The 132339-nt window shown below is 48.3% G+C and overlaps 51 protein-coding genes across 51 annotated transcripts in view; 27 read left to right on the forward strand and 24 right to left on the reverse strand.

The window, feature by feature from the left end:
- LACBIDRAFT_245383 (uncharacterized protein) overlaps window positions 1-13 on the forward strand; it is a gene marked incomplete at both ends in the record, with an annotated part of 960 nt that extends 947 nt beyond the window's left edge. Inside the window, one exon of the mRNA XM_001875579.1 lies at window positions 1-13. This exon is cut by the window's left edge and continues 97 nt beyond it. Coding sequence (XP_001875614.1) covers window positions 1-13 — 13 coding nt within the window.
- A 2581-nt stretch (window positions 14-2594) lies between these two features.
- On the forward strand, window positions 2595-7046 carry LACBIDRAFT_322569 (uncharacterized protein; the record flags this gene model as incomplete). Its single annotated transcript, XM_001875580.1, has 7 exons — window positions 2595-2873; window positions 2971-3669; window positions 3738-5976; window positions 6013-6384; window positions 6440-6558; window positions 6799-7005; window positions 7032-7046. 7 exons carry the CDS (start codon window positions 2595-2597, stop codon window positions 7044-7046), a joined length of 3930 nt encoding a protein of 1309 aa, XP_001875615.1.
- Window positions 7047-10364: 3318 nt separating this feature from the next.
- On the forward strand, window positions 10365-13028 carry LACBIDRAFT_188448 (actinin-like protein; the record flags this gene model as incomplete). Its single annotated transcript, XM_001875581.1, has 14 exons — window positions 10365-10417; window positions 10473-10563; window positions 10617-10626; window positions 10680-10805; window positions 10968-11046; window positions 11102-11218; window positions 11272-11329; window positions 11384-11546; window positions 11597-12002; window positions 12055-12160; window positions 12214-12420; window positions 12477-12704; window positions 12760-12831; window positions 12879-13028. 14 exons carry the CDS (start codon window positions 10365-10367, stop codon window positions 13026-13028), a joined length of 1866 nt encoding a protein of 621 aa, XP_001875616.1.
- An 81-nt stretch (window positions 13029-13109) lies between these two features.
- Window positions 13110-14035, forward strand: LACBIDRAFT_292399 (actin depolymerizing factor). Its single transcript, XM_001875582.1, has 4 exons — window positions 13110-13213; window positions 13270-13523; window positions 13694-13824; window positions 13883-14035. The coding sequence occupies exons 1-4, from the start codon at window positions 13211-13213 to the stop codon at window positions 13909-13911; spliced, it is 417 nt and encodes a 138-aa protein (XP_001875617.1). The 5' UTR covers window positions 13110-13210; the 3' UTR covers window positions 13912-14035.
- A 2656-nt stretch (window positions 14036-16691) lies between these two features.
- Window positions 16692-17596, forward strand: LACBIDRAFT_308609 (uncharacterized protein; the record flags this gene model as incomplete). The annotated part of the gene is made up of 3 exons (XM_001875583.1): window positions 16692-16730; window positions 16798-16865; window positions 16933-17596. The coding sequence occupies 3 exons, from the start codon at window positions 16692-16694 to the stop codon at window positions 17594-17596; spliced, it is 771 nt and encodes a 256-aa protein (XP_001875618.1).
- A 333-nt stretch (window positions 17597-17929) lies between these two features.
- On the forward strand, window positions 17930-19396 carry LACBIDRAFT_308610 (uncharacterized protein; the record flags this gene model as incomplete). The annotated part of the gene is made up of 2 exons (XM_001875584.1): window positions 17930-19328; window positions 19380-19396. The coding sequence occupies 2 exons, from the start codon at window positions 17930-17932 to the stop codon at window positions 19394-19396; spliced, it is 1416 nt and encodes a 471-aa protein (XP_001875619.1).
- Window positions 19397-19912: 516 nt separating this feature from the next.
- LACBIDRAFT_308611 (uncharacterized protein) lies at window positions 19913-20523 on the forward strand (the record flags this gene model as incomplete). The annotated part of the gene is made up of 2 exons (XM_001875585.1): window positions 19913-20353; window positions 20413-20523. The coding sequence occupies 2 exons, from the start codon at window positions 19913-19915 to the stop codon at window positions 20521-20523; spliced, it is 552 nt and encodes a 183-aa protein (XP_001875620.1).
- Window positions 20524-21096: 573 nt separating this feature from the next.
- LACBIDRAFT_308612 (uncharacterized protein) lies at window positions 21097-21300 on the reverse strand (the record flags this gene model as incomplete). Its single annotated transcript, XM_001876017.1, has 1 exon — window positions 21097-21300. One exon carries the CDS (start codon window positions 21298-21300, stop codon window positions 21097-21099), a length of 204 nt encoding a protein of 67 aa, XP_001876052.1.
- Window positions 21301-23569: 2269 nt separating this feature from the next.
- LACBIDRAFT_308613 (uncharacterized protein) lies at window positions 23570-23917 on the reverse strand (the record flags this gene model as incomplete). Its single annotated transcript, XM_001876018.1, has 3 exons — window positions 23570-23714; window positions 23769-23811; window positions 23866-23917. 3 exons carry the CDS (start codon window positions 23915-23917, stop codon window positions 23570-23572), a joined length of 240 nt encoding a protein of 79 aa, XP_001876053.1.
- Window positions 23918-23927: 10 nt separating this feature from the next.
- LACBIDRAFT_308614 (uncharacterized protein) lies at window positions 23928-24161 on the forward strand (the record flags this gene model as incomplete). Its single annotated transcript, XM_001875586.1, has 1 exon — window positions 23928-24161. The coding sequence occupies one exon, from the start codon at window positions 23928-23930 to the stop codon at window positions 24159-24161; it is 234 nt and encodes a 77-aa protein (XP_001875621.1).
- A 9-nt stretch (window positions 24162-24170) lies between these two features.
- Window positions 24171-24356, reverse strand: LACBIDRAFT_308615 (uncharacterized protein; the record flags this gene model as incomplete). Its single annotated transcript, XM_001876019.1, has 1 exon — window positions 24171-24356. One exon carries the CDS (start codon window positions 24354-24356, stop codon window positions 24171-24173), a length of 186 nt encoding a protein of 61 aa, XP_001876054.1.
- A 735-nt stretch (window positions 24357-25091) lies between these two features.
- LACBIDRAFT_308616 (uncharacterized protein) lies at window positions 25092-25370 on the reverse strand (the record flags this gene model as incomplete). Its single annotated transcript, XM_001876020.1, has 1 exon — window positions 25092-25370. The coding sequence occupies one exon, from the start codon at window positions 25368-25370 to the stop codon at window positions 25092-25094; it is 279 nt and encodes a 92-aa protein (XP_001876055.1).
- Window positions 25371-25492: 122 nt separating this feature from the next.
- On the forward strand, window positions 25493-26737 carry LACBIDRAFT_322575 (uncharacterized protein; the record flags this gene model as incomplete). The annotated part of the gene is made up of 3 exons (XM_001875587.1): window positions 25493-25528; window positions 25660-25756; window positions 25959-26737. 3 exons carry the CDS (start codon window positions 25493-25495, stop codon window positions 26735-26737), a joined length of 912 nt encoding a protein of 303 aa, XP_001875622.1.
- A 1573-nt stretch (window positions 26738-28310) lies between these two features.
- On the reverse strand, window positions 28311-28580 carry LACBIDRAFT_308617 (uncharacterized protein; the record flags this gene model as incomplete). Its single annotated transcript, XM_001876021.1, has 2 exons — window positions 28311-28348; window positions 28403-28580. 2 exons carry the CDS (start codon window positions 28578-28580, stop codon window positions 28311-28313), a joined length of 216 nt encoding a protein of 71 aa, XP_001876056.1.
- A 176-nt stretch (window positions 28581-28756) lies between these two features.
- Window positions 28757-29825, reverse strand: LACBIDRAFT_322576 (uncharacterized protein; the record flags this gene model as incomplete). Its single annotated transcript, XM_001876022.1, has 4 exons — window positions 28757-29113; window positions 29162-29262; window positions 29529-29638; window positions 29806-29825. 4 exons carry the CDS (start codon window positions 29823-29825, stop codon window positions 28757-28759), a joined length of 588 nt encoding a protein of 195 aa, XP_001876057.1.
- A 376-nt stretch (window positions 29826-30201) lies between these two features.
- LACBIDRAFT_308618 (uncharacterized protein) lies at window positions 30202-30447 on the forward strand (the record flags this gene model as incomplete). The annotated part of the gene is made up of 1 exon (XM_001875588.1): window positions 30202-30447. One exon carries the CDS (start codon window positions 30202-30204, stop codon window positions 30445-30447), a length of 246 nt encoding a protein of 81 aa, XP_001875623.1.
- A 2858-nt stretch (window positions 30448-33305) lies between these two features.
- On the reverse strand, window positions 33306-35308 carry LACBIDRAFT_308620 (uncharacterized protein; the record flags this gene model as incomplete). Its single annotated transcript, XM_001876023.1, has 4 exons — window positions 33306-33776; window positions 33829-34590; window positions 34645-35160; window positions 35207-35308. 4 exons carry the CDS (start codon window positions 35306-35308, stop codon window positions 33306-33308), a joined length of 1851 nt encoding a protein of 616 aa, XP_001876058.1.
- Window positions 35309-36638: 1330 nt separating this feature from the next.
- LACBIDRAFT_292401 (uncharacterized protein) lies at window positions 36639-37213 on the forward strand. Its single transcript, XM_001875589.1, has 2 exons — window positions 36639-36930; window positions 36989-37213. The coding sequence occupies exons 1-2, from the start codon at window positions 36643-36645 to the stop codon at window positions 37034-37036; spliced, it is 336 nt and encodes a 111-aa protein (XP_001875624.1). The 5' UTR covers window positions 36639-36642; the 3' UTR covers window positions 37037-37213.
- Window positions 37214-38077: 864 nt separating this feature from the next.
- On the reverse strand, window positions 38078-43456 carry LACBIDRAFT_322579 (uncharacterized protein; the record flags this gene model as incomplete). Its single annotated transcript, XM_001876024.1, has 14 exons — window positions 38078-38325; window positions 38379-39269; window positions 39383-39398; window positions 39419-39488; window positions 40126-40334; window positions 40393-40589; window positions 40773-40803; window positions 40859-41044; window positions 41101-41163; window positions 41213-41799; window positions 41851-42286; window positions 42634-42801; window positions 42852-43007; window positions 43061-43456. 14 exons carry the CDS (start codon window positions 43454-43456, stop codon window positions 38078-38080), a joined length of 3654 nt encoding a protein of 1217 aa, XP_001876059.1.
- Window positions 43457-45270: 1814 nt separating this feature from the next.
- Window positions 45271-46776, reverse strand: LACBIDRAFT_322580 (uncharacterized protein; the record flags this gene model as incomplete). Its single annotated transcript, XM_001876025.1, has 1 exon — window positions 45271-46776. One exon carries the CDS (start codon window positions 46774-46776, stop codon window positions 45271-45273), a length of 1506 nt encoding a protein of 501 aa, XP_001876060.1.
- Window positions 46777-47041: 265 nt separating this feature from the next.
- Window positions 47042-47824, reverse strand: LACBIDRAFT_308624 (uncharacterized protein; the record flags this gene model as incomplete). Its single annotated transcript, XM_001876026.1, has 1 exon — window positions 47042-47824. The coding sequence occupies one exon, from the start codon at window positions 47822-47824 to the stop codon at window positions 47042-47044; it is 783 nt and encodes a 260-aa protein (XP_001876061.1).
- Window positions 47825-49471: 1647 nt separating this feature from the next.
- LACBIDRAFT_230227 (uncharacterized protein) lies at window positions 49472-50805 on the forward strand (the record flags this gene model as incomplete). The annotated part of the gene is made up of 9 exons (XM_001875590.1): window positions 49472-49534; window positions 49586-49625; window positions 49684-49786; window positions 49843-49917; window positions 49944-50081; window positions 50128-50337; window positions 50389-50461; window positions 50514-50649; window positions 50705-50805. Coding segments are annotated over 9 exons (939 nt in total), but the record flags the coding sequence as incomplete, so codon positions are not given.
- Window positions 50806-51021: 216 nt separating this feature from the next.
- LACBIDRAFT_308626 (uncharacterized protein) lies at window positions 51022-52429 on the reverse strand (the record flags this gene model as incomplete). Its single annotated transcript, XM_001876027.1, has 9 exons — window positions 51022-51230; window positions 51283-51335; window positions 51396-51521; window positions 51579-51673; window positions 51739-51820; window positions 51875-51984; window positions 52036-52163; window positions 52220-52328; window positions 52391-52429. 9 exons carry the CDS (start codon window positions 52427-52429, stop codon window positions 51022-51024), a joined length of 951 nt encoding a protein of 316 aa, XP_001876062.1.
- Window positions 52430-52793: 364 nt separating this feature from the next.
- On the forward strand, window positions 52794-54337 carry LACBIDRAFT_322584 (uncharacterized protein; the record flags this gene model as incomplete). The annotated part of the gene is made up of 4 exons (XM_001875591.1): window positions 52794-52802; window positions 52831-52873; window positions 52962-53155; window positions 53216-54337. The coding sequence occupies 4 exons, from the start codon at window positions 52794-52796 to the stop codon at window positions 54335-54337; spliced, it is 1368 nt and encodes a 455-aa protein (XP_001875626.1).
- Window positions 54338-54898: 561 nt separating this feature from the next.
- LACBIDRAFT_292403 (uncharacterized protein) lies at window positions 54899-57078 on the forward strand (the record flags this gene model as incomplete). Its single annotated transcript, XM_001875592.1, has 6 exons — window positions 54899-54973; window positions 55045-55699; window positions 55761-55771; window positions 56381-56618; window positions 56654-56743; window positions 56867-57078. The coding sequence occupies 6 exons, from the start codon at window positions 54899-54901 to the stop codon at window positions 57076-57078; spliced, it is 1281 nt and encodes a 426-aa protein (XP_001875627.1).
- A 5628-nt stretch (window positions 57079-62706) lies between these two features.
- Window positions 62707-63205, reverse strand: LACBIDRAFT_308630 (uncharacterized protein; the record flags this gene model as incomplete). Its single annotated transcript, XM_001876028.1, has 3 exons — window positions 62707-62833; window positions 62911-63149; window positions 63203-63205. 3 exons carry the CDS (start codon window positions 63203-63205, stop codon window positions 62707-62709), a joined length of 369 nt encoding a protein of 122 aa, XP_001876063.1.
- A 401-nt stretch (window positions 63206-63606) lies between these two features.
- On the reverse strand, window positions 63607-64839 carry LACBIDRAFT_308631 (uncharacterized protein; the record flags this gene model as incomplete). Its single annotated transcript, XM_001876029.1, has 3 exons — window positions 63607-63899; window positions 63959-64604; window positions 64669-64839. 3 exons carry the CDS (start codon window positions 64837-64839, stop codon window positions 63607-63609), a joined length of 1110 nt encoding a protein of 369 aa, XP_001876064.1.
- A 2318-nt stretch (window positions 64840-67157) lies between these two features.
- On the reverse strand, window positions 67158-72225 carry LACBIDRAFT_308633 (uncharacterized protein; the record flags this gene model as incomplete). Its single annotated transcript, XM_001876030.1, has 13 exons — window positions 67158-67593; window positions 67648-68091; window positions 68144-68766; window positions 68820-68878; window positions 68930-70244; window positions 70300-70582; window positions 70674-70747; window positions 70804-70889; window positions 70945-71267; window positions 71328-71388; window positions 71450-71610; window positions 71664-71816; window positions 71873-72225. The coding sequence occupies 13 exons, from the start codon at window positions 72223-72225 to the stop codon at window positions 67158-67160; spliced, it is 4371 nt and encodes a 1456-aa protein (XP_001876065.1).
- Window positions 72226-73321: 1096 nt separating this feature from the next.
- Window positions 73322-74003, reverse strand: LACBIDRAFT_308634 (uncharacterized protein; the record flags this gene model as incomplete). The annotated part of the gene is made up of 2 exons (XM_001876031.1): window positions 73322-73668; window positions 73733-74003. 2 exons carry the CDS (start codon window positions 74001-74003, stop codon window positions 73322-73324), a joined length of 618 nt encoding a protein of 205 aa, XP_001876066.1.
- Window positions 74004-75116: 1113 nt separating this feature from the next.
- LACBIDRAFT_322589 (uncharacterized protein) lies at window positions 75117-77756 on the forward strand (the record flags this gene model as incomplete). The annotated part of the gene is made up of 9 exons (XM_001875593.1): window positions 75117-75222; window positions 75308-75353; window positions 75531-75599; window positions 75629-75632; window positions 75721-75785; window positions 76020-76107; window positions 76450-76620; window positions 76677-76864; window positions 76937-77756. The coding sequence occupies 9 exons, from the start codon at window positions 75117-75119 to the stop codon at window positions 77754-77756; spliced, it is 1557 nt and encodes a 518-aa protein (XP_001875628.1).
- Window positions 77757-78369: 613 nt separating this feature from the next.
- LbRNRalpha1 (ribonucleotide reductase alpha subunit) lies at window positions 78370-81729 on the forward strand (the record flags this gene model as incomplete). Its single annotated transcript, XM_001875594.1, has 11 exons — window positions 78370-78395; window positions 78513-78540; window positions 78593-78656; window positions 78708-78763; window positions 78819-78960; window positions 79026-79146; window positions 79197-79538; window positions 79600-79836; window positions 79891-80114; window positions 80169-80793; window positions 80847-81729. 11 exons carry the CDS (start codon window positions 78370-78372, stop codon window positions 81625-81627), a joined length of 2646 nt encoding a protein of 881 aa, XP_001875629.1. The 3' UTR covers window positions 81628-81729.
- A 359-nt stretch (window positions 81730-82088) lies between these two features.
- Window positions 82089-83132, forward strand: LACBIDRAFT_308637 (uncharacterized protein; the record flags this gene model as incomplete). The annotated part of the gene is made up of 4 exons (XM_001875595.1): window positions 82089-82091; window positions 82142-82152; window positions 82256-82782; window positions 82843-83132. 4 exons carry the CDS (start codon window positions 82089-82091, stop codon window positions 83130-83132), a joined length of 831 nt encoding a protein of 276 aa, XP_001875630.1.
- A 1349-nt stretch (window positions 83133-84481) lies between these two features.
- On the forward strand, window positions 84482-85721 carry LACBIDRAFT_322591 (uncharacterized protein; the record flags this gene model as incomplete). The annotated part of the gene is made up of 4 exons (XM_001875596.1): window positions 84482-84652; window positions 84677-84806; window positions 84884-85369; window positions 85429-85721. 4 exons carry the CDS (start codon window positions 84482-84484, stop codon window positions 85719-85721), a joined length of 1080 nt encoding a protein of 359 aa, XP_001875631.1.
- A 142-nt stretch (window positions 85722-85863) lies between these two features.
- On the forward strand, window positions 85864-86259 carry LACBIDRAFT_308638 (uncharacterized protein; the record flags this gene model as incomplete). Its single annotated transcript, XM_001875597.1, has 1 exon — window positions 85864-86259. Exon 1 carries the CDS (start codon window positions 85927-85929, stop codon window positions 86257-86259), a length of 333 nt encoding a protein of 110 aa, XP_001875632.1. The 5' UTR covers window positions 85864-85926.
- Window positions 86260-87575: 1316 nt separating this feature from the next.
- LACBIDRAFT_308639 (uncharacterized protein) lies at window positions 87576-88799 on the forward strand (the record flags this gene model as incomplete). Its single annotated transcript, XM_001875598.1, has 3 exons — window positions 87576-87746; window positions 87811-88453; window positions 88507-88799. 3 exons carry the CDS (start codon window positions 87576-87578, stop codon window positions 88797-88799), a joined length of 1107 nt encoding a protein of 368 aa, XP_001875633.1.
- Window positions 88800-90402: 1603 nt separating this feature from the next.
- Window positions 90403-91573, forward strand: LACBIDRAFT_292405 (uncharacterized protein; the record flags this gene model as incomplete). The annotated part of the gene is made up of 4 exons (XM_001875599.1): window positions 90403-90464; window positions 90496-90511; window positions 90576-91218; window positions 91281-91573. 4 exons carry the CDS (start codon window positions 90403-90405, stop codon window positions 91571-91573), a joined length of 1014 nt encoding a protein of 337 aa, XP_001875634.1.
- Window positions 91574-94488: 2915 nt separating this feature from the next.
- LACBIDRAFT_322594 (uncharacterized protein) lies at window positions 94489-94932 on the reverse strand (the record flags this gene model as incomplete). The annotated part of the gene is made up of 1 exon (XM_001876032.1): window positions 94489-94932. The coding sequence occupies one exon, from the start codon at window positions 94930-94932 to the stop codon at window positions 94489-94491; it is 444 nt and encodes a 147-aa protein (XP_001876067.1).
- A 191-nt stretch (window positions 94933-95123) lies between these two features.
- LACBIDRAFT_292406 (uncharacterized protein) lies at window positions 95124-96980 on the reverse strand (the record flags this gene model as incomplete). Its single annotated transcript, XM_001876033.1, has 3 exons — window positions 95124-96403; window positions 96459-96756; window positions 96808-96980. The coding sequence occupies 3 exons, from the start codon at window positions 96978-96980 to the stop codon at window positions 95210-95212; spliced, it is 1665 nt and encodes a 554-aa protein (XP_001876068.1). The 3' UTR covers window positions 95124-95209.
- Window positions 96981-97593: 613 nt separating this feature from the next.
- Window positions 97594-98457, forward strand: LACBIDRAFT_322596 (uncharacterized protein; the record flags this gene model as incomplete). The annotated part of the gene is made up of 3 exons (XM_001875600.1): window positions 97594-97620; window positions 97671-97959; window positions 98015-98457. 3 exons carry the CDS (start codon window positions 97594-97596, stop codon window positions 98455-98457), a joined length of 759 nt encoding a protein of 252 aa, XP_001875635.1.
- Window positions 98458-98611: 154 nt separating this feature from the next.
- Window positions 98612-99124, forward strand: LACBIDRAFT_308645 (uncharacterized protein; the record flags this gene model as incomplete). The annotated part of the gene is made up of 2 exons (XM_001875601.1): window positions 98612-98719; window positions 98771-99124. The coding sequence occupies 2 exons, from the start codon at window positions 98612-98614 to the stop codon at window positions 99122-99124; spliced, it is 462 nt and encodes a 153-aa protein (XP_001875636.1).
- Window positions 99125-99470: 346 nt separating this feature from the next.
- On the forward strand, window positions 99471-100142 carry LACBIDRAFT_308646 (uncharacterized protein; the record flags this gene model as incomplete). Its single annotated transcript, XM_001875602.1, has 1 exon — window positions 99471-100142. One exon carries the CDS (start codon window positions 99471-99473, stop codon window positions 100140-100142), a length of 672 nt encoding a protein of 223 aa, XP_001875637.1.
- An 89-nt stretch (window positions 100143-100231) lies between these two features.
- Window positions 100232-101357, reverse strand: LACBIDRAFT_245214 (uncharacterized protein; the record flags this gene model as incomplete). The annotated part of the gene is made up of 8 exons (XM_001876034.1): window positions 100232-100337; window positions 100392-100738; window positions 100791-100814; window positions 100870-100907; window positions 100961-100993; window positions 101051-101153; window positions 101214-101261; window positions 101319-101357. The coding sequence occupies 8 exons, from the start codon at window positions 101355-101357 to the stop codon at window positions 100232-100234; spliced, it is 738 nt and encodes a 245-aa protein (XP_001876069.1).
- A 474-nt stretch (window positions 101358-101831) lies between these two features.
- Window positions 101832-102393, forward strand: LACBIDRAFT_308648 (uncharacterized protein; the record flags this gene model as incomplete). Its single annotated transcript, XM_001875603.1, has 2 exons — window positions 101832-102223; window positions 102279-102393. Exons 1-2 carry the CDS (start codon window positions 101958-101960, stop codon window positions 102391-102393), a joined length of 381 nt encoding a protein of 126 aa, XP_001875638.1. The 5' UTR covers window positions 101832-101957.
- A 335-nt stretch (window positions 102394-102728) lies between these two features.
- Window positions 102729-103934, forward strand: LACBIDRAFT_308649 (uncharacterized protein; the record flags this gene model as incomplete). The annotated part of the gene is made up of 3 exons (XM_001875604.1): window positions 102729-102854; window positions 102910-103582; window positions 103642-103934. The coding sequence occupies 3 exons, from the start codon at window positions 102729-102731 to the stop codon at window positions 103932-103934; spliced, it is 1092 nt and encodes a 363-aa protein (XP_001875639.1).
- Window positions 103935-105100: 1166 nt separating this feature from the next.
- On the forward strand, window positions 105101-106501 carry LACBIDRAFT_308650 (uncharacterized protein). The gene is made up of 3 exons (XM_001875605.1): window positions 105101-105302; window positions 105359-106025; window positions 106085-106501. Exons 1-3 carry the CDS (start codon window positions 105177-105179, stop codon window positions 106360-106362), a joined length of 1071 nt encoding a protein of 356 aa, XP_001875640.1. The 5' UTR covers window positions 105101-105176; the 3' UTR covers window positions 106363-106501.
- A 676-nt stretch (window positions 106502-107177) lies between these two features.
- Window positions 107178-108366, reverse strand: LACBIDRAFT_308651 (uncharacterized protein; the record flags this gene model as incomplete). The annotated part of the gene is made up of 3 exons (XM_001876035.1): window positions 107178-107458; window positions 107509-108133; window positions 108190-108366. The coding sequence occupies 3 exons, from the start codon at window positions 108364-108366 to the stop codon at window positions 107178-107180; spliced, it is 1083 nt and encodes a 360-aa protein (XP_001876070.1).
- Window positions 108367-108984: 618 nt separating this feature from the next.
- LACBIDRAFT_308652 (uncharacterized protein) lies at window positions 108985-110207 on the reverse strand (the record flags this gene model as incomplete). The annotated part of the gene is made up of 3 exons (XM_001876036.1): window positions 108985-109277; window positions 109344-109983; window positions 110043-110207. The coding sequence occupies 3 exons, from the start codon at window positions 110205-110207 to the stop codon at window positions 108985-108987; spliced, it is 1098 nt and encodes a 365-aa protein (XP_001876071.1).
- Window positions 110208-112786: 2579 nt separating this feature from the next.
- On the reverse strand, window positions 112787-114714 carry LACBIDRAFT_308654 (uncharacterized protein; the record flags this gene model as incomplete). The annotated part of the gene is made up of 11 exons (XM_001876037.1): window positions 112787-112925; window positions 112982-113285; window positions 113343-113652; window positions 113718-113820; window positions 113870-114015; window positions 114072-114096; window positions 114146-114173; window positions 114224-114303; window positions 114359-114444; window positions 114498-114569; window positions 114637-114714. 11 exons carry the CDS (start codon window positions 114712-114714, stop codon window positions 112787-112789), a joined length of 1371 nt encoding a protein of 456 aa, XP_001876072.1.
- A 1045-nt stretch (window positions 114715-115759) lies between these two features.
- On the reverse strand, window positions 115760-117106 carry LACBIDRAFT_308655 (uncharacterized protein; the record flags this gene model as incomplete). Its single annotated transcript, XM_001876038.1, has 6 exons — window positions 115760-116071; window positions 116123-116287; window positions 116336-116458; window positions 116512-116655; window positions 116716-116843; window positions 116896-117106. The coding sequence occupies 6 exons, from the start codon at window positions 117104-117106 to the stop codon at window positions 115760-115762; spliced, it is 1083 nt and encodes a 360-aa protein (XP_001876073.1).
- On the reverse strand, window positions 117083-118394 carry LACBIDRAFT_308656 (uncharacterized protein). The gene is made up of 5 exons (XM_001876039.1): window positions 118286-118394; window positions 117975-118221; window positions 117668-117913; window positions 117472-117612; window positions 117083-117416 (listed from the first exon to the last, which is right to left on the reverse strand). The coding sequence occupies exons 3-5, from the start codon at window positions 117704-117706 to the stop codon at window positions 117219-117221; spliced, it is 378 nt and encodes a 125-aa protein (XP_001876074.1). The 5' UTR covers window positions 117707-117913; window positions 117975-118221; window positions 118286-118394; the 3' UTR covers window positions 117083-117218.
- A 10537-nt stretch (window positions 118395-128931) lies between these two features.
- Window positions 128932-129231, reverse strand: LACBIDRAFT_308660 (uncharacterized protein; the record flags this gene model as incomplete). Its single annotated transcript, XM_001876040.1, has 1 exon — window positions 128932-129231. The coding sequence occupies one exon, from the start codon at window positions 129229-129231 to the stop codon at window positions 128932-128934; it is 300 nt and encodes a 99-aa protein (XP_001876075.1).
- Window positions 129232-132339: the final 3108 nt, after the last annotated feature.

Consider the following 132339-nt stretch of genomic DNA (forward strand, 5'->3'; position numbering starts at 1 on the left):
TGTTGCTGTCTGATTTACCTTTCGTCTTCTCTGCATCTTGAGTCCATGTTCTGTTGACCACGAGCACGCAATGTACATATTATCAATGAAATCAATACGGTTGACAATTCCAGAGACTGCGGCCCGATGTCAAAGTTTCAACTTCCAACAACGTCCTCTATTTCCACCCCAGTTTTTTGTCGTCTTGTGGTACTTTTCAATGTTGATGGGTTATTTCAGCAAATGGATCCCGGTCCGAAATGTATCAGGTGACCGCGGTGTTTGTTCTTGTCTGAATTACGACGCGTCCTTGTACTCCAAGTGCTTTCCCAAAGTATTTGAGATATAAAATTGATGAATCTTTCACCCATTTTACCCTTTCAATGTTCGTTCAAATCTTTTTTTAGGGCTTACATGAGCAAACGTGTATCCAAGATCGTCTGAGCTCACTATAAATACCAACAGACAGGCATTGTAGTGCCAAAAATGGGACTAACTGTGTTTTATATTCTCTCAGCTTTGAATACACCCGAGGTTTTCTGGAAGCAAATTTTGTCTCATACGAAGCCACTTGGCGGGGGAGATAAGGCGATTTCTGTTTCTTCCCGGGTTAATGAAGTAGAGCTTATCCAAATCAATTGTTCTATGAGACTTTTATGATAGCTCTGAATACTGGTTTCTTGCGCACAAATACCGAGTTGTAATAATAGTACGGTATATCACAGCACTTTATGCTTTTATGACAGTCTTTGATACGCTCTATTGTCGAGTCCATTTGAATAACGTCCGAAAGGTCGACTCAAAATAGTTGAGAAATAGTTCTTGACGCTCGAGCGCGCTATTTTTCGGTTAACTCGGAAGCTGCGATTCATGCTACTTTGGTATTTCTGTCCCCTTTACCTAAGTTGCTTGGTCGTCGCAGAAACGTTCGAACAGGCCTGAGATTGCCTGAGAGCAAAGACAATTTTTCGTTCCTGGCTCCCACCGGAAAGCTAGTAACAGCTTTAAAAAAGGCGGTACTGCTACGCGCGCGAAGTCGAGAACCTAGAGCGTGATGTTTCTCAGGGGAAGACGCGATAATGGTGTTTTGGCAGATTTTCATAGTCTTCATGGCAGTAAACACTTGGATAAGATGGCAGTGTAGTGCTGCGCTACATCTTACCCGAGTGTTTGCTAGTGCTTACCATTTGCATTGTGCAACAGCGGGATCAACGCCCGAATGGAGGAGAGGAGGCTTTAAGCTTTAGCTTCCAAGCTCGAGACTATGGTTTTCCAAAAGAGGGTGGTCCATGATTTGATGCACTCCGCTGTGATTTGGGATACGGAGTCAAAACACGGCTGCCAGAACACACCCACGTAATATGAATAAGAAAATCCAGGGGAAAGAACCCGAAGTGTCAATATACTTTCCGGGTTCCATGGCCATTTGTTCACTTTTACGTTTTCCTTACTCTTTGGTTTCATATTCCAGTAAGATGGGTGCCTCGTAGTTTTGTGAGTAATCCACGGTTATACACGCCTCCGAGAACAACCCTTGTGATTCTAGAGTGATAGTCTGATTCTTTGTCGAGAGACTGTTAAGACTGCCGGTCGGTCGTATTAATGGAATCAGAACGCGCGTCGATGGTATTTCAATCAAGTGGTGATTTCCGGGAATAAATTTCGGTCCTCCTCTCCTCGGACTCGGTCATGGAAACGAGTTTCTTTGAAGATGCACAGGACAGGTGTTGTACAGCTGCGCAGGCATGGCAACCTAAGGATTGAATCCGATAATCTGCCATTCTGTTTTGGCAGCGTAACTTCGCGTCGTGGGCTGGTGACCAGAAAAGTGAGAAAACGTTCCAGGCGAACAGAATCCTTGGCTTTCCGTGAAAGTTTTTTGCCTCATGAGGCGCCCAGCCTGCGCATGTTCGGGTTGATGCGATGTCGACGTCAAACCCACCCTTTGGTCCACATGTGCGCGTGTGGCTGGCGGTTAAGTTGACCGGCGTCGACAAGGAGGTGATAATTCTAAGCATCGCTGGTTTTATACGCGTCTAGGTCTGTGAAAGTCGGCTCTTTCATCTGGCCTCTTTTTTTGATGCTTTTACTTCCGAAATTTCTTCTTCATGAGAGAGTGGAAGAAGGCGTACGTTCAATTTGATCCGAAGAAACGTCAAAGTGCCTGGTTATGAGGTGGTATGACGCGCCCTGGAGTAAATTATAATCAATAGATTGTGAGCAACGCGCTGCAACGCGACGTGGAAGGACATTTGGATCGCTGAACGGTGATCATCTTGGATGCTGCAGTATCGGCGGTTGCCATGTTTGCCTTGTCGGTCGCAGTAGTTTGGAGTAGTTTGGAATCCAGGGGCCTGTCGGGGCGCTGTCAAAACGCTTGCTGCCAAACGCTTGCTTTGCAAGATCATCTCATTACTTCCTCCTTCTCCTCTTCCACCTCCTTTTCTCCTCAAGCGCATCCTCCTCCGCCCTCAAAAAGCGCCTCCGGTAAAGGCTCATTAAAACGCGAAAAAGTAATCTGATCGTAGAGATCTATTTTTTCGAACCCCAGATACATCAGGGTCCCACACGAAAACACTTTCTCCGGGATTTTTACCACGCATAACAAATAATCCATGCCAGGCGTCGAAGCTCGTCTGCTCTCTCACCCCCTCTATGCTGTAACAAATCGCCCTGATATAACTGCCGTCTCCACACACTCGTTCAATTCTGTAGAAACTGCTCGCAATCAGCTTCACCCATTAATAGGCCCTCGCTCAATCGCGTCGTTTGCCTCCTTTACCGCAGCGGGTGGCCGCCTCAACTCCTCTATAGTAGTTAGGGATCCTCCGAGGGAGCGCTTAGCTGGTACAAGGGAAGAAACGCACAGCGAGCGAATATCTTCAGACTCTTCCGTAAGTCGTCGCCTCCTAGTCGCTTCCGCCTGAACACACGAGTTACGGGTCGATGAAAAATGAACGTTCAAACTTACTTACCCGTCTCTTCATCCAGGATCAAGTTTCAGGGAAATCACAAGTAAACTTGACGAGCATCCCTATTCCCGCAAGCACTGAATTTTACGCACACCTTTACGACGAACACCCCCTTCACTCCCAAAGAACCCGCCTTTCTCCATCCAAGTCTCTTCAATACGGGGAGAAGAAGATGGCGAAAAACCGCCGTTCCCTGTCATCTATTCTGGTGCCGTCTTTTCTTCAGCAAATACCAGCGACCTCGCCACTCACCAGTCCAACTTCGTCTACCTTTGCTTCGAGGATGCGGTCGCAGTCTTCGGCATCTAGTTCAGTTAACCATAGCGTATCAAATAAAGATACAGGATCGCGTTTATCCACTACAATTACGACTTCACGAGATTCCCCGCCCCCAGATTTCCTCCTTGACGATGATCCTTTTGCGTGTCTTGCTCCAGTTGAACCGGTTGCACAAAGGACTATTCAACCTCAACCTCCTTCGGGCCTGGCCTCATCTCCTCCTAACCCTCGTTCGCCTCTAATGTCACCAAAGAAAGCCGTAGCCACATGCCCACCCGCAGCATCCTCAGGCAGCGCTGCACACCCAGGCCTCCCCCGTGCCTTTTCAGCCGCCCGTATACAGCCCCGTCCAGCTAGCCAAAAGCCAGCGTTCGCCTCCCGACCTTCCTTACCTTCTCTACATACTCTCTCTACTATGAACGTAGTTCTCACGAAAAAGGTACGTTCCTCCATCTCACCCTTCGCCTTCCCTTTGATGATTCAACAAAAATTTGTGCTTGTACTTAGGTCCGCAAAGGCCGCGTTGGAGCCGGTCTTCCGTTTGAGCCTTGGGATGAAGAGGATCGAACGTCCATCGCGAGAGTGTTGCAGGATCCGACGTTCAGCAATACTGAGTCCCTACCACCTGGGTCGCAGCCTTTGCTGCCAAGTCAAATTTGCCCTGCGCCTGCCACCGAGGAACTTGGTTCTTCCCAAGGGTTCACATCCCTTGGTGCCGCTCATTATGACGTGCCGCTGCCCAAACTTAGGGACGACAATGTGTCGGCGCCCTTCACCGTTGGTTCGTCATCATTATCGCCATCATCATCTTTCATTACCGCCGATGTCGTAACGGGTTCCAATCCCGGTTTGGACTTGGCAGATTCTGCAAGTGATCTTCCCAACACCGACCACAATGAGGACGAGGACATAATTGATTTGGACTATCTCACCAACCTCCCGCTGGATTTTGATGTTGAGGTTGACGATGGCAGTGCTTCCTCCTCCTCTTCAGTACTTTACACTCCGTATTACACAACATCCCGAAGTTCTTTTGAAGAGCAGATTGCCTCTCCATCGTCATCTCGCTTCTCATCCTCTGATCTTTCTGCATCCCTCTCGCGCTCCATGTCTTCGACGTCGAATTCCTCATCAACGTCCTCCGCCTCCGGCTCTGAGGAGCGCAACTCGAACCCTCTTATTATGCGTCATAGTGGTTCTCATGCGCTTGATCCTACCTTTCTCGATGGAGACGATAGCCCAGGAATACTCACGCGCTCCTCCTCGGAAGACAGCGATATTCTCAACTCTCCGCCGGATACCGACTATTTCCAATATTTCCCCGCCCATCGATGGATAGACCCGAGGCTCAGCAAAGATGGTTTTCACTGTTATTCGGAGCCCGAAAACAGCAAGGATGCTCCGCTAGCTATTTCACCTGGAAATTTTCTAGTGCTCGACGAGGAAGGATTGGAATATCAACCAGGCACATCTGCTGATACAGTCCGTGCAAGATCGTTGCTTCCCTCAGCTTCAACGGAGGAGGCAGCAAATTTTGCACAGCCTCCGCCACCTGACTCGCCGCGTGATCGTGGAAGCATTCATGCGAAAGTGCAGGTTAAAATGGCTGCGCGTGAAATGGTTGATGGAAGCAGTTGGGACTCGAACAGCAACCACCATCAAGCTCAACAACAGCAACAGGACATGTATACCCATGGAGCAAGCCTTTATCAGCAACGGGATACGCCGACCGGGTTTTATCCATCTATGGCTTTCTCAAAACGGATGGGTGGGCGTGACGACGACGACGACGATAGGAGGGACGAAGACGGTAGCCGTCGCGGAGTAACCCACGGAGCCAGCTTATTCGATACTCCATCTTCTTCGGAACCTACCACGTCGGAGGATGAAGAGTCAACAGACGATTACGCTCAAGACCCCGAACGGTCTTCCTCTACCACAGTTTCCCCTCGTGAGTTTCGTATGCCTCGTATGCTTAGGGGCTCGAGCTCAGACGACGACGACGTGCCCTTGGCGCAACGCATTCCCACGGCCCTTACTGCCCAGCGGACGATTAGAAGGCAGGTGAGGGATGAGAGACAGCAGAAGCGGAAGGATCGGGCTATGAGACAAGAAGGCGAGGGGACAGAACGTCAGCCTCGTAGCAGGCAAATAACGTTGAGGCCCGCTGGTGCTGGTGGTGGTATCGTAGCGCCAGGCATGGTCATGTCGAGCTCTCAAGAAGCCGCGTTACATGCTGCGACTACTGCTGGATACCCTCCACGTCAGCATGCGATGGCTTCACACGGACGGCCATTCTCGCCTGATGCCCTTGCTAGGAAGCTGCAGAATGTGCAAGGCGCTGAATATCAATCTTCGCAGTTCGCCCCTTCGACTTCACACCCCTCATTTCAGCAACCACATGACATTCCGTCCTTCGCATCTCGAACATCGTTAGAGACGTTTGACCCACCTGGTGCCCTGAGAGCAAGCAGGAGTCGGAGTTTGAGAGACCCACCACCTGCCTACTCGCCGCCGTCACACAAGTCGCCATCCAGCCCCCCGCCGCCACCCCTTCGACCTATGCGATCTTTTCATCGTGTTGAGCGAAGGACATTCGAGGAGGAAGATAGGCCACCACTTCCAGACGCTCCCGTGGCTCGAAGCATGACTACCACTAGAGCGCGAAGTCGTAGTCGGGTTGAGGAACCCACCACGATAACTCAACTTCAACGACAACGGTCGCAATCCGTCGCTCGTGATCGTAGTGCGTCCAATGCACATACATCTTTCGGATTCGAAGAACCACCTCCAATGCCCCGTCTCAGCATGGATGACCAACACCATCGCAGTCTAGCCAGAGCCTCACCCGCAGACCCCCCTCCCTCGCGATCGTCAAAGACCCAGGCTGATGCCCAGCGTACCTCGCGTCCAAGTACGAGTGCTGGACGATTGCAATCGCCCGGCCTTGCGTCCGCTTCGTCAAGCCCTACAGCTGTGGTGACGCAACAACGCATCTTTGTTGGGGATATGCAGCGTTTCAATATGGTGGAGATTACTGCCACTACGAATGCAGGCAACGTCATTGAGATGATCGAGGCGCAAGGTTCATTACGTGGTTCGGCTGGGAATGGTGGGTGGATGCTCTGGGAGGTGGCACAGGATTTCGGAATGGGTACGTATTTGCTTTCTGTTCTGGGTCCTTCCGCTTATTTTTCCTGGTTAATTAGAACGGCCTATTCGAAGTTTCGAGCTTTTGTCAGACGTGCAAGCTTCTTGGAACAAGGACAAGATGATGAACACCTTCGTCGTCAGGTTAACTCCCTTTGCCAAACCTTTGAGTCTTGCTGTACGTTTTCACAACTGCCGTACGGCAAATTTCTCACTTTCGTTTCTTTGAAGGCCATGCCCACCAGCTCGCCCACCCATTCGGGATATGTGGAATGGGAGTCAAAACGTGGGAAATGGAGTAAGCGATGGATGCAACTTCGAGAACATTGCTTGTGGTTGTCCAAACGCGATAATGTTCGTCTTAACGGTTTTGCTAGATTCTGCGTTTGACGACTAACACATTTGATCCGTTTTCCAGCGCAGAGACGAGGTGATGCTGTGCTCATTGTCGAACTTTGATGCGTACCACTTCACTCGTGCCCAACGAGCTCCAAAACCTTTTGTGTTTGCCGTCAAGTCGACCGACAAGCTTTCATTCTTCGAAAACACCGCTGACTACTTGCACAAGTTCTCATGCAAGGAGGCGGATGGCAAGATCTGGATGGAGAAGATCCTCATTGCTCGAGTGAGTACTGTCGTGGCGTATTCCAGAAAGACGACTCATGAACGTTTACGTAGTCATACGTTCTCCACCAAGAGAGACAGATTCTTTTTAGCCCAAGAGTTTCAGGAAACAACGCCGCTACTTCGCTGTCCAGGTCCGGCACTCGGAAGACATCTGGCACCCACACACGTCCTATTCAACCCCTTATTTCTACCATTCCAGCTTACGCTAGCCCCACGCTCCCTGTGGGACGTAATGACGTCTTCGAGCCTGGATCGCTCCTGTACGGGCAAGTGTAAAACGACACTCCTTCATTTGTTTTACTTCTCTACTTCAACTCGGCATCAACACCAATCCTTCTCAACTGTATCCGTTCCTTCAATCTCTTATCATCTACCTCACCTACCTGGCTTTGCAGCAGTGATGTAGCTCCATTTATCGCCATGTCACACCACAGAAACACTGTATCACATATACCTATACGAAGCCTTGATGAACCTTTGTCGCTCCGGATACTCATCCTCCACCCTCGTTCACTCTATGATATTGTCTGACTTTGATTTTTATCTGATAATGCATAAGTAGAATAGAACTATGTATGTAGTACTCCAAAAACATTACAACATCATTCAGGATAGAAACAGAAGATCGGTGTGTACATGAGTTGTCGCTCTAAGTAAGAAGGGAGCCGCAAGAGAAAGAGTGGTAAGGACTTGACGTTCAATCAGACGTCTTCAGCTTCTTCTTAGGTGGCTCAGGCTCCCCATCCGCGGCCTTCTTCGCGGGTTTGGACTTCGGTTTTGGTTTGGGCTTATCTTCGTCCACATCCATCGCGTCATCCCCGTCGTCCTTCTCCTTCGCTTTTGGCTTAGGCTTGGGTTTAGGCTTGGGCTTGGGTTTATCCTCGCCATCCACGTCCACGTCCACGTCCATCACATCATCATCAGCCTTCTTCGCTTTGGGTTTCGGCTTGGGCTTGGTTTTGGGCGGCGGAGAAGTTGACGAAGTTTTCTTTTTTGGCGCTTTTTTCTTGGGTTTATCGTCGTCCGCGTCACTGTCGCCCCCTTTCTCAGCGGCTGTTTTCTTGACTACCTTTTTCTTTGGTGCTTCCCCGCTCTCGCCGTCCTTGGCTTTGGCTTTAGCCTTCCCTTTCGCCTTCTTGGCACTTTTAGTGAGCGCAATATCACCGCTAGCGTCCGAGGCCGTCTCAGCACCGGAGTTGTCAGAGTCACTGTCACTTGGTGATCCAGAGTCGGATCCTGACGCCTGGAAGTCCTCTGTAAGATGAACAACCAGTCATTACACACGAGGGACAGTAAATGAAATGAAGGACGTACCATCCTCCTCGCTCTCATCATCATCATCATCCCGTTTAGGTCTTGGCGCCTTCTTCTGGCCCCTAGGTTTGTCCTCATCCGAGCTAATAACACTCTGCATGTCATCGTCGTCGTCATCTCCAGCCGCAGCTGCCAGTAGCAGGTCCGCATCAGGTACCATCTCGTTCTTCACCCTGATTTTCTTATCCTTCAAGTACGCCTCAGTGACTTCATGTTCCTCCTTGTTGATGCTCGTGAAGTTGTGCTCAGGCCCAGACTTTGTGACAATTTTGAGATCGAACGTGCGAGCTGCGGTGGAAGCGCCGACGCGGGAGAAGACCACCTGGTGGATGTCTGAGAGCTCTATCAGTGTAGGCTGTTTGGAGACGAAGAAGATGTATTTTTCGAGCATGAAGAGGTCGCCTTGAATGGCTTTAAGGTTGGCTTTGATCCCTGGGTGTCCATCCCGGCTACACGTACAATTAATTTTGCACAAAAATTGGGTGGTATTTACGAACCTTTGGAAGCTGCCAGATCCGATAATTTTCTTTCTTGCGAGCGCTCGGAAGACGCTCGAGACGACCTCGTACGTGGGATCTTCGTAGTTCTTCTTGAGCTTGTCGTATTTCGCAATCTCTTCTCTGCAAGGGAATGATTAGAGGATCAAGGAGCAGAACTGAAAAACGTACTCGCTCATGTTTAACTCGGCCGTTATCTCCTCTTCTCGCGTAAATTGCATGACGAGGTACTGGTACCGCGTCTGGCCCTGCCTGATGGGAGTGCTCAAGCCCAGCTGCGTTCGCCGTCATCAGCGACAACATCACACACGAAAAGGCCACTTACGATGAACAACACGTGCTGGTCATCCTTCGGCAGGAGGAACAGCTTCGAGATACTTCCAAAGAGAATCTTGTAATCGTACGTTTTCCCGCGCAATCGTAAAAAGTCGGGGAACATGTCCATATCATATCTCCCACGCGGCGTCAACACAAGCACTTCCTCGAAGCTCAGGATCATGTCGCCAGAAACTTGCCCGATCTCTGCCTTTTCTTTGATCATGTCGTGGAAGACCTGAGCAGCGCTGACCTCGTCATCGTCGTTGTCGTTGTCTTCGTTGTCAGATTTCTGCGAACCATCGCTGCCCTTGAGTTTGCTGTGCGTGCCAGGGACATGGAAACGAATTTCGACCATCTCGTCTCCCATGGCTTTGGCTTTTGTGGGAGCGAATTCGAGTGAGACTTCGGTTCGTCCTGCAATATTGGAGTTCGCGACTTGACGCAAGGGAAGCTCGAAAGCTATTTTGTCGGAGACGGAAAACGCAAGCTCATTGCCTGGTCACAACAACATGAGCATGAATCGTAATTAAGATCGTTGGGACTACCTTGAAAGTCGGTGACACCCCAATTCCAGCCTTTGAAAGCGACTTCCCGAGTTTCAAGGGTTATACCAAAGTGCGTTTTCAGTAGATTTGCGAGTTTGTCATGGTCCTGCCGTATCGTAGTAAAGTCAGTTCTTGAGCACCGCTATATAAATAACTCGTACCTCTCTCGAGAAACCCTCGAATTTTTCTCGTTTGTGGTCTTTCATCCCTACACGAAGCTGAAAACCACGAGCCACACGCATCCATTGGGCCCACTTGATATCGGTCGAAGCCATGGCGGTAACTCCTTCCGTTTCAGCGCCCTTCCACGCCATTCCGCTCGCTGCCACTCGGAATTCTACACAAACCTTCATCATCAATATTCATATTCTCAAATTTTACACAGGAAAGCTCACTGCCAACTTCTGCCGTCACTCCATGGTATATCCTGTCAAACTGGATCGTCGCCATGTCCTTCCTAGTTGCTCCCAAGTAAATGTGTCCTAGATGATGATGGTTGAGAGTTATGAGAGGTCAACGGTGGTGGTTGAGAGCAGGACGCGCCGTCGGAGTTCGAAATCGATCCAGACGCGTTCTCATTTCTGCTGGACGTCATTTGACCCTAAACCCTTCCTTCTTTCATACCACCACCACCCTTGATACGATACCATTTTACCCATAATTTTGGTTATCAAATACCCGTAATGAGTCTGGAAGCGCAATCCCGGGATACCCAAGAAAGGACCTTTTGCAAATGGTTCGTATTCGTCTCGCTACCGCCCGGTATTGTCAGGATTTATCGCTTTCGTAAGGTTGAATACCAAGCTGGAAGCGAATGGTTACCCACCTATGACATCTCTCGTGAAAGACTTATCGGATGGTGTTCGTCTCATCCAACTTATGGTGCGCAGCTTTATTTTAGGATGGATCAATGGAAGTGATTGATCGGAATACAGGAAATTATGGGTGAGAAACCCGGAGAACAGTGTATCATGACTGTTTAATGAGAAGATATTCAGGAGACACGTCTCTTGGTCGCTACAATAAAGCACCTCGAATCAAAGTGCAGATGGCTGAGAATGTGAACAAAGCACTGGAGTTTATTACGTCCAGAGGAGTCAAGTTGACGAATATTGGACCAGAAGGTGAGCCTTTGCCGAGTGTCTTGCTGCCAGTTTTTGCTGTTATGTGCACTACATATTTGCTTCCGTTTCATTGGAAGGTATCCCGAAGTATCATCACATTCTATCCTGACAACAAAATCGTTTCATTCCCCTCATTCCCATTACTGACTTATGACCCGGTAGACATCATAGAAGGAAATCTCAAACTCATCCTCGGCATGATATGGACGCTCATCCTCCGATTCACTATTGCCGACATCAGGTCTGCTTTTCCCGATCTTTCCCCTCTCCAATGTCCTAACATATCCCTCTGAAAGCGAAGAAGGTCTCTCAGCAAAGGAGGGCCTCCTCTTATGGTGCCAACGCAAGACTGAGCCCTACAAAGAAGTCGAGGTACTCGACTTTTCATGGAGCTGGTCGGATGGTCTTGCTTTGTTCGTCCGCCGCTCTCACTTAGCGTTGGTTGCTTGTACTCATGTCGTGTTAGATGTGCGCTTATCCACTGCCATCGCCCCGACCTTCTGGACTATGATAAATTAGACAAGGTGTGCACTTTGCATTTGCTCAACCAACGACGTGGAAAGCTAAGAATGGCGTAGAGCGACAGACATGGCAATACGAGACTAGCTTTCAAAATTGCTGCTGACCACCTGAACATTCCACAGCTACTGGAAGTCGAAGATTTGTGCGACTCGAAGCGACCAGATGAAAAGAGTGTGATGACCTACATTGCCAGTTTCTTCCACGCTTTCTCTTCCATGGGTGAGCTCACATTCCATTACAACATTCTACGACTGACTGACATTCCGCAGACCAAGCGGAGACCGTTTCCCGACGTGTTGAAAAGTTCGCAGAACTTATGCAGTCGGTTTGGCTCAGTCGAAATGACTACGAACGCCGAGTCCAACTCCTCCTCACCGCCCTCTCGGAGGTGCAATCGCAGTGGTCGAGCCAGGTGCTCACAGGGACATACACTGATGCCAAGCAGCAGTCCGCGGATTTCACAACGTACAAGCACACGACAAAGCGGACGTGGGTCACAGAACGGCAGGACGTTACGACGTTGTTTGGGAATGTACAGACGAAATTGAGGACGTATAGCTTGACGGAATACATTCCGCCTGAGGGCCTGGCGCTCGCGGATCTCGATCAAGCCTGGCAAGAACTGCTGGAGAGCGAGGCAAGGAGGTCAAGGGCTATCAATGCGGAAATACGAAAGTGAGCCCTTTTTTTTCAATGGCTCAAAGCGGCTGCTCATCGGAATGTGCAGGATTAAGGAGGGTTTGAGGATGGCGTTTGCTGACCTTGCTAATGATTTCGAACAACGGCTGCATGCTATATCGTCCGAGTTGACGAATATTGAAGGTCCATTGGAGGTATGTTGAATACGCCTCCGTTCTCCAGTATAGCCATTGACACCCGAATGTAGAATCAACAACAGCAAGCCAAGGAAATTCAAACACGAATACCTACACTCTCCGAGACACTGGAAGTCGTGAAACTGGCGGAGGCAGATTGTTTCGCTGCAAACGTGGAGGAGAACGACCACACGGTGTTCACGTGTCAAGATCTGGAGTTTGAGTTAGAGTTGGTGATTCACAGCGTGGCGAAAAAGATTGCCTTCATTGATAATCAGGTTTGTTCATCCCTGATTCTGATTCTCTTTTCCTTGGCTTATATGAGCAACATTAGATCGTTTCAAGAAACCACACCAACCTGACTCCAGCCCAACTTGAACAGTTCGAGAGCACATTCCGGTACTTTGACAAGGGAGAAACGAATACCCTCAGCTTGGCGGAGACGGTAGCCGCCCTAGCAAGTTTGGGTATCGTGTACTGCGATGAGGATATGGATTACATCTACGACCAACTCATCCAGGACTATGGGGATATAACGTTCGAGGCGTTTATCAATCTTTTGGTGGGTTGTCTTTCGATCTTGACTCAAGGGATCGGTGCTGAAGTAATGCGTATAGGTTGACATCACCGAAGACCAAACCTCATCGGATCAACTACGGGAGTCATTCCGTGGAATCGCGAATGACAAGGTGTGTTTCAACGTCGTTTATCGCAGCAGCGCTGACCTTGCCCGCAGCCGTTTGTGACGGAGCTAGACCTACGGATTGCACATATCCCGGCTGCTTCGATTGATTACCTACGCAATGCAATGCCAAATTCCCTGAACGAGGCTGGGGAAAAGGAGTACGACTACGAGCGGTGGTTAGATGAGGTCTTCACGTCGTAGTACAAGCAATATTTTTTTGTAATAGCAAGTGATTGAAATGGCAGCATCGTAGATAATCGAAAAGATACCCCTTTTAGGGTTATCGCGTAGCTGATCTGAACGCAGTCATTCCACAGCCACATATAATTCAACTTTCCTCCTGACCACACCGATCTCCTCCTACTTCTCTAATCCACACAATCATGGCAAGTATTCTACACATTCCTTACCCCAACTGTCTAATATAACCCATACACAATAGTCGTCCGGCGTTGGTGTCAACCCTGAGTGCATCGAGGTCTTCCAAGCCCTCAAGCTCAACAAAAAACACAAATACATCATTTACAAGCTCAACGCCACCAACACCGAAATTGTGGTCGACAAGACGTCCGATGCTCAGGATTACGACACCTTCACTGCCGATCTCCCGGAAACTAGCCCACGATGGGCCGTGTACGACTTCGCTTTTGAGAAGGAAGGAGCGGGGAAGAGGCATAAGATCACTTTTTACTCTTGGTGTGTTTGCCTTTCATATGTATCCTCCATGCTCCTACGGCGTCTTGGATGGGCTGGATGACGCGATCGCTTGTCGATCGGTGTGTGGGAGGGTGTCTTATCTTCCGAACGGGATGTTCTGGGGGGTGTCTGCTCAGAATGTGCATAGTAACTGATCATCGTTGGTTTAGGTCACCCGATGACGCAAAGATCAAAGAGAAGATGTTGTACGCGTCCTCTCGTGATGCCTTGAGACGCGCGCTTGTGGGTATCGCTGTAGAGATCCAAGGAAGTGATTTTAGCGAAGTCGCCTACGAGACTGGTGTGTATCTGTCCTTTCTCCGACTGAAACCTTTTGCTCACATTATCTGCTTTTCAAGTACTCGAGAAGGCATCCAAGGGAAATTGAGCTTTTTCTTGTACCTGTAACGGATACGCACTTAATCTACTTTTCATCCTCGTCATAACGCTACACAGCGCTTTCTGCGCTCATAACACCCATACATATTTACGAAGAGGAGAATTCAAATTGTAGAAAATCCCTGCTGTGCGTTCTGCATTCAGCTGTAACCACCGATGGTGGTGAGTCTGGGTCCTTGTGTTCGAGTCTAGAAACCACCCCAACTACAATCACACGAAAAGATCATGAACGACTGAGGCCCAGACTGATCTATTGGTTGAATAAGACAGAACAGCGTAGTATGCGCTGAGCCACCAGCAAGGCAGCCCTGCACCGACCTTCGCTGCATAGACGCCTCAATCCGAAAAGTTAGGGCGTGGACATCCACACGCATGCGGCCCAACACCGATGACCAAAATGCAGCAGTCCGTCAACCACATGTGACAGGCCAACACTAGGTCTAGGTCGAAATCATCCGTAGCAAAAAACCAGTCAAGAGTCAACGGGTGTGCGCCAAATCTGACTTGAGGGTTTTTAACTGATCAGATGAGATTCGACGTTGATGCGGAGGGTCTGCAGCTCGGTGGGCAACGTGATGAGGTGGTACTGGTATCCCTCCCTGTTTTGGTCCATTGCCTTCGGGGTAGTTGGCCAACGTCGAATTCATGCACGAACCACGGCCCCAAAGCCATCGTGACTCCATGCTGGAGAGGGTCAACGGTTCAAACTAGAAGCCGAGGACGTCACTGCTTGCAATGAGCTTGGTCTCAATAAAGCAGGAAAGAGAGGATTCGCGAGGCCCCACTGTCTATAAGCCACCTGTGTTTTCTCCTTGCCGAGGAAAGGTACGAGACGGCAGCTGGTACCGTTGGTTACAACCCAGGATTGAGCCATTCCATGTCGAAAAGAAAGGTAAAACGATGCCCTGTGAAATGATACCAGTGCGGCTATTCTGGAGATTGAATCCGTCCCTTTCCACACACAGTAGATTGCCAGGCGCCATACGGTCCGCGGAGCAGCGTCACCGTAACGGTTAGACTTGATCATCCAAAATTGAGATCTCAGTTTCGTATCTTCTTGATAAGAAATTTGATCAGCAAAATAAACATGAAGAGCAAATGAAGAGTTGCCATTGCTGTCAGGTGTTGTTGAACCGGAATGTTGAGAGAGTTAGAGAAACTTGGAGGTGTTTGGCGTTGCCAGTTGCCTCTTAACACAGAACTACATACTCCCGCCCTCACACAAATCATACCTTGACATGGTCGACCCTTCCGTCAAAGAGACTCGATCTGCCTTAGAGTTTTTACTTGTTGAGACGGAGAAAGAGATCGCACGACTCCTGCAAGTAGCTATTCAAACCAAGACTTCTATCAATGAATACTCCCTCATATCATCCCTACCACCCGAGATACTTTCAAAAAATTTCGTCCTCTGCTGTCAACCCAATTACAATGCCATCGGAGGAGTGGTTAGTCAGGGGATAAGCCCTTTGCGCCTCTCTGCCGTCTGCAAAGCATGACGCGAGTTGGCGTGGACTACGAGTCACTTGTGGTCCGTTATCATCTTGATCAATCCAAACCCCCCGTGCTTTGCATCTTGAGAAAATTTTAGCTTCATGGATTACACGAGCAGGAAATCAACCCCTTTCCATCCGTTACGATGTCAATGGGAATGGACTACTAGAACGTTTCATCCGATTCCAAGATACTAAAAAATGGAAAAATGTTTCAATCTTCCTCCCTTCGGAATCCGTATCTGTGTTTAAAAAAAGCTTCTTTTTTCCACTCCTAGAACATTTCTCCATTCGCGTTCGAGGCAGTCTTGGTTCTAACATAAATGGTCTTGAGGATTTCGACATCTTCAACAGCCTCAGTCTGCCCAACATAACTCGTCTGCATGTACCGAAATACCTATGGTGCTTCAAACCCAACTCGATGTGGCTGCAGCTCAAAACGTTCTCCGCAAGCACAATTGGCCACGAGCAGCCATTCAACACAGCCCACATCGTCTACGCACAGATACGTCAGTTTTGAATAGTCACCACAAGAAAAAAATCGAAAAAGTACTAGCCCTAACCACCCACGTCGACTCCACAAGCACGAACACCATGCAGAAGAATGCAGTGATGAATGTGCTTCCAACAAGGACTACCTCCGGCCCAGCTTGTTTCGACGAGCCACGCTCCGAGCTTTATTTATTTGGAAAGGATCAGCGCCGTGTAGGGGTGAACTCAAGGAAGACGAACGATGGCACCACTGGGACCACTATGAGCGAATGGGTCGGCGCAACAAGGTGGGCACTGGGCAGTATGTGGAATTTTCTGGAGGATGATCAGATAGCTGGCGGGGTGGAGAAACTCGCCAACGGTTCAAAGCCGAGGACGTCACTGCTTGCAATGCCATTGCTGTCAGGTATTGTTCAACCGGAAAGTAAGGAAAGGTTGGAGATGATTGATGAGGTTGTAACGCCATCGGAGGAGTGGATAGTCAGGAGGTATGTTTTTTGCGCCTCGCTGCCGTCTACAGATCTAGCATCCGCCACTGATCCACCTATCCGCCCAGTGTCTGGTTCGCACGGCACCTTGACTGCACCCAGTGCACGAGCCTCTTCGCCTTGCGACGTTCGTGCGTCAAGGCTCGACAGTCAACCGGTCACTGTTATGAGTTTCTACTCCAAAGCCTAACATGGGTGCCAGCAATCCAGCGCTCAACTGTGGGCCTGTCTGATGGCCTCAAGCCACGACCCTCATCGCCAACGCGAGCCCCGTCGACCAGCTTGGCTCAATTGGAATGGTGCTGATGGCAGCAACATACGCTCCTTTCCGTCTCGTACAATGAAAATGGCTAACCATCTCCTAGTGGCCTCACAATACTGGCTTAATGCTCACATATCTAGCATCTTGGGGGTCAACGACCTGTGACAAATTTGACGCACAAACCGCCAAATAGCTCAAGATCGACCATGTACGTGGTGCGCCTGGCCCTAAGTTTCCTCCCAATTGCGCTAACGATCCCCACTTATGTACAACAGTGTCTGGCTCCCTCGCAAGCGTACAACTCCACATCAAGATCCAACCTCACGCCAGGAAACTACCTTGTCCGCAACGAAATCATCGCTCTCCATCTCGCCACATCCTCGACAGTACGGAGTTCTATCCCACCTGTTCGCAGCTCAGGTTAGCACATCGGGCACTGGAGTTCCTGACCCTTCGAGGTTGGTCAGTTTGCCAGGCGCGTACAGCGACAACGACCCTGGCAACTTTCATTCCCAGGTGTTCGATGCCATTTCACCATACACCTTCCCCGGTCCTCCTGTCCCTGCATTCATGAGCGGTGGCACTTGCACTCCTGGTAACGCAATCCCGCATCTTCAACGGCAACGGCAACCCAGACCAGTGGCGCCACTGGGACGTCGACGGGCAAGTCTGGCTCTTTGTCGGTCGTTCCACGGCCTCCGCGACGGCAGCCAGTGCCACCCACCTACCCCCGACACTTCAGCAGGGTCATGCGTAGACTTAAAACGCCTCTGGTTACGACACCCCACCATCCACGACATGCACGCCTGCGATTATGACTGCTGTTTAGATCCCGCCTTACTGTATTCATACCCAGTCACCCATATTATAGGTTGTATAGTACATTGTTATCATGGCAATATAATCCGGCCTCTCGTTAATTTGGTCTCTCGTTCTTGATGAAGTTGGCAGTGGACGCGAAGTTCACTCTTTGAGTAGGGTCATTCAATGGGAGCATCATTTACTGACTCAAGTTTTGTGGGATCCTGGCAGCTACCTTGGAAGGACCTGGTCAACGCCAATAGTTGCGATAGATCCGCAAGGAGATTTTATTCGGCACAGAACTGGCAACTTGGTCCAAATACCAAAATATGTGCACGTGACGATGTTACGATCCTCCAGAAGAAAGGAGGTTAATTGGTTCCAAACTACTCCTCATATTGCTCTCACACAACTCACACCTTGATTCATACAGACACCCAAGGGCGTTCCCTTTTTCTCAATTGCACAAACATGGTCGACCCTCTCATAAAAGAAACTCGATCTGCCTTGGAATTGTTACTCGTTGAAACGGAGCAAGAGATTGCGCGACTCCTGCAAGTAGCTATTCAAACCAAGACCTCTATCAACAGGCACTCTCTCACATCATCCCTGCCACCCGAGATACTTTCAGAAATCTTCGTCCTCTGCTGCCAACCCAATTACAATGCCATCGGAGGAGTGGATAGACAGGGGATATGCCCTTTGCGCCTCTCTGCCGTCTGCAAAGCATGGCGCGAGTTGGCGTGGACTACGAGCCGCTTGTGGTCCGTTATCATCTTGATCTTTCCAAACCCTCATGCTTTGCATCTTGAGGAAATTTTCGCTTCATGGATTGAACGGGCAGGAAATCAACCCCTTTCCATCCGTTACGATATCAGAGGCAATGGCCTGCTAGACCGTCTTATCCGACCCCAAGATACTCTCAAATGGAAAAACGTCTCAATCTTCATCCCTTCGGAATCCTTGCCTGTGATCAAGAAATACGACTATTTTCCACTCCTAGAACATCTATCCATTCGCGTTCGAGCCGCTAGTTCTGACAAGTATGATCTTGAAAATTTCGACATCTTCAACCCTTTCAGTCTGCCAAGCATAACTCGTCTGCATGTGCCGCAGTACCTACGGCGTTTCAAACACAACTCGATGTGGCTGCAGCTCAGAACGTTCTCCGCAAGTACAATTGGCCACGAGCAGCTGTGGGATATTTTATTTTCTGCTGAATTCCTTGAAGTTTTCAATGCGAACAGTCTTGAGCCACATAGCAAGGGTAATATTCCGGAGACTGTCAATCACTCCTACCTCCGACGTCTGGTCTTGAAGGAGGTAGATTCAGGCACTTTGAATCTACTCCTAAGCACGCCAGGTATCAGCACTCCCAACCTCGAAGATCTCACAATCGAAATAAGCTATGGCTCCCCAGACTCCACCTCCCTATCCAATTTTATCACCTCTTTGCATCAACTCCGGCGGTTTAAAGTGAAATATGATGATCACCATGATCCAGAATGGTTTTTTCATTGGCTTCTGAATATACCGTCCCTTACAGAACTACATGTTGAAACATCCACAAGGGCAATCACAAACATCGTTTCTGCTCTGGGCAATCCCGCATCTACGGAAACAAAAATGGAATATCTCCCTTTGCTTGTTGATCTCACAATCACTGGTTTCTTTTGGGGGAGCAATTTCATGGTCAAGGATATCCCAGAGATGCTGGCATACAGATCGTCTGGACTTTCTCCCTCCATCTCAAGGCTCAAACGTGCTTTCATACATCAGAAATCTAGACCTTTTTCTAATGAGGACCTCGAAGCCTTCCGAACGGCGTCTCTTGGTGATCTGGCATTTACAGTGGTAGACTCCTGGAATGGTTTGTTTCAATCTTGGTACACCTTTATCTTCTCACCAATCTAATCGGCAGGAGCTCACCGGATCTGAACAAAGCGCGACAGGTTTGTCCATTGAGTTACCAGATAGATAACATTTACTTGGGTGTCAGGGGGAGAAAAAGGATATCGGATACAAACTGCCTTGACATTTTTGTTTACACTACTTGAAGTCTACTTCAACTTATTTAAGCAGCCACTGGTAACTTGCATCCTTATTCATCTGTGATATCTCGTACATGCAGGACGCCCAGATGCAATGCTATCAAGCCCTTACAATGATATCTAAATTCAATGGCTTGAATTTGAGCATCGAGCTGGAGGACGTGAGGGACCTCCTCCTCAATCTGTGTGATGCGGTGGAGCTGCAAGGAGCCATTGATGGAGTGGAGATGGGAGATCTGGTGCAGTGGCTGCTATCAACGCGGATGGGACGAGGATTACGCTGGTGACGGGGTAATTCATTCTACAGGGGAAACACCTGTACTGGATCCAGATCGTGCTTTAGCGTTGGAGAACCCTGACTTGCTGGGAATGAAGGAGTCTACTCTACAGCCTCCCAAATTCAATGATCTTTCATCATCGTCGTCCCCGGATAGTCAACCCTCCACTAATATCTAGAACCCACCCCCAGCCCGTCGGCTATCCGATTCTTCACTATCTTCGAGAAAATTCCACATATTGCCCCCCCTTGTTGTGCCAGCCCCTTCACTCGTGGTGGGACTGCATTCTGCTTGTCCTCTCCCCCAAGTGGCTGAGGACGTCGGTTTTGATGTGGAGTACGTGGTGTGCAATGGCCCTTGGTACGTTTCTTTCATGTGTTGAGCAAGGAAAGAAGGAGGCTGAGGTGGTGTCTAGCATACACAATGTTCAACGTCTACCTCCCAAAACTCCTCGAAATGGGGTGGGTCTGGATCCACAGCAAAATCATCATCCATCCCACCAACAAAAACACTTGAACAGAGTTTATGGGATGTTGTTATTTTCACTATTGTGGGTGTCCAGGTTTGTTCGTCTGCCTCTCTTCTTTCTTGGCACATGGCACTGATACTTTTCAAATAAATAAAGCTCAGAGTGTGGCTCATTGAAATGAGGTTAGGCCAGAGGTGGTCCCTTGCTCAAAGCACCTTCATCACTGTGTTCTTCTGCATGGTGTTTGTGCTCATGGAGTCAACATAGGCGATTGGGGCTAGTACGGTCGGGATTAGCTTGAGCGTTACCGTGGGTTTTCCCTTCTTTCTTGTTGTGACTGTTGAGGATTGATGCATGCATGTGCAGACGATGTGGGCTGTATTGTATGGCTGGACTCCAGAGATTTTCGGTGCGAAAGTAGGCTTTTGCCTTTTCTTTCATGTAGGATTCATTCAGTCTTCTTTTTCGTCAGTGTGGGGAACAACATGCAGGATCGCTTCGGCTCTTTTGAGGATGTATGTCTTCCCTCCCCTCTTCTCCCCATCTTTCCACTTATAAAACAACTATGCTTGGTGGGATCCTTTTGATGATAGACGGGTCTCTACCAGTGTACACCAGCACCTTGGTTTTCGTGTTCACGGGGTTTTGTGTGTTAATGCTAAAAGAAGATGAAGGGGAAGGAGGAAGGTCCAAGGGGGACCAAGTGGTTATGCATCAACTGTACAGGGTAAGTACTCCAACATATCCACTCCTTAATTGCGCATTCACCCTTTGGACAATTGTACATAGTGTAATCTTCCCTAGTATAGATCCTATAAGACCACCGCATCCGCCTCAATTTCAACAGGCCCTCATCTCCTCACTGACGAATCTAACACCCAGAATCATCGTCGCAGCTGGCCCAACATCCCCAAATACCTCCTTCAATGTCCTCCCGACTTTGCCAGAATCCTCATCACGTGTAACGAACATCTGGACACAAACTACGTCCTCCTTCATCCCGCCAAGGGCTTCTCGGCGTGTATGATTTTGGAAAAGGCTCATAGGGCTTGGTGGAACGCTGATGATAGGTGGAGGATCGTGGGTGTGGAGGTGGACTCAGTGCAGATGGAGATGGAGGTGGTACTGGAGATGAAGATGAATGGGCCCCGTCAGACGCCTCTGGATACCTGAATTGAGATTCATAGGGGTTGCAGGTTTTGTGTCGTTGGATTTGGGTTGACATTGTTGGCTCTTTGTAACAGACTCATCACATGTTCCACCTTTCATCAACATCTCCGCGTACCATACCCCTTGGGCCTTTCCACTCCTTGCTGTTTCCAATGACCGGCTATCTGCTCCTTCCTGCTCCCTACCTTTCACTGCTTCCTTATTTAGTTCTCTCTCCTATTAGATAAACCCCCTATCCCTTTAGGTACTTAAATTAGAAAACCGAGTGTCTTAACCTGTCTTTGAATGTTCACTACCACTACACCATTGTGCCGCTACCAAACCGTTGTTGCTTCCCGTCACAACAATCATCTCAATCACACAACTCAGACAGAATGATGGATGATAACCTCGTCGTAGGCCCTTTCAATAAGGATATGCGACCTGCCTTTGCATTGTTGCTTGCTGATACTGAGCAAGAGATTGCACAACTCCAGCAAGTAGCTATTCAAGCCAGAACCTCTATCAACAAGTGCTCCCCCAGTTCAATTCTGCCACCTGAGACACTTTTAGAAATCTTCGTGCTCTGCTGCCAACCCAACTATAACACCATCGGAGGAGTGGATAGTCAGGCGATATGCCCTTTGCGCCTCTCTGCTGTCTGCAAAGCATGCATGGACTACAAGCCGCTTGTGGTCCGTTATCATCTTGACCAAGTCAAACCCTTGTGCTTTGCATCTTGAGGGAATTCTAGCTTCATGGATTGAACAAGCAGGAAATCAACCCCTTTCCATCCGGTATGAATTACAAAGCGACCCGGGCCTGCTAGCCTGTCTCACCCAAGAAACTTCAAAATGGATGAATGTTTCAATCTTCCTCCCTTCGGAATCCTTGTCCATGATCAAAAAATACAAATATTTTCCCATCCTAGAACATCTCTCCATTCGGGTTTGAGGTGGTCCTGGTTCTAACCTGGATTGTCTTGAGGATCTTGACATTTTCAACTGTTCAAGTCTGCCCAAGATAACTTGTCTGCATGTACTGAAATACCTACGGTGCTTCAAATTCAACTGGATGTGGCCGCAGCTCAGAACATTCTCTGCAAGCACCATTAGCCATGAGCAGCTGTGCAATATTTTACGTCTTGCTGGATTCCTCGAAGTTTTTAATGCGAACAGTCTAGAGCCACATACCGATGGTAATATTCTGCAGACTGTCCATCACCCCTACCTCCGATGTCTGGTCATGAAGGAGGTAAGTTCACATGTCTTGAATAAACTCCTAAGCACACCAGGTATCAGCACTCCCAACCTCGAAGATCTCACAATCGAAATAAAACGTGGCTACCCAGACTCCACTCTTCTATCAAAATTTATCACCTCCTTGCATCAACTCTGATGGTTTAAAGTGAAATATGATGATGATGATGATCCAGAATGGGTTTTTCATTGGCTTCTGAATATTCTGTCCCTTACAGCGCTGAATGTTGAAACATCCACAAGTGCAATCACAAACAATGTTTCTGCTCTGGACAATCCCACATCTACAGAAACAAAAACCGAATATCTTCCTTTGCTTGTTGATCTTAGGATTACTCTTGGGTACTATGGGGAAGCCAATCTTATGATGAAGGATATTGTAGAGATGCTGGCATACAGATCCTCTGGACTTTCAAGTTCTCCCTCTATCTCAAGGCTCAAACGTGCTGTGATATATCTGAAATCTGGATCTTTTTCTAAAAAGGACTTTGAAGCTTTCTGAATGGCATCTCTTGGTGACCTGGTGTTTACAGTGGTAGACTGGAAAGGTTTGTCTCAATCTTGGTATACCTTTATCTTCTCACCAATATAATTGGCAGGAGTGTACTGGATTTCTGAAGCATGATGGTTTTATCAGTTGAGTTACAGTGTCAGAGGGGGGGAAAGGATATCAGATACAAACTGCCTTGGCATTTTTGTTAACATAGTGCTCAGAAAAGAATTGACTTGTGCATGAGAAGTAGTGTTACGATTTGGAGTGTAACAGGTTGCAGGAACATGGAATTACATCCTTACTCATGTTGTCTGTTGCAAAGCACATTGTGCACAGTGTCGTGATATGTTAGAGTACCCTGTACAGTTAATGCATAACCACTTGGTCCCCCTTGGACCTTCCTCCTTCCCCTTCATCTTTTTTTTAGCATCAACATGCAAAACCCCACGAACACGCAAAACCCTGCAAACACAAAAACCATGGTGCTGGCATACACTGGTAGAGACCTGTCTATCATTAAAAGCATCCCACCAAACATGGGTGTGATCATCCCTCCTCTATTAGTGTTTTATAAGTGACAGGATGAGGAGACTAGGGAAGGGAAGATGTACATCCTCGAGAGCGCCGAAGTGATTCCGCATGCCATTCCCCACACTGATGAAAAGAAGATTGAACAAGTCCTCTGCTAGAGAAAAGGCAAAAGCCCACCTTTCGTACCGAAAATCTCTGGAGTCCAGCCATACAGCACAGCCCACATCATCTGCACATGCATGCATCAATCTTCTATAGTCACCACAAGAAAGAATCTAAAACCCATCATAACACTCAGGCTAATCCCAACCGTACTAGCCCTGACCACCCACATCCACTCCACAAGCACGAACACCACGCAGAAGAACATGGTGATGAAGGTGCTTCCAGCAAGGGACCACCTCCAGCCTAATCACATTTCAACGAGCCACGCTGCGAGCTTTATTTGTTTAAGAAGTATCAGGGCCGTGTAGGAGGTGAACTCAAGGAAGACGAACAATGGCACCTGGACACCCCTCAATAGTGAAAATAACAACGTCCCATAAGCTTTGTTCGAGCGTCTTTGTTGGTGGGGCGGTCGATAATCCTGCTGTGGATCCAGACCCAGACCCCGTTTCAAGGATTTTGGGGAGGTAGATGTTGAACATTGTGTATGCTAGACATGACATTAGCCTCCTTCCTTCCTTACTGAACACAAGAAAGAAAGAGGGAAGAAACATACCGAGGGCCATGGCACACCACGTACTCCACATCAAAACTGTCGTCCTCAGACACTTGGGGGAAAGAACAAGCGGAACACAATCCCGCCATGAATGAAGGAGCCAGCACAATAATGTTATTTTCGAGGATGGTGAAGAATCAGATAGACAGTGGGTGGGATGGGTTCTAGATATTGGTGGAGGGTTAGCTATCCAGGGGTGTTCCAATGACGATGAACACAATGAAGGATCATTGAATTTGGGAGGCTGTAGAGTAGATTCCTTCAAGTCAGGGTTCTCCAGCACTCAAGGCAGGGATCTGGATCCAGTATGCATGTTTCCCCCATAGAATCACACCCTGTCACCAGCGTAATCCCCGTCCCATTCACGTTGATAGGAGCCATTCCACCAGATCTCGCACTTGTCTGGATATCATCAGCGGATCCTTGCAGCTCCCTTGAATTGCAAGGATTGTGGAGGTGATCCCTGATGTCCTCCAACTCGATACTCAAATTCAAGCCATTGAATTTAGGTATCATTTGAAGGACTTGATAGCATCATGTGGGTGTCCTGCGTTCTCGGGGACTGGTGTAGCTGGAAAAAGATGATACATCCAAGGAACAATTGATAGTGTTTGTGGAAGAAAAAGTGGGGAAGGTGGGATGGGCCATGGACAGGATCGGGGTAGACCTCTGTGCGTGGGGCTCACAAGATGCATGTGGTAATACACACTAAGAGTGCATGGGTGATGAGCACATATTTCCAACCTAGATTTTGAGTTTCCATGTCGCAGGGTGGTGCCAAGGTGGACGGAAATAGGAATTCCACTGAAGACGCAAGCGGGCACGAATTGTTGGGCAGCACGAAGAGAGCTATGACAGCGAACAATATGGAGCCTATGGAGAAGAAGACTGAGAGTGTGGTGACAAGATCTTGCTTCTCTCTTGGCAATTGTTCAAGGAGGAGGGTGCCGTCTGTTGGCATTAATCCCTGGGCAAGCGTCAGCAGATTGAGAACTGAGAGATTGAGGGTACTCACACCGACTGAACTCCCGAGGAAAAACAAGGCTGCCAAAGGAGTTGGACAAGGAGGCAAGAAAGCCAAAAATGGTGGTAAACAACGTTGATGCGGAAGGTCTGCAGGTCGGTGGGCATCGTGATGGGGTGGTACAGGTTGCCCCCGTTTTGGTTGATTACCATCGGGGTAGTTGGCCTGCAACGTCGAACTCACGCATGAACCACAGCACTAAAACCATTGTGACTCCATGCTGGAGAAACTCGCTAACGGTTCAAATTTCAAAGCCAAGGATGTCGCTGCTTGCAATGAACATGAAGAATTGACATTGCTGTCGGGGATTGTTCAACCGGAATGTAAGAAAAGGTTGGAGAGGAGGTTATCACGGCTAACACTGAACTATATTTACCCCTCACACAACTCATTCCTTGACAAGGGCATTGCCTTTTTCTCAACTGCACATGACAACACTTGGACAGAACGTGGTCGACAATAGCCTCGTTGACCCTTTCATTAAGGAAACTCGACCTGCCCTAGAATTGTCAACATGAACATTAGCATCAACACATTCAGGACAGAAGACTGTGACCAAGACCAAATCTGCTCCACTCACTGATATGGAGCAAGAGATGCCCATATCATCCCTGCCACCCAAGATGCTTACAGAAATCTTTGTGCTCTGCTGCCAACCCAAATACAACACCATCGGAGGAGTGGATAGTCAGGAGATATGCCATTTGCGCCTTGCTGCTGTCTGCAAAGCATGGCGCGACCTCGCGTGGACTATGAGCCGCTTGTGGTCTGTTATCACCTTGGTCAATCCAAACCCTCATGCTTTGCATCTTGAAGGAATTCTAGCTTCATGGATTGAGCGAGCAGGAAATAAACCCCTTTCCATCCATTACGAAGGACAAAACAATGGCCTGCTAGCCCGTCTCATCCAAGAAACTCCAAAATGGATAAATGTTTCAATCTTACTCCCTTCAGAATCCTTGTCTGTGATCAAAAAATGCAAATATTTTCCACTCCTAGAACATCTCTTCCTTTGCGGTCAAGCCGGGATTGGTTCCAACCCAGATGGTCTTGAGGATTTTGACATCTTCAACTGTTCCAGTTTGCCCAACATATCTCGGCTGCATGTACCAAGATACCTACACTGCTTTGAAGTGAACCTGATGTGGTCGCAGCTCAGAACATTCTCCACAATGACTGTTGGCCACAAGCACCTGCGTGATATTTTACGTCTTGCTGAATTTCTCGAAGTTTTCAATGCAAACAGTTTCATGCCAGATACCGATGGTATTATTCTGCAGACTGTCCATCACTCCTACCTCTGATGTCTGGTCTTGAAGGAGGTACAATCAGACACTCTGAATGAACTCCTAAGCAGACCAGGTATCAGCACTCCCATCCTCAAAGATCTCACAATCGAAATAAATTATGGCTGGCATCTTAACTATCCAAGCTTCATTTTTATGTCAAGCTTCATCACCTCTTTGCATCAACTCTGGCGCTTCAAAGTGAAATATGTGAAGAATAATAATTATAATCCAGAATGGGTCTTCAATTGGCTTCTGAATATTCTATCCCTCACAGAACTAAATGTTGAAACATCAACAAGTGCAGTTTCAAACATTGCTTCTGCTCTGGGCAATCCCATATCTCTGGGAACAAAAACTGAATATCTCCCTTTGCTTGTCAATCTCATGATCACCCTTGGGCCCTCTTATGAGAGTAATCTCATGAAGGATATTTCAGAGATGCTGGCATACAGATCATCTGGACTTTCTCCCTCCATCTCAAAGCTTAAACGTGCTTCAATATACTGGACTTGTTTATCTTTTTCTAAAAAGGACTTTGAATACTTCCAAATGGCATCTCTTGGTGACCTCATGTTAACAATGGTAGATAATAAAGGTTTGTCTCAATATCTGTACACCTTATTCTTCTAAGTTCTCACCAATCTAATTGGCAGGAACTTACCAGATCTGAGCAAAGCATGATTGAACTGTCAATTGAGGTGCTGGAAAGATAAAATCTACTTGGGAGTCAGAGAGAGAAAAGGATATCAGATATGAACTGTAGTACTCAGAAAAGAATCAAACCCACTTTCAGTGAGTGAGAAGTAGTGTGATGAGTTGGAGTGTAAGAGGAATGTAGTTTGGAGCCTAGCCACTGGTAACTTACATCCTTATTCATGTTATTCTTGCAAAGGACATTGTGTGCAGCATCACTTTCATGGGTGGCCCATTTGAAACAGTTACTTGCCTTCCAAAGCCATATTTTGGTCCACCATTGTGAAGACCTACAACAGGGAACACAAACAAGTCTGGGCTTGAGGGATCAACCCTCACTCATTGCAGAACTACACATTGAGGAGTGCACTATAGATTAGCCTTAAGAAGTTGTAAAGAATGGAACAGTGGAGCAAGTTTTGTAGAGCTTTCATCATCTTAGTTCCATTCTGGCACTTGATTTGGGGAGTAGTGAGGAGCTGGAGGGATTCAATTGCTGGAATAGGTTTACTCTGAACTTTGAAGTTGCTGCATTACACTGAAATTATATCACATTCCTCCCTCATGAGTCATCAGACATATGGTTTCCACTTGAGGCCCTCACATAATTTTAGACACTTCTCCTCAAGTACTTAAGGTGAAATTGATTTTTTGAGATGATATGCTACGAAGTCTCAAGATGGACCTTCCCTTATCCATCCACTTGCTTCCTCTGATACTTATGCAATCTCCATCCAATTTTCACAACCAGAAATCATTTCTCCTCCAATTTTTTTTGCACAATCCCTAAGTAACATCAGAGAATGCAGTGTAATTTCTCAATCATTGATTAAGGTAGCTTTAAATTGTATTTCATTTCCCAGGACATGCAAAATGCCTCACAACCAAAAAAATTTCACAATCTCCAATTCCCATCTTTCCAGATGTAGGTTCCTGCCAATAAAGTAAATTGGTGAGAAGAATAAAGGTACCAAGATTGAGACAAACCTTTCTTGTCTACCATTGTCAATGCCAGGTCACCAAGAGATGTGGCTTGCAAGGTTTCAAAGTCCTCTTTAGTAAAAAGCATATCAGGCTCAGATACCAAAGCATTTTTTAGCCTCGAGATGGAGGGAGAAAGCCCAGAGGATCTGTATGCCAGCATCTCTATAATATTCTTCATCATGAGATTGCCTTGGTCATAGTACCCAAGAGTAATTGTAAGATCAATAAGCAAAGGGAGATATTCTGGTTCTGCTCTTGTAGAAGCAGGCTTGCCCAGAGCAGAAACAATGTTTATGATTGTGCTTGCAGATGTTTCAACATCTAGTTTTGTAAGGGATGGAATATTCAAAAGCCAATTTAAATCCAATCTGGATCCTTTTGACCACCATATTTCACTCTAAACCACTGGAGTTGATGGAAAGAGGTGATGAAGTTGTATAGGGAGGTGGAGTCTGGGGAGCCATAGTATATCTCAATTGTGAGATCTTCAAGGTGAGGAGTGCTGATGTATGGCTTGCCAAGGAGATCATTCAAAACAATTGAATCTACCTCCTTCAAGACAAGGTGTTGGAGGTTGGAGTGAATGACAGTTGGTGGTTCATAATTGGAGTGTGGCTCAAGGCTGTCTGCATCGAAAACTTGAAGGGACCTAGCCAAACCTAAAATTTTGCACAGGCCCTCATTGCCAATGGTGCTAACAGAGAACGTTCTGAGCTGCAACCACATCGAGCTGGAGTTGAAGCACTGTAGGTATTTCAGTACATGTAGATGGGTTATTTTGGGCAGACTTGCAGCGTTGAAGATGTCAAGATTTTCAAGACCACACAGGAGATCTCTTAGAAAGCTAGGTCCAGAACTGCTGGCTAGAACACAAATAGAGAGATGCTGTAGAAGTGGAAAATATTCGTGATTTTTGATCACACCCTGTAACTCTTCCAAACCCAGGACAGAGATTCAAACATTCATCCAATTTGATTTTTTTTTGAGCGAGAAGGCGTAGCAGGCATTGATTGGTGCTTCATAACAGATGGAAAGGGATTGATTTCCTGCTCGTTCAATCCATGAAACCAAAATTTCCTCAAGATCCGAGGATTGTTGAGAGTTTGGCTGAATCAGGATGATAACAGACCACAAGCAGCTTGTGGTCCACGCAAGGTTGCGCCACGCCCTGCGGACGGCAGAGAGGCGCAAAGGGCATATCCCCTGGCTATCCACTCCTCCGATGGCGTTGTAGTTGGGCTGGCAGCAGAGCATGAAGATTTCTACAAGTATCTCGGGTGGCAGAATTGAAATGGGGGAGCACCTGTTGATAACGGTTCTGGCTTGAATAGCCACTTGCTGGTATTGTACAGGTCAGCCTGACTCGAGGTCAGAGACGTCACGTCACCGGGGTCACGTCAACTGACTTGACGAAATCAAGGGTCATGATGGGGGGTCAGACCTTTTTTGGAAAGACTATTGAGGCTCATGCCCATGTTTTTTTTTGTTGTTTTCTTGTTTTTTTTTGTTTTTTTTACACTCATGTTTGAACGTTCTGGATACACAAGTTCTCACAGAACCCTTGACCGATCATGACCCCGTCAATCAAAGTCAGGTCACTTGACGCCGGGTCAGGGTCTGACCTCGTCAGACCCGGGTCATGACAACACTGCTTGCTGGAGTCGCGCGATCTCTCGCTCAGTATCAGCGAGTAACAATGTAAAGGCAGGTCGCGTTTCCTTATTGAAAGGGCCGACAACGAGGTTATCGTCGTCCATCGTTCTGTCTGAGTTGTGTGATTCAGAAAAAAACAAGAGCCAACAATGTCAACCCAAATCCAACGACACAAAACGTCAAACCCCTACGAAGCTCAGTTCGGGTATTCCAGAGGCATCCGACGGGGCTCATTCATCTTCATCTCCGGTACCACCTCCGTCTCTGGCGAAGTCGGCAAGGCGTTGAAGGAAGTTTTTGGGGATGTTGGGCTGGCTGCGACGATGATTCTGGGTGTCAGATTCGTCAGTGAGGAGATGAGGGTTGAAATTGAGGCGGATGCGGTGGTCTTATAGGATCTACATAAACAATAAGGGAAAACTACACTATATACAATTGTCCAAACGGTAAATGCGCAATTAAGGAGTGGATATGTTAGAGTACCCTGTACAGTTAATGCATAACCACTCGGTCCCCCTTGGACCTTCCTCCTTCCCCTTCGTCTTCTTTGAGCATTAACACGCAAAACCCCGCGAAGACGAAAACCACGGTGCTGGCGTACACCGGTAGAGACCTGTCCATCATCAAAAGCATTCCACCAAGCATAGGTGCGATCATTCCTCCTCTATTGGTGTTTTTATAAGTGACAGGACGAGGAGACGAAGAGGGAAGGGAAGACGTACATCCTCGAAAGAGCCGAAGCGATCCCGCATGCTGTTCCCCGCACTGACGAAAAAGAAGATTGAACGGACCCTACCAAGAAACAGAAAAAGCCTACCTTTCGTACCAAAAATCTCCGGAGTCCAGCCATACAACACAGCCCACATCGTCTACGCACACATACATCAGTCTTCAATACACAAGAAACAATCGAAAACCCACTGTAACACTCAGGCTGATCCCAACCGTACTAGCCCTAACCGCCCATGTCGACTCCACAAGCACGAACACCACGCAGAAGAACGCAGTGATGAAGGTGCTTCCAGCAAGGGACCACCTCCGGCCTAACCTCGTTTCGATGAGCCACGCTCCGAGCTTTATTTATTTGAAAGATTATCAGCGCGGTGTAAGAAGTGAAATGAAAAAAAGAAGAGTGGAAGACGAACAATGGCACCTGGACACCCCCCAATAGCGAAAATAACAACGTCCCATAAACTCTGTTCGAGCGTCTTTGTTGGTGGGACGGACTGCACGTTGTGACTGGATCCAGACCCAGACCCCGTTTCGAGGAGTTTTGGGAGGTAGACGTTGAACATTGTGTATGCTAGACATCACATCAGCCTCCTCCTTTCCTTGCTCAACAAAGAAACGTACCAAGGGCCATTGCACACCACGTACTCCACATCAAAACTGACGTCCTCAGCCACTCGGGGGAGAGGACGAGCTGGACGCGGTCCCACCATGAGCGAAGGGGCCGGCGCAACAAGGGGGGCAATATGTGGAATTTTCTCGAGGATAGTGAAGCATCGGATAGCCGGCGGGAGTGGGTTCTGGATATTGGTGGAGGGTTGACTATCCGGGGCCGTTCCAATGACGACGACGACGATGAAGGGTCATTGAATTTGGGAGGCTGTAGAGTAGACTCCTTGGTTCCCAGCAAGTCAGGGTTCTCCAACACCAAAGGCGAAAACAAAGCACGATCTGGATCCAGCACGGGCGTTTCCCCCGTAGAATCATACCCCGTCACCAGCGTAATCCTCGTCCCATCCGCATTCATAGTAGCCACTCCACCAGATCTCCCATCTTCACTTGCCTGAATATCATCAACGGGTCCTTGCGGGTCCACCGAGTCGCATGGATTGTTGAGGTGATCCCTCACGTCCTCCAACTCGATACTCAAATTCGAGCCGTTGAATTTAGATATCATTTGTAGAGACTTGATAGCATCATGTGGGCGTCCTGCGTGTACGAGGTATCGCGGGGACTCGTGTAGTCGGAAAAAGACGATACGTGCAAGGAACATTGATAGTGTCTGTGGGAGAGTTAGATTGTAAAAATGGGGAAGGTGGGACGGGCCATGGACGGGATCGGGATCGGGCTAGACCTCTGTGCGTGGGGGTTGACAAGATGCATATGGGTAATACGTACTAAGAGTGCGTGGGTGATGAGCACGTATTTCCAACCTAGATTTTGAGTTTCCACGTCGCAAGGTGGTGGCGCCAAGGTGGACGGAAATAGTAATTCCGCCGAAGACGCAAGCGGGCACGAATTGTTGGGCAGCACGAGGAGAGCTACGACGGCAGACACTACGGAGCCGACGGAGAAGAAGACTGAGAGCGCTGTGACGAGATATTGTTTCTCTCTGGGCAATTGTTCCAGGAGGAGGGTGCCGTCTGTGGGCATTGATCCCTGAGCAAACGTCAGCGGACTGAGAAGTGGGGGAATGAGGGTACTCACGCCAACTGAACTCCCGAGGAAAAACAAGGCTACGCATAACGTGCCAAAGGAGTTGGACAAGGAGGCGAGAAAGCCAAAAATGGCGGTAAAGAAGAGCGTAGCATTAAACGCTGTACTGCGCCCCATTATATCCGAACCTTGAAGAAAACTTAGCCTTGGTGGGGGAGAGGAAAGATTGGAGTCACGCACATGTACCCCAGCCAACCGCGCCAATCATCATCCCGGCAAACATGGAGGACGAGACGCTACCTATGTAGCTATCGGGAACTGAGCGGGATGGTATGTCAAGTTCCTTTCCGCGGAAGTGCAACCGACTCACCCAAATAATGCCTCTGAACGCGAGGAAGGATCATGGCGATGGCTTGAAGCCACATCTGAACAAGATAGTCATGCATTAAAATTAGAAAAGGCGAACAAAACACACATTGTCCGCCATCCAGCCTAACCAAGAAATGTCTTGCTTCAGCAAGACACACAATTGCAACAAAGAACTCACCGAAACCGCAAAGCGATAGTAAAGCCCACTGGTAGCTCCCCATACCAATACGGTCAATAGTCTTATCCAACTACACCAATCCATTAGCCAAGTGTCGTGTGGCGCCGTAAACGAAAAACGTACTGGTGTCCTCCCATCGCACTCAGAATCATCTCCCTCAATAAGGCGTTGCTGCTGCTCGACGTCCTCCCCGTCGTCGTATCGGCTCATGTTGGGTTTTGCCTGCAGGTCGGAAGAAAGGGAAGCCATGGCATTTGAAGTGGTTGCTTACAGAGTGCAAATTTCCATTTTGGGGAATTCTATGTATGTACTCCGTTCTACCTACTTTTTCAAGTTCCTCTTCAACAGGCTCTTCTCGCTCCTTACCCGTCCTTTTCCATCCTTTCTCCCAAGATTCTTCGTCTTGGATGAACCAGAACCACCAGCGGATTTCCTAACCCTCTCCCTATCCTTCCCCTTCACTCCTGAACCACCAGGCGGACCTATAGCCATCCTGGCTTTTTTCTTCGCCAGCCTCCTCGCCACGCGATCTGCATCGCTAGACTTCGCCTGTTTCCTGGCATCTTTTGAGAGATGGGCGAGCCGCTCGCCTAAAGCTGGGTCGCCCTTGGGTATGACGATGGGTACTGGGGCCGAACGTGGTGCATTTGCTGCTGCTTTGGGGTGCGTTTTGGCGTCGACGGCTACCTTGGCCCCGGGCAGGCTTTTACATCTCTGTACACGGAGTTTACGTTTGGCGAATTTGAGCTTTTGTTCCTCGAGAGCTAGTACTTCGTCTACGCACTCCCTGTCCTGTATTTCCTTCCCATTAGCCTTTGGAAATCAAATTATATGGAAAGCCCACAGCAAATTGGATATACGCAAAGCCCTTCCCAAGCTGCGTTTCCTTGTCCCTCACAATCCTCACCCTTGTAACCCAAGTATTTGGCTTCTTCATTCCCTCCTCATCCTCATCCTCTTTTAAGGGCGGTGGTCCCCGCTCAGCACTAACCACGCCCTCAAAGAATACCCTCAGATCCTCCTCCTTGCTCGCAAAATCTAAATTCCCAACAAACACAGCAAGCTTCGGGTCCCCCACACCGTCCTTCCCCTCTTTTCTCGTCTCAACCGCCTCTCTTCCAACAACATCCACACGAATCATCCTCTCCATGAATATGGTTCCGTCACACTTCTCCACAGCCGCCTTCGCAGCTTCATAAGGGTCCATCACCTCCTTGGGTGGGGGCAAATTCGCTGGCCGGTCTTTCACCTCAACAGGGTGCGCAAAAACCACGTACGCGTTCACGCTATCCGCAGACGAATGGAACTCCTGGTTTATGAACGCGATTCTCTTCTTCTGGCTCGGGGTAAGGAACTTCTTGTCATCCTGCTTGACGAACTCGTCGTCTTTTTCGTCGACCTTGGAGCGCCAGGTCGCAGTGCGGTCTTGGACATGCGGGCGTGGTGTTTTGGTTTTGGTGCCTGTGGTGGAAGAAGAGGGGCCATCTGCGTCGGTAGGTAGTTTCGCCGTGGGGGCTTGAAAAGCTACAGAGCGGAAGCGGACCGACTCAATTTTGGAGGTGGGAACGAGGGCGGTGATGTGGTGTTCTAGCTGTTTCCTAAGAGGCTAGGATAACCGTCAATGTTAGCTTATATACATAGTGGGCGGAAATATACACACTCGTTTGTGCGCAACTTCGGACGGCAAGTTGCCAATAAATATTGTACGCCTGTCTCGTTGCTCGGGCGTTTCGTCCGCCGGTACAAATTTTTGCTTTTTTGCTGGCTTGGGCTTGGGCTGTATGGATTCATGCACGATCTGCGTGGGCTCGCCTTCTTCCTCATCGCTGTCTTCCTTCTCAGCAGCGGCCAGTTGGGTTTTCACCGTTTTGCTCTTCAGATACGCGTTTTCCAGATCCGAATTATTATCTTCCTCGTCGTCCTCATCCTCGTCCTCGTTGACCTCTTTTGCCTTGCCTTTGCCCTTCCCTTTTACCTTCGTAGCCTTCACCTTCTCTTTCGCTTCCTTCGCCAAAGCCTTAGTCTCCTTCATTTCCGTTTTCGTAGTACTAGCGAATTTGACGCTCTTCACTTCAACCGACTTCGCCTTTTTTCGCGGCAGTGCGGGAGCTCCTTCGCCCTGTACATCTTCCTCAGAGTGAATTTTCCTTTTTTTTACGTCGACGGTACTCTGCGTCTACGAATCTTCAGTTATCCTAAATTTTGAACAATTGTAAGCTCACGGATTTTGATGTGACCGCTGGAATCGACGAGGCTTTGAACAATGCATCGAGTTCCGTGTCTACAGCTTTCGTTTTCGCCAGAAGGAGCGACGAGAGGCTCATTTACGATTGACGTGCAAAAGAGTTGAAAAGGTTGAAATTTAGGGAAGTTTCCGCTTTTGTAAATCAAGGTGCTCAGCGCTCAGGTGATCGGTCTTGTCAACTTTTCTTATTCCTCAGGCCTCAGGCTTCAGAGCTTCAGATTCCAGACCTTATGTATTCGAAAATGGTCAGTTTCATTCCTTCATTACTTATCGTCACCGAATTCCCCGTCATCCATCAGGCTGATACGAAGATCACGCAGTTCTCGGGCTTAACATGAAAACCTAAGGTCGATTTCCTCATCAAGCACTGTGAAGGAACTATGCAATGCGTTCCGCGAAGCGAGTCTATTGAATGCAGGCCGCTTAAAGCGCCGTACTTGAGGCTGTATAGTGATTCCCAAGCTCTTCCTCGCCCCAACTTCATCCCCGCATCCTGCACACACATAAGAAACTCAATACGAATGCGTGAGCTTGTGTCTTCAGTGGCTCTCGTCCTCGTAGTCGGGACGATCGCGATTGCAGTACCATCCGTTGCAGACCCCCAACCCGTCCCTAATATTGCCGCGTCCTCGACCCCAAACGGCGCTGATGGTTTGACGCTTCTGAAAGGAGCCGTTTCGGTCAATCGCCATGAAACTGAATCCTGATTCTCTCAACTGTGTTGCTCTAGGCAGCCCGTGCAACCCCAGGATTACAGAATGTTGTAAGGGCTTTTGTTTTGGGATCCCCGTGGTTGGAAGTGTATGGCGTCCTCTCGTTACTCGTTGGTTTCGCCTTACTGATTCTTCTTCTTTTTCGTTTTTTTGAGGCACAAGCCAGGCACATGTGTTCTCGTTGGGCATTAGAGTTAAAGTTGAGCCAGCGCTGGACTGCCGTAGAGGTCAACGGAAAATTTTGTGGGTCGCGATGAACCAAGGGTCGGAACAGGGTTTCGATAATCCATTGTACTCCTGCGCTTAACGTACTTGAGAAATGGGATGGGCACATTTGAGTCGATAAACAGACCCCAACTAGAAAGCGGCTAGTGAGCGAACTTCCGCGATTTCGATGCAGAGAACCAGTTTGGTTCGTTCACCCAACTTTCAGCAAGCTATTACTGATGGATTGAGGGCTCGGTAGAATCAGGAAGAGTCAATGGCCACAAGGTTATCCACTGCTTGTATACAAGTCAAGTTGCCTTCCTCGTCAACTTGGAGAATCAAGAACTGTGGAGCAACCACACGTCTTAAGGTAATTGGCAAGTCAGTTACGTCCATTGCGTTTCGAAGCGCCTTGGCTATATAAAAGCCAACCTCACCTTGATCACTAACCCCGTCCCTAAGCCGTTCACCAGCATATCAAGGTAGCCAAATAATGCAAGGACCCGTCTCTTTTGCTTTCCTCCTCGCCATTGCTGGTACCGTCATTGCAGCACCATCCAATGTGGACCCTAACTTCGTTCGTTCCTCGGAGAACGCCCTTCTTAACGCGGGTGATTTGAACGCTGCCATGGAGGGGCCATTTCGGTCAACGGCAAGCAAGCTTGCGCAACGCTTGGTTGTGCCTGACTCCGCGAACTGCTTGGGCCGAGATCACGATTGCGATCCAGATGGACGGGAGCTTTGTTGTCGAGGATTAATCTGCGCCCCATTCGGTCCATTCGTAAGGTGATATGCCTGGGCAGTTTCGTCGTGATTGAACTAGTTTCCCCATCTTGTAGGGTGGTAGTTGTATTGGGCCGGCCGCCAAAGTCCCCAAAACGGAGTAGGGATTGAGCTAGACTGGATAGGCTAGTTGGGATCTGCACGATGCTTTCGATGGATTGGTTGTTGGGAGTGTTATGTAGATTCGTTGTAGTTGAGCTAGTTTCTCCAGCTTGCAAGGTAGATGTATTCTACTCCCGAAAAGGGGGCAGGGATTGAAATTCGGCAGGATCTGGCAGGATAGGATATGGACGATGCTTCGATAGATTGATTGTGGGGACTGGCGTCTAGAGCTCCTATGATTCAAAGACTCAATGGGCAAGAAAGCAGCTGTCATCTTTAGGCCCATACTACGTTGTCCAAAACGACATGCAGCCTGCAGCATCGCTGACGCGGAGATGGACCAAACATCGTGGTGTTCATAAATATTTTTGGATTGAGATATGGATTGGCGATGTGGATGCAATTAGCTCAACCACCGGTCTTGAAGGAAGGAGTCGTAAAAGATGCCTCGGTGAACTTGTTCAAGTTCTCCTACTTGCATGGGTTGGTCAGGTCGATCTGATTGCTGTCCTGTTGATTGCGAAATATCGAATGTGCAAACTTGAGAGTGGTGGAAAACGTCTTTACGTGTAAGTATATCTACTTGAACATTAGGACGGTCATGTTGATGCAGTCAAAGGCTGATGAGCCGACGACAAGGTAACGCGCTCCAGGACCACAAGGATAGCCCAAAGTCACTGCAGAGCTGTCTCTGTTCATTCATCTTCCGCTTCGAGACTGCCGCCCTCATACCACATCCTAACCTCTGACCGAGCCCTGCAATCGTTTTCCAAATCTATGGAAGCCGTAGAGGCTCCTGGGCAAGTGCGTATACGGTTATTCGTTCTGTCCAAAACGACTGCCTGTTTGGGAAGGAGAACGTACACCCTGACCAACATGCAATCATAGTCCGGAGAGAAGGGGATGTTGTGTGTGCATCGACGTTCGTGCTGCCGATGCGACATTCGACGTCTTCGTCATGTTGAAGGCGACGGTTTGGAGATACGGAGGACGTTTTGATCGACCTGCATGCTCGTAAAAAGGCCTGGTTGAACCCCCGCGGCTTAAGACGATTGATAAAGGAACTTGAGCGCCTCGGGGTGTCGCACCGACTCGGGTGGTGAATCAACGTCAAAGCTCCAAATCTTGTGTTGGCCAAGGCGGTGATGTCTCCTCATCAGCTCCCCTTCCTTTGGTTTGTCGAAACCCTTGTATGTTTCGTCCTTTGTGATTTTTAGGATTCGTAACACGAGTTTCCGGAAGTGCTGGTGTCGCCTGAGAGAGGAGGGCTCGAGCTGGACGATGCCGCTGCCTAACGCAATGATCATCAATATTACGCGGGGGGTTAAGAAGGAGAGCACTCACCGGTGTATGGTGGACGGGGCAGTTGAGCTCCGATATGGAAAGGATTTGTAATGGACACCTTGATACAGCCGTTATCAGTCGCGACCCAGAACCTGAGCACAGTCGTGTCAAAGGATAGATGAAAAGGCTGCCTGAGCGAGTGCAGCACTATGCTCCTGCGGTTGACAGGACACCGTTCTGCGAGGTCGCGAAGTCGGGGGACCAGTATTTTAGGGATAAACCCATCCAGCTGCGCTCGTTGGTATAACCCATAGAGCAAACGCCGTCGGCACAACGTGAGGAGTGGTATTCTCCACGTTGTTCCATCCAGTGCTATTAGGTCTTGTCCGTCTTTGAAGGCATGGGGATCGTCGCTGGAAGTGATCCTGAAACGTAGTTCACTGCCTATGACGACTCCATTTGAGGGCGTATAGAAGTATAGGAAGCCGGAGGTGCCCGGCGGAAATGTAGAGGAAGAAAAGAAGATCCCAGTTGGGGTCGCGACCACCGTAGGCTCGTACTCGATTCTGCAGGAGGACGGCATTGAACGGAATGTGCCAGGTGGAAGGGCTGGATATGGTGCTGATGACGGGTGGATAGAGATCCGGTCATAGTTCGAGACGTCGATGTAGTCAGCTTGCTTCAGACTCTTTGGGTCAAGTGTGGATATTTCGTGGTGAAGTTCCGTGCACATGCTCGGGGATGACGCAGTCGGCAGGGGTTCCAAGAATCTCCGATCCAAGTCTGCAAGTCGTAAAGGATCATTGTGCTTTAAAGCAGCTCGAGATCTTCGAACTTGGCCCCAATGTAACGCCCTAAAGACCCCTCGAGAATTCTTGAGACGAGTGAAGGAGGCAACCACGGAGACGGATAATGGCATGGTGCTACATCTGAGAATAACTTTCATGACCGCTATTCAGTCTCCAAGGCTGGTCTAAGATTGTCCTCCAAAGGTTTAGCTTGGGAGAGCAGGAGACCTTCGAATTTTCAGAATTTTGCATAACTGAGAGAAACAGTTGGCGCACCGGTGTCAACGTTAGTCTATAGCGCATTATGCGCACCTCCGTTGCATTCGCGAAATCGTCGCGCGTCCGTCCAGTTCGTGCGAGGTGGTGGTTGCTGGCAAGAAATCTGTTTGGTGGGTCTTTCTCTTCACCACACCGACCAAACAAATAACTCGTCCAACACGAACTTAAGGCAAAGTTGCGTAGTTCAATTATCCCCCAACCGTTTCTTATTGCAATTTTACAAGGCCGAAATTGTCCATACGAAAATCAGGGTGAAAAGGACAGGTTTGACGACGCAGACTTTCTCAACTATGTGCGATCATTCATCCAGGCCCTCCGAGTCCATTTGAATACTACAACTGTCTTGAGACAAGAGGGAGCAAATGCTACTAAATCCCAAAGTCCTGCTCAGTCCACCATCGCATCGATGAATTGGACATTGCTAATACATCATTGATTAGCAGTCCCGACTATCATCTCTGCTTCTGTAGGTCACATTGTAAACAAAAAACGACCGTTCATAGTGCGCGGGAAGATATGGAGAGACCGACATGGTTCACAAGGATATGGGGATTGACTACCCATCCTTGTAGGTGCGACATTAGTGGCATGGGAGTCGTATGTCGAAGCCTGTCATCTACACTGCGTTCGTGGTAGGTTGCGTACCTATGAGGCATGAGCATTACCTCTATACCGACCCAATGACAAACTCACCAGAGGATCATTCGACAAGTGCAACACAGTTCTCGCACTTTGCACACCCTTGCATCAGGTCCTGAACACTCTCCCGAACATCCCCAATGTCAGGTCTACTTGAGGGTGGATCTGTCCAACATCGTTGGATGAGTGACCATTGATCATCATCCACAAACGATGGTGCCGGTCGACGTGGCTTGACGCCTTGGTGAAGCTCCATAACGACTTGAGCGTCAGTCCGCAGGTAATGATAGGGCATACGACCCGAAAGAATCTGAATACGAATAGATTAGTAAAAAACAGGGATTGACTCTTGTTTAGCATTATCGAACCTCGAGCATGACGCTCCCAAAGGAGTAGATATCACTTGCAGTTGTCATTTGGGGAAGTTGATCGTCTTCGTAGACCCCACTTGAGAAAAAATGGGCATCAGCCCAACGAACGGATCCTCCAAGGTTGGAGGCGGCATACGACTGAGGCCCTTGAAGTTCTTGGACAATGCTGGAGAGGCCGAAATCACAAAGACAGACTTTGCGGTCAGAGTCAATCAATACGTTAGACTGGTAACGAGAGCCATGAGTCAATTACAGGACAAAAGCAAGGAGGTGTACAACTCGCCCCTGTAAGGTCGCCATGAATAACGGAACACTTGTGCACTGTGGAAGTCGATGTTGGTTAGTACCTGCGGCGCAGGAAAGGTGATATGGCTTACGGTATGACAACCCATCGGCCACCTCGTCAATCTATCGTAAGATTGTCAATGATCATTGGTAGAATCTTCTGTTGTGTTAGACCAACCAATCTTAGTCGTTCTGCGATACACAACAGGTCCCCAGCTTTCTCCATGTATTGGCTGACACTTCCGTTTTCCATCCACGGACAGACCATCGAGGTGTACGGACCGAAATTGGAAACGGTGCCGCATAGCTCAAGGATGCGTGGATGAGAGAGTCTCTTCCAGATATTGAGCTCACGATTGAGGCGCTGCAAGAGAACACGATGTCAATATCAATATCAAACGTTGAGGGAATTAAACCTACTTCTACGAGTTTCGCTTTCAATACCGGGTCACTCGTTGTGTTTCGGAGAACTTTGACAGCGACCTATTGAAACGATCAAGATGGAAAGGTGAGTGAGGAAGAATACACACACCTTGAGCTCCCGTGAGTCGTCTTGCTGTAACACGCCCTTCCAGATATCCGAGTACCCTCCATGTGCGATGGGGTATTGGCCCTCCCTGACAATCTTTCCAGTCAGGTTGGGCACAGTTTCATCTGTCTCGGAGAAAAAAGTAGCCAACAAAGGCGTCAAAGGAGGGATGTCCACGCTAAAGCCAGACCGGGTGGGACTCTTTGAAGTCGCAGAACTGTTTGTAAAAAGCGTTGGAAGGAGGGTCGGGCTAAGGATGGAAATTTGATCGCCCTTCTGTATTACAGATGAGCTATCAGATCGAGGGCCCTTCCTGCCAATCATGCTCCAGGGCCTGGCGGTCGATCTGCGTCGGCCCAGTATGGTCTCATCGCCAGTGACTATGAGAGACATAGCGGAGGAGAGGACGCTAAAGTTATCGCCTTCGGCTCCTGCCCTAGTATCCACGGGGATGGACGTTGAATGATACACGCGGCTTACAAACATCTCAAGTTGTGAAGTCCACTGCGTGTACTGAAGGGGCATCATCGGGTAGAATATAACCGAGCGATCTTCCGTTGGCGAGTGCGACCACGTAATTTCAAAGAAGGCTTTATAGTATGGAGTTGGTGACAATTTGAAACTGACCAAGGTAGACTCACCTGTGTCAATGCAATGTAACGTCTTGAGGCTTGCAGTTCGTATCACAAACGATACAGCAAGCTGCGTGTTGTGAGATAGAGCGGGACCCAACTCCCAAGGCTTGATAGGGTACAACGTATGGGTCCCACCGTTACCAGAAAGCCCTTTCTCAACGCAGCAAAACATCATAGTCTCGTATAGGAAGACGGAGAAGTGTAGCCCTGTTGCGGGATCACCCATTAAATGATCGTCCAGAATCACAGCACCGAGCGCCTCCGCGTTTGGAAATAGTTTTGCTGATCCTATACGAGAGTTTAGGGCTGGGATGGATGCCATAGTGCGCAACTCGCGCCCAACTTCTTCGATAGAATCCGAGATGTCATGCATCTCAAACGCCATAGCGCAAAGGGAGTCGTAGGAGGAAGGGTTGTCTGGGGACGTTACATCCAAAATGGCCTTAGATTACGATTAACGCTATGTTTTTTGAGAGATGAAGGAGTGAAGAACCTTGAGTAATATGCTGTATTCTGAGATGCGACTGAGTATACTTGAGAGGTTGTTAATGATGTCGCCTGCGTGTTCAGCATGGACCGACTATGGGACACCTTGTGAGCGACGCGTGGATTACAACGAGAAAGCAACATATCAGTACCTTGGCTTTAACATGCTTTAGAAAAGCCATGAATCCCAAGTAGTTTGCGCAGATCGACCGGTAAGACGCAATAATTTTCGTGCGGAAAAGTTTGTTCTGTGACATGGATGGTCGCTCAGTGAGGTGAAATGGGAGAGGAACGGTTGCTGACAGTGAAGGCAAAAACTTCCTCCCATTGCTCCTGCCCTGCATCTTTCGCTCCAGTCAAAGACTGTAGTACGTGGTCATGGTACGGCATCAACCTGGAACAGTTAACAATAAAGACTTCCAGTGACGCGTCCATCGCATCCATTTGTTCGTATAGCAGTGAAGCAGCATCCTACAAAACCATTAGGAGGTTTACTATTGACAAGCGTAACGCCCACTCACCGCTACTAGCGCAAGTCTTGAAACATGAGACCGCTCAGCTTCCATCAATTGATTGACTAAACTAAGCCTTCTGGCAGGAGAACCGCGAGGAACCACGAAGAGACCCGGGAACGACGCTTGGAGTGCGACTATGATACGGTTGGCGGCATGTATTACCTGAATAAAGCGTATTCTTAGGTCAATGATGTAGCAGAACTGGAAGTGCTCACCTTCGCGAAACCACCACTAGTAAAATCATCCACACGCACCACTTCTCCATATGACAATCTCCCTTGCTCTTCAAGCACATGAACGCGATCGATAAAGTTAACGAAAAATTCCTTGCGGTCGTCCATCGAAAGATTGAAATCGAAATACTCAGCCGAGACGACCATATGTCGAGGTGTTGGCGAACCTAGAAGCTCCAGGAGCGTGCTCAACGGCGCACCAAACGAAAAGCAGTCCCAGAGGAGCAGGAAGGGCGAGTCAACTCTTCTGGGTATATGATCTCGCGTGTATTCGAGCCATGGCCGGAATTCCAAGATGAGCTGGAGCCTTGAGAGCATTTTAAAGCACTCGAGGCGCAGCTGGTCTGTGGGTGCTTTTGGTGGATTGGATACTGCCATCGCGACCCGATGATATGCCTTAAAGCAAGTTGGCCGTCTTTATGAGAAATCTTGCGCGTTCGGCGCCTCCCAAGCCCCGTTCTTCTCGAGCATCGTCGAGTTGGATTGCAGGGACGTGAAGCATGTGGGAAGCGGGATCAACCAGCTGAGATCATTCCGCCATCATCGTCACTTGAAGTTTGATTGAACCAGGCAATTATTTAACGCAGATCCGTTTTCTTCAACTTCTTAATTCTGCATCACAGCTAACAACACGCTCCTCAATCATGTACTTATAATTGGGCAATAGGAACGCCTAGTGGTGGTTGCACGTTGAACGTTGATCCCCCGAGTGATTCGATTTCGTAAAGTCGTATGTCTCCGAGGATATACGTACGGCGGCACACTCCCCGAAAGGGGATAAGGCTCATCCTCGACACTGTGTCGAGGATGAGAGGATGAGCAACTCAGTTGGACACATCCCAATTGGTGAGGTGACGAACGCAATGTCACACGTCACTACCCCTCTCTTCTCACAACCACGACCATCGACGATTGGCCACCAGGACCCACCGCCACGATCCACACGAACGTCCACGGGCGCTCAGCACCACCATCGACGAACAGCGATGATGGCCCACCACGAGCTCTGACGATTGACCACGATCGACAGGCGCCCACTAACGGCTACGAGGGCCCACCACCACGATCGACGGACGACGCTGAGCGCCCACTAACATCCATCGGGCCTACCACCACGATCGACAAATGGCCACAAGAGCCCGTCACCACGATCAATGACTGGCCAGTGCCCGCCATGACGAACGGCCATGGTCATCACCACCTTCGACAAACGGCCACGGTCGCATACCCCATATTAGCAGCCACAGCGGAAAACCCTCGTGACGCCGACCCAACATAACCCAACGCCAGCGTTTACGACCAACACCAACGTGACGAGCCGAACGCCAGCATGTTCAACCAGCCCCGACATACGAAGACAACCCGAACACGAGCCCAAATCCCCATCCAAACGCGGATGCCCGCCCAAATGCGACTGTGAACCAAACACGAACACCAGCCCGAACGCGAGTACCCCACCACGTCCACGTCCATGAAGCGAGCCACGACACGACATGCACCCACTGTTCGCCATCAGTGCGGGGAGTCGAGGTCTCAGTATCGGGGAGAGGGCATGCAGCTTGGACAGGGTAGTGCGGGGATCTTTTGATTGCAAGGGGTTGTTATTGAAAGGGAGGTGTCCATACCTCGCTCCTTCCTTCCTATTTCTACGTAGTAGCTATTGTTTTTCTCGTAGACAAGGAATATATATCATACTGCCATTTACCCGAGTACAGAAGGACTTGTATAAAAATAAAAAAAGAAGATTTGAAGTTGGCCAGATCAGTATGCACGTATCTATGTTCGACACATCTGAATGTGTTGAACACAGGTACAATCGACACACTAAAGAATGGGAACACATCAATGTGTCGGCAATTCACCCTATGTGTCGCTGTCCCGATTTGGGGAGTGTGTCATTATTCGTATACACTGTATGTCTCCGCAACGATGCCAAATTCCATGGCTCTATTGAAGGCAATATCTCAAATACGCAACCCATGAAAGCATTGCGTACAATGTGCTTCGCGAGCCTGAGAGACGACGGAAATAAGGACGCGAGTAGTGCCAAGCAACGTGGCCGCCCACGTCCAACTCTTGCTCATAACACTACTCGAGCAGGTTCGGTTCTCTTCTGTGTACTATTTTTTACGAAAGTTTCCAGGCAGTCCATATCTGATATCCTTTTTCCCCCTCTGACACCCAAGCAATTTTTATCTTTCTGGTAACTCAACAGACAAATCCATCGCGCTTTGCTCAGATGCGGTGAGCTCCTGCCGATTAAATTGATGAGAAGAGTAAGGTGTACCAAGATTGAGACAACCTTTTCGGTCTATCATTTTTAACGCCAGGTCACCAAGGGATGCCATCTGGAAGGCATCAAAGTCCTCTTGAGAAAAGGACTCAGAGATCTGATGTAACGAAGCACTTTTGAGCCTTGAGATGGAGGGAGAAACTCCAGAGGATCTGTATGCCAGCATCTCTGGAATGTCCTTCATTATGAGATTGTCCCATTGAGTAATCGTAAGATTAACAAGCAAAGGAAGATATTCAGTTGTTGTCTCTGTAGATGCGGGATTACCCAAAGCAGAAACGATGTTTGCGATTGCGCTTGGGGATGCCTGAACATCCAGTTCTGTAAGGGATGGAATATTTAGAAGCCATTGAAAAACCCATTTTGGATCATGAGTATCATAATATTTCACTTTGATTCGCCGGAGTTGATGCAAAGAGGTGATAAATTTGGATAGAAAAGTGGAGTTTGGGTCGGGACGTTCATGCCCGCGGTTCATTTCGATTGTGAGATCTTCGAGGTTGGGAGTGCTGATACTTGGTGTGCTTAGGAGTTCATTCAAACTTTTGCCTGAAGGTACCTCCTTGAAAACCAGACATCGGAGGTAGGAGTGATTGACAGTCTGCAGAATATCACCATTGGTATATGCCCAGTCAAGAAACGTCGCACTGAAAACTTCAAGGAATTTAGCAAGATCTAAGATATTGCACAGGTTCTCGCTGTCAATGCAGCTCACGGAGAACGTTCTGAGCTGCGACCACATCAAGTTGGGTTTGAAGCACTGTAGGTGACCCGGTACATGCAAACGAGTTATGTTGGGCAGACTTGAACAGTTGAAGATGTCAAGATCGTCCAGACAGTGCAATGGGTTTGAACTGGCAGGATCATAGTAACCGACTCGAACGCGAATGGAGAGATGTTCGAGGAGTGGAAAATAGTTGTATGTTTCGATGGCGGAGCAGAACTTTGAAGGGGGGCACTTGATTGTAACGTTCATCCATTTAGAGGTTTCTTGGATGAGACGGGATAGCAGGCTATTGCTTTGTGCTTCGTAACGGATGGAAAGGGGTTGAGCTCCTGCTCGTTTAATCCATGAATCTAGAACTCCCTCAAGATGGAAAGCACAAGGGTGTGACCACATTAAGATGATAACGGACCACAAGCGGCTTGTAGTCCATGCCAGGTCGCGCCATGCTTTGCAGACGGCAGCAAGGCGCAAAGGACATATTGCCTGACTATCCACTCCTCCGATGGCGTTGTATTTGGGTTGGCAGCAGAGCATAAATATTTCTGAAAGCAACTCGGGTGGCAGCGATGATATGGGGATCTCTTGCTCTGTATCAACGAGTAGCGATTCCAAGGCAGGTCGAGTTTCCTCAATGAAAGGCTTGACGAGGTCAACCACATTCTGCTCAAGTGTTGTCATGTCTGTAAGAAAATCAACGATGGCTGGTGTGAGGGTAAATATACACGGCGTTCGCCGAGACAAACCAACTCTAAGGGGTCTCGCGATTTCCGCTTTACTGAGACCAAATCACAGAGGCATGATGGAAATTTGAGCTCAATTTGGTGTCTAATTATCATGACAGCTATACGAATCTGATGTCCCTGCGAAGAAGGTTGAGCAGGTAAATACTCCCCATCTGCTAGCTTACAGTGCTCACTGACAACCCACGGCAGGTGAATCAAAATTAGGGGGCGGGAGCCGCCATCACGCTGTTGCGGCCTGCCGCTTTGGCGGCGTAGAGGGCCTTGTCGGCGGCAGCGAAGAGATCTTCGGCTGTGCCGCTAGCAGCGCCTTCGAGGTCGGCCACGCCAATTGATACGGAGAGCGGCGCGCCTTCGGGACCGTGGTTGAGCTCTGCCACACATGCCTTGATGCGGGCAGCCAGGCCCATCGCCTCAATCGCCGAAGTCTGTGGCAGGAGTGCCACAAACTCATCCCCAGCATAGCGTGCGGCAACATCGGTTACGCGCAACGCGCGCGAAAGGGTCGATGCCACACCGCATATTGCTCGGTCGCCTGCATCGTGGCCGGCGCCGTCGTTGATGGCTTTGAGCCCATCGAGGTCAATGACGAGGAGCGAGAGCGGAGTTTGATAGCGTTTGGCGCGGGCAAGCTCTTGCGAGAGGCGGAGAGTAAAGTAGCGGCGGTTCAAAAGGCCTGTGAGACCATCGGTGGCGGCGAGGAGTCGCAGGCGATCCTCTTGCATTCCCAAGATGGCGCCGAGCACGATGAAGATCGTCGACGTGAAGAATGTGAGGTAACAGTACGCCAGTTGGTCCGCTTGCAGCTCGTACACGAGCCATGGCCACACAGGCCATACATTATCTTCGTAGGCATGGGCGACGAGCAACCCGAAGGGCGCCCCCTGGGCAAGGAAGAAACCAATGAGGGGGTAAACGATGCCACGCGGCCAAACTTCACCACGACGACATAAGTTGCTTCCTAGTTCGTTGATGTAGTCTCCCATAGGCAACTCGTATAATGGTGGTAGTGTTGTTGGCGAAACCTCGCCATCTCGCCCAGTGTTGTACCGGTCGTGTTGTGCAGGTCAGCCTGAGCGTCAAAGTTGTCGCCACGGACCACGGTCGTGTCAGGTCGTGTCCAAGTCATTGAAATTAGGTTGTGAAGGTCATGAGTGACTTTGTCAACAACGGTCAACAAACATCGATGCTCTGTTCATTCCAAGTCCGAGTCATTTAACGTTGATTTAACGTTCTAAACGTTCAATCTTGATGCTAGATTTATAAAATTCTCAAGATGAACGAATTCAATCCTTACACGCGTCAACTAGAGTTTGGAGCGACTCCGACAAGTTGAACGGCGGCGACAACCATGGTCCATACTACTTACATCTACATGACGACCGTTCACCAAAAGAGAATCGACTCGGAATGTCAAACCAAACAAGTGGTGTATGGTGACCTTTCTTGTTGTTCAAGTTTATCTAAGCGCAAGGTACTAGCCCTGGCGCCCGCATTTTCTGTCGTGGACCTAATCTATTGGAATCCAACGCCCGGGCAGCTGACCCCTGGATCTGTACAGCGCTGTAACCTTGCTATAGCTAGTGCCATTTTCACAATCATTGAAGAAGTCAACGATCTAGCGAGACGACTGTCACCTCAGCGCAGGCTGCCTACTATGCGGATTTTACCTCAGTTTGTCGTGTCAAACTCTCATCTGAGTGTTTCGTTTCGCCTAACGGCATCTTGCGAAAATTCCAGTTTGAGCGACCTCAGCGTGCGTTCTTTCCATAATCGAGACTCGGAATGGAGACTCCTGTACTTTCTGTGCTCGTTCTAGCTAAAGGGATGCTTTGAATAACGGCCACTGTGTATCTACGGACTTTTCTGCATTTTCTTGAGGTTATTTTTGTTGCGTCCACCAGGCTCATACCATTCTAGAAGTGGAAAGGCGCAATCTTCTAAAGGCGTCATTTTCGAATCTGCTAAACCATACCGCTATTTATATCTCTTCACCAGGTATGGTGTGTAGCGGAGGTACCTATCGCCGACATCTAGAAAGGTGAGACATTGCGACCCAGTATAAAAAGGTCAAGACAACTCGCCAGCACCTCATCCTTCCTTTTCCCCCGCTTCCATCATCCTGCACTCGAAATACTACCATGTCCCACGTCATCATCAAGTCCATCCCAATTCAGACTCGCATCCATCGCGACGCGAAAGAGATTCTCGCTCGCGACCGAGCTCGTGCACAGAAGCTCCTCGCTGGTTTACACCCTCATGGGCCACGCGCATTCCACGCACGAAAATTGCACCATCCCAGTGGCGAGGCCCAGCACTTTGCAAATTTGGCGGCAGTACCTCCCGCTGGAGATCCTACGGCCGCTCACAACTCTATTGACGTAACTGATGCTGGTGCGCAACCTATCTTCTGCCAATATATGCGCATCAATATCTGAGTTTCTCTTGTAAGCCGTGACGTACACTCTGCCTGTCAAAGTTGGCCAGGAAACATTCACCCTCATCATCGATACAGGTCAGAATGCATCTTTTGCTTTATGCTGTGATTCTCACATCAATTGGACCTACAGGAAGCTCTAATACGTAGTCTGTTCCACTTGTATATTCAACGATGTCGTTGACATCTTTGCAGATGGGTTGGCGCCGACAAGAAGTATAAGCCCACATCAACGAGCAAAAGTACCGGTAAAACGGTTGTGAGTCCGCATCTTCTATTCATCTGAAATATGATCTCAACCTCACAATAGACCGTTACCTATGGCTCTGGCTCGTTCTCTGGAACGGAATGTATGCGCATTTTCCCGCGTTATCCTCCGTTTTGTAAGGTATACTTACCCATCCACAGACACGGATCAAGTTAGTCTCGGTGGAAATCTCACCCTCAAGAACCAGTCTATCGGCGTGGCCTCCAAGGCGAAAGGTTTTGACGGTGTCGATGGTATCTTGGGGTAACTAAGCGACGTGACCCTTTCTCCTGAGAATCATTTGATCTTCAATTTTTCAGAATCGGGCCAGTCGACCTTACCACTGGTATAGGATTTTTCCCTTTTCTGTTGCTCGCTCCCCTCTCATCATCGCCGTAGGAACTGTGAAGGGTACCCAAAGCGTCCCAACCGTAACCGATTCCTTGTACTCTCAGGGGCTTATTCCAACCGAGAGCATCGCGATTTCCTTCAACCCGACGACAAGTCCTGGTGATGATACCAATGGCGAACTTACATTTGGAGCGACTGACACGTCCAAGTGAGTATGAGCAATGACATTTATGTTTGATTGACAGTCGTACAAGGTTCAACGGCTCGATCAACTACGTGCCCATCACAGCGACTTCGCCAGCTAGTCATTATTGGGGCGTCGATCAAACGCTCACGTACGGCAGCAATGGCACCCCTCTTTTGCAGGGTGCTGCAGGAATCGTGGACACTGGAACCACCCTGGTTTTGATCGCCACTGACGCGTTCCAGGCATATCAGCAGGCTACTCAGGCGATACTGGATCAGTGCGTCTTTTCTATTCGCCCGTTTTTCTGCTATAAACTAGTTGATAATAGGACCACTGGTCTCCTCACTATCACGGACGACCAATTCGCTCAGCTGGAAAGTCTATTTTTCCAGATCGGCTCTGTAAGTCTAACCCTTTTTATCAAGCTCCTCTAACTGCTCATTTCTTTTCCAGGAAACCTACGAGCTGACTCCGAACGCTCAAATCTGGCCTCGTCAATCTAATTCGAGCATTGGAGGCCAAGACGGCCAAATTTATCTCATTGTCGCTGATTTGGGGAGTAACAGCGGTAGTGGCCTTGACTTCATCAGTAAGCAACACATTTCAGATACCCTTGAAACACTCTTTAATCTTCTTCGCTACAGACGGCTTCGGGTTCTTACAACGCTACTACAGCGTCTACGATACGACCAACAGCCGCGTTGGTCTGGCCAGGACTCCGAATACGACCGCTGAAACCAACTAGAGTGAATTTCGTCTCTGCAAATAGGCTTCAGATATTCTTTATAGACGGACTCGATGTTTTCTGTAACCCTTGTACTTGTACCACCACGCAGTGTTCTCGCTTTTAGATGTCTAGCTTGTATTCGAATCTTAGAGCCTGTGTGACACTCCTGCTGCCGCATTTTGTGAGATGTTAAGTCAAAGCAAGGTCGCCATCTGTCTCAATTCACAGAATAATCTATTCTTCAAAGGATGCAGTGGAGTAGAACACATTGTTCCCAGCAATACGCATCAAATTGACCCCCAAGGCCAGGAGGAAAAGAAACTCGACTACCCATAACCACTGTCGGCAAGCGAACCAACACTTGTCCAAGATGGAGACACGAGTAGGGGGACCATTGGCGCCTGCCTCGTCTATCGCTTGAATCTCCTCTTGCGTGAGAGGGGCTGCAAAGAGAAAGGAAGTCAGATTGGACGTTGCAAAGCAAGAAAGACGTACATAGATCCCCAACAGCGAGGTATTCTTCGAGGTGCTGTCTGCTGGAGCTGGTCCTGTATTGATCAAGCGTTCATCAACACCACATAAGTGATGAATGAGGGGAGGGGACCAACGTGACGATGACGGCTCCCTTTGCTTTGACCCACGCAAAGACGACTTGGGTGGGTGTTATGCCTAGGCGGGAAGCTGCTTTTTTGAGTGGGGCGTCGACTGGGCCGTTGGGGTATGTTGTTATTGGTCTGTTGGGGTAGGGCGTGTGAGATGAGGGAAAAGAGGGGGGAGGGAGAGGGACGTACGACAGGCTACCGTACGCTTCGGTGATTATGCCGTGTTGGGCGTGATATTCTAAGAGAGATTTGTGTTGTGTGTAGTTGTAGGGGTGTAGCCTGATCTATGTGTGTGCAGTTTATTTAGTTGGGTTGGACAAGGGGGTACTAAGAGAGGAGAGGGATGGACCTGGTTGACGGCTGGGACTGTTAAGCCGCTTTTGGCTAGTTTTTCGAGGTCGGGGATGGTGAAGTTGCTTACGCCGATGCTCCTGGTGTTGTAGGTCAGCCACGAAATAGAAAGAAAGAGGGGGAAGTGGACGTGCTTTGATAACCCCGCCTCCTTAACTTTCTCGAATTCCTTCCATGTCTTTACTGTATCCTTTGTAGGGTCGGGAAAGTGGATGAGGTATAGGTCGAGTTGTTTGAGTCCCAGCTGTCCAAAAAAGATGGCATGAATGAACGCGTAAGGGCGTTGCGTGCGTACCTTTTCCAAACTATTCCTCACTTCCTCTTGAACGTCTCCAGATGCATACTTTGTAGTGATGAAAAACTCGGAACGCGCGAGGCCCGTTTCGCGTAGGGCCGTGCTGACGCTTGATTCGTTGCCGTAGTCTGTACGTATTTCGTCGTGTCAATTCAAAGAGTGGGGAAGGGGGGAGAAGACGTACATTGCGCAGTATCAACATGGGAGAACCCAGCGTCGATAGCTTGTTCGATGTACGCGTGGATATCTTTTCCTTTATTCACGCTTCCTGTGCCGAACGCGATTGCAGGGATCTAAGTATGTGCGGCGGACAGATATTCATTCACTGGGTTATAATTGTGAAAGAAAGAAAGACCTTGTTTCCGTCGTTGAGCGATATCTCTTCGAAAGGCATGATGCGAGTAGAAGAGAGGGTTGCGAATACGCCATCTGTCGTTCGTACTTATAAGCAAACGCGAACTTGATGTCTAGGAAGGTGCACACGATGCTGGGGTCATATGAATGCTTACACGGGGTTTCCTTTCGTTTGTACCTGTTCTACGACCTTGACTTTTCGTTCTTTCGTCGGTAACTACGATTTGAAGCGACTACTTGGTCGACTATCCCCGGATAGATTTGATAACTGATCATACGACTCTTATCAGATAAAAACCCGATAGGTGAGAAACTTGCCACTTCAAGTTATTTCAACGCAACCACGACGTCGGGTCGGGACCGTCGAAGAAGGAGAGCAGCCATAGCATGGAAACGCAACAAAAATGCAACAGGTATGTGATTTATCTCTGTTCTATATAGGACGCTGCCGGTAACAACGAGGTTCAACTTTCAATAGTAAGCAGTAAGCCTTTCACCGTGCACACCACTCCATCTTTTTAACACCCCATACACCAGATTTCCAATGACCGAAATCACCAAAAAACCTTCAGCACTCGGAAAACGAGGCCGGTCCTCAGATCCCCAAGGTCCCCCTGGAAAGATCCAGCAAATGGACACAGGCTCTGACATGGACACCAACGAATACTCCATCTCCGACGTGGAACACACACAGCCCGTGCGGGACGAGGTATATTACATGGAAGACGGGAGTTGTATCTTCCTAGTCCAAAATACCTTGTTTAACGTTCGTCCCCTTGTCCTTGCCTCCTTCTCTATTCATTTTTGAACACACGCATATATATAGGTCCACCGCTCAATCTTGAGCAAAGACTCTTCCTCATTCAGCGCAATGTTCTCCCTACCCCAAGGTCCCCCTTCCTCCTCCCCCTCAGAAGGCAGCTCAGACAACAACCCCATAATCCTACACGGCGACACCCCCTCCGAATTCCGCCACTTCCTCTGGGCATTATACGCACTCCCCCCCGAACTCCGCATCGTCACGACCCCAAGCGCAGATCTAAGCCAACTCATCGACATAGCGCGCGTAAGCAACAAATACGCGTTCAAAACACTCGAAACGTGGGCACTCGATGCGATTCAGGTGTATGTGAACCGAAAACCGTGTCCGATTTTGTCGGCTATACCGCCGCCTGCATCGTACACTTTTCCGGCGCAAAACGCCAGTGCTAGCGCTGTAGAAGGCACAGCAGCGAACACAGACCAACTTACGCGATTGATAAGGCTTGCGCAATTGTGTGGACACCAAGCGTTATTAGACACAATGATCGATTTGTTGACGCAGCTGATGACGTCGTCGTTGCAATATGCCTACCTAGCCATGACGCTAGCCGACGAACTGGATATACGAGCCCTCAAAGGCGCAGCGTACCTCGAGATAATGCAAAAGGCTACGGTAGTCACGGCTGTTGGCGTTGATCTGACCAAACCCACGCCAGGATTCGGAGGGTTGGGAGCGTCCAACACATCCACTTTTTCCTCAACAACCCCAGTCAGAAAGGAACCCCGTCTCCTCATAACCCCCTCTCAACAACTCCGTCTTTTATCAGGGTACTACCGCCTAACCCGAATCTGGGAATCCCTACGCACCACACCCCCACCGTTCGAACATGCCCCTTCCTGCGGCGCAACATGGCATCAACATGGGTGTAACCAATCATGGGTCGAGTTCTGGAAGGATAAAACTAGGGGAGACGTTGTACTAGGGAAGGGGTTGGCGGATGTGTTGGGGAGGTTGAAGGTTATACAGAAGGATTATGATCGGCTTGGGAGCTCGACGGCTACGTATATGCATCATGATTGTAGGATTGCGGCGAGGAGGAGTATTGCGGAGTGTATTAGGAAGATTGAGGAGGCTTTGCCGGATTTGTTTGGGGAGGGTCATGGTGGGGATGGGGATGGGTGTTAGTGTTGTTGGCGTTGGTCAAACACGAACTTCATAGTTTATGAACGACGAACATGCCAAAATTGAGAATAAGTATCTGCCTTGAAAAGTAACCACTGTGTGAGCGAGCATTCGATATTCAACGTTCAACGTTTGAGACGGGAACGACAGAATCTACCCAGGCCAACTATCGTAATCCAACCACAAATCGATCCATGCATCATGACTGCAAGGTTGCGGCGAGGAGGAGCGTATCAGCAGCCTGGGGATGATTGTGGCTTTGGATTAAATTATATTTATTCGTCGAAACGTCCAGAGCTCTATAAGCTAAGCAATGAAGAGCCTAAGCATACAGCCATAGATGAACGAACATACATAGAATTTAGAATAAATTTCGTCTACTGGCCTCTGCGAACACTAGTACTGCACCTGTTGAACGTTCATCATCCCCACCACCACCGGCGCCGCCCTGTCTACCCCTCCCACCGCCTCCTCCAACACTTCTCCTCTGCACCTTCTTAGTATCCCAATCACCTCGGATACTATCAGATGCTGATACGAACTGGATTCCGGCAACGGCTGGTAATGGGGCTACGACCATACTCTCATGTCAGTGCGAGCTCAAGTCGTACGAATGACGAGAAGTCTGGAACTAGAGCGGTAAGTTGCTTCTTCTCGCAAAGTTTCAGCACTTTAGTATGTAATGCTGAAAAAGATCTTGGGCGTTACAGACGGAACCGTCGCAACGAAGAGAAGGATACACCAAGAGAGCACCGGTGTCCACGTTGGATCAGCGTAAACTTTCGCCCACCGATTGGCTCGATCTATCTGGCGTTATCCAACCCTCTATCAGCTTTCGGCATAAGCTGAATGGTAACCGTGAATGGCGAACGTGCTATCATAAATCATCAGGCGAGCGATTACCTTTCCCTCCACCCTCGTCCGGATTCTTCTACTATCACCAGCCGCCAGGCGCACCTCTTCTTTCCGGAGAACTCCGCTTTCGCCTCACTTCCAATCATCTTCCTGAAAGTTTCAATCAAGGCGAAGATTGTCTTACCCCAGAAGGAGACGCTTGGAAGATCCCCCTCTTTCTCCTGTATCGTAATCCATTTCACCGGAATGTGTATCAACAGCTTCGGGTGGATGGGTTCGTCTCTGACGCACTAGATTCGAAGCTCAAGAGCATCGCTCAGACTTATGTCTGTTCCCGCCGCCGCGGCAGCATTATTCTTCATTCGCTTCACCAAGTATTTCCTGTTGATTTTTCGGCAACGACCAAGTTCAGGTTCTTCGTGGTGGGAGACTCAACTTTCCAAAGCGTTTCCATTAGTTACCCCTTTCAAATGGGTGTTGAGGAGCACGGGAGGGTTTCTTCCTACACAAGTGCGGTCAAATCTTTTTGGCATAACCTTTTTCGTTAAAACTGACTGTGGGTTGCTTGTAGGTAAGGGGTTGGTACGCTTCGAGCTGTCAACACTACCAGAGCATGCAGGTACTAGAACGGTGGTGATGCGTGTCGTGAAATCAGTCGGAAATCCAGGGCCTTACATGGGGGAAGATCGGCCGCAGGAAGGAGCTCTGGTATTGCGACATAATCCTGCCGGCGGGAAACCCAAGCTGCTCTCTTTCAACCTTGATCGGAATACACCTGTACTAGGGTCAAAGGGCTTTTCGCATCCTGATGCGCTGCCTTTGCTTATCGCAAGTACTTTCGGCAGCAAGGGTTCTAGCCCTTAGCTGTATCCCCATGCATCGCCGTCGCCCGTGTGAAGCTCACAGCCAAGGAGCCCAAGTCGGGCTTGCAAGGTTTTTATCTCAAATGTGCTGCTGCATCTCTTTTCTTGGCCTCGCTTCCGACGGGCCAGCATTACTGAAAAGTCGCTCCTTCCTTCTTGCCCTTCAGAGTAGCTGATCAGGATGGAGCATCTTACTTCCCTCTCCATTAGTATTACAGTTTGCTGCAGTTCGCATCACATCTTGAAGGTCCATTGTGGTTTTATCACGTTTGAAGTATACCTCATACTTCTATGTCTATCCCATTCTTCTATGTCAAGTTCCTCCTAGACAATGACTCTATTGTGCCCGAACTGGGTGGTGCTCGATGGAATCGTCCTCTCGCTCTTTTTGTACATCTATCAACTCCCAGGGACAGAGGCAGAGGCACCTGCATCCGACGCCCACTTTTCTCACTTCCGCCTCCTCGGATGTTCTGGGTACTGCAACAACAGCGGGCGTAGATCATTGATCAGCACAACTACTCTTACTACTGCAAAGTTGACCCCTTTGAACAATGAAGGCGATGGTTCGTCCAATAACAGGAAACCACTGGCTTCCTAGGCTCAGAAGAGGGTACCTTCCAATTACCACTCCCAGAACTTAGTGTTGGTTTCTGGTTCGATGACTTGCAACAAGATGTCAATGGTGATGGTAATCACAAACATTTGAATATGGCACTAGGTGAACCCTAGCCTCTAGGTGGGATGTGAAGGACCTAACATACAAGGGCCATAAAAACAGATTAAAGAGACAAACAACTATTTATCTATGTAGTGCATGACTACAAGAAGACTGAGGGTGACCCCATTAAGATAGAACAGAATAAATTTCCTGGTTTTTTGACTAATCACCAGGTTGACAGAGGTTTCGATTCACATCCTGGACTAGTGCTTGGAAGTCCAGTCCCAAGACTGCAAAAAGACCACAACTGGACCAGACCAAGACTGCAAAAGACCAGACCTGCAGTCTTGGTCTTTCAGATTTGAGATCACAAGACTGCAAAAAGACCGGTTAACGTGGACTGGTCTTGTTTGTCGGTTAAGACCAGTCTTTTGTAGCTACATAATAATTCTTCAAAATGCACCTAAGATCATATTTTTAGGCCAAAAACTGACAGAGATATATACAAAACTGTAAAATATTTTGTGAAAATAGTAGATGTACTTAAGTATCTTTGTATATACATCAATTCTCAACATAATTTAATGTTCTTGCACTCATTTAGAAGCTACAAAGAATGTTAATAAAATCACCAACTCACAATTGCAAGTTTTATGGCATATTTAGTTGAAAAACCAGTCTTGAACTGGTTGTAACCAGTTTGGACCAAGACTGGTCCAAAGACCGAAAAAGACTGCAGTCTTGGTTTTTCTAGTCCTGGTCTGGTCTTTTGAGGTTTTAGGAATTGTGTGGACCGGTCTTGGTCTCAGTCTTTTTATTTTGGGCCAAAAAACTGGACTGGATGTAAGCAGTCCCTAGAATGCACAAAGGACCACCTAAGCCAAAAGGCAGAATAACTGAGAAGTTATATTCTCAGCCAGTGCATCCTATATATGATACAGTATGGGAACTGTAATAATCATGCCATGATTACACTGGACCAGACTTTCAAGCACTATCCTGCACCAACTACTCTAAGACAGAGAATGCCTCCATAGTGGGTCTTTACACCTCAGCTTGTCAGACTTTTGGGTTGCATGATGTTAGACACAGTTGAACCCTCACAACCCTTCTATAATGGGCCAACTTCATAATGTATTTCACATCAAGTTGTTGGAACATCACTACACACAGTAACCTGAGGACAACACTTGGGAATCAGCAAGGAATCAGTACATCATGCATAGTGTTCTAAAGTCCAGTTAAATCCAGTTTTTTTACCTCAAAACGAGGCAACCGGCAACTGCAACCAGTCCAGACCAATCCAGATATTAAGGGACCGAAACTGCACCCTTTTAGACCGGTCCTAATTGGTCCAGACTGGTTGCAACCCGTCTTTTGTTGAAAATTTTATTGTGCCAGATATTTTAAATGTTACCTCACGTACATTGCATGTGTAGATAGACAATTTAATTCTCCATAAACTGGCCAAGATTTGAAGCAATTCAGTCAAGATTTGACTGAGATATGGTGAAAATGGAGAGAACATACATTCAAATTGCATATAAAAATGTTTTTGGCCATATCTCAACCAATTCTTGACCGTTTTTGATGATTGAGGGAACAAAAATTAAGGAAAAATGTGTGTGAGTAAGGTCCAATGCGTAATTGGATGTGGCAACTGGCAACTGGACTGGCCACAAATGTGGGCAACTGCAACTGGAAAAAGACCGGACTGTGGTTCAGTCCAGTTCAGTCCTATGTATATTTTCAGTCCTGTAGACTGGACCTGCGAACACTAATCATGCACCAACTCCAAATTTCTTGTTCAACAATTTCACCCTACCTACCTCAAGAACCAGCTCTGACTCTTATGACCTCCTGCAATCTATGACAACAATAACATTGGATGGCAAGAAAACAAAACTAGAAAACAAACAAAAAGCAACAAAAAAAACAAAAGCCTAAAATTAACTAACTCTGAAAGTCCAAGCAAGCTTGTGCCTATTCTAAAACCCTCCACTAGAACCTTCTCCAGACTGCTCCAAGCCTCTAACTCTAACTTCTCCACCTGCCTCAAATTGCCTTAAGCTCCTCTTAAAACTCTCCACCTCTGACAATGATACTACTGGATGAGGGAGCAGGAGTGCCTGAGATGCTAATCCCACAGACTCCACCCTAGCCTCAGCTATGTAATCTGCTGCCCTTTCTGGATCATTGTCAGCCCCCTCCAGAAGAGACCTTACTCGGAAATTTGCATTTTGAAAGGCCTTGAGGTGGTCTCGCAGCTCACTGTTCTGATCCAATGTAGCACTAAGGATACGAAGAATGGCTGATGGAAGATGATTGATAAGTGTAACCAGCAACAAAAATACAAACCTACACTTACCAGTCCCATCTTCCACCAAAGATGCTATGTCTTGGTTTGTAATATAGGATCTCTTTATATCAAAGTTAGACTTTAGTTTTGTATTCAAGGAAGGCCCAGCAAAGTGGAGCTGAGGATCAACCCAGAAGTCTTGAGAGTGTTCAGAACCAAGGAGAAAATCTGCCACTGATCGGTGGCAAATATGCAAATAGCTTGTATTGCTGATGAACAAAATTGGGCTGAGCCGATCAATTATTGAATTCAGCAATGCATCTTTTACTCCCAGAAGCTCTCTTAGATCTCTGATTTGAAGTGGATTCTTTGCAACAATTATTGAACCCAGAACTAACTTCAAAGCTGTTTTCTCTGGTTGTCTGAGACCTTGCAGAGCAACAGAAATAGCCTGATAATACAGGCTGTCAACAGCATCGAGTCCTCCCCCAGAGTCAGCAATCATAATATTTAGCCTCTCTTCAGGATCACCTCCCTTACACAAGATAAAGTCCATGGCAGATTTAGCCCAGACAAATAGACCAGCAGCTTTTCTCACAAGAAGTGAAATTTTGGCTGGACCAGGCCACCATGGATGCAGACCAACCTCATCAAATCTTGCAATAAAGTATTTTTCAAGTTCATCAACAGTAGCAGTGGATACATAATCTCCAGTATGCATATCACAATGAATACTGACAGAGCCCAGAGAACTCCGAATATCATTATAACGGCGACTTGTAATGAAGAGCTTGAAATATTTGGAAAGGTAAGACCAGGATTTCAATGAAGGCAAGAGTTCCTCATATGAATCACACTCATCAAGGGCATCAACAACAATAAGAAGAGGCTCTACAGAGGTCCCAAAGACCTGCTGCAAAGGCTTGGCAATAAGATGCTCAAATTGCATAGAAATATCAAAGCCTCTGATGTTAGCTTTTTAAGTCTTCAATGCCAGAGCTATAGACTTTTTGAAATCATTGCATCCCTGAGAAAGGTCCAAAGCAATATTTCCCCATAAGTTGTTTGGATTCCGAAGCTCAAACTCATCTCGGCAGAAAAAGAATCTTCCAGAGAAACAGTCAAAATCAGCAACCACAGTTGAAGCAATTGTTGTCTTTCCAGAGCCAGGAATGCCAGAAAGCCAGAAAATATTAGGCTGATTCAGATCATGAAGCCATATGTTAATAAGAGTAAGCACATCCTTATTGGTTCCAGGCATGCACCTGTCTCTTACTTTGGAATATGATGGAGCTCCGAGCTTTAGCAGCCACTGTTCTACCTGGAATGTTTATTGATGATATAAGCTGATGATAGTTCCATCCATATTATATGACTTACAGTTGACTCTTCTACTACATTTGCTATCTTGGCTTCAAGTGATGTGCTATTGATATTAATCTATAAAATGTCAATGACCTTGTGAAGGGGCCCTTTAAACAAGCCAATTACTCACAGTATTTGCACAGTAGAAGACACAGTTATTGAATTGAGAACCATGTGCCTCAGTAAGCACATTTACCTGAGGTACTTAATGAATAAAGTAAATAAAAAAGTTATCACAAAGTTGTATCAGAAAATAGGTTTGTACATACCAGCTCTTGTAGTTGTAGTCCTTTTACCAATGTTCCTTCTCTCAATAGACTTATCATGTTTGTTGGACTCAGTCATTACAGCATCTGTACAAAGTTGAGAATAATACCAAGTTAGATATTTATAACTCAACTTACTTGTTTCTTGTGAACTTTCCTCAACTTTGAGAGAGGCCTGAAAGTTGGGCTGAATAAGTAAATCAATGAGATAATAAAGAACAGCGAAGCTATGTGAAACATGCTCACAAGTGCATTTAGTTTGACCTGCAAACTTGCCATATGTTTTTGATCTTTTTCAGAATTGAAAAATATCTTCCATTTGTTCTGTTGTTGGATCTTCATCACATCTTCTTTCAAATGGTACAAAATGCTAGAGCATGACTTAAATCCAGGCAGTATACACAATAACACCATTAAAATCACACACCCACTCAGATTCTCAAAATGGGGTTGCAAAGTCAACAGGACCTTGTATTCACAGGTAGCCTGAACAATCTCCTCAATCTTCTCAATGAGACTCTCAGAAAAAGCAGCCCAATCTTTCTTTTTGGCTTTGAAACCCTGATGTTGTCATGTAGATAGATATGACGAGATGATTGAAGTAAGGACACACACCCCAACAATTCTGATGATGGTTAATGCCTCAACAATAGCCGCCTTCAGTGGTGGAAAGGTGTCGCAAGACGCCGCGACAACCTCGAGTCTGCTGATAGCTTGCAGAAGGTTGTTTCCCACAGGTTTCAAACCAGTAATGTTCATATTGTTTGTGTCGTTGATACCGATAGTTGTGTTTGCGTTCAAGATGATGGTTGATAACAAGAAGGGTGAGTGTCGACTCGTAATTGCCACGCTGCTGGAGTGTCCTGTGGTCATGTGACTACGACTATATTCCATTTCGACGAGTTCCTGACCCTATCTTGCTATCGACGACCAATCTCTCCCCAAAAGCACAGACCTGCGCAATGCTTTCCATCCAAATCAATACCCTGGCTCGCAGTCGGGGTGGGGGATCCTGTTTAATTGCCACTACCGCAGAAACTCGGGACAACTGAGCTCGGCCGCAGATCATGGCCACTGAATATTGACCTTTCACTGCATAAGAAGTATGGCGTATTGTGGAGGAAACTCAAGCCTGCTATGGCTTACGTGTTTCCCCCCCTCATCCGTTCCGTCGTTATTCCGCACCGCTCCACGACGCAGACAAACCATGCTGAGGCTGTCTCGTCTGAGCCAACCCCCACACAACAATTCTTGCCTCATGAAGCCGTTGAACACCCTCCGGAAGTTGGTGTCCACAATCATACGTCACCTGTACGGCCGTCCACCCTCCCCTTTCTCCGATGGCGTGTTCGACAGTTCACCTTTCCGCCGCCAATCCAGATATTGCCAACACAAGACGTTGCACGTTGCCTCGCTCGCCGTTTGTCTGTCCAAACGTTGGAGTTACACGACCCCGTAGGTCGTTGAACGGAAAGGTGACAGTGGGACCCTGTTGGCTAACGGTCACGATTATCCACGACATCAGTACACAGGGATGTGAGGTGCGCTGGAACCACGCTTTGGACGTCGCATAATGCCAATTTGATCATTGTTAGCGAGCAGCATAGAAGCTGACTAGCACCTTAGGTACTGCAAGATGTCTGTGTGCTGTTTTAGATGAAAGAAGCATCAGATGAGACCGACGAAAAAGGGGGATGATCCGTACCTCTTTTGGAGTGACAGTGAAAAAAGTTTCTAGGAGGTATGGGCCACTGCGGAACAACCAGGATGCGACAAGAAGGCAGTGTACTGGGAGACGTGTGACAGACGGAAGGACATCAACGAGAATCGTCGGTAGGTCGTCCAATGCTTAGGCGAAAGTACTGCGTCCGGGGCGGAATGGGGATGGTCAAGTCAAATTCTTATGAGACGAGGAAAGAATAGGTACCACTTTGCCTATAGTCAGGATACAAGATCGAGATTTAACTATTTACATCAAAAAGCCCGCCTCCTCCCTTGGCGACCTCTCCTCCTGAATCTCTCGTAAAGACCGCTTATCCTTCACAGGCCCGCCATATTCAGCCTCAGCCTGAGAATGCTGGATCGCGACGAAAGATATATTGGATGTCGCTGTTGGTGTAGCGATGACGGGTTGGACTGGGGGGAGCGTCCATGCTTTTGTGTTGCCGTTTCCGCTGGCGAGTCATGGTACTTTTAGTTCGTCTTTATTTTTCAAGGGGGAAAGGATGAAGTCACTTACGAAACACTACGAGAACCGGGGAACGTACTAGGCTTCGACTTGGATGCCGGGGATTGTTGGGTTGGCGTGATCATAGGTCCAAAACTTTGCACCGCATGTTGCACTGTGCGTCCCAGCTAGTAGACCCAGACCCCACAAAGTGGGCCAACCACAGGCGCCCATTCCAGTCCTGGCGCACTGCGGAAGGGCGAGCACGTCGTTCGAGAAGGGGTTGAGATGTATCCAGACTTGGGAGGATTCAGGCAAATTCCAGGGAGACGAGGTGATCTAATCAATAAAAGAGTAAGGTACATGATAGGCGACAGGAGGCAATGACAAACCATTACCCCGGACTCAGCCTTCCTCTGGCCAGGACAATGGCGGCTACGGGTATTCAGAAAGTTCCCTATTTCTTCTGGTTACTGATGATAGATGAACGGGAAACATATATAAGTAAAGGGTAAAATTGTTGGACAACTTGTTGTCGAAAATTAGGAAGGGTGAACGGTGGGTACTATGCTCGTCCACTTGTGCATTTTGATTTCTGAGCCGTTGTCGGCGGACAATGGCTAAGAGCCGGATTTCCAGTAACGCTGGCCTCCGGCATAAAAGACTCCCGTCGCAAAAGATGCCAAGGAAGGAAATGTGGCAGCAAGTTCGGTAATAAATAAAAAAAGTTGCAAGCTTGGCTTGGGCTCCTCGGCTGTGAGCTTCACACCGGCGAGGGCGATGAAAGGGGACACGGCTAAGGGCTAGAATGCTTGTTTCCGAAAGTATTTGCAACAAGCAAAGGCAGAGCATCTGGATGCGAAAAGCCCTTTGACCGAAATACATGTGACTTCCGATCAACGTTGAAAGAGAGCAGCTTCGGTTTCCCGCCGGCAGGGTTATGTCGCAATACCAGAGCTCCTTCTTGTGGTCGATCTTCCCCCATGTAAGGTCCTGGATTTCCGACTAATTTCACAACACGCATCACCACCGTTCTAGTACCTGCATGCTCCGGTAGTGCTGACAGCTCGAAGCGTACTAACCCCTTACCTGCAAGCACCCGCAGTCAGTTTTAACGAAAATGTTATCCCAAAAAAATGTGAACGCACTTGTGTAGCAAGATGGCCTCCGGGGCTCAACACACACTCGGAAGAGATAATTAACGACAACGCTTTGGTAAGTTGAGTCTCCCACCACGAAGAACCTGAAAGTCGTTGCTGAAAAATCAATAGGAAATACTTGGTGAAGCGAATGAAGAATAACGCTGCCATAGCGAGGACAAATATAAGTTTGAGCGATGCTCTTGAGCTTCGAATCTAGTGCGTCGGAGACGAACCCATCCACCCGAAGCTGTTGATACACATTCCGATGAAATGGAGTATAATACAGGACAAAGAGGGGGATCTTCCAAGCATCTCCTTCTGGGGTAAGACAATCTTCGCCTTGATTGAAACTTTCAGGAAGATGATTGGGAGTGAGGCGAAAGCGGAGTTCTCCGGAAAGAAGAGGTGCGCCTGGAGGCTGGTGATAGTAGAAGAATCCGGACGAGCGTGGAGGGAATGGTAATTGCCAACTTGACGATTTGCGATAGAACGTTTGCCATTCACGGTCACGATTCAGCCTATGCCGAAAGCTGATAGAGGGTTGGGTAAGGCCAGATAGATCGAGCCAATCAGTGGGCGATAATTTACGGTGATCCAAGGTGGATAACGGTGCTCTCTTGGTGTATCCTTCTCTTCGTTGCGACGGTTCCGCCTGTAGCGGCCAACAGTTTTTTCAACATTTCCAAAGTGCTGAAATGCGTAAAGAAGGAACTTACCGATATAGTTCCAAACTTTTCGCCATTCGTACGACTTGAACTCGCACTGGCATGAGAGTATGGTCGCAGCCCCGTTACCAGCCGTTGCCGGAATCCAGTTCGTATGCATTTCAGCATCTGATATTCGAGGTGATTGGCGCGTCTTAACACGTTGGAAAAACATGCCGCCATTATCGACAAGAAGTCGAAAGGCGAGAGCCTGAGGCCTGAACGCCTATCAGAGATGCGTCGTCCCGGAATGAGCTCAGTCAACACATTTCAGTGGGCAAACTTCAATTTCGCACGCTTATGAGAACTCAAAACATGGAATGGCCCAAGAAATTAGGGCCTTGGAATGGCCTGCGATGGTGTTCATCTACGGAAGAAGTAGAAACAATCTACAATATGCTAGCAAAGTGCACAAGTATATATATGCACAGGGTAGGAACCATGGCAGATAGCAATGGTCCACAAGGCGGCACATCACGGAGTACAAAGCCTCCTTACATTCTGTCAGTCCAAATTTACTAAGGAGCGCAGGAACAGCGTTACGCATTAATGACAGGGTGTGTTGGCGTCCCGGCCTTGGACTTGTGTCAGAGTTGGAATTGGACGACGCAGATGAAGAGGGGAAGCATCGGGATGAGCAAGTTGTGCTTGACCCAGGAAGGAGTGAGGAGAAAACTCTCTATAAGTATATCCCGGTTCGGGCACGATAAGGTTATTTTCTAAGAGGAACTTGTCGTGGAAGCGTGGGGTATGCTTCAAAGGTGATGGTGGAACGTGACCACAACGGACCTCCGAGATGCAAAAGAAACAGCAATATTGATAAAGAGGGAAGTAAGATAATATCACTGTCCATCGTTATGATAAGCTATTCCGAAGGGCAAGAAGGAAGGAGCGGATTCCCAGTAACGCTGGTCTCTGGCATAAAAGACTCCCGTCGGAAAAGATGCCAAGGAAGGAAATGTGGCAGCGAGTTCGGTAATAAATAAAAAGTTGCAAGCTTGGCTTGGGCTCCTCGGCTGTGAGCTTCAACACCGGCGAGGACGATGAATGGACACAGCTAAGGGCTAGAATGCTTGTTTCCAAAAGTGTTTGCAATAAGCAAAGGCAGCATATCAGGATGCGAAAAGCCCTTTGACCCTTGTAGAGGTGTATTCCGATCAACGTTAAAAGAGAGCAACTTGGGTTTCCCGCCGACAGGATTATGTCGCAATACCAGCGCCCCTTCTTGCGGCCGATCTTCCCCTATGTAAGGCCCTGGATCTCCGACTAGTTTCACGACACGCATCACTACCGTTCTAGTACCTGCATGCTCTGGTAGTGCTGACAGCTCGAAGCGTACTAACCCCTTACCTACAACCACCCACAGTCAGTTTTAGTGGAGAGGTTATCCCAAAAAACACACTTGTGTAGGAAGATGCCCTCCCTTGCCGCCCAAGGCGGAAAGGATAATTAATGAGAACATTTTGAAGAGTTGAGTCCCCCGCCACGAAGAATCTGAAAGTCGTTGCCGAAAAATCAATGGGAAATACTTGGTGAAGCGAATGTAGAACAATGCTGGTGTTCCGGGGACAGACATAAGTCTGAGCAATGCTCTTGAGCTGTGAATCTAGTGCGTCGGAGACGAACCCATCCACCCGAAGCTGTTGATACACATTCTGATGAAATGGAATATGATGCAGGACAAAGAGGGGGATCTTCCAAGGGTCTCCTTCTGGTGTAAGACAATCTTCGCCTTCATCAAAACTTTCGGGAAGATTGTTGGAAGTGACGCGAAAGCGGAGTTCTCCGGAAAGAAGAGGTGCGCCTGGAGGCTGATGATAGTAGAAGAATCCGGACGAGCATGGAGGGAAAGGTAATCGCTTGTTTGCAGGTCTGCGATAGTACACCCTCCATTCACAGTCACGATTGAGCTTATTCCGAAAGTTGATAGAGAGTTGCATGCGACCAGATAGATCGAGCCAATCGGTGGGCAATAGTTTACGCTGATCCAAGGTGGATACCGGTGCTTTCTTGGTGTATCCTTCTCTTCCTTGGGACAGTCCCACCTGTAGCGGCCAAAAAAAAATTCAGCATCTCCAAAGTGCTGAAATGCGAGAAGAAGCAACTTACCGCTCTAGTTCCAGACTTTTTATCATTCGTACGACTTGTACTCGCACTGGCATGAGAGTATGGTTGCAGCCCTATTACCCTGAGCCGTTGCCGGAATCCAGTTCGTATGCATTTCAGCATCTGACATTCGACGTGATTGGGGTGAGAAGGCAGAGGATCACTTCACTGACGATTCAGATCATGTTGATTTCTCGTGGCCTGAACCGTTGGCACACGCCTCTGGAACACCCAGGGAACACCGCCGGCTCAGGTTTCGGTTCTACTCCCCATATCATTTTGTCAACCAGATTTTATATAATCGTCGAAACGTCCAACATATCAGAATCCTATAGCGAAGAACATAAGCATAACAAAAAGAGTCTACAAGTAGCCATAGATGAACGAATATAAAATTAAGAATAAATCTTAGGTTGGTGCCCACTGGCCCTCCGCGAACACTGCGCCTGTCCATCATCCCCACCACCACCACCACCACCACCCTGTCTACCCCTCCCACCCCCTCCTCCTCCTCTTCTCCTTGGCGCCTTCTTACCCCCACCCTCCCTTTCTCGCTCACGTTCACTCCTAAACCCCTCAAGCGCCTCCACCTCCCTCTTCACCCTCTCCTCCTCCTTACCCCACCACATCAAAAAGTCCGCTTCCTCCCTCAACGACCTCTCCTCCTCCTGAATCTCTCGTAAAGACCGCTTATCCTTCACAGGCCCACCCTGTTCAGCCTCAGCCTGAGAATGCTGGATAGCGACGAAGGATATATTGGATGTCGTCGTTGGTGTAGCGACGACGGGTTGGACTGGGGGGAGCGTCCATGCTTTCGTGTTGCCGTTTCCACTGGTACTTTTAGTAAGTCTTTTTCTTAAAGGAGGAAAAGATAAAATGACTTACGAAACGCTACGAGACCCTGGGATCGTACTGGGCTTCGACTTGGATGCCGGGGACTGTCGGGTAGGCGTGATCATAGGTCCAAGACCTTGCACCGCATGCTGTGTTGTGCGTCCCAGAGACAGAGGCAAAGGCAGAGGCACTTGCGCCCGAGACCCACTTTTTTCACCTCCACCTACTCGGGAAGGGCTGGGTAACACAACAGAAGGCGTAGACCGTTGATCAGCAGAATTCCTCCAGCCCTTCGAAGGCGACGGTTCGCCCAATAACGGAAAACCACTGGGTCCATCAAATGACGATGAAGAGGGCTTCCTAGGCTCGGATGAGGGTACCTTCCAATTACCACTCCCAGTACTCAGTAATGGCGGTTTCTGGTTCGATGGGCCTTGTTTAGATGGTGTTCTGGACATCGAAGCAGCTTCAACCATGACAGTCTTCATATCCACCCTAATCAACACGTTCTGAGTTCGAAGAATCACAAGTCAGCAACAGAACATACCGAGGAACAGTCGCAGCTTTCCACACAGGAGGCGAAGTCGGAGGAGGAGGAGCTTGATGTGTCAATGGGATCGACTCAGCCCTAGGAGAGTCCGGTTCATCCATAATAAACACATCATCCCCTGAAGGCGGACGACGCAGCGTCCTCTGCGGAGTCGTAGGATTCGGGCGTTCAATCGGTTCAACAGACTTCTTGCTCGACCCAGAACCAGGAGGCGACAGCTTAACCCTGCCCACAGCAGCCTCTTTCCTTGGCCCATTTTTATGATGATGATGAGAACCGACAATAGGCTCAGGTAAATCCTGCAACTTCAGCCACTCTGTATGTTTCTCCATAACCTTCTCAACAAACACACCCGAGCGCGAAAAAGGTGACTTTTCAAGCTGCTGTTGACGAGCGAACTTGGCTAGCTGTTTGACGAGCGCGTAGGGCATGTCGTCTAGCATTCGACTTTCAAGGAGGGACTCCATGTTGGCTGTCATGTACCCTTGAACACTCTCCACGAGCTGAGTGGCGTGGTAGTGCGTTGCATCTGATAAGATGTAACATGCGTTGTGGATGTTCAAGTATTTCAGGATCACGGCTGAGCAAAGGAGAATTAATCGGTCGAGGAGGAGTTCGTTCTACAAAAGGTGGTGAGGAACCTGCACTTATGACTGAACAGTAGGGAACTTACAGCTGCACCCATAACATCAAACATGAAATCGAGCACATTATCAACCGTACTCGCAAACTCTAAAAAAAAACATCATCACCAAGTAAAAAACGCAAAGAAAGGACACACACCTAACTTCTCAAACAACCCCTCCTCCACACCACACACCATATACCTCAACACATACTCCATAACACCCCAATCAAGATGCTTCAAATCAATCCTAACAACACCACCATCACTCCACCGCTTCTCAGTCCACTCCCCCTCCTCAAAAAAACTCTCAAACAACTCCGATCGTGCGCGAAGGAACAACGAATGACAACGCACGTCCCTATCCGCCAATTCCAGAACAACATCAGGCGCAAGTGGGTCTTGTGATTCGTCCACGTCAGATTCGTTAAGGCCACCCAAGTTCGAGTTAACCTCATCGAACACCCTCCCCAAGTCCCTCCTCAAACTCGGCCCAGGAACCCTCTTCGACGGCCACTCCAATGCATACGCAAGTAAAGGAAGCTCCAACAACCCCGCTAGCGCCTTCAACTCCACCTTGACCTGCGCATGGCTGATCCCAGCAGCAACTAGCTGCTTTTCAATGACCGTATACACACGACGGTCCCAGATGGCTAGAAGGTCATCAGTGTAGAGGTATTGCAGGAGGATGAGGATGGAGAAAGGGTGGCAGCCTGAGATGGATAAGTGGGTTGTTGCTTTTGGTTTTGACGTAGGCGTGGTTGAGAGAAGGCGAAGCGTGATGCCTGCTTGAGAATGAACACCTTTCCCAGCCAACACCCTCCTGAACACGGGCGAACGCGCAGCGAGGATCACTCGGTGAGCGATAAAGACTGTCCCTTCTTTGGTGGTAGACAGGATGGTATCTGCACCATGAGGAAAGACTCCACCAACTCCTCCTCCCTCTCCACGCTCCTTCTCACGCTCCAAAACCTCAACCAAATCAAGCAGAGTCCCAACATCCCGCCGAATAGGCCCATCATCCTCCTCCTCCGCTCCATCGTCCAGCGCCTTCAAAGTCAAAGTCGAAGCCTCATCATCCACTCTCCCCGCTCTCCTCCTCCTCCTCATATTCAAACACCCCTCCCCCTCCCCCTCCTCCTCCTCCTCCTTATTCACATCCAAATCCCCAAAAGGCCGTACAGCACACAAATCCTCCTCAACCCCCCTCCGCCCCACCTCAACCTCCCTAGGCCGATAATCCACCCGAAGCGCACCATACGCACCCGTACTATTCGCACACACTTGCGTGACGCGTTGAAGGTACGGTACGCGTTGGAACTTGAACGTTTTTCCGGAGTTGCTTGAATTTGGATTTTTGTTGCCTGAGCCAGAAGAGGAAGGGGAGGAGGCGGGGGAGGAACGCGTGCGCACGAAGACGTGGCCTGCTTCTGTGCATATTATGATGGAGCCTTCTGAGCCGAGGGCTACGTCCTAAATAAAAAAAATCAAGTAAGTTTGTGAACGATTAAAGGGTCAAGAAACTGACCTTGACAGCACTAAACTTCTTCCTCAACGCCCACACCCTCTGAGGTTTAAACGGCGCACCACCAACCCTACTTTCTGAAGACGGCACCGACCCACTCAATCCTTCCATCGCATTCGAGCTCGTACCCCCCAAAATGGGCACCGAAAACGTAAACACCTCCCCATTCGACGAGAGCGCCGCAAAAACGTCATCGCACGACGTTATCTTCGATATGTGCGCGTCTTTTACAGCTTGAGGGGGTCTGTAGGGCTGGATCTCGGATGGGAAGGCTTGTGTTGGGAAGCTGGGTGTATTATTGTGTGAGCAAGGAAGGGGGGCAGAAGGAGGAGGAAGAAAGGAAGGAGAAGAGAGAGGGGGGGGGGGGGCGTACTTACTTGATCCTGTAGTGTCTGTCGTTCCAGATACATTCGACTTGTTGGTTACGAAGTAGACATGCCATCGCTGAGTCCTATTAAAATGAAGATCAACGTGCGAAGGAGAGAATGAAAAGTGTGAGATACCCACTGTAAGCGCAATAGCAATAACAGGCTGATTCACTTTTATAATCTTCTTCGGCAGAACTTGAACGGGGTGTGCAGCCTTATCATACCCTTCCAAAATAAATAAATAAGATGCACGCTCAAAGCAATCAACCACAATACACACCTAACTGCCCATTATTAGTACCCCACGTAAACACCTCCCCCTCCGTCCAACACGCGGAAGCGCATTTCGACGCACCAACACCACGCACCACCTCCTTCCTCAACGGTCCATAAATCTTTTTCGGCGTAGCCTGAATCTGCTCTTCGTGTCTCGACTCTACGACGTATCCAAGCTGCGAAAACCTATTCAACCCCCAACTGAGGACTTCCCCCAATTTCGTGAGCGCTAGAGTATGGTCTTGGCCGAGCGCGACGGAGACGATGGTGTGTGTGAAGTGGGGTAGAGATTTGAGGCTGTATTGCGTGTGTTGGCCTGGGCCGAGGCTGTGAGGATGTGTTCAAAAAATGCGCTGGGTGGTAAGAAGAAGAGCAAAAAAAACTCACCGGCCACCACTTCCAAATCCACACACACGGACGTTTCCACCACTTTCAGACGTCACAACCGCTGCTCAGCACAAACAAGTGAGTTACGGGGGAGTCAATAAACAAAAGGGGACAACAAGCACCTGTGTGCAGCTTGGACATCTGGACTTGATGTACGTGAATGGGCGAAAATCTCGCTTCTAAACCCATCTTCTGTAGCTCGGCTGCATCGATTTGGGGTTGGATTACAATTTGGTCTGGGTAAATTCTATCGTCCCCGTCTCCCAGTCCCAGAACTGCGTTTCTATGTAAAGGATGAAGATGAGGGGTTTGGTGAAGAAGGGTTTTTCTACGAACCGGTTGGTACCCCATGTGAATAGTTCTGCGTGCTTATCGTCCGACGCTGAAGGTTTCGTCCCGTTTAAAGTGGAGTTGTACAGGTCGAAAGCGGTGTACCCCTCCAAATCCTTCAGCGAGGGATCGATATCCGTGCGTTGAAGGAGCAACAACCTAATTCACGATAAGATTAGATAGAGCTAGACAGATGTTATGCAAAGGAAACGCACGCAGCAGGTAAATTGGCATGATACAACGCCCTATGCAACGGCGTCCAATGACTCTCCCTATCCTGCAAATTGACATTAACACCCGGATGCTTCAACAGCGCCCTAACATATTCAATGCACTCCACAGAAGCACACGCAAGGTGCAACGGCGTCCTCCCAAGCCAATCAACCTTATTCACATCATACATCGTCTTCACCGACGTCAATGAACTAGCGCGGTTCCATGACTTCCCTCCGCTCGTTGGCGCACTTGTACTCTGCAGGGTTCCATTCCCACTAGTATGATCGACGGAGAGCGACCGCTGGAATGCCTGTAGGTTTCTTGAAGTGAATAGGTCATGGAGCAAGGTCATGCAGTGCTAGGTGTGTTGGAGAGGACGGAACGACCTGGAAGGAGCTTGGTGAGGCTCCCTTGGTGGTCGAGCTGTCCTGGTTTTGCTGTACTCTGGTAGGATGAGTACGGCGGGTTGGAGGTGTATGTGTGTACGAGCGCTAGGTTTGACTTGATAAGACAAGCAGAAAGTGGGTAGGAGTGCTGAGGCTGAAGCCAAGGATGTTGCAGTATGAGCGCAAGGTAGAGTACGTCGAACGTGGTTATGAATGCCGGCCCAAAAACGGCTCCTTGCACGTTTGCAATCATCATACTGACTGTCATTCATAACAAGCCGAACTATCCCCTGGCCAGCGTCTTTTCTGCTTCTCCCGAGGCTCACAAAAACCGAGAAAGAAAGCATAGCGCTCATACTTGTTATAAATCGGAAAGAACTTCATTTTACAGCGATTTGGAGGGTCAAAATTAATGAAATCAACAAATAGTACATATTCATTTCTCCTGACTGGTTGCGCACGTTCAAGGATTATAATGTACATGCACGGTTCGCTGATTGAATGGATCAATAGGAGCATTCCAAGGTACAATATCCCCTGCCTGAGGAATTTTAAAAAACCGGTATCGCTGTTCCCTTCTGTCGCTCCACGGATCGGTGGAAATTGATCCTTAGGAGCCTACGACTCCTGGCTTCAGAACGATAGGCTGTGATGTCATGGCTTTAGCCCGAGAGAAGGGCATGCCTCTTTGGTCTTGATCCCTAGGATGGACGCGGCTTCTAGGACAAGAGCGTCTCCTCTTGTCGGTGAGAATTCAGAACACGGGAGGTCAAGATAAGCGGTCGTAATGCGATCGGAACTTTTGAATACCGGTGGCCAAAAGATTGGTGGGATAGATGGTCCTGAGTATTTATGTAATGTCGAATGAAGAGTGGTAGGGGATGACATAGTCCTGCACGTCATTGGGTATAGGCGTCGTGATTGAAGTGAGGTATCTCCTGAGTTGAGTATATGTGTGCATGAAGGAATCGTCCCCTTTGTTCCCCGAATCCCAGAAAGCGACATAAGGCACTAACGTCGCGTAAGGAAAAAAAAATGTATCACAAAAGAAGCAAAACCAACCTAAGTCCTACTCCGATCCCCACGACTCCTCTTCCCAACCGTAGTCCCACTAACACCCTCACCCCCACCCCCATTCATACTCACATTCGGCGTAACCGCCACACCATAATTATTCCACGGCCCATTCGTCACAGCCTGCGAACTAGGCGCCATCATCCCCGCCTTCTTCCGATGAAGCGACATAGCAGGCCCCATCATACCCTTCATCAACAAATCAATATCAGTAGTCGTAGGCTGGGGTTCCAACGCAGCTTGGCTCCCGCGGAGCAATGTCCTTTCGAATATCTCGTTTTCTTCGAGTTTTTGGATGTGTAGGCGGAGGTTGTGGAGTATCGCGTCGCACATTGCTGTATCAAAACAACACTTTGTGTGAATGAAAGCAAGAAAGCACAAAGAGGGATACACACACACCTCGTCGATCGACCTCATGAATCGGCCTAGGCACAAGCGGGTCCACCTCCGCCGCCATCTCCTTCCTCATCGGCATGCTCAACTGTAACCTCTCCTCCCACTTTGCTTCAAACTCGGCTTGAGAGAGCTCAGTGTCAGAGAGGTCTGTCTGGTCTTGCCCATAGGAAGTGCCGACTGAGCTGGCGGGGGACGAGGCGCGTAGGACGGGGGGCGCGTATTCGGTGTGTCCGTGGGGGTGGTGGGTGCCTGTGAAGCCTGAGGTGGTGGCCATGGTGCAAGAACAGTGGGAAATTGGAAATGACCAAGGGAAGGCGTGAAAGCGATTTATAGTCAGCCTTGTCAATGTCCTTGTATGTGGTGCTATAGTGTAGTGGTTATCACTCGGGATTTTGAGAATAAGCTTCCCGTAACCCAGGTTCGAACCCTGGTAGCACCTTATGTACCACTACGATTTCCGTATTTTTAGACTCGACCTGCGGCAACATAGCTTTTCAAAATACAAGGCTGCTCAACATATTATGAAAGGTGAAGTTTCTACCCCTTCCAAACAATTTAACGATACCATCGTCACACGGAATCGACAAGAGAAGTTCAAATTGAAAAGACGCTCGCCTTGCTCACAAACAACGACGAACCAAGACGACACCTCCAGGCCCCGATGTCCATCCCATCCCCTACAAAGCGACACCTCAGAGTTCCGCGCCCTTCTGTGGTTCTTACAAGTACGCACTGCACTCCTCTAATCATGAATGTTTTGTGGCCCAGTTTCAAGCCATCCTCGTCTACACATCTGGGAATGGCTCAAATGAAATCGCATTTACCATGACACTCCACAAGCACCGAATGCCGGACGCTTCGTATGCCCTCGTCCTACCTCACCTTCACTCCTCCCACTCAACTCCGAGGCCAACGCGAAGCAGAGGAGATCGGAAAACTCGAAGAAACAGCCCACCTTGCCGTCCTATGCCACTATCGGATATCCTTCCCTTCTTGACATGACTATCTCAGGAGTCAAAATGGATGAAACTCGTCAGTAATGGAAAGCACCTCTCCTCCGAGTCCGCCATCCGCACATTCGACACCCTGGGGATCCGTATATCAAAGGAATGGTTCTCATTTCCCCCTGTTTAAGCCGCTGCACGTCCTTTGGCGATGAATCACTTCCTCACGCTCGGGAAGGGAGCGTGAGCGGTTGGGAGAGCAGCTCATGGCGCCGCGTACTGAATTTGTGGGCTGGGGAAGGGTGATTCTGGCGAAGAGCCGATGAAGTGAGGGGATACCAGATGGGGGATGTTGCAGTTTATGCACATGCAGTTGTCATCGGGACAAGGGTGATGTTGAAGAGAATTAGGGTGGAGGCGGATTGCTTCGAGGATGATCGATGATGTTTGACCACTATGGATTACGGAAGCCAGAATTTAGTGTGGTTTTGGCGCATCTCCTGCCTGTGACTGAGGCTAACAATATGAGCCCCCTCCCCCTCGGATTGGGTGCGCCGGCCGCAATCTGTCGATTACCTTTCGGATGGTTTGACCGTCGTGGAATCTATCGCGATCTTGCGCACTGTACTTTCAGCTTCCCTCTCCGTCTCTGACGCAAATGCCCCGCCTCTTGGATTACGGTGCGCCAGCCAGAGTCGGTTGATTTTGGCTGTCGCAAAGTTGCGCGTTGTTCCTTTTAGCTAACCATGCTCTTCTTGTTTTGGCCAACTGCGATAGCGGGTTGAGATCGCGGCAGGGTTTCAGCCAACTTCCATCTTCCTTTGTGACGACTTCGTCCTGAACTCAAGTGTCTCCAGCGGGTACCTTGTCGCGAAATCGACCATGAAACCCGATGTCTACCCTTGTCGACTTTGTGTCATTCCGAGGTCAGGGTGACATTGACAGGCTTCGACAGGCAAGTATGTAGCCTGGAACAATTTTCCCGTGCAAGAGAATTTCAAGCTTGATCATTTTCAGTTGTAACATGATTCTCTGCCTCATCGTCAGTTTCCTACCTCATCTTTACCTTTCCCTCCTTTGCATCCCAATCTCAAGGCCAACGTGAAGCAGAGGTGATTGAAGGTGAAAGCGCCCACCTGATTTTGGCTGTCGCGATCTTGCGCGTTGTAACACGTCATCTCCTGTTGCCGATTTTCCGTTGTTCTTCGAGCCAGCCATGTTTTGTCTTCTTGTTTTGGCCAACTGCTTACATGCACCTCGCGATAACGGGTTGAGATCGTGGCAGGCTTTCAGCCAACTTCCATCTTCCTTTGTGACGTCCTCGTCCTGAACTCATGTGTCTCCAGCGGGTACCTTGTCGCGAAATCGACCATGAAACCCGATGACTACCCTTGTCGAATTTGTGTCATTCGTCAGGGTGACATTGACAGGCAAGTATGCAACCTGGAACAAATTTCCCGATAATTTCAAGCTTAATCATTTTCAGTTGTGACGTGACCCTCTGCCTCGTCCTCAGTCTTCATGACTCTCTCCGGCCCAAGGTGAACATTCCATGCGCTTTGCTCAATGGCTGAAGCAAGAGACAGTCAGGGGTGAGGCGCCTCTGCCCATGATAGGCGCCTGGAGGCCAGGTACGGACATACGTCGAGTTGTACGTAGAACAAGGGATCATCAGTCTTGTTCTACGTATACGACCGAGGATGCCTTCCCTTGTTGTACGTGTTACGATGTCTTCCCATGTTCTGCCTATAAGAACGTCTCTGACTTGGCCTTTAGAACTCATCAATTCGGTTTTGGGTGCAGGCACTCCACTTCTGTGATCACTCTCCTCTTTCACTCAACAGCATATTATCGTTGCACTCTGTTCTTATGGCTGCGACCCGCGATTCTGAATACTATTTCGTTGACGGAAATGCTGTTTTCGAGGTGGAGTCTATTTTGTTCAAGGTACGTCATCGCGATCGTCTTGACATGTCGATGACTGACAAAGGGCGCGCTTCAAGGTACATCGGTCGGTTATGGCCAGGGGCTCTGGATTATCATTCGGGAAAACTTTCTCGCGCCGCAGCGATGATTCGCAGCGGAATACAGAAGAGATCGACATTCACGGCTTCGATCAGTCTCCCATCCATTTGTCGAAAAATACTACTGTAGACGAATTCCGAGCTTTGCTTTGGTCTCTTTACGCGCTGTACGTTTTGATTACTTTCTCTTTTTTTCTTTCGCGTTATTGATTGATGGGTTCCCTCTCGTGACGTCTCAGCCCCAGCGACATCATCGGTGCAATAAAACTGGAAAGCATTGATCCAATCAAGTTCATCAATCTCGCTCGGATTGCTAAGAGATATTCTTTCGCCTCAATCGAAATATGGGCTCTCAAAACACTCACCTCGTACCTCGGCGCTGTTCCACTACCGGTCCCTGGGAGTCAGTCTGAGCCTCAAGCAGTCAAGGAACTATCTTCTGAGATGTTTGGGGAGTTGACTAAAGTTGCTGCGGTTTGCAGTCACAGTGTGCCGTTCGTTGAGGAGGTCATGGCGAAGTGGGAGTTGCTTCTAAATAATGGGGTCTACTTGAAGACCGCAATCCGTGTCAGCGAGTCCCATCCTGAACTCCGCAATCTCCACGCATTGGCCTACTATGCGATGATACTGAGAGAGAGAGATATGAAACAGAATCTTTCTCTGAAGCAGCAAAACACCCTATTATCCGGGCATTATGCACTTTTCAAGCTTTGGCGAGACCATCTGAAATCTCCGCCTCAATTCCATTCTATTCAGGATTGTGATATCTCGTCGGAATGTCGTCGTCACTGGATGTCCTTTTGGAATGAACTGATGGGCAGTAACTCCGCGATCCCAATCATCAACTCCTTGAACCTTCATCCGCTGGATTTATTGGGGAAACTTAAAATGGCGCAGGATGCCATACAGGGCGATAATCGAGAACTGGAAAAGGCTTGCCATTTGACTCAGAAGATGTTGGAGCGCTGCCGTACATCCGGAAAGAAAGTCTTGGAAGAGATGGGAAGAGAAACAAAATTGAAGCTGCTAGATTATTTCAAGTCCCCTGTCAAGTCGTGATTATCATATGACCATTCGGTTTTGTCTTCATTTTATCAGTACCTACTCTTGTACCTACTGTCCAACTTATTGCTAACTTATGGATGCATTTGCTCTTGGCAGTCTTAGAAGATGAAAAATCCTGGCATTGACCTATCGTAAGAGCCGGCCGATGTGTCACAGTAGCTCAGACTCATGCGTCAGGGCAGCCTCGAGGCGGAGACAAAGATCATGAGAGCGACAAGGTGGAGCGCTTGACACACGTCCATAGAAGCAAATAACGCGACGCGACGCGTCTAACCCTAACCCCAATCCAGCTGTCCCATTTTCCTTTCTTACTTCATGTAGAAAAAAATTTGAATGTTGAAGTTTCAATTCCCAACACGTCCTAAAGAAATACAAATTATCTTATATCTCTCTGAAGGGTCTTTCTTCCAACTTTCTTCGAAGAATGCGTGGATTAATGAACGCGGCCAAACGCAACCAAACATCTGGCTTAGTCATTTGATGATCTTCCACACAGATAAAATTCCTGCAAGACACTCTTGTTCTTACCTCCATCACCTTTCCACTGCTCCGCCTCCCGCCAATTCTCCTCCCCTCAAAACCTACTTAAAGAAAACTTACGACTGCTATGGCCTTTGTCTTCAAGCGAGGTGCGTACATCGTTGTCTGGTGATGATTGGCTGAAAAGCTGACGATTGACCTCGTAGACGGGTGCGTTGTGACTTTGATACGCGTCAATTTCGCGTTCTTGTACTGACGGTGGACGTGTAGACGCAAGGAACGCGTTCAGTTTGACAAGGTAAGTTTTAGTGGCGTGATAGCCCAACTTCACGTCTCATCATCCCATACAGATTACTGCACGGATTCAGAAGCTTTGTTATGGCCTCAACGAGAACTTTGTCGATCCCATTGAGTGTGTAATCAGTGGCGTATCTTTGTCTAGGTTTTGACCGCGATCATGCAGAGTCACGCAGAAAGTTGTTGCTGGAGTGTATCATGGCGTCACCACAGTAGAGCTGGATGTGAGTCTTTGATGCTCTTCACGCCTGGCTTTGACACTCAATGATCTTTGCGTAGAATCTTGCAGCAGAAACAGCTGCCTACCTCACAACTAAACATCCAGACTACGCTGTTCTGGCCGCCCGCATTGCCGTCTCAAATCTACACAAAGAGACGAAGAAGAACTTTTCACAGGTTATCAAGGACCTTTACGAGTATGGTACGTTTTCTCTCACTTCCTATGTCGATTTTTAGCTCGATAACTAAGCCATCTTCGCGTAACAGTGAACCCCAAAAACAGGCGACCTGCAGGCATGATCTCACAGGAAATATATGAAATCGTTCGTGAAAATGCCGAGGCACTGGACTCTGCTATCATCTACAATCGTGACTTCAGTTTCAACTTGTACGTTCATCCTTTTGTCTACACAACAACCCATATCTCACGTTACCCAGCTTTGGCTTCAAAACCCTTGAGCGATCCTACCTTCTCCGACTCAACGGTCGTGTAGCGGAGCGGCCACAACACATGATCATGAGAGTTGCCGTTGGCATTCATGGCAGAGATATTGATCGAGTCGTGGAGACATACAATCTAATGTCTGAACGCTATTTCACGCATGCTTCACCAACGTTGTTCAACGCCGGAACACCACATCCTCAGCTTAGCTCGTGCTTCCTTGTGTGTATGAAGGACGACTCCATAGAGGGCATCTACGATACGCTCAAAAATTGTGCCATGATCAGCAAGACGGCGGGAGGTATCGGTTTAAGCATTCATTGTATTCGTGCTACAGGGTAAGCCTCTCGTCCTGTTCATTATCTTGCTCGAAGCATGCTTAACGTCTTCTGTTAAAAGGTCTTACATTGCTGGAACGAATGGCTACTCCAACGGTATTGTCCCGATGCTGCGTGCATACGATGCCACCGCCCGCTATGTCGACCAAGGAGGCAACAAGCGTCCTGGTGCCTTCGCCATCTACATCGAGCCATGGCATGCTGACGTCTTCGAATTCCTTGATTTGAGGAAGAACCACGGAAAGGAAGAAGTCCGCGCCCGTGATCTCTTCTACGCCCTATGGATTCCGGATCTTTTGTGAGCGTTGATCGTGGATTGTTCAGTTCATGCCACTGACGTCCTCCGTCCTAGTATGAAACGGGTTGAGGCCAACGGAGACTGGTCCTTGTTCTGCCCTAACGAGGCAGCAGGCCTTGGCGAGGTTCATAGTGCCGAATTTGAGGCTTTGTATGAGAAGTACGAGAAGGAAGGTCGTGCCCGCAAGTCCATTCCTGCTCAGAAGTTGTGGTATGCTATTTTAGAAGCTCAGATCGAGACTGGAGGTCCTTTCATGGTCTATAAAGATCACGCAAACAGTTCGTCGTTTCACTCATGTTGAAATTTACCACATTTTGACTCCGTGTCTCCAGGCAAATCCAACCAAAAGAACCTTGGCACCATCAAGTCGTCAAACCTTTGCACGGAAATCATTGAGTACTCCTCCCCAGAGGAGACTGCCGTCTGCAACCTCGCATCTCTCGCCTTACCCACCTTCATCTCAAACGGCAAATACGACTTCCAGAAACTCCACGACGTCACAAAGGTTGTTGCCTACAATCTTAACAGAATCATCGATGTCAATTACTATCCAATTCCCGAAGCCCGTCTCTCAAACATGCGTCACCGCCCTATTGGTGTTGGTGTGCAAGGTCTCGCAGATACTTTCATGGCTTTGCGCATGCCCTTCGACTCTCCAGCTGCCAAGGAGCTCAACATCCAGATATTTGAGACCATCTACCATGGTGCTCTTGAGGCTAGCTCTGAACTTGCCGAGCGAGATGGTCCCTATGAGACCTGGATGGGCAGCCCTGCTCAATTGGGCCAATTGCAATACGATTTGTGGGGTGTAACGCCCACCGGTTTGTGGGACTGGACTTCGTTGAAAGAGAAGATTGCTCGCACTGGTTTACGAAACTCGCTCTTGGTTGCGCCTATGCCGACTGCCTCCACCAGTCAGATTCTTGGAAACAATGAGTGTTTTGAGCCATATACCAGGTATCTCATACTCCTGGGTTTTTGTCTGTTCAAAAGCTGATCATATCTTACAGCAATATTTACACACGGCGTGTCCTTGCCGGCGAGTTCCAAGTCGTATGCCCTTGGCTCCTCCGTGAACTTGTCGACCTCGGTTTATGGGATGACAACATGAAGAACATGATCATCGCACACAACGGCTCTGTGCAAAACATCCCCACTATCCCCGACGACGTCAAAGCCATCTACAAGACCGTTTGGGAGATCAGCCAGAAGAAGGTTCTCGACCTTGCTGCTGATCGTGGCGCTTTTATTTGCCAGAGCCAGAGTCTCAATGTGCATCTGCAAGCGCCAACGCTCGGCCAGCTGACTAGCATGCACTTCTACGGCTGGAAGAAAGGGTTGAAGACGGGCATGTACTACTTGAGGACGAGGCCTGCTGCGTCAGCTATCCAATTCACTGTCGACCAGAGCTTGTTGAAGGAGGTTAAGCAGCAGAAAACGGATGCGGCCAAAGTGAAGGCTCAGGCGAACGGCATCCCCACGGCTAGCTCGTCGTCATCGTCGACTCCTGTTGCACCCAGCACCCCAGTCAAACCCGTTGTCATCAAACAAGAGCCAGTCACTCCATCGCTGGCTACCCCTTCTGCACCTGCAGCGTCGTCGTCCTCATCATCGTCTGTAGAGACCCCTACCGACTTGCTGGCGTCGTTGGATGAGAGGACGCGCAAGGCAGCTGAGGCTGATCCTGATTTCGCTGCTGCTCTTCAACGACAGCGCGACCGCGAGCTTGAGGACGCCAAGCTTCAGTGCTCGTTGGAGAATAAGGATGCTTGCTTGATGTGCTCTGGTTGATCATTGTGTCGACCTAGATAGATGTTTTTGACTTGACTTTCGAAAGGATATGATGAGATTTTGTATTTGTATTGTTACAATTGAGTTTTTGCTATCGCTACTACTTACTACCCTATGCATATCTTTGTTTTTCTCGTCTGTAGAATTTGTACGAATCTTTTGATATTTTCTCATTAGTTCTGTGTGCGTGCGAATCGTTTTCGCGATCCGAGTTGACTTCAGAAATGGCTTGTTCTTTTACCTCAACGTCCGGATGCAATTTCTGATTGACTGGCTTGAACGCATCTCTCCAACTTGAATACCCATCAATGTTAACGGCAAGTCTTTCAGCCGTAACGAAAGCTACTAATCATCTTAAAATTCTAACGCTGAGATACAAACAAACGGGATTCCGGCAATGGGGCCTTCAGCCATATTCTAATGTCGCAATTTCAGCCCAAAGGCACGATGATGAATCTGAAATGGTATGTCATTTTTCCTACTTTAAGAGTGCTGAAATGCTAATACGTCTTAGACGCAACCCTCGCAAGCAGGAGTCAAGAGAGTAAGGAGGATCCACCTTGAACCAGGAAAAACTGTTGCCCAGTGATTTCATCGACATTTCTCGCACTTTTTTGCCTGTGATAAGGTTACGACTCGTGCCAGACAACGTTGGCAAATATCAGTCTTGGCGTCCGCACTACAGCAACATCTGGACAAGGCTTACTCCCTTCCCTCCCCACACCTCCGGATTCTTGTACTACCACCAACCTCAAGGTGCACCCCTGCTCATGGGCCAATTACGCTTCCGGCTCACTCCCGATCGCCTTCCTCAAAGTTTCAGCCGAGGCAAAGATTGCTTTACTCCAGAGGGAGACATTTGGAAGGTTCCCCTCATTGTTCTACATCATTATGAATCCCATAGGCATATCTATAGGCAGCTTCGCCTGGATGGATTCGTCTCCGACGCATTGCATTCAAAGCTCGCAGCTCTTGAGTTTGTCCCTCGGAACACGGTCACTGTGTCCTTGTATTCACTCCACCAAGTGTTCCCTGTCGATTTTGCATCAAGTTATTTGAGGTTCTTCGTAGTGGGCGACTCAACTTGTCGAATGGTTGATATTTGCCACATCTTTGGCCTCCGTCGCTCTGGTGAGCAGGGAACACCCTTTACAAGTGCGGCAATTTTTTTTTCCCATAATTTTATTCTTTGTAAATTGATCAACGATTCTTCAGGCAAGGGTATTTTGCGTCTTGAGCTTTCAACATCACGTGAACATGCAGGAACCAGAACGGTCGTCATGCGTGTTGTGAAATTAGTGGGGGATCCAGGCTCTTACCTGGGAGAAGACCGGCCGGTCGAAGGGCAGCTGGTGTTGCGACATAATCCTCGTGGAGAATCCAAGCTGCTCTGCTTCAACGTTGATCGCGATTCACCTCAACGTCGCGAACAGACGTTCTCGCATCCTGACGCGCTACCCCTGCTTCTCGCTAATACCTTTGGTGACAAGCATAAAAGGCCATAGTCTACATCACCTACTCCACCAACGATGTTCTCATGCATGGCCGCTGAATTTGGCCTGCGGTTCCTTGGTTCTTGACAAATGTGACGCACGGAAGTGGGGACGCCAAAGTGAACATCAGAAAAAAATACGACACACGTCTAGCAGCTTTGTCCCGACCTATTTTTATGCCCATCCACGGTCAGCGGATCTGTTAGTATTCGGACGAGTTTTGCAATGCCTCATCATCAATGCCCTAAGTTTTGAGTTCCCAAGTTGCTTTCGAATGCTTTTCAACGACTGAAAGGTCATAAGGATAGACATCCACCAGTCTCAGTTGCTCCAAATATCAACTTAACCTAATGGTCATATTCATCAAAGTTCCAATTCCAAAAACGCTGCTTCCTCTCTCTCTAAACCTCCGACTGTGGCATCGCCCTCACCGTTGTACTGGTGAAGCCGACTCTGTCTTAGAATACACTGACGTCCATGAGCTCGAGGACCATTGTTCGTTGGAGAATTTTGATATCAGGAGGCTTGAATAGTAATGTGCCCGCCTTGTGGACAGTTGCTATCTGTCATAGTTCCTACCTATGCAATATACTTGTGCACTTCGCCAGTATATACTACTAGCCTATAGTAGATTGTGTCTATTTCTTCCGTCGATGAACGCCATTAGGGACATTCAGAGTCCTCGCTTTCGACGTGCTTTCGACTTGATTTCAGTTTGCTTTCAAAGTTGATTTCGGAGCGGTAACCCCCGGAGGGCGCCGTCCATACCGAGCTGTACCGTCGCAAGCGACCCAAATTGGAAATGCCAAGCATGTCTGAGTTCGAAATCAGCTTGACACGTATGTTGTTGACGTTGCTGCACATCCGACACCAGTCTGAATGAGATATTCTCATGGCTCACCTTTCTTCATCCAGCACATAGTATAGCCATTTATTTTATGTTTTCTGCTTGTTGTCTCTCTGTACACGTAGGCATATCGGAATGGATGATGTGGTACACCTCTGTACACGTCATAATTAAATTCAGACTCCGACGAGCTTGGCATTTCGCTTTGGCTTGCTTTCGCCTGCTTTCGCCTTGCTTTCGAGTTCACGATCAGAGTTGAATGGCGCTTTCGGGAGCTGCCGTGTCCGAAATCAAGTTTGAAAGCAAATCGAAATCAAGTCGAAAGCACGTCGAAAGCAAGGACTCTGAACGTCCCTATTGTGGGGATTCTATGTTAGTTGTATGTAAGAGTGCTTGTAACCGTGCGAAGTTTGCCCACTAAACGTTCACTGGCAGAGAAGACGACGCACATAGGCCTTCAGGCAAGCTTGAGGCTTCAGCTTCAGGAGCTCGGCTTCTGACTATCTTGTCCATAATGGCGGCGTTTCTGTCAAACGCGTTAAGACGCGCCAATCACCTCGAGTTTCAGATGTTGAAATGCATGCGAACTGAATTCCGGCAACGGCTGGTAACGGGGCTGCGACCATACTCTCATGCCAGTGCGAGTTCAAGTCGTACGGACGACGAAAAGTCTGGAACTAGATCGGTAAGTACTCTTTTCGCATTTCAGCACCTTCGGAAAGCTAAAACATTGTTGGCCGTTACAGGCGGAACCGCGTCGCAAGGGAAGAGAACTTGGATACACCAAGAGAGCACCGATATCCACCTTGGATCAGCGGAGACCATCGCCTACCGATTGGGTCGATCTCTCTGGCATTTCCAAACCGTCTCTCAGCTTTCGGCATAAGCTCAATGAATGGCTTACGTGGTATCGCAGATTCGGGGCCCAGGGAGACCATTGTTTACCTTTCCCTCCACGCTCGTCCGGATTCCTCTACTATCATCAGCCTTCCAGGCGCACCTCTTCTTGTCGGGGAACTCCGCTTTCGCCTCACTTCCAGCAATCTTCCCGAAAGTTTTAATCAAGGCGAAAATTGTCTTACCCCAGAAGGAGATGCTTGGAAGATCCCCCTCTTTCTCCTGTATGATACTCCATTGCATCGGCATGTGTATCAACAGCTTCGGGTGGATGGGTTCGTCTCCGACGCACTAGATTTGAGGCTCAAGCGCATTGCTCAGACTTATGTCCGTCCCCGCCGCGCTAGCGTTATTCTACATTCGCTTCACCAAGTATTTCCCATTGATTTTTCAGCAATGACTTTCAGGTTTTTCGTGGCGGGAGACTCAACTTTCCAAAACGTTCACATCAATGTTCCCTTCCGACTGTGTGTTCGGGGGTACGGGAATGGATCTTACTACACCAGTGCAGTTTAATTTTTCATGGGATAACCTTTCGTCAAAACTGACTGCGGCTGCTTGTAGGTAAGGGGTTGGTACGCTTCGAGCTGTCAACACTACCAGAGCATGCGGGTACCAGAACGCTGGTGATGCGTGTCGTGAAATTAGTCGGAGATCCAGGGCCTTACATGGGGGAAGATCGACCACAAGAAGGAGCTTTGGTATTGCGACATCATCCTGCCGGCGGAAAATCCAAGTTGCTCACTCTCAATGTTGACCGGAATACACCTGTACATGGGTCAAAGGGCTTTTCGCATCCTGATGCGCTGCCTCTGCTTATCGCAAATACTTTTGGCGAGAAACAGTCTAGCCCGTAGCTGTGTCCCCATTCATCGCCCTCGCCAATATGAACCTCACAGCCGAGGAGCCCAAGTCAAGCTTGCAGAGCTTTCATCTCGAACTTGCTGCCACATCTCCTTCGTTGACATCGCTTCCGACGGGCGTCTTTTATGCCAGAGGCCTGCATTACGAAAATCCCCTCCTTCCTTCTTGCCCTTGGGAGCAACTGATCGTTGAATAACGATGGACAGTGATAGTATCTTACTTCCCTCTGCTGTCAGTATTACTGTTTCTCGCGATTCGCATCGCATCTCGAAGGTTGCTTGTGGTTTTATCACCTTTGAAGCTTCTACGACAAGTTCCTCCAAGACAATAACCTTATCGTGGCCGAAACGAGCGATGAAATATATAGAGAGTTTCCCTTCCCGGGTCAAGCACAAACTGCTCAGCCGGATACTGCCCATTCTACCTTTTCATCTGCGTCGTCCAGTTTCGACTCTGACACAAGTCCAAGGCCGGGACGCCAGCACACCCTGCTTTCAACGCGTAACGCTGTTTAGTATGAGTTTGGACTGACGGAAGCGAGCTACATGTAAGGAAGCTTGGTATTTGTTGATGTGCCCGCCTTGTGGACAATTGCTATCTATACTATGCATAAACTTGTGCGCTTTGCCAGCATATTACATATCGTCTCCAAGTATTTCTTCCGCGTTTGCATAAGCGTGCGAAGTTTGCCCACTGAACTATGGCGGTTGTTCTGCACATTTAATCCCCGCACGCAACTTTCCGAGCGCGCACGCAACTTTCGACCAGCGCGCAACTTTTGGATGCTAAATTTGACCGCACGGCGCAACTTCCGACTATGTAAAGGCATCAACTCTTCCATGTAATTCCTTTTGAACCACCCTCTAGCTACCCCAGCCCTACCTTCTACCACTTCATATAATTTTTATCTAAAATGACCAGGTCACAATTTCGCACTTTTCACTGATTTCTATTCATCTCCTTCATATTAATTCTTATAGTCATCCCCAGGCCATCTGCTTGCTTCAAATTGACCAAAGGGTATCCTGTAGCATGTGAATCAGTTGTTATACGTAGTAATGAAGGTTACTGGCAAGACTGGTGATGTAACTGATGAGTAGTATGCTCCTCCACCCCTCTCCATGCACCATCTCCCATGTAAAGTGCCCCTATATTCTCATTGCTATACTATTATACTACCTTTCTATCAAATAACATACATGACACACTAAATTACAGCATAAATAACAAAATGCTTGAGAGTAACAGTGGCTCGGGGGATATGGTGAGAACCAGTACCGGATTTGGTAGTTGGCAATGATCAAGCCGATAATTCCGATCCTGATGATGGAATTTACCTTAGAAGGATATTGAGACTCCGCCTGATCGCTTCTCATGTTGCAACGTCAACCTTCTACACTGTCACACGTTGACGGACATATGCCGCTCGCTGTCAAGCACAATGAGCTCGTACCTTAGTTTCAATGCAAAGTATTTGATACAATAGATTCTGCAATGATACTCTACGTACTATTTTAAAATTGAAACAGAGAAAAGAAGATTTAGGCAATAAATAGATGTACATTATGTGAGCTTGCCGTGTTCAACGACGATGAGAGACTTCGGGACGATGTTGAGGATTGCTTGGGTGACGTTGCATGAGAAATGCTAGACCAAACAACCGAATTTAGCATCCAAAAGTTGCGCGCTGGTCGAAAGTTGCGTGCGCGCTCGGAAAGTTGCGTGCGGGGATTAAATGTGCAGAACAACCGCCATACTGAACTGTGTTGATTGAGCTGCGAGTCTGCGACACATCTCTGACAGGCCGTCAGGCCTCAGGCTCTCGCCTTTTGACTATCTTATCGATAATGGCGGCATGTTTTCCCAACGCGTTAAGACCCGCCAATCACCTCAAATATCTGATGCTGAAATGCATGCGAACTCGATTGGGGCAAAGGCTGGTAACGGGGCTGCGACGATACTCTCATGCCAGTGCGAGTTCAAGTCCTACGAATGATGAAAAGTCTGAAACTAGAGCGGTAAGTTGCTTCTTCTCGCACTTCAGCACTCTGGAAATGCTGAAAAAAAAATTGGCCGCTACAGACGGAACCGTCGCAACGAAAAGAAGGATACACCAAGAGACCACCGGTATCCACCTTGGATCAGCGTAAACTATCGCCCACCGATTGGCTTGATCTATCTGGCCGTATGCAACTCTCTATCAGTTTTCGGAATAAGCTCGATCGTGACAGTGAATGGAGGGCGTACTATCGGAGACTCACGGCAAACAGGCGATTACCTTTCCCTCCACACTCCTCCGGATTCCTCTACTATCATCAGCCTCCAGGCGCACCTCTTCTTGCCGGAGAACTCCGCTTTCGCCTCACTTCCAATCATCTTCCTGAAAGTTTCAATCAAGGCGAAGATTGTCTTACCCCAGAAGGAGACGCTTGGAAGATCCCCCTCTTTGTCCTGCATCATACTCCATTTCATCGGGATGTGTATCAACAGCTTCGGGTAGATGGGTTCGTCTCCGACGCACTAGATTCACAGCTCAAGAGCATCGCTCAGACTTCTGTCTGTCCCCGCAGCACCAGCGTTATTCTACATTCGCTTCACCAAGTATTTCCCGTTGATTTTTCGGCAACGACTTTCAGGTTCTTCGTGGTGGGGAACTCAACTCTTCAAAACGTTTTCATTTTTCCCTTCCATCTTAGGGGGCAAGGGAGGGCATCTTCCTACACAAGTGCGTTTTTTTGGGATAACCTTTTCACTAATACTGACTGCGGGTGCTTGTAGGTAAGGGGTTGGTACGCTTCGAGCTGTCAACACTACCAGAGCATGCAGGTACCAGAACGGTGGTGATGCGTGTCGTGAAATTAGTCGGAGATCCTGGGCCTTACATGGGGGAAGATCGACCACAAGAAGGAGCTTTGGTATTGCGACATCATCCTGCCGGCGGGAAACCCAAGTTGTTCTCTCTCAACGTTGATCGGAATACACCTGTATATGGGTCAAAGGGCTTTTCGCATCCTGATGCGCTGCCTTTGCTTGTCGCAAATACTTTTGGCAACAAGCAGTCTTGCCCGTAGTTGTGTCCGTATTCATCGTCCTCCCCAGTGTGAAGTTCAAAAGTCAGGATTTGGAAGGTTTTTATCTTGAACTTGCTTGCCACGTTTTTATCTTGAACTTTATCTTGAACTTGCTGCCACATCTCCTTCCTTGGCGTCGCTTCCGACGGGTGTCTTTTATGCCAGAGGCCAGAATTACTGGGAATCTGCTCCTTCTTTCTTGCCCTTCGGAGTGGCTGTCAGCTGATCGTTAATTAACGATGGATGGTGATAGTATCTTACTTCCCTGTCTCTTACTACTTATTAGTGTTTCTTGCGGTTCGCATCGCATCTCGGCGGTCTGTTGTGCTTCCATCACCTTTGAAGCATACCCCACACTTCTACGACAAGTTCCTCCTAGACAATAACCATATTGTGCCCAAACTGAGCGATGGGATATACATATAGAGAGTTTTCTCCTCACCCCTCCCTGGGTTAAGCACAGCTTGCTCAGCCGGATACTTCCCCTGTTCATCTGCGTCGTCCAATTCCAACTCTGACACGAGTCCAAGGTTGGGACGCCAACACACCCTGTCATTAATGCGCAATGCTGTTCCTGCGCTCCTTCATAAGTTTGGACTGACGGATGTAAGGAGACTTGGTACTCGGTGATGTGCCGCCTTGTGGACAATTGCTATCTGCCATGATTCTACCCTATACATATACTTGTGCACTTTGCTAGCATGTTGTCTCTAGTTCTTCTGTAGATGAATGCCATTGCGGCCATTCCATGTTTTGAGTTCTCATAAGCGTGCGAAATCAAAGTTTGCCCACTGAAATTGAACTCATTCCAAGGGGGCACCGCCCGAACAATTTGAATCCGTAAAACTTAAAGTCAACCCTCCCATCACCCCGTGAGAAAAGGGTCGTGAGATCAAACCCTGGTCGTATGAAGCGAGTCAGTCTGTATTGCTCTCCATCTCCATTTCTGAATCTTCAAGTTTGCCCCTTTATCAAACGCAGAAGATGCTCTGAGATAGCAACTTTGAAGGCCCTTATGAGGTCATGACCGATCCTTAATTTTGTGCAATTGCAACATTCATGACATCAACACCTTCCCGAGCTTTTTGAGAGCTTTCCCTCAATTCTCAATTTCACTCATGGCGTGAATCACAGCAGATTTCTCAAGTTTATATGCATGCTCCACCTTTCAAGCCTCCTGCCGCCACACTCACTTTATGCAGTGGTACAATGATCCCAGAAATTCAAATCTTCAAGGCTTGCAATCCCAAAGTGGAGGTATCTTGGATGCCTGGATCTCGACATACTTATCCACTGCATCACAGGTGGAACCAAAGAGCAAAGGAGGAAGGATGTGACGACAACTATAAGTCTATACCAGACTACCAATACTGTTATTGACCAGGGTTTGATCTTACGACCCTTTTCTCACGGCGTGGTGGGAGGGTTGACTTTACGGATTGTTCGGGCGGTGCCCCCTTGACTCATTCTGGGACGACGCATCTCTGATAGGCGTTCAGGCCTCAGGCCTCAGGCTCTCGCCTTTCGACTTCTTGTCGATAATGGCGGCATGTTTTTCCAACGCGTTAAGATGCGCCAATCACCTCGAATATCAGATACTGAAATGCATACGAACTGGATTCCGGCAACGGCTGGTAACGGGACTGCGACCATACTCTCATGCCAGTGCGATTTCAAGTCGTACGAATGACGAAAGGTCTGGAACTAGACCGGTAAGTTACTTCTTTACGCATTTCAGCACTTTGGAAATGCTGAGAAAACTGTTGGCCGCTACAGGTGGAACCGTCCCAAAAAAGAGAAGGATACACCAAGAAAGCACCAGTATCCACCTTGGATCAGCGTAAACTATCGCCCACCGATTGGCTCGATCTATCTGGCATACCCCGACCCTCTATCAGGTTTCGGCATAAGCTGAATCCTCGATGGCAAGCGTGCTATCGCAAATCGTCAGGCGTGCGATTACCTTTCCCTCCACGCTCCTACGGATTCTTCTACTATCACCAGCCTCCAGGCGCACCTCTTCTTTCCGGAGAACTCCGCTTCCGCCTCACTTCCAACAATCTTCCCGAAAGTTTCAATCAAGGCAAAGATTGTCTTACCCCAGAAGGAGACGCTTGGAAGATCCCCCTCTTTGTCCTGCATCATACTCCATTTCATCGGCATGTGTATCAACAACTTCGGGTCGATGGGTTCGTCTCCGACGCACTAGATTCACAGCTCAAGAGCATTGCACAGACTTCGGTCCGTCCCCGGAGCAACAGCGTTATTCTACATTCGCTTCACCAAGTATTTCCTATTGATTTTTCGGCAATGAAATTCAGTTTCTTCGTGGCGGGAGACTCAACTTTGCAAAAAGTTTTCATTGAACGTCCCTTCCGACTGTGTGTCGAGGGATACGGGAGGGCATCTTGCTACACAGGTGCGGTATAATTTTTTTTTAGGGACAACCTTTTCGTTAAAATTGACTGCGGATGCTTGTAGGTAAGGGGTTGGTCCGCTTTGAGCTGTCAACACTACCAGAGCATGCAGGTACTAGAACGGTGGTGATGCGTGTCGTGAAATTAGTCGGAGATTCTGGGCCTTACATGGGGAAAGATCGACCACAAGAAGGAGCCTTGGTATTGCGACATCATCCTGCCGGCGGGAAACCCAAGTTGCTCTCTCTCAACGTTGATCGGAATACACCTGTATATGGGTCAAAGGGCTTTTCGCATCCTGATGGGCTGCCTTTGCTTATCGCAAATACTTTTGGCGACAAGCAGTCTAGCCCATAGCTGTGTCCCCATTTATCGTCCTCCCCAGTGTGAAGCTTAAAAGTCAGGATTTGCAAGGGTTTTATCTAACTTGCTGCCACATCTCCTTCCTCAGCGTCGCTTTCGACGGGCGTCTTTTATGCCAGAGGCCAAAATCACTGGGAAGTGTTACTGTTTCTTGTGGTTCGCATCGCATATCGGCGGTCTGTTGTGGTTCCATCACCTTTGGAACATACCCCACACTTCTACGACAAGTTCCTCCTAAACAACAACCATATTGTGCCCAAACCGAGCGATGGGATATACATATAGAGAGTTTTCTCCTCGCCCCTCCCTGGGTTAAGCACAACTTGCTCAGCCGAATACTTCCCCTGTTCGTCTGCGTCGTCCAATTCCACGACTCCAAGGCCGGGACGCCAACACGCCCTGTCATTAATGCGCAATGCTGTTCCTGCGCTCCTTCATAAGTTTGGACTGACGGATGTAAGGAGACTTGGTACTCGGTGATGTGCCGCCTTGTGGACAATTGCTATCTGCCATGGTTTCTACCCTATACATATACTTGTACACTTTGCTAGCATATTGTCTCCGTAGATGAATACCATTGTGGTGATTCCATGTTTGAGTTCTCATAAGCGTGCGAAATTAAAGTTTGCCCACTGAAATGTGTTGACTGAGCTCATTCTGGGACGACGCATCTCTGATAGGCGTCCAAGCTTCAAGCCTCAGGCTCTCGCCTTTCGACTTTTTGTCGATAATGGCGGCATGTTTTTCCAACGCGTTAAGACGCGCCAATCACCTCGAATATCAGATGCTGAAATGCATACGAACAGGATTCCGGCAACGGCTGGTAACGGGGCTGCGGCCATACTCTCATGCCAGTGTGAGCTCAAGTCGTACGAATGACGAAAGGTCTGGAACTAGACCGGTAAGTTACTTCTTTACGCATTTCAGCACTTTGGAAATGCTGAAAAAACTGTTGGCCGCTACAGGTGGAACCGTCCCAAGAAAGAGAAGGATACACCAAGAGACCACCGGTATCCACCTTGGATCAGCGTAAACTATCGCTCATCGATTGGCTCGATCTATCTGGCATACCCCGACCCTATATCAGGTTTCGGCATAAGCTGAATCCTCACCGTGAATGGCAAGCGTGCTATCGCAAATCGTCAGGCGTGCGATTACCTTTCCCTCCACGCTCCTCCGGATTCTTCTACTATCACCAGCCTCCAGGCGCACCTCTTCTTTCCGGAGAACTCCGATTTCGCCTCACTTCCAACAATCTTCCCGAAGGTTTCAATCACGGCAACGATTGTCTTACCCCAGAAGGAGACGCTTGGAAGATCCCCCTCTTTGTCCTGCATCATACTCCATTTCATCGGAATGTGTATCAACAGCTTCGGGTAGATGGGTACGTCTCCGACGCACTTGATTCACAGCTCAAGAGCATTGCTCAGACTTCTGTCCGTCCCCGGAGCACCAGCGTTATTCTACATTCGCTTCACCAAGTATTTCCTATTGATTTTTCGACAATGACTTTCAGTTTCTTCGTGGCGGGAGACTCAACTTTGCAAAAAGTTTTCATCAGCAATCCTTTCCGACTGTGTGTTCGGGGGTACGGGAATGGATCTTACTACACCAGTGCAGTTTAATTTTTCATGGGATAACCTTTCGTCAAAACTGACTGCGGCTGCTTGTAGGTAAGGGGTTGGTACGCTTCGAGCTGTCAACACTACCAGAGCATGCAGGTACCAGAACGCTGGTGATGCGTGTCGTGAAATTAGTCGGAGATCCAGGGCCTTACTTGGGGGAAGATCGACCACAAGAAGGAGCCTTGGTATTGCGACATCATCCTGCCGGCGGGAAATCCAAGTTGCTCACTCTCAATGTTGATCGGAACACACATGGGTCAAAGGGCTTTTCGCATCCTGATGCGCTGCCTTTGCTTATCGCAAATACTTTTGGCGACAAGCAGTCTAGCCCGTAGCTGTGTCCCCATTCATCGCCCTCGCCAATGTGAACCTCACAGCCGAGGAGCCCAAGTCAAGCTTGCAGAGCTTTCATCTCGAACTTGCTGCCACATCTCCTTCGTTGACATCGCTTCCGACGGGCCACTTTTATGCCACAGGCCAGCGTTACTGAAAATTCGGCTCTTAGCCATTGTCCGCCGACGGCTCCGAATCCAGTACCCAGTATTCACCCTTCCTGATTTTCGACAAGCAGTTGTTCAACGATTTTACCTTTCACTGATACACGTTTCCCGTTTATCTTTCATCAGTATCCTCACAGACTTCATCAACGTCCATGAATTCGGCCCATACACCTCTGAAATATCTACCTACATCCACCGAGCAGAAGACTTGGATATCTTTGAGATCAGCTCCTACTCGAATGAAGACGAGCAATAGCAACCCTTCCATTCCGTCTTCCCATTCATCCCTCAACACATCAAGAGGATGCCCATCCCCCCTTACGTTGCACCACCGCCTTCCATCCTCTCGCGAGCTTCCGATCGCAACACTGTTTCAACTTCAGGTAGACAGGGCGGAAACGACGCGGCTGTATCTCCCATTTCAACATCAAGTACAATTTATTCTAAGCTTTCATTTCAAGTAGCAGAAGGAAACAGAATATTCCAAGCCTCTCCCGACGAAATATCAGACACAAATCCATTCACTGCGTGCTCTATCGTGACCTAAGCCAGCCATCAACAACGGAGCCATAACAAGAAGGATTGCAGCTGTACCAACCTGAAGTAGCTTCTTGCCGTTTGCGTCTTTTATCGTCTCACCCGCCAAAAGAGACTTGATGGACGGAAGGAGCTGTTCCTTGTTCCTTCCAAGCTGTCCATCGTTACAGAATACGGACCCGGAGATCAAGAGCTGCAAGCAAGCTCCAAGAGATGATGTTTCCCATGTCTTTGGCTTGGAATGCAATTAATACTCGGAGCCGGGGAAGTGTATCCCCCGAGCGATGGCACCGATCCGCGCTGCAGAGGTGCACAAGCCGTGTTTCGTTGCTGTGGTGGAAATGACGGATCCGACAAGGAACGACTCATTTGTAGGTGCAATGGCGACGAGGTCTGACCTCGGCCCTGATACCGCGGCGGATAGGACTTCATACAGAAACAGGTTGAGGACTGGATTCTTGATATGGGTTTCGTTTTTCGCAATGGTTGGGATGTCTGGGGAGTCACGAAGGAGGACAAGAGATTCGGCAAGTGCTTCAACTCGGGAGGGGTTTTCGGTGGCGAGGGACTCGTACAACTCTGCAAGCCATGCGACGGTTTCCGCTGTGGGTTGTTTGATGACATTCACGAGGGAGGAGGCAGAGATAACAGGTTCAGGGAGAGAGAGAGCATCACGTATCTGTTGTTCCATGGCTGGTGTTGGGTGGGGTAATATGGCGGAGCCGGATGCGGTTGAGTATGATTAGAACTCAAAAGGGGATGCAGGAGACCTCAGAGGCGGATTCTTTTGATGGTACAGTCAGTGGACCAGTCCAAAGTGAGGTGTTTAGTGAGGGTTGTTGCACCAGGTTGCAACATCACTCGCGAATTTCTCTGAAGATTAGACCACATCAAAGTCCATAAATTCCACTAGTACTAATAACAATATATACCTCGCCCATTGTACGGAAGATTCGAATACTACAAGGTCAATCCTCATCCATCCCGTCGTCCGCGTCGTCATCCCTCAACTCATCAAGAGGATGCCCATAAAGCTCCACCATCCCCCGCTTATACTTCTCCGCCGCCTTCCATATCCTCGCAAGCCTCCGATCGCGGCTATACCACTGTTTTGACTCTAGATAAACAGGGCGGAAACGGCGCGGTCGCGGTTCCTCTTCCTCTTCTTCATCCTCACTGGAAGGCGCGTCCAGGGCTTGGTCTACCTCCATAGGTATGGGCCGAGGGTTCTTAGGGGGCCGACCGCGCCTGACGGGCGTGATTGATACTTCTACGACTGTAGAGGTAGATGTGCGGGTTGATGTCTTAGGTTTGGGCTTGGTGGGGGTACGCGGAACTTCCGGAACCACCTGCCCCCTCAACGCGTCAATGCGTGAGGAGGACCGCGTGGAAGGCAAGGAAGGTTTGGCGGGTGAGCTACGGGTGACAGGTCTGGTCGGCGTTGCGACAGGTACGGGCATTGAAGGCTCCAATTTCCGCCTCTTTCTGGAGGTTTCTGGAGCTGCCATCTCCACGTCCTCGTTGTCGCGTTTTTCTGCCGCTGGAGGTGCTGGTGCTCTTGAAACTACCCCCTCAATCTCTGGCTCCTGAGCAACAAACTCCACACGTTTCCTTGGGCTATCTTTCGATGGCAACTCGCGCAGCTTTTTCGTAGATACAGATCTTGAAGGTGTGTTCAAGGTAGATGCTGCAGTGGGCGTTTTTGTGGGTGACCCGTCGAGCGTCAGTCGCGAAGAGGACGCTTGGAAGACGAGGGGTTTGACGGGAGATGATCGGAGGATGGATCTCGGGACAATCTCCAATTTTCGCTTTTTCGAAGGAGTTTCTGGGACTGCCATTTCAATGTCTTCGTTCTCTGAAGAGTATCCGACGAATTCAACGAGGGGTTTCTGTGAAGGGGCAGCCACGGCGGATTGGGCTGGTGCTCGTTTTGGAGTTTCCTTCGATGGTAACTCCCGCAGTTGTTTTCGGGGAGAAGTACGCTGGGATGGAGTAGAAGCAGAAGCTGTGGATTTGATTGGGGATGTGGCATTGGCTCCAGCTTTAAGAATGCGCGTTTGGAGTTGGGAGCATTTCTCGTTTAAAATGGAGACGATAGAAGTGAATAGTTTCAGGGACAGCTCATGGTTTTTGGCAAAGGCCGTGGTGCTAGGGAGTTTAACCTACGTGCAGGGTTAGAATTGACTTGGGCAAGAACAACGACATTTTTGGACTTACTTTGACAGTGTTGCACACCCAGAAGAATATTCCACACCTAACCGCCGGATCATCTTCCTTGTATCGCGAATCTATCAATTGTAACGCGTTCTGTGCATGATGGAAATATGGGGGTAGCCAAGTTTTATATGTCTCTGCGCGATATTGGTCCATGAGATCAAGGTACGAGACGACAACCTTCTTCTTCGCCGTGACGCCCAACGCTGCCTTGACAATGCTGAGTGCCTTCGAAAAGGCCCTCTTGTTCAAGCACGACGCGACTTGCGCAGCTTCTGGCGTGACGTCACCGTTCTTTAATCTACATTTCAATATAACCAATCGCTCTCGAACATATAAAGCTGTCTCGTACCTCTCAGACGCGATGAGCGAGCAGATAGCAGGCAAGCCAGTTGTGCTCGAACCAAGCTGGTACCCTGACCCGTCACGCGTCTTGACTTTGGCCTGGCGAAAGATGTCTTTAGCTGAATCAATGGTCTCTTGCCGTTGGCAAAGGCGCTCGATAGGATCGTCAGCGAGGGCCATGTTCTGGGGATCGTAGTGGCAGAAAACAAGAGAGAACTAATTGACAGAACAATGTTCAGAGACGTGACGTGGAAATCACGAACGGTCACGAGTGTGACATACTGCTATTATTAGCGCTGTTCCAGTGAAAGTGAGAATGGCGGTTGACTTGGTGCCGCCAACAACATCTTTAGCATTTCGCGCCAACCTCGCGCAACTTGTATCGCCCCTCCGCCGCGTCCGATCTCGAACACCGTTCTTTCAGCTCCCAGCACATCGAATACCCACGTTATGGTCTCTCTACCGTGGTCTGCTAAGGAATTCACCGAGCGAAGATGTACATTCTTCAATCTTTCATCGCTCATGGGTTGCTTAGCTTGACATGCAAGACATAGGTTACGTTCCGTATACGGAAGTTGTTCAGGAAGCACAAGGGGCTTACAGGAACAGAGTCGACAAAGATGTATCTTACAAGAGGGTATAAGGTGTGTTTTGCTTAACTGTACTTTGGGTTGAGGTGACTTTGGAATAGTGGCTCGATATATTCACGAAAGCGAAGGAAGGAGATACGCACCTTCAAAACGTGTTAGCGAGGTATTCTCGTCTCATTGCTGCGAGAAGAGAGAAAGAATACATGAGAACACTTGTTTACGAGGATATGGTACATCGTTAACCGCTGCTATTCCTAAATCTGACCTACAACTCTTTCAGGTATGGCGGCACAAACTGCGCAACCGCACAATTTTAACAGGGGGTTTGATGCGGCCCACACTCTACCACGGCCCCCTCCCCCGAATGAAGCCCCAGCCAATTCACGTAACAGGGATGATTGTCAGCCGCAAGAAGGCCCGCGAAAAACGGATGGAGAGACAACGCAAGCTCTTGGAAAACATCAATGCCCTTCAAATAGAAAGAGACTTCGAAGCAGGGTTGATAGCGGAATCGCCTAACCCGGCCGGGTTCGAGCCAGTATTCAGCGGAAAGGCTCATAGAGAATGGGGTGAGCTTATTTCTTCGTACATGCCTCAATTATCTGTATCTGAGAACGAGAATAGTATCGCCTATCGAAGACCGGCTCGCCGAAATCCAAGAATCATACGCCCTCGAACAAGAACGCTCCCAAAGGCCATTTCCCCAGGAAATGCTTGATCAGATCGTCCGCGCGCGCACCGAAAGAATAGCCAACAAAACACGAGAACGGCAACGCGAGCGGCGAGGCGAGGTCTTGAAACGCACCATTGAGCGGAAGAATCAAGGGCCCCCGGCGCATGTCCTAGCGAAGATGACGCGGGCAGAAAGAAGGCTTGATTGGATTTCGCGTGGGGTCAGTGAGGTGGGATACGTTGGGCAGGTGAAGAGGAAGTTGGGGTTCAAACTTAGGGAGCCGGATGCTTTGAAGAGGGAGGAGGGGAGGGAGAGTGAGAGGGGGAGGATGGATGAAGTATCGAAGGAGATATCGGAAGAAAATGAGAGGCGGAGGAGAGAAGTAGAAGGTTGAGTTGTTGTATGGATATGGGGATCGGGATCTTTGCTTCGACAAAGTAATACTATGAGCAGTATTATATGGAGTCACACATCTGTATTTTTGACTCGTTGACCCGCTTTCAAGATTTTCGTCTTCTCGGAATTCCTCACCATTTCGACGCAGCTGGATGCCACCACACAAGGAGACTGTTTATCTACCTCTTGAGAAACTTGACAAATGCTCACAATGCAGCAAGCGGAAATCAAGATTACTTTTGTGCTCCGGTTGCGGTGAAGTAATGAACTACGGCCTCAACATATGAGACAATACTTATCACCATATTTAGCGCATTTACTGCTCCAAAGAATGCCAACAAACAGATTGGAAAGCACATAAGGTTTCTTGCGGTGGGTATATAGTATATATCCAATGTCCGACATCGCACTCACGGTCCTGCACCCTAGGAAAAACCCATCGCATCGACCTGAACGCGTTCTACCCCTTCCTCGCATGCCTCTCCGAACTCAACCACCTCCACGCCCAAAAACCCACACACAACGCTCTCCGGCACAAAATCATTAACTCTCCCAATCCCGACTCTGACGAAATCATCGATTGCCCGGACGGCACAACTGCGCTGCTGATCCATCTAGGAGAGGAGATTCCTCTATCCGAAGGCTTGAATGGGACCGAAAAATGATGGCCCACAGCCGTCTCCGATACAGTGCGTAGTAAGCTAAAGGCGCGCATCCTCCACTCCGACTGGGTCCTCCCCAACGTGCTGGGGGTATGCCTGGCGCTCCTCAGCGAGATATACACTACGACCTATATCTCCACCAACGATACGGGCGGCCAAGCGGCTCCTCGCATCGACTACACTACCACAGGTCTCCCGTGTCGGATTTTGGCATCATGAAGGGCTCGGCGTCGGTCACGGGCCACATTACCTTACGACCAACTCCTTCCAGAAGGGGCAGGACCCAAACGACCATTATTGGATTTACTTCACCACGCTGGGAGGGAGCGACGTCTTCTTCGACGGGTGCATGTACGTGTTCAACTTTACTAAGGTCGTTGCTGACGTGGGGCCGTACACCAAACACGGTGGGCTTGAGTCCGCGTTCAAAATCGCACCAGCGTTCTTCTGCGACCGGGAGATCAAGCACGACACACCCAAGTTCATGGAGGAGAGACAGCGGTTCTCAGTTCTGCGCAACACGGACCTTCATGAGGCAATGAATGGGACAGTGGAAGAGATGATAGGTGGACCAAGTGCTTACAAGGAGAAGTATTCGAAGATCATCTGCGACTTTATGGACAAGGTCGCTGGGCGGACTTGTTCCGACGTAGAGAAAGACGTCCTTGTCCGGTTTGCGACACATGACCGGTGTACCATGGCAATGAACATACACTACGAGGAGTACCTTCGCTTTCCTGAAAGTCCACTGCTTGGCATTGACGTCAACCCTGGCGAAGTGGGTCGTACGCCTCCGCAGGTGGAAGGAAACGAAAAGTGGTGGAGATCTCTCAAGAGGTTGTCCCAAAAGCAAAGAGAAGGGAAGATAACCACTTCAGAGCTGAGTGATGCTCTCGACGATATGTTGGATAAGCACCCGGCGAAAGCAGATGCAAGTGGGAGAAGACAGGAAATGCCTAATGAAGCTGATGAGAATAGGAAGGAGAAACCGTCAGTCAACCCTCAAATCCGCCCAGTATGAATTTGTATCATATTTCATGATCACCACCTGTATTGTGAATGTACAAGTGTACAGCTAGTGGATGTCTTGGTTTGGATAACTCTGTTGTTTCACAGCCGCTGAGCCGAGCCTTGCAAGTCTTCCCATGGTAATTCTACAATCTGGTCGAAGCCATGATACGGAGGCAAGTTTAGCTGAAACCTCTCCTCCAAAGCCCTTTGGGGGAAACATCATTTCAATGCCCACAATCGAAATAAAGCTATCACACACCTGGGAACAAATCGTCCTCCTAAAAAGTGTCGGCCCTTGAAAGCCCTCACACCCTCTTTCGGGGCTGTCAAACTGATGAGGACATTTGGGTCCAGTCCAACGCCACTTGCATTCCCCGCTTCCACGTCCCATCCGCTCGGGATGTCAACGCTGACTATTGGTTTCTTGGATGCTGTCAAAAGGGGGAGGACGGCATCGAATGGGACTCGGACTGGGGGCTTGAACGAGAACCCAAAGATGGCATCTAGGATGACATCTGTTGAGAGCAGGGCTTGCTCGAGGTCGGCGGTGGTATCTGAGGGAGGCAGCGTGGAGATGGCCATGTTGTCGCATTGTTTTTGAAGGCGCTGAGAGGCCGGTGAGATCAAAACTGCGCTTCAGGGCAAGAAGGCGGTTTACTTTGTATATATCTTTCGAACCAGGCTGGGACGGTGTCAGACTACCATTGAAGTGTCCGAGGATAACATATGCAATGCACCTTGGGCATGTAGATTGTGGGCTTGTACCCAAACATTCCTAAAAACCGATGTTGAGCTGCTTGTTCATTACACGAATTAGCGGTCACATACCGAGGTGACGCGCTGCTACGAGCCCATCCCCCCCTAGAAAGGTCCAATATGATGAAACAAATACGTCCCTCATAACGGAGAAAGACATACCTTGATTTCCAGGCCCACAGCAAACCAACACACGCGGATGTGATTCCTTCTTATACGCCGTCGCCAGGGCTTGGGCACAGGCCAATCCAGCCAACTCCATCAGCTAGACAACGTGAGGGACATCCATCAGACCTATGAAAGTCAAAAAAATAAGGCTATTGACCTGGTCAAGGCTGAAGGCTCCAACAGAATTCATGAGCTCTTCGTCGATCTGCAGAGCACAGAATGATGCTCAGTTCTCTGAAATTCAGAGGCACTGTCGGCTCACTTGCTGAGCAAGCTTGGCTGTGAGATATCGCATCGACATGGTCGTTCTTTTGTGAGAGGCTCGGTTTGAGGTGACTGAGTCCTTGTTGTTTTGGTATCAACAAGCAAAGCAACAAATACATTCGACTGTCAACGACAAGTTCTTACACCCCAACCATCTATAACCACCGCAGCGCGCCTTCGGGCGCAAAGCCCGCTACCGCGATTAGGTACTTAAATTTCATTGACCAATCCAAATAATACTTTCCTTTGCGGGAGTTACAGAAAAAGTTCATTTATGTGACCGTCTGATGGCTACAAGGAGCGCTAGCATTTCACATTGGAGAAGGAAATGGATTTTTTTGTAAAGTGACCATCTACTTGTTTGGTATTGGCTGCTCGTCGCCGACCGCTCGAAACTATTGGTTTTGTTTTATGTTACATAAATTGAATAACGCTGCTCGTCGCTCGGCCTTCGGCCAGCTCCTCGCAGCGGTAGACACATAAATTAGAGGTTCTCCCAACCTCCGCCACATCGTTGAATCTGTTTATAATTATAGTGATGTTATGATACATAAATCAAATAACGCTGCTCATCGCTCGGCAAGCAAGGAAAAGAAGAAAAGGGAAAGAGACCGACAACTTGAATCAAGCCTACCCAATGAGAAGCCGCAGAGGAACAGGCTTCCCCTCAGCTTGCCCTAAGCCCGTTGCTGTTTCTCAATGCTCTAACATCACGCCACTAATCGTTGATGTAACACTTCCCCTTCTCCTGAGTACGATTGTAAGCGTGTCACTGCACAGAGGTTGGCAGTCCGACAAACTCACTCAATATCACAAAAAACCCACTAGATTAGAATGCGAGGGGTTGGTTCAGAATGTTCAAGCTTTTGATTCACTCACTTTTTCCACTTTTGAACCCATTCAGCAAGTGATTCAAAATTCCCCCAGGTGAGCATACTTCCGCTTCTTGGAGGGCCAGCCACGTTCTAAATGAACGACCGATTGATGGGACCCTTGTCAAGTGCCAACATCGGCGGCTTTACACCTTTACGCGAAAGCTTGAGGGTGCTGGGGTGTCTGACTTTTCTGCTTAATCTTGATTTCGTGGCCTCCTAGTCATTGTGGCTTTGCTGTGTGCCTTGGATTTGCAAGAAAAACGAGCCCTAACGGTTCGAACAAGCGACAGACACATAGGATCGACCAGACGAAAGCTCAACAGAAACGGGAGAGCCGTCGAGCTGGAAACAAAAGGACATGGTGGAGGAACACGGGTTGAACCGGGGGGCAAACATGGCTAAACTTACCCACGCAAGAGCTTTGGTGGCTCGTAGGATAAGACCCGCTAACTACGTAGCGGGCATCTAGCCAACTGATGGTGTTGGCGCGCTATCAAAACGCGTCAAGAAACATCAACTAGTTTGAACTCTGGATGCTAGTGTTCAAATTCATACGAACGCGACTTAGGCAGAGTCCATGTCTTGTGAAGGGCCTCCAACCATACTCGCATGCATCGACTTCGACTGAAAGGTATGGAAAAAGACTGAAAACAAGAACCGTATGTTGTTCCAGCACGTCGAGACCGCAAGGAAATACTAAGTAACCCGCGCCAGGCTGCAAAGCGAAAATCCCTGATGGTATCTACCTTGGACCAACATAAATTGTTGCCCAGCGATTTCCTCAGTCACCTCTCCAATCGTGCCCGGCCTGGCGTTCGGTTTTTGAACGTAGCTAAGGACATGCTTAAGGATCCTCGCTTGAAGCATACTTGCATTCTTCCCGCCTGCCGCTGGCAGTTCGGGTACTTTGACATGGATGGCAAGCCAACCCCGTTTCCTCCAAACTCATCCGGATTCCTCTACTATCACCAACCCCAAGGCGCACCTCTGCTTTCTGGAGAAGTACGCTTTCGACTCACTCCAAATAACCTCCCTGAGAGTTTTAGCCAAGGCGAAGACTGTCTTATTCCACATGGAGACATCTGGAAGATTCCCCTCCTTTCTCTTCATAGTTATAAAACTCATCAGGATGTCTATCGACAGCTTCAGCTGGATGGTTTTGTCTCTGATGCATTACATTCAAAGCTCAAGACTGTCGCCAAGACTTGCCCCTGTCCTCGGCATAGCGCTGTCATTTTGCATTCACTGCACCAAGTATTCCCTGTAGACTTTGCATTAGCTCACATGAACCTCTTTGTGGTGGGCGACTCGACTTACCGAAGGGTTCTCTTACATTGCCCCTTTTTAACGCAAGTCATAGGCTACAAGAAGGACTCTCCATTCACCAGTGCGGATGACCTCTTTCTGGAAAAAAAATTGAGTCGAAACTGATTAGTGACTTTTTAGGTAAGGGTTTGGCGCGCTTTGAGCTTTCAAAGCTGCCTGAACACGCAGGAACCAAAACAGTGGTGATGCGCGTTGTGAAACTTGTGGGAGATCCGGGGCCTTACTTGGGGGAAGATCGGCCACAAGAGGGGGCACTGGTATTGCGACACAATCCTGCCGGCGGGCAACCAAGGGTTTTTCGTTTAAGGGTTGATCCCAGCTCATCCGAAAATGGCCCAAACGGCTATTCGCATCCTGATGCACTCCCTCTGCTTCTCGAAAATACCTTTCGGGGCGAGCATTCTACGCCGTAGCTATGCCTTGTCATGTGCTTGTGCAAGGTGGCCGATCTGGGCCTGCAACGATGCTACTTATCATTTGCCGCGGTTACAAAGACCACTGGGGATGCTACGTTTACTCCCTTGTTTGGCCTCTTCCTGACATAATCGCGGTTATCATTCTCAATGGACATATTTACTGAAGATCTACTACCTGTCCAACGTAATTTTATAACCCTTCAAAAGAACTCGGGATGCTTTCAGAGGCTTGAAACTGTGTAGCCCCACATAACAAGCAAGGTATGCACGAAATACCCAATCCCGCTGTTGTCGTCTCAAAATCAACGAGATTAGCACGCAGCGCAGCAGTGCCTTGTAAGCCAACTTCGTTTGTTTTGCGCATCAAGCAATGACGTGGGGGTGCCATCGGAAGATTAATCCCTTTGGTATCTGAGGGAGGGAGCGTGAAGATGGCCATGTTGTCGCATTGTTTTTGAAGGCGGTGGGAGGCAGGTGAGATCAAAGCTGCCCTACAGGGCACGAAGGGAGTTTACTTTGTATATATCTTTCGAACCAGGCTGGGTCGGCGTCAGACTACGATTGAACCATCTGAGAGTAAGATAGCAATGCACCTTTGGCATGTAAATTCAAAATTGTAGGCTTGTACCCAAACATCCCGCTACGTCACATACCGAGGTGACGCGCTGCTACGAGCCCATCCCCATCTATAAAGGTTTAAGATGATGAAAGGAATACGTCCCTTATGTTGCCCTTATGACAGAACGACATACCTTGATTTCCAGGCCCACACGCCAGGGCTTAGGCACAGGCCAATCCAGACAACTCCATCAACTAGACAACGTGAGGGACATTCGTCAGACCTACGAAAGTCAAAAAATACGGCTACTGACCTGGTCATTGGTCAAGGCTGAAGTGGCCAACAGAGTTCATGAGCTCTTCATCGATCTACAGAATTATGCTCAGTTCTCTGCAACTCAGAGGCACTGTCAGCTCATTTGCTGAGCAAATTTGGCTGTGAGATATTGCATAGACATAATCGTTCTTTTGTGAAAGGCTTATTTGAGGTGATGGAGTCCGTTGCCCTCGAACATGATGGCTTCAGGTGATTGTCAACAAGCAACAAACACAATCGACGTGCCAGTGATAAACAAGTCAACTCGACTGTTACACCCCAACCACATCTCTAGCCAACTGATGGTGTTGGCGCGCTATCGGAACGCGTCAAGTGCCATCAAGTATACATAGGTTGAACTCTGGATGCTGGTGTTAAATTTCACACGAACGCGATCTCGGCGGAGTCTATCTCTTGTAAAGGGCCTCCAACCATACTCGCCTGCCACGAATTCGACTCAAAGGTATGGAAAAAGACCTAAAACAACAACGGTATGTCGTTCCAATACGCTAAGACTGCAAAAAATATATGAAGTAACCCGTGCCAGGCTGTATCCGGGAAATTCGTATCTACCTTGAACCACCATAAATTATTGCCCAGCGATTTTCTCAGTCACCTCTCCAATCGTTCCCAGCCTTGTGTTTGGTTGTTGAACGTAGCTAAGGATAAGCTTAAAGATCCTCGCTCGAAGACTCCTGGCATTCTTCCCGCCTGCCGCTGGAGATTCAGGTACCATGACATGAATGGCAAGCCAACCCCGTTTCCTCCAAACTCATCCGGATTCCTCTACTATCACCAACCCCAAGGCGCACCTCTGCTTGCTGGAGAAGTACGCTTTCGACTCACTCCAAATAACCTCCCTGAGAGTTTTAGCCAAGGCGAAGACTGTCTTACCCCACATGGCGACATCTGGAAGATTCCCCTCCTTTCTGTTCATGGTCATAAAGGTCATCAGAATATCTATCGACAGCTTCAGCTGGATGGGTTTGTCTCTGATGCATTACATTCAAAGCTCAAGACTGTCGCCAAGGCTTGCCCCTGTCCTCGGCATAGCGCTATCATCTTGCATTCACTGCACCAAGTATTCCCTGTACATTTCGCAACGTGGTTTTTGAGCCTCTTCGTAGTTGGCGACTCGACTTACCGAAGGGTTTTCCTACGCTTCCCCTTTGCAACACAAGTCATAGGCTACAATAGAGTGTCTCCATTCACCAGTGCGGATGAGCTCTTTCTTGGAAAAATTGCCAGTCGAAACTGATTGGTGACCTTTTAGGTAAGGGTTTGGTGCGCTTTGAGCTTTCAAAGTTGCCTGAACACGCAGGAACCAGAACAGTGGTGATGCGCGTTGTGAAACTTGTGGGAGATCCGGGGCCTTACTTGGGGGAAGATCGGCCACAAGAGGGGGCCCTGGTATTGCGACACAAGCCTGCCGGCGGGAAACCCAGGGTGTTGGCTTTAACACCCGAAAAGGGTCTGAAAGGCTATTCGCATCCTGATGCACTCCCTCTGCTTCTCGAAAATACCTTTCGGGGCGAGCATTTTAAGCCGTAGCTATGCCTTGCCATGTGTTCGTGCACCGTGACCGATCTGGGCCTGCAACGAAGCTGCTTATCATTTGCCGTGTTTACAGACACCACTAGGGACGCTACGTCTACTCCCTTGCTTGGCCTCCTGTCCCACGTACAATTCTCCCTCATCACAACTAAAATATAGAGGCTTAAACATATGTAGCCCCCGTCTAGGTACCCCATCAGATACCCGAGCCCACTGTTGTCTTCTCAAAATCAATGAGACTCATGAAGTTCGTTCGTCTACGTGTACTCATCAAGTATTTCTTTTCTCGATATTGCCGATATTTTTGCGCCCGAAATTAGTGACAAGGACGAGGTACTTGTCGACACACAAGTGACCTCTGCAATAAGCATAGAGCTGGGTGCATGGCTTTCGACAATGGGCCAAGTAGTTTAGAGAATTGTCATTATGATCACAACCTTGTTCCCTCGAAAAAAGACATATGTTCAAGTCGGATTCCCATTCCGTTTCTCAAGCCCCCAGTCACGTTGCGGCGCAGCAGTGTATTGCGAGCCTACTTCAATTCTTTTGCGCATCTTTTCATCAATGACGTGGGCATGCCATCAGAAGAGTAAGCCCCCCCAGAAAAAACCATCACGACTGAGGGCAGCCGAAGGCGCAACGGGTAGGCAGCAACCACGCAGGGATTGGCTTTGTCCGTCGACGACGGCCTCAACTGGAGTCTGGAACATCCGTGGTGTTTGTAATGGCGACCGACCTGATAAGTCGTTGCAAGCCTAGGTGGGCTGTGAAACACAAAGACATGGGTGAAACAGGCGAGGAACAACTATGGCCTAGTGCTTGCCCCCAAAGGTATTGTCTATAAGCAGAGGAAGCGCGTTAGGATGCGAAAAACCCTTCACGCCATTCCTAGGCGTATTGCGATCAGCGTCGAAACACAATACCTCGGATTTCCCGAAAGGTCTATGTCGAAGTACCAGCGCCCCTTCAACCGGTCGATCGTGCCCCAGATACGGCCCCGGATCTCCGACTAGTTTCACAACGCGCATCACCACTGTTCTCGTCCCTGCGTGCTCGGGTAGCGTTGAAAGCTCGAAACGCACGAAACCCTTACCTAAAAGCTTCATCAGTTCTGGGCACCAAGCAAAAGAAAATGATCCGCACTTGTGTAAGGAGACGCCCTCTTATTCTCTGTATCGGACATCCTGAAGGGGTAGTTAATGTCAACCGTATGACAAGTGGAGTCGCCCACTACAAAGAACCTGAAACGACACGCTGCAAAATTGATTGGAAATACTTGGTGCAGTGAGTGCAAGATGACGCTAGTATAGTGAGGACAGTGGCTAGTCTTAACCACGTTCTCGACCGTTGAATGTAACGCGTCGGAGATAAAGCCGTCTAGTTGAAGCTGTCGATAGATACGCCTATTATATGGGAAACGATACAGGGCAAGGAGCGGCATCTTCCAGACAGCTCCATCTGGGGTGAGACAATCTTTGCCTCGGCTAAAACTCTGAGGAAGGTTACTGGGGGTGAGTCGAAAGCGCAGCTCGCCCGCAAGTGGGGTTCCGTCTTGGGGTTGATGGTAGTAGAGGAATCCGGCCGAGTCTGGAGGGAATTGCGATGCCTTGCCTTGGTCATCGTGGTAGCACATCTGCCAAGGATACACAGATGTATCGTTCTGAAACCTGATACCAGGCCGGAAGCACCTGTTGGAAATGTCGATGAAATCGCTGGGCAGTAATTTATGTTGGTCCAAGGTGGATATTGCCGCCCTTCTGATTCTCTTCTTTAGTGCAAGGGTCAGACATCTTTTATCATCCTTGAAGGGGTGAAATGACATACCGCTTTACTTTTATATATTCCATCAACCTTTTCAGCCGGAATCGTAGCAAGGGAGTATGAACGGAGGAGGCTAACGACTGGGAGCCATCGACTCTGTCGGAATCCTACTGTGCAGTGTGGTATTCGAAGTTCGATCTTCTTGATAGTCCTTGACATGTTCCCAAGGCCCGCCGACATAAACCGACTAGAGAGGTGGTACGGCGTCGCGTTGTACTTAGAGGTAGTGTGTTGCGTTGTGATCAGGGGCGACCAGCGATCGAAACCGAAATTTCGCACGCGAAATCAGAATCAAAGGAACATTTCAAGGTGCAAGTAAGTAGTCTTGTAAGTAGTACAATTCCTCCCAAAAACATCTATGAAGCTGTTTGTCCTCAAGCGGTCAGTTTCGCGGGCTCCAGCTCACGTTCACGTGGGTCTAATTTCCTGCCTTCGTAACATCCATCCCTAACCCTCGGAAAGTGGGCTTCGTCTCATAGAACTACATGCCCGTACCCACTGGCCGTAGAATTGTATGCTTGTGGAACAACTTTGGCAACTTTGGCATTGCCGAGGGGGTGCGTGATATGGTCAGAACGGATTACTTCCAGATCTCTGTTGACCGTAAAACTGCACGTCAGAGAGAGCAAGTAAACTGAGCAGAGATCACCGCACTTGTGTAATAAAACTCCTAGAGAATGACTTCAATGTTCCTCACGCGGCGCTTGTATCGGCGAACGAAGAATAAGTCACGCAGGCCATTGCGTTCCAAATTGACGTTGTGCAGAAAACAGCGTGAGTGAAACAGGCGGGGGACGACTATGGCCTGGAACTCTCGTCCCCAAGAGAACTTCTGAGAAGCAGAGGGAACGCATCAGGATGCGAAAAGCCTTTTGTGCGGTGGTCGGGTGTATCGCGATCAATGTTCAAACAGAACACCTTGGGTTCCCCTCCAGCAGGGTTATGCCGCAACACCAGAGCCCTCTCTACTGGCCGATCTTCTCCAAGGTAAGACCCCAGATCTCCCAACAACTTGACAACACGCATCACCAGCATTCTGCTTCCTTCATGTTCCGGTAGCCTCGAAAGCTCAAAGCGCACCAAGCCCTTACCTAAAGTTTCACTTATCAGTCTCAATTCAAAATCGTTCAAAAAAAAAAAATAGAGTTTATTCGCACTTGTAAATGGAGTCCCCTTCTCATGTCGCACAACCTGCATCTCAAAGGGGAAACGAACGTCGACCATTCGGCAAGACGAGTCGCCCACTATGAAGAACCTTAAACTCCGGACGGCAAAGTTGACGGGGAACACTTGATCAAGTGAATGCAAGATGACGCTCGTATTCCTCGGACAGAGACAAGTCTTGAGGACATCCGCGAGCTTCAAATGCAACGCGTCAGAAACGAGCCCGTCCTTGCGAAGCCGTTGATAGATATGCCGATGGTACGGGAAAGAATGTAGGACGAAGAGGGGTATCTTCCATACGTCCCCCTCAGGGGTCATACAATCTTCACCTTGACTAAAGCTCTTGGGAAGATCGCTGGGAGTGAGTCGGAAGCGTAATTCGCCAGCAAGTAGGGGTGCGCCTTGAGGTTGATGGAAGTACAGGAACCCGCGGGAGTTTGAAGGGAATTGCACCCTCTCGCCCCGCAATTCTCGATAGGACATCTGCCAAGTATGCTGCTCAGAGTCGTTGAGCTTGACTATGGGCCGAGCGAAATTCGAGACGTCGATGTGATCGCTCCGCAATAACTTATGTTGATTGAACGTGGATACTGGGTTCCTCCACACAGCCTTTGGCCTTCCTCTCGCTTGCGTCTTTGGAGCGAATTTCAATTAGCGCCTTTCACACTTGCATAGTGCTTGTAATGACATACCGATCCGATTTTGGATTGTTCTTCTTTAGCTCGAGCCAGAATCGCATAAGGAGAGTATGAGTGAAGTCCCGTTACCAGCCGCTGCTGGAATCCCGTTTGCAGGCATTGCAGCATTGGACGTTCAATGTTATTGGTAGCCCTTAACAAGTTTGCGAAGCGCATCATTGTCAAGGACTCCGAGGACCGATAGTTGAAGTAGAGGAGATGAGTTGTCCAGTGTCACCGTCGGGCTTCAGCGGAATTCAACCAAAGTTTCGCACGCAACTCAAAATCAAGATGAATTTGAACGCCTCTCAGATCAAGCACACCAGAGACTGGGTTGACTCTACGCATCTTCTAATAATATACATTTATCATTTTGGCGCCCTCAGAACAAATCGAAGGAAACGTAAAACAAAATAACCATGAACAAGAACGTGGGGCGAGAAATAAAGAGTGAGTGAGTATGAGAACCGTGGTCTTGTAAATAAAAATACGATGCGGGGCGTAGGTTAAGGTGTGGGTGTGGTCAGGGATATCATATTCTTGCAAAAGGAGTCCGAGTCCAAATGCAGGAGGGGGTCGTGAATAAGTAAAGAGCGTCATCGGATCGTGCATGATTGGACGCCGGGCCCAACGAGATTTATGGTTGGCCAAGACGGGCAAGCAGGGTGCTGGCGGTCGGTACTGCTGGGACTTGGAAAATTTGCTTAAAAGGTGCTGGCCCACTCTTCTAGATTGATGTCCGATACTTTGGCATGTTCTATCCATTCATCTTTCTATTCAACGAAGAAAAGAAGCGATGAGTCCCAAGGCGTGAATTTGATAGTGTAAGGACAACGTACCAGCAGATCCTTGGGCGTCTTCCTATCATCAGGGTCCTTCAGCAAACAACTATCAATGAAGGCCTCAGCTTCCTTCGGGTATCTACCCTCAGGTGTCAGCCGTGGCGCTGGCTCATTCACGATATGTTGCAACAGCTCCAAAATGCTCATGGTCATCGCGCCACCCTGCAAGCTGACCCCCTTGCTCTTCCTCTTGTCCTTCTTAGCCGTGCTATTCCTCTTGTTCTTGATCCTCGCTGGCGGGAGGCCCGACAGCGAAATAGATCCCGGCCGAGCGGGTGAGAGTGTCCCCTCATAGTCTGAGAGGTCCGAGTCATCGGAAACAGATTCGGAGAAGGGGAATCGACCGAGAGCAAGCTCGATCAGCGATATCCCAAGAGACCAAACGTCAGACTTGACGGTATATTGAGCGCCTTGTATTCGCTCAGGCTGAAGACAGGAAAAGATTATAAGGGCTGTCAAGGAAATAACGGGAAAGCTACACACGCTCATATACGTCGATGTTCCCACAAATGTGTCCGCGATCGAATTGATCAGCTCGCCTGACACACCAAAATCACAGATTTTGATCTCCCCTCTTGAGTTGCACAGGATATTTGAAGGCTTGATGTCTGCATGGCGGCAATTGGGAATTGGAGAATCAGCATGAATCGTTATGACGATGAAGGAGTAAGAAATGCAAATCACGTGACGTGGACAATCAACGGTATCAGAGACTTACCCCGATGTATGATGCGGTGGACATCATAGAGATATGTCAAGCCTTCTAAAACTGCCAGCGCGACCTTGCCGACGACATCGATATCGATAGCGCCAATTTTCTTGTATATCCCATCGAGAGAGCCTTTATCCATGAATTCCATGCAGATGCAGATGTTCGGATCGGCGAGAAAGGCGCCATAGAAAGAGATAATATATTTGGAGTGACAGTCGTGCATGATTTGCAGCTCGCGCAAAATTTGCTTGCGTACAGAGGGCTTCGCATCGATGAGAACGATCTATACCGCAGCAATTCCATGACCAAAGCCACAAGTGAAAAGTGGTGATATAACGAACCTTCTTGGCCATAACAGTTTTCGTTGGAACGTGTTCGACTTTCTTCACGCTCCCACCATTACCCTGCCCAAGCTCCTGCAAGTCCTTCAGATCCTCATTCCGCAAGTCGAACTTGATCTCCGCGTTCATATCTAGGTTCGCAAGTGTGGTCGATAACGTGGCATGATACGTGTTTCGCTTCACAGAGGCCGTAGAAGTGTGTGGGGCAGAATTTGGCCCACTGCCTACCGTGAGGAGGTTGCCATCCTGCTCAACAGCAGACACCGCGCCGCTAGATGTTGGTATCTTTGGCGCCTTCAGCGTCATCGGTGGCGGGCGTTTCTTCAAACCTGGTGCAGCTCCTGAAACGGTAGGTGCTGTACGTATGGCAATCGGGTCAGGCTCCTTCGGAGCTGCTGGTGCTGGCGCATTCTCAGCCACCTGCAGCTGCAGAGCCTTGAAATTCCTCTTTTTCCGGATGGGAGTCGCCATAGCCAAAACAAAGGATACGAGTCGATCCGGAGACGAGTTGCCCGGGTAATACGACAAAAAATTGAGGAAATGGGGGATCAGGAGACTCGAGGACGATGAGGGCTTGTCGCAACCAGTTGTCACGTCCAGATCCCTTTTGCCAATTCCGAGGCGGAGTATTCCCACGGTGTCTTTACTTGGCCGCCAACTTCATGCCTCTCATGAGTCAAAAGTTAAAAATCGCTATTGTACTGGTCATTATGGTAATAAAACATCGTAAAGAACATATAGCGGAACAAGCTGAGTCGTCAAATAACCGTAAAGTACGTCTACAATAATCATAATTTAGTCGTCTCCTCGTCGGCCAATCATTAACCAATCATTAACATTACTTTCATACCTTCATTAGAAAAATCAATGAACGTATACTTCCGTCCCCGCCGTCCAAGCCGCCTTAGGTTTATATTTTAGGGCGCTCTTCATACGTTTCTGGACCGTCACATGGAAATTCGGGTGAGGGTCCACAATACGTCGCCCCCTTCCCATGTGGCAACTACGGCAAAGGATGAGGACCTCAAATTCAATCCCAACTCAAACAAAAATACGCACCCAAAATCCGTGTGCCAATTTCCATCCGCATCCTGCCATGTAAAATGCAACGGTAATATTTCCAAGACCCACCACATCTTTGTCTTGACCAATTCGTCGTCAATAGGCTCCAAGGAATCTTTATCATCCATTTCCATTTCATGCGGAGTGCGTTCGGGGGAGATATCGATTCGAGCGCGAGCAAGGGACGCAGGATCAAACAACACACCGCACCTAGATGCGATCACCTCGCGCACCATCCACCTCAAACTGATGTTGGCGAGAGATTCGAAGGCGCTGTTGGGTACAGAGCCTCCTCCAACGTCTGGACAAAGAGGAAAAAATGAGTGAATTGTAGACGAGATCAAGAAAGACGATATACCGCCGTGGCACCCAGAAAACCAAACTTCCAAAACATCTGCGGGGATAATTTCGTCCTCCAGCTCGGGTGCAAATGACTTTCCAGTAGCCTTCCTTTCCACGGTCTTCTTCCTGAAAGGGACACTTCGACCTGAAAAACGCTTCTTCTTGTCGATGGACCCAGCCGCAGAAGAGGACGACGCTTTATCGAACTCATCTAATGCTTCCACGACCCCTTTCTCCACGGCTTCTTCCTGGGCGCGTTCTTCCGCGGCGAGCGCTTCGGTATGTACAGGCCGGTGGTAGAAGTTTGGTCTGAACTTTGCCCGGTGCTTGGGAAAAATAAAAGAACATAAGCGCCTTTGACTTTGAAAAAAGAAGACGGAGACAGGCGTACCTCGTCAAGGGATAACGCATGTCGGAAGGTCTTGATTCCCCGGTTTGCGTTGGTGAATGGAAGAGTGCGACCGGCGAGGACGCCGACACTGGCTACCGTATCCCTAATATAGGTTCAGAAACCTGAGCGAAGACGAAGAAGGGAGTGCGCACCAGACGCCGACGAATTCGACTGTGATATTACGGCAATAAGTTTGCTTAAATCCTGCACAGAGCTGAAGCCCCGCTGTATCTGTGCGCTTATAGAGCTTGTAGGCGAACGGCATTTGGGAGTCATTGTCGCGAGGAAGGAGGCCACACTACGTAGGAGAGTGAATCAACGCGCATACAGCTACTATTTCCAATGCTTAGTTACCTTGTAAAGGAAACCAGCCAACGCTCTAGATATCCAATAAGAAATGGATGTTTTGATCGAGACCTGGAGCGTACCTCGCAGTATATGCACCTCTAGAGAAACCTGTGTTCGAGTTAGCTGAGAAAATTAGGTTTTACAAAACAAGGACGCACCAAAAATACAGATCTTGTCCCCCGCTCGGTAGTTCTGCATCAAAAACTTATAGCCCTCGAGAACATGGGCGTCCATATACCTAGATATTCAATTAAAGGGCTGGTCTATATTTGAACGATTACTACAGAACTTACCAAGCGAAAGCGAGATCCAAGATCTTCGCTCCCCAATTGAAAAGTGGCGAAACAACACCAGGCTGAAACCAAGTGCCAACGCCGGACTGACAAAGTGGTCAGTCTCACCCGAACAGGTGGAGGGAGGCTCAAAACATACCTGATAATAGCACAGCTGCTCATCGGTAGCATCCTTCTTCAGCAGTGCGAACAACTTCACCACGTTCGTATTCTATTAACCGCGAAGTGAAGAGAAATCAGATCATTTCACACGCAGAAGCGGACGCGCATGTACTCACATCTTCATCATATTCGTTAGAGGTTCCATCAAAGCACAAAACAAGTGTACGAGGTTTCCTCGTGGAAGAGTCCATCATATAGCAAAGCGCTCAAGATGAAGGGGAAGAGGGAAGGATGAGGGAAATGGAAGTGACTCGCGCAATTGTTTATATATGGCACACCCACAATGGCCAAGGAAGGAAGTAAAGTCCGGTCGTCTGAGCCCCCACACAGCAAGCGCCGTAACATGAATGTCTCTGATGTTGTTTGCTTGTCTAATCGTCCGAGAAGCATAATGATAATGATATGAAACAGCACCGACAGAGACTAGTTATGCAAAAAAAAGTCCCACTCCAGTTACGTAGGCCATCTCGGAGGCGAGAACATGACTCCGGTAGTCTTGTAATACACAGCATGAGAGAACCCCACAAATATGCACGCTTCCTTCAGCGCTCCCAAGACCTGTCCGAGAATGTTTCGCAAGTCGCTGTACAGCGCTGTTGTACCGCACACGAAACGCTGGGACGATGTTTACCAGCAGATCCGAGTAACTGCATGAGGCCGTGGAGCTCAGTCTTGGAAGCAACGCCGCCAGTTGACAGTTCTCCACAACTTAAGGTTGTGCTTCGGAGGTGGGTTCCCAGAGCTTCACAGTCCTCGGGCGCCCAGAAAAGCGGTGTTCGAGACTGGATGCCAGAGTCAGTGTCAGCCATCTGAAGCAGCACTAACACTGGCACGAAACCCTTTGGCTGAAGGGGCTTGCAGTGGCAGCAGTGCAAATTAGGCAAACGGACGTTGTTATGCACGCTTTGTTCGCACATTACATCAGCGACGATTCAGCGTGACGCGCTAAAATTAGACATTCACAAAAACTCTCCACTGGACTCGGAATGAAAATGCACCGCGATCAAACATGCATCTCAAGAGAAAAAATCTTTTTACGCGATGTGTTTATGTTCAATTTTGATTATTCACGGCTTTTCGTATCAGAGGCAAGCAAATTCAAATTTTGGATCTCTCCCGGGCCAAGTTTTCCGGCCATACACACGTCGTTCTATTGGAAAGAAGTTGTTCTATGGTCCCGCATACGTGGATCATATATATATACTTGTATATTTCACAATGAAACTGTCTGAATAGTGATTACACATGAATACTCTGGAGGAGTAACTTTGCATCTAGAATATCCAGAAAGTAGTCAGAGGCAACATATGCATGAGGGGTATCAGAATCATCAGAATCCACTTTCAGTTGCATAACCACCTCTGCAGCTCCGCTCATGTGCAAGGCACGAGCCATGGCAAGTCGAATGTTGCAGAGGAGGGGAAGCGGTCCTCTTCCAAGCCTCTCCCCCTTGGTACCACCTCCAAATTGGATTTCGTCACCGTCTCGCAAATCAATTCCCACCGGACCAACATCAGAGCAATACGGAACCCTTCTGTAGATGTACTTGACCTGAAATCAAGGGTTGAAGTGCATCGCAAGCGGGGGGCTTTAAGCACGTACATTTCCACCTTCTTCTCGAGCTTCAATCCCCCATCGCAATTCATCGTACTGCCAGTGTGCATCGGATTGAAAATTCGCGACATTTCCAACACCATTCATATGTTTGAGGTCGGAATCGCTAGCCGACCCGCCGGCGAACATGGCAAGACATTTCATGGTGTCCGGCTGGAGAGCATGTTAGTAAATGGGCGCCATTAAAATAATACAACAGACTTTGCCATGAATCGAGCTGGGGATTATATGGGCCAGATTAGGGTGGAAATCGTTAACGTCTGTGAGCGTCTCATGGAACTTCGCTCCTGTCATTACACATCGTGTACCATCGCGCTCGAAAGCCTGTGTCACGATACCGTCAGAGGTGTGAGCGGCAAAACCACGTTAGAGCATACCAAACGCGTGAGGGCCTCTTGCTTTCGCATTACGAAAACCCTCCTGGTCAGCCAAAGCGCGCAGTTCGTCCGTCTCCAGCGATATGATATCACTGACTGAGCATGGCGAGCTGGTCCATGCTTTGAGTCCTTCTGGGCACAAAACTACGATGGAATTAGTCTTGAGGTGTCCAATGATCAGAAAATCACCGGATGCGCACATGCAACGGCGAGATGTGTCAAGTACTCAGCCGCCATGTCGAATAATGGGTCTAGGTTAATGTCCTTTTTATTGACCCCTGCAAATAGTATTGCCGATGCCTGACCCGGCGGAACGGAGGTGACATTTTTAACTGTATATAAAAGTCAGACCTTGACGTTCTGAAGCGAAAGAATTTGACGCACTGTTATCCTGAAGCTTGTCATTGCATTTTCCAACCGTTTCCCAGAATTCTTCCAGTACCGTACCACCAAGGGCCTGAGACTCCTTTATCAAACAAGACAGCAAATTTGGAACTATAGCTTTGCCTTGGTTGCCGCTCTGTTCGATGCGCTTTACGATCGGCCAATTCCAGGACTTTGCATCTTCCAAGACTTCGAAAGCAAATGCATCCATTAGTTGGTAATATGCAGCGGGTTCCAAGTATTTAACTGGCGCGTCACAAGCTCAACCAAGCATAGTTCAACCAAGGCTCCAAACGCTAGAAATACTTGAACGTTTTTCGCCATTATTTTCGCAGCCACGCGTCCGGTGTGGGCAAAACACTCCCAAAAAACAATCGCGGACTCTGTGCAGCAACGCTCGACTGCCCCGTACCATGATGATACCCCGTATTCGACTCGGACACCACCTTTCCGCGAATCATATCCAGCTCTCCCAGGAGGGTCTGGTGCCTATAGGCGAGTTTGATATTTGGGACGTTCGTCTAAAATCAAGTTAAGGTTCAAGAGAAAGTCGTAAGTAGCGGCCGAAGTGCTTGCCTTGTGGATATCGTTTCCAGCCGCACCAGGGAGGTACCACTCATGGCCCAGCCAACGCCTTTTTATTTCCATCTCGAATCTGCTCTGCCTTACAGAGTTTCGAGCCAGCTCGGCGAGGGAGCTCTGCGATAGCTTGTATATCTGAGACAGAAGATTAGACGCGTGCACCTAGAAGCTAAAAGTCAATGCGCCGTACATGTGCCGCAACGCTATATTCCCCCAACAGCGGTTCCATTTGACGATGAGGGTTTGAAGAAAGAAAGATAGCAATATGCGTGAACCTAAGAAGTAAATGAAGGCTCGAGTGGAACAGATAATGTGGAGAAAGAGAAGGCGAGCACCAAACGAATGAAGGTCGGATGAGAGAGAAAACATCGGAGAACCATATTGTTCATCCATAACGTAACACGTGGCGGCGACCGGTTTGCCTCCAGATACTACGCTTGGCAGGAAGCGTTAGCGTCAGCGCCAGGCGGGGTTGCGAAGACGGATGAACCACGTACCAGATACGTAACGTCTAACCTCGGCCGAGATACCTGATAGGTCCTGATCAAAAACCAATCTCTCCCTCGAATCCCAGATCCAAGATGATTTCCGTTTATCGCATAGTTCGAATGAGTATCAACCTTCCATGTTGAAAAGCTCTACAGCAGGTGGAAGACATAAAGGCGACTGCTGCCTAGGGACGAGTTGCTTAGACCTATCGCCGTGGAGAGACAGAAGGAGATGCGCTCGAAGATCGATGACAGGCTAAAAAGTAGATAGATGACTGATTAGAACGGAGTAATAGGCCAAGAGAAGAAAAACGACACACGACTGCCACTGAAAGTCTCACGTATTCGTTCATTGCCCAGGTATACGGCAGGTTGGGAGTAAATATAGGCGCGACTAGTTTCATTACCGATGGCGTCGATACCGAGTTCCTGGGGGCGGATTAGGGCAGCGAACGGACGGCTAAGAGGAAGGCGACACACCATGATTCTGTACGAGCAATGACTTTCTGGATGAACGATGACTTGGCAACTTGGTGATGTGTGAGAGTTTCGCGTCCTTCACCGACAAAGATAACAAAGAGCTAGAGGAAGTTTAGGGACGTAGATGGCTGAGACAGGAAAGGGGAAACCTACGATGAGAAGTTGGAGGAAGGAATAACGTGGGAAGTAACTGTACGCCCAGCGGCTCGTCTCTTTGAATCTCTTTACCAACTCTTTCAAGTTACCCAGCCTTCATATACGACCTTCAACTCAGCCATCTTCCTTGCATCTTCCACTAAACCTCTTTGACAAGCTTCAATCAACCTCTACAATATCTCGTCACCATGCCAGCGTCAAAATTGCCCTCTGATAGTTCTGGCAAATTAGATGCGCCAGAGCTAGACCTAGGATCTCATATTGTGGGAGCTCGCGTTCGTATCACGGATTCGGGAAATATCTTTTGTGGTTGTTAACCATACTTATACAGACACCAGGTGGACAAAGTGACCGTACCGGAGCTAGTGCACAGGAGAGCCCTCAACTAGTACGTCCTTTACAACATTCCATGCATCGCGGATTCGCAATAGGCTAATGAGGAGCAGGTCACAGATATTGGCCCAGCTGGGCGGACAACAGACATTGATAGGAACACTATCGCTACCAATGTAAGTAAATGACAGTATCTCACTTCCCGAGGGCCGAGATTATGATTATAATGACCTATACTGCAGGAGTTTATTAACGATGGCAAGAAAGATGTGTCTGAAATGGTCAATCTTGCCGTCTTGCTCATGGCAGAATGCAAGGCAGGGTTATCGCTTTCAGAGCTAAACAATGTGGTCTTCCTGTTCCGTCAAGTTAAAGATAGCCGCCCAGCAACACACCCACTCCACCCTTCTGCCAAGGGGGATCTTGCGTCCGTATTAGGTGTCAGATTCATGTACACCAATCAGAGACATGATTTGATGGAATCTATGACTCTTCGCAACGAGATAGTTGAGGGTCGGATTTTAGACCAAGAGGAGAGCCCTGAAGTGAGCACATTTCATTCTTGACAACATATATTAGCTTAGTGAAGATTAAGACCAAGACCACCATTCAGCTAGAGGACAAGACTGCCACAGAAGACACATTGGAACTGGCAAAGGGATTGTTGACAGACTTCCAGAAGTCAACTTCCCTTCACATTCTGAACAAGATCGTCTTCCTTGTTCAACAGGCACTTGCACAATTATCTGCTGAATCTACTAGCTGGTTCATTGCATTGACTACTCTGGTTGATGCATTATATGCCCGCTTTATCCATTCCTATAATCTGACTGACCTGAATGATGCAATTTCTAGTTTGCAAGATGCTAGCAAATGTTGCACAGAGCAAGATCAGCAGGAATTGAACATAAACTTCCGGGTCTGTGGGCTATTAGCAACACGATTTGATTTAATTGGGGATATTTCTGATCTCCAAATGGCATCAGACTGGATGACCAAAGGCACTGGAACTTCCACAGGTACTCTGGAATCACTTGAGTTGGCCAATGAACTTTGTAAACAGTTCACAATGTCAGGTAATGTGGCTGAGCTGAATACTGCAGTGACACTTTTCAGGGAAGGGATTGCAGAGCTACCTCAGGGAAGTGAGAATTATGCAGCTGTCATGCATAATGTTGCAAATGTACTGTCAACCCAATTTCAGCAAGGAGGTCAGCAAAGTGATCTCAATGAAGCCATATCTCTGCACAGGCTCTTGGGCTCCAACTACCACCCCATCCTGATCGATCTATCTCTCTCAACAATCTTGCACATGGACTGTTGGCCCGATTTTTGCAAGGAGGTCAGCAAAGTGATCTTGATGAAGCCATTTCTCTGCGCAGGCAAGCTCTCAAGCTCCAACTTCCATCTCATCCCAATCAATCCAGCTTGCTCAACAATCTTGCAAATGCACTGTCAACCCAATTTTTGCAAGGAGGTCAGCAAAGTGATCTCGATGAAGCCATTTCTCTGCATAGGCAAGCTCTCAACCTCCGACTTTCACCCCATCCCCTTCGATCCTACTCACTCTCCAATCTTGCAAATGCACTGTTGACCCGATTTGAGCAAGGAGGTCAGCAAAGTGATCTTGATGAAGCCATTTCTCTGCACAGGCAAGCTCTCAAGCTCCAACTTCCATCTCATCCCAATCAATCCAGCTTGCTCAACAATCTTGCAAATGCACTGTCAACCCAATTTTTGCAAGGAGGTCAGCAAAGTGATCTCGATGAAGCCATTTCTCTGCATAGGCAAGCTCTCAACCTCCAGCCTTCACCCCATCCTGCTTCGATCCTACTCACTCTACAATCTTGCACATGCACTGTTGACCCGATTTGAGCAAGGAGGTCAGCAAAGTGATCTTGATGAAGCCATTTCTCTGCACAGGCAAGCCCTTAAGCTCCGACTTCCACCCCATCCTGATCAATCCTGCTCACTCAACAATCTTGCAAATGCACTGTCAACCCGATTTTTGCGAGGAGGTCAGCAAAGTGATCTTGACGAAGCCATTTCTCTGCATAGGCAAGCTCTCAAGCTCCAACTTCCACCCCATCCCCTTCGATCCAGCTCACTCAACAATCTTGCCAATGTACTGTGGACCCGATTTGAGCAAAGAGGTCAGCAAAATGATCTTGATGAAGCCATTTCTCTGCACAGGCAAGCTCTTGAGCTCTTCCTTCCACCCCATCCTGATCAATCCAGCTCACTCAACAATCTTGCAAATGCACTATCAACCCGATTTTTGCGAGGAGGTCAGCAAAGTGATCTCAACGAAGCCATTTCTCTGCATAGGCAAGCTCTCAAGCTCCGACTTCCACCCCATCCCCTTCGATCCAGTTCTCTCAACAATCTTGCCAATGTACTGTGGACCCGATTTGAGCAAAGAGGTCAGCAAAATGATCTTGATGAAGCCATTTCTCTGCACAGGCAAGCTCTTGAGCTCTTCCTTCCACCCCATCCCAATCGATCCCACTCACTAAACAATCTTGCAAATGCACTGTTGACCCGCTTTCAGCAAGGAGGTCAGCAAAGTGATATTGATGAAGCCATTTCTCTGCATAGGCAAGCTCTCAACCTCCGACTTCCGCCCCATCCCCTTCGATCCTGCTCACTCAACAATCTTGCTTCTGTACTGTGGACCCGATTTGAACAAGGCAGTCAGCAAAGTGATCTTGATGAAGCCATTTGTCTGCAGAAGCAAGCTCTTCAGCTCTTTCTTCCATCCCATCCCAATCGATCCTGCTCACTCACCAATCTTGCTTCTGCACTGTTGACCCGATTTTTGCATAGAGGTCAGCAAAGTGATCTTGATGAAGCCATTTCTCTGGACAGGCAAGCCCTTGAGCTCCGACTTCCACCCCAGCCTGATCGATCTAGCTCACTCAACAGTCTTGCTTCTGCACTGTTGACCCGATTTGAGCAAGGGCATCAGCAAAATGATCTCAATGAAGCCATTTCTTTGCTCAGGCAGGCTCTCAAGCTCTGTAGTCCACCCCATCCCAGTCAATCCAGCTTACTCAACAATCTTGCAAATGCACTGTCAACACGATTTCAGTCAGGGGGTCAGCAAAGTGATCTTGATGAAGCCATTTCTCTGCACAGGCAAGGTCTCAAGCTCCAACTTCCACCCCATCCTGATCGATCCAGCTCACTCAACAATCTTGCAAATGCACTGAGGATTCAATTTGAGCAAGGAGGTCAGCAAGGTGATCTTGATGAAGCCATTTGTCTGCACAGGGAAGCTCTCAAGCTCTTCCTTCCACCCCATCCCCTTCAATCTCGCTTGCTCAGCAATCTTGCAAATGCACTTTCGACTCGATTTCGGTGGAGGGGTCAGCAAAGTGATCTTGATGAAGCCATTTCTCTGCACAGGCAAGCTCTCAACCTCCGACTTCCACCCCATCCTGACCGATCCAGCTCACTCCATAATCTTGCTTCTGCACTGTCAACCCAATTTCAGCAAGGAGGCCAGCAAAGTCATCTTGATGAAGCAATGTCTCATTTCCTCACTGCTACCCAATACCCCTTCCAATCTCCATCTAATCGCCTCCACGTTGCAAGGGCATGGATACATTTTGCAGATATAAATCAACATAGCTCTGCAATTGATGCTTATGAAGCTTCCATACAGGTTTTACCACAAGTAGCTGCTCTGAGCTTGGATGTAGCATCACGACAGATTGCCATGACAGCAGGCAGTGATGGTTTAGCTCGTGATGCAGCTAGATGTGCTATTCGCTCTGGACGTATAGACAAAGCCATAGAACTTCTAGAAGCAGGATGAAGTATCTTCTGGTCACAGGCCCTATCTCTCCGCTCACCCTTTGATCAACTCCACAAAATTGAACCAGAATTGGCAGATAAGCTACAAGATATTGCAACTCAACTGGAGATTGGATCTCATCGTGATGTTTTTTCTGAGATTTTGGACAACAGGAAGAAGTTATCTATAGACCAGGAAGCAGCCCGACTCAATCGCCTTTATGAAGAATGGGCTCAATCTATTGACAAAGTTAGGACAAAGAACGGATTTGAGGACTTTCTATGCCCATCCCGTTTATCCTCACTCAAAGCTGCTGCATCAGAACATCCAGTGGTCATTCTCATTGCGAATGATGATGAAAGCCATTGCCTCATCATGACATCGACAATCATTCATCACATCCCTCTTCCAAATTTAGGCACTCCTAAGTTGAAGGAACTTGCTCATGTCATTCAGATAGCTAGCTCTCAGTCACTAATATCACGGCTGCTCATTGAACAAACCCAAGACATAAATATAAATCTTCTGGAAGAAGAGCGAACAGGGAGGGTTAGCAATACTCAACTTAGATCTTCAGATGACATGTTCAAATCTGTTTTGAGGATGCTGTGGGATGAATTGGTGAAGCCAGTCATTAATCTTCTCAATATTGAGGTCAGTCAATTACATTTCTGCAAATGATGGACCACTTACAAAATATTATAGAAGTCAGACAAAATGACTGTCCTGCAATGGTGCCCAACTGGTCATTTCACCTTCCTTCCCATCCATGCTGCAGGCTGCTATGATGATGAGCTAGCTATTGATTGTGCCCCAGATTACTTCATTTCTTCGTACACTCCAGCCATAGGGGTGCTTCTGGCTTTGGATTCAGCTCCCACCACCCAATCATTCCAAATGATGGCTGTGATCCAATCTAAAGGGCTGCCTTCTGCAAGAAGGGAGCTAGAAAACATTCGGCGACATGTACCTTGTGAAGCCCTTGTTGAATTAGGAGTTCCTGAAGTACCTGCTGGAGTTGAAGCTGTTGCCTCCCATCTTTCAAATATGTCTATTGTTCACTTTGCATGCCATGGGAATCAAGATCCATGGAAACCACTAGACAGTGGGCTCAAGCTTGATGATGGGCTACTCCAAATCTCAAGAATTATGAAGGAAAAGATGCCAAATGGATCACTTGCCTTTCTCTGTGCTTGTGAGACTGCTATGGGTGATCAAAATATACCAGATGAAGCAATGAGCATAGGTGCAAGCCTGATCTTTTCTGGATTTCGGCGAGTCATTGCTACTATGTGGTAGGTTGTTATTAGCATTGTTCCCTTGGAAATAAATTCTGAGAGCATCAATTGGTCTAGGAAAATGATGGACAAAGATGGGCCTACTATTGTGGACACATTCTATGAAGAACTTTTCTTTGGTGGTCCTAATGGAACACCAGCTCTTCAACCTGATATGACAAAGTCTGCCCTAGCCCTTCACCTTGCAGTCAAGAAACTCCGTTCACAGGGTGTTTCATTCCATCGTTGGGTTCCCTTTATCCACATGGGCAAATAATATGGTTACAATATTCTGTACTATACTGTACATTTCAACTTTGTTTGGGATCTATTTCATTTCTCTGTAAGCAGTCCCTAAGGCAGAATAACTGAGAAGTTATATTCTCAATCAGTGCATCCTAGATATGATACAGTATGGGAACTGTAGTAATCATGCCATGATTACATTCTCTAAGGCTGCCCTTGTTTGTCAAAAATGATGTCTATAAAATGCAATTATGATGAATCAAGGATGATAATCAATGATCTATGATGTTTCACTGTGAAAACAAATTAGTCATATATCCTGTATGCAGTGGCTCACAGCTCATGTTATGCTTTCTTTGCACATTACATCAGTGTGACCCACAAAAATTAGACATTCACAAACAACTTTCAACATGAAGAAAAAAAATGTGAATGCACCATGATCCAACATGATACATATATATCTCAAAAGTTTCCTTTGACTCAGTGTATCTAGTTTGAATTTTAATTATGTATTTGAAGCAAGGGATTTTGGATTTTGGATCTCCCCCTTTTCTTACCATACAACCAACATACAAAACCATTATTGAAGAGTGAGGTGTTGTTCTATGGTCCCACATAAGTGGACTACACAAAATACCTCATAGATAGGATTACAAGATTGGAGGTAAATGATCTATTTTATTCCAGGCATTGGCATGAAATGGAAAATTGCATAACTATGGGCAAAGAGTTTTACACTGGATAATCATTATTACACATGAATGCTTTGAAGAAGTAACTCCACATCTAGAATATGAAGAAAGTATTTGGAGGCATCATCTAGTAAATGGGAGCCATTACAATGATACTACAGACTTTGCCAGACAGAATCAATCATGAGGTGCCCATCAAGTGTCACTGAATCACACATGTGATGGCAAGATGTGTAAAGTACTCAGCTGCCATGTCAAATAGTGGATCTAGGTTAATTAATGTCTTCTCTATTCACCCCCGCAAACAGTATTGCTGATCAAGACAGCAAATTTGGAACGAGAGCTTTGCATTGGTTGCCACTCTGTTGGATGCATTTTACAATAGGCCAATTCCAGGACTTCACATCTTCCAAGACTTCGAGGGCAAATGCATTCATTAGTAGGTAATAATAGGCTTAAGTCAGACACGGCGCTACAAGCTCAACTTTTAGTTCAACCAGGACCAAACAAGGTAAAAAGATTCGGAGGCTTTCCCTCAACGAAATACCTAAACATTTTTCGCCATGATTTTCGCAGCCACCGCGTCCGGTGTGGGTAAAACACCCCCGAAAAACAATCGCGGACTCTGTCCAGCAACGCTCGACTGCCCCGTACCATGATGATACCCCGTATTCAACTCGGACACCACCTTTCCGCAAATCATATCCAGCTCTCCGAGGAGCGTCTGGTGCCTGAAAGCAAGTCTGATATCTGGGACGTTCGTCTAACATCAAATTAAGATTCAGAAAAAAGTCATCATTAGAGGTCGCAGTGCTTGCCTTGTGAATATCGTTTCCAGCCGCACCAGGAAGGTACCATTCATGGCCCAGCCAGTGCCTTTTTATCTCCATCTCAAATCCGCTCTGCCTTACAGAGTTACGAGCCAGCTCGGCGAGGGAGCTCTGCGGCAACTTGTATATCTGAGACAGAAAATTAGACGCGCGCAACTGGAAGCCGAAAATTGAAGCGCCGTACATGTGCCGCAACGCTATATTCCTCTAACAGCGGTTCCTATCATCCACAAATATGATTAAAGTCCATGCGAAAGAGCGGTCCAAACGCACCTTAGTAAAGTGGAACTGTAGTGGGTCATCCGTGCTCAAACTAACATTTAACCCCGTCTTAAAGAAGTCGGGCAGAGGATTCCGTTCATACGTCAAGAACAAGGCGTTGTTGCTCAAAGGACTCATTGCAATCCCGATCTGCTTTAAGTAAAAGAGGTATTGGAGTGCCGGTACCTTGCGTAGTAAAATCCCGTGAGAGATTGAATGTGAAGTTAGAAATGCTGAGGTGAGATGGTCTGTGTCCCCCGCTTCTCCACAATGAGGTCGGAAGACGAAAGTGTCTGGGCAGATGATTAAGTAGACTGTCAGGAAGAGAGAGAAAGCCGTACTAAATCCTCGCAATTTTCTCCAGTTATTGAGGCTGGCCATATTCGCAAACATGTAATAAATCCTGGGAAAACTGTCAGCGTTGCGCTGAGTTCAGATGGAGCATACAAACCAGTATGAGTATGGCGGCGACTGCTGGAAATCCCATAGCCGTGGGTATGGGAATTTCTTGTGTATCCTGCGCTCGACCTTTGACTCATCATCAACAGTATCAAACCCAATCACGCGCTGCAAGAAAATGTGCAGCTCCGGATGAGACCGAGGGTCTCTCGTTACTTCGAAAAGAGGCCGGAAGACATCTTGCAGCAAGTCGTTGGTGTGAGCATGGTAAAAATAATACCGAGGAAAGAAAGACGCACTGACGACTATATCCTCAAATGTCTGAACAGATCCGTTCGCCTTGTATACCTCGTACAATCTTGGGACCTGGATGAGCCATCGGACGTTATGTGAAAACAACTTGTGGTTCACGATCCATTTGGCGAGCTTGTCCCATTCATCCGTCGATCGTCCGTATATGCTAATTCGCCATTCCACATTTTGATATTTGCTCTGCTCCAGGTCCGTCATCAGCTCTGACAAAAAATTAAGCCCTCCACTGAAACAATTATTTGAAGCCTCACCCTTCGTCAACTCCGCCAAGTACCTTCCCTGGATATAATTATCCGTCTTCAGGAATATTTCTCTTAGCCGTGATTCTCCAATGGGGTTGTACTTGAGATTGAATTTATCAAAGCGGTGGAAGGAGTCTTGATGCGCGTGCATATCGAGGGTATCGATAGAGAGATCGTACGCTGTCAGTTTCAAAGATTGAAATACTTGTTCCATGGTCAGCTCAGCGCCATCTCGAAATATCACGACGTCCTATGTGCTCGGTAAGTCCGGTACGGTATAAAGAAGGCATATGCAAACGTTTGGGCTTTTCTTCATTTTTGACTTGATGAACCGGAGAAGATGTTTCTGGTTCATGCTGCTTGAGTGGTGGACGTGAGTGTCGACCTTTCGGAGGTTGTAAAAATCTCTGGAGAAATATGTAGTGAGATTTTGAATTTATAACGACGGCCGCGACCTACCTATGAGGGACGCGCTAAAAATTGAATGGTGTTTCATTCACAGCAGAAAAAGATAACGAAGCAACGCGCCTTCATGTCCGCCAACTCTTGAAACTCATTGAGTAGGGTATACATCGTAAACTTGCCCGATAGGTACTTGAGCCGCCTGAACGCAAAGCTCTTCGTCGGCCCATCCGAGATGACGCCTAGCACATATTCCAAGTCGACAAAATATTCTCGGATATCTGGTATATCAAATGCCGGCGTCGGAGGACCCGTCGGATTTGCTACTCACCGCATCGTTAACTAGCAATCTCATTGAAAGTACACCACGCACTTTTAGCATCCTCATAAACCTGGTATACACCCTTTACATCAATCTTAAACGACCACCCATCCATCACACCGGGTATTTCACACTCCTCCAAGACGAATTCTTCATCTCCTTGCGGCGTTCTCGCTTCGTCTGTTTCCTCCGTCCCCCTCACCACCTGGTTTTTATCCTTCCAATGCCAATGCGGCGGAGGGGGCTTGGGGTATATTTTCCATTTGCCCGGTACACTTGCGTCCTTCTTCTCTCCGTCAACCTTAAACTCCTTGCCCCACATATGCGAATCCGGCCTGACCCCCGAAACGTCCTTATGCTCGTCGTCAACGCCTTGAAAGACGCCATCGTAATCCCTCGGATCATCTCCGAGTCGCTGGCAGGACTTTAGCATGTATTTATCGCGCAGCTCAAGACATTTCTGGAAAGATTGGAGGAGGAGCGACTGTTCAGCTGCCATCATTGCATCTAACATCATTAGGATCAGCACAAGCCAAATAGCATCGTATTGAGCCCACCAGCCGCATGTACCTCCCCAGTAAGCATGGACAACTGCTGTTGCTGTTGCAAGAACGCCTGGCGGCGCCCACCAGCGTCCGCGTCGCCCCCCTCAGCAGCCTCATCCTCTTCATAGAATGTATCCCCACCTCCCACGGTCCCCGCCACCTGTTCACGATGCTTCAAGCTACCTACATCGGAGAGAGCGTCTGAGCCTCGACGGTGTGCCCAGAACTTTTCCTCGATCTAAGTATGTTAGTTGAGAACGAAAAATGGAAGAAGAGGAAGGATACGTACATGCTGTAAACTTTTCTCCTCTGTATATCCGAAGAAGCCATCTTTAGCCTCTGGGATTTGAAGCGCGTTTAGACCCCCTCCGCTCAGAATCGTTGAGGGTGGCGTTGGTGTTGGATCGTGTGAGTTTGTGTCGCTGTGTTCCATTGAGTAAATGATACTTGTCGTCACTGCAGAAATTTGGGAATGAAAGTGATAATATGATGCTATCGATGGTACACTATAGAAAAGCACCAAAGCGCACAGCTAAGGTCTTTCAATCTAACGTCACGTGATTAGCATGTCACCTTCCATTTTCGGATAATACAGCCGTCACAAAGAATGACGTAGTCTCAGAAGCCTTCGGCTTAGACCTTCCGGAACTTCCCTGTCAGTGTCACGTCAGCCGTCACCGTGATTGACGTGATGATGTCCAAATAAGCCAAAGCATTGCAACAGTTGCCAAACAGCTTTTGAAATCTTTTTGGTCCTGACCCCCATTCCCGCCCAGCCTCCCTCGTCGATATTCCCCTCGGCCTCGTTGACGCGGCATTCACACGACGTGCTTGCCGCGTATGGACGCGAAAATGCCCAGACACCAGAGAGCGACACAAGAGACGCGACGGCAACGTGCCCAAACGCGACGCGACGCGACATGCAACCAACCAAACGACTGACATCGACTGTACGCGACCGACGCATAGACACAAGAGACGCAACGGCAACACACCCAAATGCGACGCGACATGTAACCAACCAAACGACGATACGTGACCGACACATCGCGCGAAAATGCCCAGACACGGGAGACCCGACACACGGCAACATGCCCAAACGCGATCGACACATCGCATCGTGCTGTGCCTTTATTGGCCAATGGGTAGAGTGCAGGCGATAGGGAGAACCGTGTATGTGATTCTGTATGCCCCCTCCCCTCCCCTTGTTTTAAATCTGATACCACCCTTTCTACTTATTTTTGTTTGTGTTGATGTGGACCATGGCACGGCATGCTGATGAGCTCAAGCTCGCGCGGCGGATGCAACGAGTTTCCCTGGGGTATGTTTGGGGTGTGCACAAACACCAACCCTTGTGTGTTGTAGATATATGTAGATATCTTATACCATATAATTTATGCAGTAGTTGTTGTCCCCAATATGTCACGGAAAACGAATAAGTGTAGCAAGAGAAACCTTGTAAAAATGTTGCTGTTTGCCTTAGAAAAAAATTGATGTTGCTTATGTCAACCTAACTGGGCACACGGGGGGCATTCTGGACCACCGCTTCCTTCAAACGTGCTGTCAAGTCTGTCAAGGTGCTGTCGTTGTTGACGGGTCTTCATCCTTTCATTTCCCATTGCAACGACGTCATTCTTTGTGACGGCTGTATGCTCCCATTTTCGTGCTCTCTTTTCTAAATAATTGTCTCAGATATTCCAGCAGCACTTTTGTAGCTTAAATTAAACCAATTTATTGTTACAGCTGAATGCAGAACGATAGGCCAAGCCAGATCGACACATGCACAGGGCGGACTCTCAAAATTTCAAAGTGACATGATGACTGAGGCTGTTGAGTTCTCACAAGGTGCGAAATTTCAACCTCCGAATTGATGTCACCCTATATTAATACCATAAAATTTGAGACCCAGTGAAAATCAACTCTGATCAGGCCGAGTCACAGTGACTAGAGCATCAATCGAGTTAGATATATTTCAGGCAATTTGCAAGGCTGACCCACACTAAAAACCACACTGCGTACATGGCTTACATCATGTAATATTGAATTGGATTGAACTCAAATCTATTTGTATAGAATTCTGTCGATAAAACAACACCTTACATCACTTCAATTCTAGGCAATCAGATCTACCTTGGAATAACCTGAGTCATTTTTGACTGGGTTTGAGAGTCCGCCCTATGTATGTGTCAATCTGGCATGGCCTATCGTTCTGCATTCAGCTGTAACAGATATCTATTGTCCAGCCCAAAGGCATAGATTTAGTACTAAAATGATTTCTGGTGATCAAATAGCAAAAATGATGTGAAGTCATGTCAATATCCACAACACAACTATCACCTTAAACAAGGAGTGATTGGGCAGTTGAGCGAAGCCTTTGACAAATTCTGTGACAAATTAATCATTTTTGCACGCTTTATGTAATTAGAACAGACCTGTGGGGAAATTTTTATTTTGACAGTGTGTTTGCCTATTGTGCAAAGGTGACATCCAAATGTAAAGAAATTGTTGTTACTATTTTTAAAATGTATCTAAAGGTATGTCCACAGGACAAAAGGCTGTTAAAATTTGAATTTGTAAATGGAATAGATTTCAGGAACAATGAGCCAGTCAAAAGCATTTGACTGGGGTCTATGCAGCGACACGTGATCCGCCCGTTTGGGCTTTCCTTATCACCTGCGCTTTGTCGCCTCGCTCCTTTCCCTCCTCCCTCGTGTTCTCTTTGTTTCGTCTCTGTATATACCATGTCTCGCTCCTCCATTCTTCCTTGTGCCCTCATATTTCCATACCACTCACATAGAGCTCGTTAGCGAGCATCTTTCTTTTCACCCGCCCTTACCACTTACCCTTTTTTCTTTCTGTTTTCATTTTCATTTTCACGTCTCATGTACTACATACTATTCACCTGTGCCGGCTTGAGCTCGGCCCTCCCCTTGCGGGATCCGTGCGAGAGAGCTTGGGCGACCAAACACGATTTGTTTGTCTCCAACTTTGGGATCTTGCGTCAATCTCGCGCGAACACACCCTCAGTCATTTTTCAACTCACTCGGAGTACGCATAGATTCAGTTTTTCTCTTCAGCACTGGACTGGGCTGAACACATAACTGGACTAGGCAAAACTTTAATCTTTAGTAAAGGTTCACCTAGGCAACACAGTTGTGGACAAATTTTAACAATAATCACATCAATTGTTTTAATTCTGTCAGCCCTGTTGAACAATTGGCAAACATAATGTCACAATAAAAAAATTGTTTAAGGTGTATGTCTGCTCATATCTCTTTTTTTTTTCATTTTTACCGGACTGACAGTATGGGACAGCAATCCAAGGCAACATTGGCAAGGATAAACAATGTAATTGGGGCTTCAAGTATTATTTTGAAACTTATTCTCATGTGTTCTTGATGTTTTCTTGTCTGACTTCAAAGATGTATGTGTATTTCTTCAAAATCTTCTTCTAATCAGAATATTATATTCTAAAAGTTTGTATAGTTACATTCATTGTCATTCTAAACAGAAGTATGGAGCCAGATATTTTGATACCTTATGTGACTTCATGTCTTGGCAAAAATGGAACACACTGGAATTGCACATGGCACAACCATCAACTTCAGTAGGTCCCCTTTTACACCACCTTGGTTGACCAGAATAAGTCAGCCACAGGCCCATATTTCCCAATCTGTAGCCATATCCATCTGATCTTGCTCAAAATTGTCACTGTCTATGCCTGGTGAATATCATTCTAAGTAGTGTTCACAGGTCTGGTTCAGTCCAGTGTTTTGCCCCTCAAACCTGCAACTGTGGACTACAACTGGTCTAGGACTGACCTAGATATTGAGGGAACTGAATTGGACCAGTCTTTTGTGGTGCATGGAACCAGTTCAAACCCAGACCATTTTTTTGTGTAAAATTTATTATACCAATATAAACCATCTGTATCTCAACTATTATTACCCAAAAAGCAAACAGATTATATAGCATAGTAAGGCATGTAAATATTTGTTATTCCACTGATTTGTAGGAGATTTAATGAAGATTTGACATAGCTATGACTGACACCAAATTACATCTCCTAAAGGGT

Source organism: Laccaria bicolor, genomic scaffold (assembly GCF_000143565.1).
Source record: "Laccaria bicolor S238N-H82 LACBIscaffold_3 genomic scaffold, whole genome shotgun sequence".
In the NCBI taxonomy this organism is placed as follows: domain Eukaryota; kingdom Fungi; phylum Basidiomycota; class Agaricomycetes; order Agaricales; family Hydnangiaceae; genus Laccaria; species Laccaria bicolor.

Bases quoted from the DNA above. Each gene is read 5' to 3' on its own strand.
- LACBIDRAFT_292399 (XM_001875582.1), top strand. The intron at 13,524-13,693 runs GTGTGTTTGCCT...TCGTTGGTTTAG, and splicing joins AAGATCACTTTTTACTCTTG to GTCACCCGATGACGCAAAGA. The intron at 13,825-13,882 runs GTGTGTATCTGT...CTGCTTTTCAAG, and splicing joins CGAAGTCGCCTACGAGACTG to TACTCGAGAAGGCATCCAAG.
- LACBIDRAFT_292401 (XM_001875589.1), top strand. From the start codon at position 36,643: ATGCAAGGACCCGTCTCTTTTGCTTTCCTCCTCGCCATTGCTGGTACC. The intron at 36,931-36,988 runs GTAAGGTGATAT...CCCATCTTGTAG, and splicing joins GCGCCCCATTCGGTCCATTC to GGTGGTAGTTGTATTGGGCC.
- LACBIDRAFT_308650 (XM_001875605.1), top strand. From the start codon at position 105,177: ATGCTGGTGTTAAATTTCACACGAACGCGATCTCGGCGGAGTCTATCT. The intron at 105,303-105,358 runs GTATGTCGTTCC...AACCCGTGCCAG, and splicing joins AAAGACCTAAAACAACAACG to GCTGTATCCGGGAAATTCGT. The intron at 106,026-106,084 runs GTGCGGATGAGC...GTGACCTTTTAG, and splicing joins TAGAGTGTCTCCATTCACCA to GTAAGGGTTTGGTGCGCTTT.
- LACBIDRAFT_308656 (XM_001876039.1), bottom strand. From the start codon at position 117,706: ATGGAACCGCTGTTGGGGGAATATAGCGTTGCGGCACAT. The intron at 117,613-117,667 runs GTACGGCGCATT...CTTCTGTCTCAG, and splicing joins AATATAGCGTTGCGGCACAT to ATATACAAGCTATCGCAGAG. The intron at 117,417-117,471 runs GCAAGCACTTCG...ACTTGATTTTAG, and splicing joins CTGGAAACGATATCCACAAG to ACGAACGTCCCAAATATCAA.